The 125,011-nt window shown below is 44.5% G+C and overlaps 2 protein-coding genes and 3 long non-coding RNA genes across 5 annotated transcripts; 3 read left to right on the top strand and 2 right to left on the bottom strand.

The window, feature by feature from the left end:
* Positions 1-39,988: 39,988 nt before the first annotated feature.
* LOC128143582 (ankyrin repeat domain-containing protein 26-like) lies at positions 39,989-44,164 on the top strand. Its single transcript, XM_052790941.1, has 6 exons — positions 39,989-40,017; positions 40,086-40,227; positions 42,078-42,359; positions 43,065-43,300; positions 44,007-44,088; positions 44,135-44,164. Exons 1-6 carry the CDS (start codon positions 39,989-39,991, stop codon positions 44,162-44,164), a joined length of 801 nt encoding a protein of 266 aa, XP_052646901.1.
* Positions 44,165-44,211: 47 nt separating this feature from the next.
* On the top strand, positions 44,212-48,262 carry LOC128142835 (uncharacterized). Its single transcript, XR_008235527.1, has 3 exons — positions 44,212-44,253; positions 46,724-46,769; positions 47,706-48,262. It is a non-coding gene; the product is annotated as an uncharacterized LOC128142835 (long non-coding RNA).
* Positions 48,263-51,325: 3,063 nt separating this feature from the next.
* Positions 51,326-52,012, bottom strand: LOC128142831 (uncharacterized). Its single transcript, XR_008235523.1, has 2 exons — positions 51,833-52,012; positions 51,326-51,559 (listed from the first exon to the last, which is right to left on the bottom strand). It is a non-coding gene; the product is annotated as an uncharacterized LOC128142831 (long non-coding RNA).
* Positions 52,013-52,380: 368 nt separating this feature from the next.
* On the top strand, positions 52,381-113,352 carry LOC128142830 (ankyrin repeat domain-containing protein 26-like). The gene is made up of 39 exons (XM_052789425.1): positions 52,381-52,815; positions 55,602-55,716; positions 55,961-56,134; positions 56,244-56,350; positions 56,874-57,011; positions 57,770-57,918; positions 61,583-61,633; positions 64,444-64,477; positions 64,557-64,629; positions 65,918-65,978; positions 66,339-67,354; positions 68,076-68,223; positions 69,839-69,900; positions 71,507-71,618; positions 73,283-73,311; positions 73,414-73,480; positions 73,572-73,616; positions 77,990-78,075; positions 79,736-80,731; positions 81,596-81,834; positions 82,627-82,776; positions 83,744-83,777; positions 84,008-84,146; positions 85,599-85,812; positions 87,691-87,874; positions 88,379-88,525; positions 89,738-90,691; positions 92,619-92,771; positions 93,764-93,939; positions 94,139-94,232; positions 95,326-95,403; positions 96,564-96,698; positions 97,768-97,880; positions 98,299-98,440; positions 100,297-100,578; positions 101,275-101,510; positions 102,216-102,462; positions 110,219-110,264; positions 111,752-113,352. The coding sequence occupies exons 1-39, from the start codon at positions 52,613-52,615 to the stop codon at positions 111,898-111,900; spliced, it is 7,578 nt and encodes a 2,525-aa protein (XP_052645385.1). The 5' UTR covers positions 52,381-52,612; the 3' UTR covers positions 111,901-113,352.
* Positions 113,353-117,674: 4,322 nt separating this feature from the next.
* On the bottom strand, positions 117,675-123,812 carry LOC128143183 (uncharacterized). The gene is made up of 3 exons (XR_008235665.1): positions 123,135-123,812; positions 120,168-121,745; positions 117,675-118,446 (listed from the first exon to the last, which is right to left on the bottom strand). It is a non-coding gene; the product is annotated as an uncharacterized LOC128143183 (long non-coding RNA).
* Positions 123,813-125,011: the final 1,199 nt, after the last annotated feature.

Genomic DNA, 125,011 nt, shown 5'->3' with positions numbered 1-125,011 from the left:
CCCATCGCTCAACAAGATGGGGGAGCTGGTTACACAGGACATGGAAAAGGCAGAAGTACTGAATGTCTTCTTTGCTTCCGTCTTTACTAGCAAGGCCAGCCTCCAGGACTCCCCGGTTGCAGACACCAGGGGAAAATGTGGAGCAAGGAAGATGTCCTCTTGGTGGAGGAGGCTCAGGTCAGGGAATACTTAGGCAAACTGGGCATAAATAAGGCCATGGGCCCTGACGGGATGCACTCACGAGTGCCAAGGGAGCTGGCTGATGTCATTGTGAAGCCACTCTCGATAATCTTTGATCGATCATGGCGACTGGGAGCAGTGCACAAAGACCGGGGGAAAGAAAAGGACACTCCTACCTTCGAGAAGGGCAAAAAGGAGGACCCAGGGAAGTACAGGCCAATCAGCCTCACCTCCATCCCTGGGAAAGTGATGGAGCAGCTAATCCTGGAAACCATTTCCAGGCACATGGCAGACAACAAAATCATCAGTAGTAGTCAGAATGGCTTCAACAAGGGGAAGTCACGTTTGACCAACTCGATGAACTTCTACAATGAAAAGACTGGCCTGGTAGACAAGGGGAGAGCAGTGGATATTGTCTACCTGGACTTCAGTACGGCCTTTGACACTGTCACCAATAAGATCCTCACAGACAAGGTGTTCATGCATACACGGGCCGGATAAGCAGACAGCAGGCTGGACTGAAAACTGACTGAACAGCCGGGCCCAGAGGGTGGCGGTCAGCAGCGCAACGTCTAGCTGGAGGCCAGTGACTAGCAGTGTACCCCAGCGGTCAATACCGGGCCCAGTCCTGTTCAAAATCTTCATTAATGATCTGGATGCCGGGGCAGAGTGTACTGATCGCACAAAACGGGGAGGAGTGGCTGATACACCAGAGGGTTGTGCTGCCATCCAAAGGGACCTTGAAAGGCTGGAGAAATGGGCTGATGGGAACCTCACGCAGTTCAACAAGGGACAGTGCAGTGTCCTGCACCTGGGAAGGAACAATTCCAGGCACCCGTACCTGCTGGGGATCACCCAGCTGGAAAGCAGCTTTGCAGAAAAGGACCGAGGGGTCCTGGTGGACACGAAGTTGACTGTGAGCCAGCAATGTGTCCTTGCAGCAGAAAAGGAATACGGTATCCTGTGTTGCTGTCGTGGTTTAACCCCAGCCAGCAACTAAGTACCACGCAGCCGCTCACTCACTCCCCCCGCACCCAGTGGGATGGGGGAGAAAATCGGGAAAAGAAGCAAAACTCGTGGGTTGAGATAAGAGGGTTTAATAGAATAGAAAAGAAGAAACTAATAACGATAATGCCAACGCTAATAAAATGACAACAGCAATAATAAAAGGATTGGAATGTACAAATGATGCGCAGTGCAATTGCTCACCACCCGCCGATCGTCACCCAGCCAGTCCCCGAGGGGCGATCCCCCGCCCCCGGTCCCCCCAGTTTATACACTAGATGTGGCGTCCCATGGTATGGAATACCCCGTTGGCCAGTTTGGGCCAGCTGCCCTGGCTGTGTCCTGTGCCAACTTCTTGTGCCCCTCCAGCTTTCTCGCTGGCTGGGCATGAGAAGCTGAAAAATCCTTGACTTTAGACTAAACGCTACTGAGCAACAACTGAAAACACCAGCGTTACCAACATTCTTTGCATACTGAACTCCAAACATAGCACCGTACCAGCTACTCGGAAGACAGTTAACTCTATGCCAGCTAAAACCAGGACAGTTGCCTTAGACACAGTATTGCCAGCAAGTCAAGGGAGGTGACACTTCCACTCTACTCAGCACCGGTGAGGGGAGTATTGTGTCCAGTTCTGGGCGCCTCGGTACGAGGCAGACAGGGACATGCTGCAGAGAGTCCAACAAAGACCCGCCAAGCTGATTAAAGGACCGGAGCATCTCACATGAGGAAAGGCTGAGAGAGCTGGGACTGTTCAGCCTGGAGAAGAGTAAGCTCAGGGGGAATCTCGTCAATGTATACGAACACCCGAAGGGAAGGCCCAAAGCTTTTTTCAGTGCTGCGCAGCGACAGCACGAGAGGCAATGGGTGCAAACTGAAACACGTGAGGTTCCCTCTGAACGTCAAGAAACACATTTTTACTGTTAGGGTGACAGAGCACTGGTACAGGTTGCCTGGGAAGGCTGTGAGTCTCCGTGCTTGGGAGATACGCAAAATCCAGCCGGGCACAGACCGGGACAGCTGGCTCTAGGTGACCCTGCTCGAGCAGAGGACTCGGACCAGAGGACCTCAGCCATTCCACGATTCTCTGCAAGGGGGCGAGCAGCAGCCACCGGCACAGCGAGACGGGGCCCTCGGTTTTCACCACACCGCGGGAAGTTCAGGCCGCCTTTCTGTCTGGAGGAAAGCACGTCGTCCCAGAGCTCTGGCGTGGCGGGCCTGGAGCGGTCAGCGGGCATCCGCAGGGAGCTCCCGCAGCCCCCGACCGCCCAAGCTGGGCTCTGGCCCCACCTCGAGCCTCACTTCAGGCACTGAGTATCTTGTCATGTGGGGGTCACGCAGGAAGCAACAGATAGAGACGTACTGCAGTTTCTCTGTGGAGAATGCCAGATGCACGTAGATATTGTTCCCATGCTGTGTGTGTCATGTATCTTTTCTATTTTGAAAGCGTGACAGTCAAGGACAGCAAGTGAAGAAGCTGGTAGAGGGGATACGCAGAGACGAAGTGTGTCTGTGCAAAGAACTGAGAATAAACTTCAAACTGCAGAAAGACTGTAAGAGGTATGGCTTTTTAGCATGGTGAAGAGGTATGCCTGAGTAGAAGTCAAGCTTTATTGAACTTCAATGTAAAAACAGGTGTATGTAACTGTTTGTGAGAAAATTCAAGCCTCGTGTTAGTTCTTGCAAGGTGCTTCTGTGCATGAGTCCATAGTTTTCAACAGCTGCCAAAAAACTGCAAATGCAGGTTGCTCTGCGGTTCTCCTGGGGGGGAAGGAAGTCTTTTATTCCTCTTTTCAGGTGAAATTTGGACCTTTCAAGGGGTTCGTGGCACAGTAATGCTGTTTTTTCTCAGTAATTGCTGGTGTGTAAAGCATGTTCAAGATGAAGCAAGCCATGTCTGCGCTGTTTACGTAAGAGTGTGTGAAAAAGGCTGGTTGTTCCTTTGCTTCGTTGTTTTCTTGACTCATTTGCTGTGCAGGTTGAAGAGGCTTCTGAGCAGATCTATGAGAAAACTAAGCATATATGAGGAGAGAGGGATGGAGTCCCAGCTTAGTTTACAGAGAGAAATGAAGAACAACTGCTCTGAAATGGTCAATGAAGTTGGTAGATTAAGAACAAAGGTGAGCTCTGGTTTGTTTGGGGGTTCTTGGTGATTTTCTTTTGTTGGGTTTTGGTTTGTTGGGTTTTGGTTTTTTTTTCTTTCGAGACCTGTATTGCCCTTTTCCTATACATTTTTGGTATGGATGATTATCCGTTGTCTTCTTGATGTTCTTTCTGTTGTTGCAGTAGTAGATGATGATAACCACTGCTGTAGTTGCCATCATGCGTACAAGTTGTCATCGTGCGGCTGAGGCGAGAGCTGCCCCGGCGTCTGCCGCGGCCTCCGGCCGGGCGGGAGCAGCCCGGGCCCCCGCCCCCGGGACACCCTGTCGCGGGGGCAGCGCCCGCTCTCCCCGGGGCCCCTGGGAGCCTCCCCAAGCGCCCTGCCGCGCTCCCGCCCTCGCACCCGCCCTCTGCCACGCCCCCGCGTGTGACGCCCCCTTGCCACGCCCCCGAGCGCCGTCGCCGCCGTTGTTGCGCTGGCGCGCCTTCTGCTGGCGGACGGAGCAGCAGCAGGTGCCGGGCAGGGGCCGTCGGTGCGGCGCTGCGCCCGCCTCGGGGGCTCCAGGCCGCGACAGGCGAGCTCGTCTGCCTGGTGCCTCTCCTCGCCCTCGCCGTGGTCCTCGCCCTCCTGTCACCCTCACCCTCGCCCTCCTCCTCACCCTCACCCTCGCCCTCGTCCTCGCCCTCGCCCTCGCCCATGGGCCGGCAGAGTCCGCCGGGTGCCTCCTGCTGCTGGTGGCTCCCAGCGAGGCCACGACCGTGCCGCAGCATGTGCTACAGTATGCGCCACAGCATGCAGAGGGTCATGGCGCTCTTCAGCAAGAAGCGCCAGCAGTCGCCCTCCGGCAGCGCTTCTGGGCAGCCCTGCCCTCCAGCCGCTGCCACCAGTGCCTACGAGCTCGGGCAGAAGGACCCGGGCAGGCTGCACCGCGCGGCTGCCCGCGGCGCCCTGGCCCGGCTGAGGCGGTCGCAGCCGAAGAGAGGTGGCATCGACGGGCAAGACCAGGAGAAGCGGTGAGGGGCTGCGGGCCGCTGACGGACACCTTGGCTGCTTCTGGCAGGCGTTGCTGCGGGAGGTTCTGAGCCAAGTTCCGCCAGGCCTCTCTCAAGCACCCTCTCTCAAGCACCAGCAGCACGTTACAGCGCAGAGCCTGCTGGTCCAGCGGGAGCATCAGTGTGGTGCGATCAACCCCCCTGGCAGCTTGTGGGTGCCCCGCAGAAGTGCCCGCTCTCAAGGTTTTGCGTAGGATCAGATTCAAGCTAATTGCTTGAAAAGTGAGATTTGCCCTGTCAGCTGGGGGAGCGAGCTCCAGAGCTTTTCATTGCTCGTAGCTGCCGGGTTGGCTTGAGTGCTGTTGGAAGTGCCTGCCGCCGACCTGCTGCTTGGCAGTGGTCTCCCCGCGGGGTCGTTCTGCAGCTGCTCAGGCAGCACCAGTTCTCTTCTGCCCTGTGGGTGAGCGGTGCAGGAAAGCAGGAGGAGCAGAGTCTGGGCTGCAGGATCCCCAGGGCTGAGCGGCAACAGAGCTTTGGTTCGTTCGTTGTCTGTCTATGTTAAGCTCTATGTTTAATTTTTAGGACACCTCTGCATGTCACTTGTGCAAACGGGCACGTGGATGCCGTTGGATTTTGGGTACAAGAGAACTGCCAGCTGAACCTTGCTGACAATTTCAAGAGATCGCCACTGATGACGGTATGCGGAATATGTTACGCTCTTGTCAGTGGGACTTGCCGACTGTGCGTTAAATGAGAGGTGCCTGGCAGGATTCTTTACACGGACCTACGTGGTAACGTGCGTGTTGTAATAGGTGTGGAACGGGCATATGCTAGCTAATCTCGGAAGATGCTTTTCTTTCCCAGCATTCAGAAGCTGGCCGAGTTGTGACAGAGTGAAACATAAATGTTGGAAATCTTCCCTTTTTTGTGTGTTGTTCCCGGGCAGTACAGTGCCAGCAAGAAAAACGTGTGGCTATTTTGCTGCAGCATGGTGCCGACCCGAACCTGGCAGATGCTGACGGCAGCACTGCCCTTCACCTTGCTGTCGTATCTCCTAATACAACGGTAGCAGGGCTGTTACTTGAGCATAATGCCAATATTAATGCTCAGAACCGGGTAACCTTGGCACTTGGTAAAGCTGCTCTTTTGAAAAGGTGCAGAACTTGTCTGGGTCTTTCTAACGGGGATTATTTGTCCTTTCAGGAGGGATATACCCCCCTTAATCTTGCTGTCTCCAAACATGATGAGGAGACGGTAGAGTTTCTTCACAAAAAAGGAACTGAAAATCAGCGTGAAAGGTGAGACATTTGTCAAAATGTGTCAAATGGCACATAGGTCTCTTTAGTCGTCTGCAAGTATGATTGATGAGAGGCGTGGGAATGAGCTTTGAAAAAGAAGGAGCCACACGGAAGGAGTTCCCTGTGTGACTGGTAAAAGCAGGTCTGTGTTTGGCTGCTCTCATCCTTTCCACCCCAAAGACTGCAAGAAAGCGGACTGTGGTGCCCCCTCCACACACAGACCCAGACCCAGACTGGGCAGGAAACTTGCCATTAGCTCAGCAGCACCACGGCTCTGCAGGAGAGGGTTTTTTAAGTGGCGGCATAGGTGGTGCTTAAGTGTTGTGAATGGAAGCGTTAGGAGAAAGAGAGGCAATGTTGTCCGAGAGACAAGGGGCATAAAGTGAAACACAAGGTGTTTTAACTGCGCGTAAGGAGAAAACTCGGCCTGAGGATGGTCAAGCAGTCGAACAGCTTGCCCCGGGAGTTTGTGCAGCCTCCATCCGTGGGGGCTTTGAAGAGCAGAGTGGAAGGACCCCTGAACAGCGTGGTCTGACCTCATAGCTCAGTCTGCTTTGGGGAGGCGGTTGGCCTGGACACCTCATGAGGTGCCTTCCAACCTGAATTCTCCAACGCTTCCGTGTATTTGGCTTTGCTTTCGCTGTGCTTGTAGGAAAGGGGAAAGCATTGTTTTGGGAGCAAGCAGGGATTAAAATGATGGCAATGCAGTGCCTGCAGAAGCGGATCTATTTCATGACACGTTTTGGATGCTTTAGGATTGCTCTTACGGTTGCCACAGTTGCCGGGGATATAAATGCAAGCCAGCTTCTTTGGCATGGTGCTGCTACTGTTATAGAGATAACTCTGCCTTCATGGCTGTGGATTATGCTCGCGTGTGTAGACACGTTGGGTAAATGGTTTATGTTGTCGTGAGAGGGGCTGAGTTGTCAGTTAATGTGTCGGTTTGTCCTGGTTTCGGCTGGGATAGGGTTCGTTTTCTTCCTAGTAGCTGGTATAGTGTTACGTTTTGGGTTCAATATGAGAAGAATGTTGGTAACACACTGATGTTTTCAGTTGTTGCTCAGTAGTGTTGAGACTAAGTCAAGGATTTTTCAACTTCTCATGCTCAGCCAGCAAGAAGGCTGGAGGGGCACAAGAAGCTGGGAGGGGACACAGCCAGGGCAGCTGACCCAAACTGGCCAAAGGGGTATTCCATACCATGTGACGTCATGCCCGGTATATAAACTGGGGGGAGTTGGCCTGGGGGGGATCGCTGCTCGGGAACTAACTGGGCATTGGTTGGAGAGCGGTGAGCAATTGCATCGTGCATCGCTTGTTTTGGATAGTCCAATTATTTTATTATTATTGTTGTCATCTTTCTATTGTTATTATTATCATTATTATTATTTTCTTCCTTTCTGTTCTACTAAACTGTTCTTGTCTCAACCCGTGAGTATTACTTTTGTTTTCCCCGATTCTCTCCCCCATCCCACTGAGTAGGGGGGAAGCCAGCGAGCGGCTGCGTGGTGCTTAGTTACTGGCTGGGGTTAAACCACGACACGGTGAAAAAGCAAACCTGAAAGGGGTCTCTCTCAGGAGCCCCAATTTACTCTCTTTCAGGTTTGTTAGAAGAGAGTGCCTATTCAATGTAGTTAACACACGCAGTGCTTAGAATGCAACCGCAGTCTTTTTTGGCCTCTTGATCATACTTAGGAGCTGTCTAAACTCTCAAGTCCTCAGACTAACCATCGACATTTCTGAAGTTCTTCCAAGTCAGGACTGCATTTGAGGAGACTGTAGGCTGGCTTGACATGAATAGTTGCAGCATTAATGTAGCATCCTGTGGACATCGCACCCTTGCAGTTAGATGTGAATCTGCCAGAGGGCTTGTTAATTTTTGTAGTGCTCCCTATGGAGAGGTTGTTTATCAGTTTAGATTGTAGCCAGCAGGGCTGAAGTGCTTCACGGATGCCAATATGCATCTAGAGAATGAACAAGCCTGCAGTGGATATTTTTCATCATGGAACAGTAGTGCAAGAGTAAGGTGGGGGGTGGGGGTGTTACTGTTTCTCAGCTGGCAACAAAAATGGAGAGGCTGGGTGAGGAATGGCCGTTGCTGTCCTAGTCAAGCGTGTATGCAAAGATGTGGTTGTTTCTACCAACTCTATGTCTTCTCTTTCCGTATATATCCTTAGTAAGCTACTGGCAGAAAACACGGGGAGTGAAAACACAGAAGACTCTTCTGCAGGTGGTGTAGCAGACAAGGCACTTCTCAGCAGCTCCTGCCCTGTGAGGACTGCTGCCTTTACAAGGGCTGCACTTGCTCAGGACAGAGAAGGTAGGATCCTTAACTGTGGAAGAGCCGATGAGGAAAATCACTATGGCCTGTAGTAGAACCGTTCCTCATCTTTTGGATGCTGGGCTTGGATGATGGGAAAAAGCAGAGTGAGATGAACACTCACAGCGTGTCGCTTCTTGCCTCCTTTATAGGTGCCCTGCCAGTGGGAGGAGCAGAGCAAGAGGAAGATGCGGAATCTCCTGGGGATTTCGAGGTACTTTCTGTGAGGGACGCAGTGGGGTCCCCTTTGGTTCGCTTGCTTTTGGGCTTATTTACCTCTGGGCTTTTGACGTCTTCTGCTGCTCCCGCCACACATTTGTAACTGGGGGCCCTTGAAATACTTGTGCTCTTGGTCAGCTGTTCATTTAGGACTGGGACGAAGGCAGGTCAAGCTAATGACCTGGGTCTCCTAGCAACTGGCCTTTGAGTTTCATCTCTAGCATAGAAGCACTGAAGTTTCCCCTGCTTCCCCCTGGCACCGTGGAGGCGCTCAGCTGAGAAAGATGGAGAGAGGTCATCAGTTTTGCAGGTGCCTGCTGGGGGCAGGCAACATTTCTTACCTTTAAATTCACTCTGAAGACTGACCTAATTATGTAACCTAAGAAGTAAAAGCACACCTCATCTTCTCATGTTCTTATCGAATTCTTTGTGCTCGTGTAACCACGTTTCTTTAGGACTGGGTCGCACAGCTGCAGCAGAAGCTTGCCAGTCCTCTTAAAAAGCAGTCTATGTCAGAAGCTTCTCTGGAAGTTTATACTATGCGCTTCCACGGTGCCCTGGAGAAAGACAACCTGCGCTTGCAAAAGGAATTGGAAAGGGTCAAAGCTGAGGTATGGAAAGCCTGTCACTACAGGAATAAACCTGTGGGTGGCTGTTTCTTCCTGTTCATTGTGAAAAAGGACAAAACAGTATTCTGGGAGCCAGTAGGAGAGAGATCTAAGGAAGTTAACAGTGATCCCCTGTCATAATTCATGAAGCCAGTAAAACCTTCAGCCAGGTGGCCTCCTCCTCCTCCTCCTCCAGAGTGCAAGATAGCGTTACTTGAATCATCAAAAAGCCAATTCGTTTCTGCTGCAAGTAAGAGAGAATCTTGCTCCTCAATGCCACAGCAGAGGCTCTTGTTCAGGCTCTGGGGTAGTACTGCAGCAGTGGCCTTTCTCTTCCCTTCTTCCTCCCCTCCCCTGGTGATAAACGCAGCTGGCCCTTTGGGGAGCTCCTCGCAAGCTGGAGGGGCAAGGCAGTGCGCTAGGAGCAGCCTTCTGGTGGCTAGGTCCGAACAGAGCGGTTTGCTCTCTCTCAAAATTCACCCCTGCTCTGAGCCACTATTTCCCTGTTCCAGATATTGCACTCTTTCTTTACAGTCTTCTGTTTGTATACAACAGATGTTCCTTATTTGTAGTTTGCTAAATATGCCTGAAAGTCATTGTCTTTGTTTTGGGTGCACAGTGCGTAAAACAATGTGAGCCACCTTCATGGATGAAGGAACTTTGAAACAGATGTTAGGGTTTGGGCTTCTTTTAAGAGTACAGGTATCAGAACCACATGCATTGAACTAAGCAAGAAGAAGAGCTGGTTTGCAGGTGGTGTGTTTGTACTGTATCTGCAAAGCAGCATCTCAGCATCTTTTTTCCCCCCTTCTTTGGCCCTGCTGTAATTTGCCATCCTTAAGCAGCCTTCTTGCAAGTGAATCGTAAGCTACTTTTCTGAGGCGGGGACCACCTTTTGCAGTGTTCTTACGAAAACTGAAGTATAGGGGCCTCTGAGTTCTGAAATAGAAATCATCTTAAATTTCCTTATGAGGGAGTTGTGAAGTCACTTTAGGAGAAGGATGAACTTTTTAATTCGTTTTTTTCAATGGAGGAGCAAACAAGTGGATACAAAGAGTGTCGCAAGTCACTGAAAGGGTAGGAGGGGCAGTGTCAGTGCTTAGAACTGTGCTATAGGAAATCAGTGGAGGGATGGGAGAGGCCAGTATAAAAGATGATGAAGTGACACAGTTTGTGTTCATTTGCTAGTACAAGTGAAGGTTTGAATGTACTTGAAATGATTACAGTTCTTTGACTAGAGGGTATGTGCAGGTATATGCAGTCCTTGAATTCTTCAGCAGCAGTTGACCCCTCTATATAGAAGCTCACCTGACTACTGGGGATTCTTACTGTGATTTTACAGTTGCGGGAGTTGGAAGAACAGCATCTTCAGTCTGAGCGTTGTGTTCGTGAATTGGAGACTGCCTTGGATAATAAGGAAAGGGAAGTAATAGCTTCTACCCAGAAACTGCAGGACCTCCTGTTGGCATCTTCTGGGAGTAATACGACTAGAAAACAACTGGAAGAACGCGTGCAACGGTAAGAGATTAACACAGTGAAGTAAGGTCTGTCGCTTACTGGGATGGTGTGAAAACAACAGGATAGCCTTGTTGCATCACAGCAAGTTAATATATGATTTTGAAGGATGCTTTTGTCTTAGATTTTGTTATTTCACGCTGTTCTTTCAGAACTGGTGCTCTGGTGGATTTCCCTCATAAGACCTGTATTTCTTTTTAAGCCTTGAAATTGGAAATGCCAGACTGGTAGCCACAGTCCAGCACCAAAACAATAGGATTGAAGCCCTTCAGAGAGACCTGCAAGCCTCTGCCTCAGTAAGCTGGTCACAAACTTCCCTTTTTGTGAGCTCCTGAGCCTAGTTACCTATTTCTGGGGGGAAATTTTAGGATGAGGTTTTCCTGGAGAGCCATGGGGAGCTCAGTTCCTGCATTCTACTGAATATAGGCTGCTCAGAAAGCAGCCTGGTGCATTCCCCAGCTTTCTGGTTTTGAGAGTTTTCCCATGCTACTATGGCAAGTCCTACTTAACGCTCTAAAATGTGAGGATTTGACTAGTTCATTTTCTTCACAGGAGCTTGTTCGGTGCTATGTTTTGAATTTGTGATGAAAACAGTGTTAACACCACAGGGGTGATTTAGTTATGGCTGAACAGGGCTTGCACAGTGTCAAGGCCTTTTCTATTTCTCCTACTGCCCTGCCAGCAAGTAGGCTGCGGGGTGCCCAAGGAGCTGGGGCAGGGGGGCACAGCCAGACAGCTGACTCCAAATGACCATCCCGTATGACATCATGCTCAGCAATAAAACCTGCAGGGAAGAAGGAAGAAGGGATGGACATTTGGAGATATGGCATTTGTCTTTCCAAGTAACCATTAGGTATGATGAAGCCCTGCTTTCCTGGAAGTGGCTGAAAAACTGCCTGCCAATGAGAAGTAGTGAATGAATTCTTTGTTTTGCTTTGCTTGCACAGGCAGCTTTAACTTTACCTATGAAACTGTCTTTATCTCAACCCACAAGTTTTCTCACTCTTACCCTGCCGATGCTCTCCTCCATCCCACAGGGGTGGGGAGTGAGTGAGTGGCTGGGTGGTGCTGAGCTGCCTACTAGGGTTAAACCATGACAGATGCTAGATAGGATGGAAGTTGTGGGCAGGGGGGAGATCTGTGGTTGAAAGCTGAGAGAGGAGACTGGACTTGGGAGGTCCGTGTTACCTTTGCAGCTTTGTCACAGCTTGCCCTTGAGACCACGTTAGCTTCCTTTCCCGCCTGCGAACAGGTGCTGGTACTGTCCTGCCATGCAGGGAGCTAAGGTAAAGAATTAGGTGAGGCGATGCTGTACAGTAGCGGGCAGAGCACTTTCTCGCTCTCAGGAGATGTCGAGCTGTTACAGAGGCAGTGAGAGTAGGGTATTTTCTGTGGTGGGCACTAGAGGAATTATTATATTAAAAAGTATGTATTGTTAGGAACTCTGGAGGACCTTTGGAAGAAAGTTGTAGGGTGATCTTGTGCGTGTGTGTGTGTGCACGTGTCATCTTATCCCCCAAAGCTGCAACCCCATCTTGTCACTTCTAGAGTGTTCATTCTTTCCACCAGCTTCAACTGCTGCTCTTGGTTATGTTTCCTGAGGTGTGTTGTACACTCCGTGTTAACCTTAACTGTAGATGTTGGATGGGGAGAGGAGAGCTTAGACCTGTTTCCATTTAAGTTACTGCTTTCTACTGCAGTGCTGTCTTTCCAGTCACCTTAGTTTCTTCTTTTGCCAATGTTGCTTTCACAGATGCAAAAGCAGAATGTGCTGCCTCTGACATCAGAGGACTCCCACAGCATGTGGGAAGAGCACTTGAAGTCAAGATCCCACCTTGAAGAGCGTGTTGCTCAGCTTGACAGAGAAAAGGCTGAACTCCTGGAACAGGTGAGCCCAGTAAATTCTCTGGACGCCTAGCCAATATCCCGGAGAACTGCGTCTACCTTTTTGTCGAGTTCTTACAGCCAGGTTTTTCTGTTATCCCTGCCATTCAGGCACTGAGTATCTTGTCATGTGGGGGTCACGCAGGAAGCAACAGATAGAGACGTACTGCAGCTTCTCTGTGGAGAATGCCAGATGCACGTACTGCACGTAGATATTGTTCCCATGCTGTGTGTGTCATGTATCTTTTCTATTTTGAAAGCGTGACAGTCAAGGACGGCAAGTGAAGCTGGTAGAGGGGATACGCAGAGACGAAGTGTGTCTGTGCAAAGAACTGAGAATAAACTTCAAACTGCAGAAAGACTGTAAGAGGTATGGCTTTTTAGCATGGTGAAGAGGTATGCCTGAGTAGAAGTCAAGCTTTATTGAACTTCAATGTAAAAACAGGTGTATGTAACTGTTTGTGAGAAAATTCAAGCCTCGTGTTAGTTCTTGCAAGGTGCTTCTGCGCAATGAGCCTATAGTTTTCAATAGCTGCCAAAAGAACTGCAAATGCAGGTTGCCCTGCAGTTCTCCTGGGGAGGGGAAGGAAGTCTTTTATTCCTCTTTTCAGGTGAAATTTGGACCTTTCAAGGGGTTCGTGGCACAGTAATGCTGTTTTTTCTCAGTAATTGCTGGTGTGTAAAGCATGTTCAAGATGAAGCAAGCCATGTCTGCGCTGTTTACGTAAGAGTGTGTGAAAAAGGCCGGTTATTCCTTTGCTTCGTTGTTTTCTTGACTCATTTGCTGTGCAGGTTGAAGAGGCCTCTGAGCAGATCTATGAGAAAACTAAGCATATATGAGGAGAGAGGGATGGAGTCCCAGCTTAGTTTACAGAGAGAAATGAAGAACAACTGCTCTGAAATGGTCAATGAAGTTGGTAGATTAAGAACAAAGGTGAGCTCTGGTTTGTTTGGGGGTTCTTGGTGATTTTCTTTTGTTGGGTTTTGGTTTCTTGGATTTTGGTTTTTTTTTCTTCTTTCGAGACCTGTATTGCCCTTTTCCTATACATTTTTGGTATGGATGATTATCCGTTGTCTTCTTGATGTTGTTTCTGTTGTTGCAGTAGTAGATGATGATAACCACTGCTGTAGTTGTCATCATGCGTAAAAATGAATGTGCAGAGCGCTATCTGCAAAGGCACATCAAGGGTGAGCCGAGAGTTGCAGCAAGGCTGGCAGGGTCCATGAGGTCATGGGCAGTCCCACAGGCCCTCACCAAGAAGAGCAGAATAGCTCCGGTGACAGCAAGCAGGGTCAGCCAAGAGTGCAGATCGCCAGGCCAGTCCATAGGGACTGCAGTCCTACCAGGATGTCACGTCCATGGGTGAGGTTCAGGGCTGAGAGCAGTAAGGCTCGGCACAGGCTTGGCTGCAGCTTGAGGCCATGGCAGCGTCTTCTAGGTCTTACAGATGAATTCCTTCTCTGGAAGAGAGGGAATTAACACCACCATTACTGGGAACAACTGTATGAAGTTGGCTTTGCCCGAGGTCACCCCTTGAGCTCTGTCTTAGGCAGGAGTTGAGCAGAAGGCAGTTCAGGTTTTGCTTTTCTAAACGGTGTCGTTGTTTCCCAGGGCGCGATGCAGCTGAGGCGATGCAGAAAAAATTCTGTAACTTATTGCTCGCTAGTAGCTGTCTCGGCCCATCTTTCCCTTGTCATGGGCACCCAGAAGTAGATTTCCCAGAAGTGCTTTTGAGGTTGCTCTGGCTGTTCAGTAGCACGTAACCTTTTATCTACTTCTCCGCTCATTGCTCAGATTTGTTGCTAGAGCAGCCATGTTTCAGAGCTACGTTCGTATTTGGAAGGCATTGTAGAATGAGTCAACTGCCTTTGCAGTGGCTCCTTTTTAGTCCAGAAGTCAGTAGTGGGTTTGTGTTTCTGTTGGAGAGTTGTTTCGAATGACAGGGAAGGCCGTTACATTTAGGCGGTTTTAGATAAGTCTAAAGTTTCTACTTTGCTAGAGACTCTTTCAAGTGTTTAGTATGCTGGTTTCCTCCACTTTTATTAAAAGAAGACAGGGTATTATGTTTTATCTTCAACAGGTACAGAAAATGTATGTTTCTGGAGGGGGGAAGAGGAGGATAGAGCTGTAGTTGACCGTTGGGACTTACTGAAAGTCTGATATTTCCTGCAAATTTTTGAAAACAAACTGCGGCTTCGACCTAAAGAGAATATGTCTTCCTCCACCACCGCTGTAAAAGCTGTGTTCTGAACCACTATTTACAAATCTTTCAGTGTAATGGAAAAAAAAGAGCATCTGTTTCTTGTCTTGTCAGTTCTGTAATGAAGCTTTGATTGTGTTGACAGCATGTAAACTTTCCTCTAAAGCATGACACGTGTTGTTTCTGATGAAACCAGAAGGTGGCTAGGTATGGGTGTGTGTGATTTCCCGTGAGCATATGAGCACCTCATGGAAGAATAGCCTTAGTGCTTTTCCACTTAGCCCTATGCGTGAAATGCTGCTAGTTTGGCACCTCTCGGTCCTCTTGATACCTACTGCAGAAGAACTGAGAAAGGATGGGAGCCTGAGGAATCCTATCAGGAATGTTGTGAAAGCTGTTCTTGTTTTAAAAGAAGAGACTGGTTTCACTTTGGTTTTAATACTGAGTCAGCAGATGGTAAATACAGCCTCGATGGCCAACCCCTTTACTGATTTTCACAGAACTGAGTAATTGTAGATCTGAGTTCCCCGGTTTTGGGGGTTCTTTTTTTTTTTTTGCTGTCTACAGGTTGGTGAACTTTCCCAGCAGCTGGAGATAGAGTCTAAAAAATGCATGCAGCTAGAAGCACAAAATCAGGGTTTGCGAGAAGAGTTGTCCACCATGCGTGGGAACCATGAAAAACTGGAGAAGAGCAAATGCCAGCTGAAAGAAGAGGTGGCTAACCTCAAACATCATTTGGAGACTAACATGGTGGATCGCAGCCAACTAGAACAATATAAAAGAGAGATGGAAGAACGAGCCGGACAAGAGATAAGACAAAAACTACAAGAAGTCAATCTGGTTTTGCAGGTAAGTGAATTTCTCACATGTGTCTGTAGTCTCTATTACATACTTTTGTTGTGGTTGTCATTTTTTTAGTATTTTAATTTTGGTGCCTGATTCTGTCTGTTAGTGCTGTGCTTCTGTCTTTCGTAAAGGGCAGTGGGAGAAGAGAATATGGTTGGGCAAGAGTGCTTTCGTGTGTGTGTAATGAGCCTGCAGGTCCCTGAATCAAAAGCTTGCCCAAGGTAGATTTCCGTTTTGCAGTTCTTGGGGGGGGCGGGGGGGGGGAGGTTATCACTGTCCGCTGGTCCTGTTCATCCTTGAATGGGTGTTGTAACTTCCAGTTGTCATGGCCAGGCATACAGGTCCTCCTTTGCCATTGTATGGGGAAAAGTACTCAGAAAAGAAGTCACCAAAGTTGCGGGGTGGAGATGAGGGATCCTTATAATTTCTTTGAGGAATCTTTTTCTATATGCGCTGTCCTACAGAGATGGTGTTCTCTCATTAGTAGCTTTGATGAACAGTAGTGCTAAGAGGGGGGTGTAAGAGATGGAATTGTTATCTTGAGCCGTTTGTCTGAAAGATTGTTAGGTGTGAGGGACTGGACTGTCATCTCAAGGAACTGTGAACTGTTTACCTTGAGCCCTTTGTCTCTGAGATGGCCTGATAAAGCAGGACACTCTTCTGTCCATAAGGATGATTACCAGGCCATTGAGGCATCCAGGGGAGGAAATGGGGCTGGAGCTGATTAGATACTGGTTTCTAATGTCAATCAGGGGAAGGTCCTGTGATAGACGAAACATGCAGCGCACAACATCATCGAAATATGCCCTATAAAAATCCGCAGAGACAAGCCGGGGGGCTTTCCCCACCACCGAAGAATTGAAGATCGAGGACCAACGGGACGCCACTGGATCCGTGGCGGTGACCATCCTTGCAACTCCCACCACCGACTGCTTGCCTGAGGACCAACGGGACACCGCTGGATCCGTTGGTGGTGACTATCCTAGCAATCCTATCCCGACTGCTTGCTTAATTTCTACCTTTTCTTCCATTCCATCCTATCGCCACTATTTTTCGCTTTTGATACTTTTGATAATAAAAGCTCTTCTGGGTATTCAGCATTTGACCTTGTTTGTGTCTTAATCTCGCTCTTGGGATCTTATCAAAACCTTCCCCGACATTGGATCGGGACAGGGGGGCTCTTTCTGAAGAACTGTTTAATGTGGTAGTTCCAGGGTTCTGCCTTGATTGCTGATGGTAGTGAGGAGGCACAGTTGCCTCAGCGAGTGAAGCTGGGCCCCTTGAAATTGGGTACGTGCAATTGACTGGCAGGGAGAGTTCTCTTCTTCTTTGCAGTGGTTGAAAGTGCGTTATCTGCTTCAGACGCAGGCAGCCTCCCAGGACCGATTAGAACAAATCAGAGCCAGTCATCACGCTTCACTGAGAAACCAGCTAAAAGACAGAATTGGAGATCTTGAACGTGCATTGGACAGAATAAAAAATACACAGCAAGACAGTATTCTTCAAAAAGAATCCACGCAGGCAGAAGTGGAAAGGTACAAAGAGCTGCACCTGGAGGAAGTAAAAATAAGAAGATGCCTAGCAAATAAACTGGAAAGGTAAGCTTATGCTTTTTTGGAGTGGTAATAAGATACTACTTTTTCCCCATGCATTTTCCTCCTAAAATCCCTCTTCTGCATCTGGTAGCATTGTGTATGTAAGCAGAAGAAGGCATATTTCCGAGGAAAGTAGCTTAAGACCCTTTCCCTTCATTACAACTGTCTTCATTTCTCTTTAGTGTTCCAGCAGTAACACCACTGATCATGGCATTAATAGGGTACTCTGTGTGTGGCAGAAAAGATAAATTTCATGTCCTTTATTGCTTGAATAAGGATAGGCACTTCAGAGAACAGAATTTGATTCTGGGAAGCAAAAAAAAAAAAAACAAAATTTTTTTTTGGCTTGCATTTTAGCAGCATGTCTGAGGTTTGAGCTTTCCTTGGGAAGGGAAGGGTAGTCCAGAGTTCTTATGCAGGTGAAGTACCTTTCAGAAGAACCTGTGCAAACACATGGTATTCACAGATTGTTTTGAAGCCCTAATGCTGAGAAGTCATAAGTGTTGGTAACTCTTGCTGCTGCTTGCAGGTAGTGTGACTTCCTAGAAATAGGCTCTCCGCCAAGACTTCCGATCAAATTATATTCTTGTTTTAGAGGCTTTTAATCCCTTCCACTTTCAAAAGTTGAAGAATAGTCAAAGACCTGGGGGGTGACTTTGCAAAAGTGTCATTACCAAAGATAATTCTTTGTATGCTTCTGAATGTTTCAGAGCTGATGAGAGACTAGCAGAAGCCAATGCTAAGCTCCTTCAGGAGCGCCACAGAAGCAGACCTTTAATCGCAAGCAGCATTGTCAGTGGAGGTCTGGCTGCAAGTCCAGTTCTGTATGCAACTGAAGTGGGACATCTTGGCAACCATTTGGCACTGAACGGAAGTCGAAGTCTAGGAGGAAGCTTCCTAAGCCAAACCGGGAACGCATTATCGTCAAGAAAGAGGGTTGAAGCCTATGTGGCTAAGGTAAGAATTTTGAAATAGAGAGACGTCAGTCAGCGGCGAGGCCAGCAGCGCGGGCGTTGCCAGGGGCAACCGCGGGAGATTTGAACGCGGTGTAACGGTCAGCAGCAGTCAGTCAGCGGCGAGGCCAGCAGACCCAACGGTAAGGCGGCGGCTAAGCGCTAGGCTGAGGCTGAGGCTGAGGCGGAGCGGGAGGTTCCCGAGGCCCGGGAGCGCCGGGGAAGAGCGGAGGGACCCGGCCGGAGCCGGCGGCTCTCGCGAGAGAGGCTGACGCGGCGCGGGCGTTGCCGGGGCAACCGCGGGAGATTTGAACGGCCCTGAGGAGCGCCGGCGACCAGGGTGTGGCGCGGCAGTTCGCGCAGGCAGGGCGTGCAGGCAGGGAGCGCAGGCAGTTCGCGCAGCCCCCTCTTCCTCTTCCCAGCTCGAGAAGGCTACTCAAGCGGTGGGCGTCGGCCCGGAGGGAGACCCAGGTATGGTCGCCACTCGGGTGACAGCCATTGTTAGGAAAAATGTGGCAACGCGGACAGAGGTGCCATGCAAACATGCAGCTGTCCGGGTCTCTGGCTGCAGGGAGTGCCTGAGTCTATCACTGATGACGGAGGGCAGCGGGGACACCTCTTGTGTGAGGTGTGATGTTGCAGGGAACCAACTGGAGACGTGAGCCGAGTAACAACCGGACACCGATATGGTTAAAGTTGTTCTCCCTTTATTGCCCAAATAGCGTGCTTATATACCTTGTCAAGCTAAACATCAGCTGTCCACGCGCCATAAGCTAAAATAGAATTGGTTATACTAGCTCTGTACACGCGCATAAACATAGGACACAATTGGTTATACTAACTAAAACATGCGAAACTTGTCTCAGTCTAATTGGTCAAGATAAACTGCCGAACTGAGGTTCTTCATGCCAAGTTCCCTTTATCGTGGAATGCGCACCTGTGTTCTTCTAATTGGCATCTTTCTTTTTTTGTCTTCTTGTTTATTCTGTTCAAGGCCTTCTAAAGGCGTCTGGAACGCTCTTGCGACCGCTAGCTAAATATGTGTCCGCAACAGTGTGACCAGGTGAATGATCTGCTCAGCCTGGTGGTAGAGCTGAAGGAGGAAGTGGAAAGGTTGAGGAGTATCGGGGAGTGTGTGAGAGGGAGATAGATTGGTGCGCCCACATCCTCCCATCCCTGAGGCAGAGGCAGCAGATGGAGGCTCCGCAAGAAGCGGAGGTTCCCCTGCCCTCCTGCCACCAGGCAGGAGGGGACCTAAGAGATGGAGGGCAATGGATACAGGTCCCTGCTCGGGGAGGCAGGCGAATCCCCTCCCGGTCTCCTTCACCTTCCCAGTTGCCCCTACACAACAGCTTTGGGGCTCTGGAACTTGAGGACCAGGCCAGTGAAGATCAGGGTGTAGACGAAGTCCTATCTAGGGAGGTGCCTAGGCCCAGTCGGGCAGCCCCACGCGTTCTCGCATCCTCTGAAAAAAGAAAAAGGAGGGTAATTGTCGTAGGCGACTCCCTTCTGAGGGGGACAGAGGGCCCGATATGGAGACCTGACCCATCCCACAGGGAAGTCTGCTGCCTCCCTGGGGCCCGGGTAAAAGACATTACCAGGAAACTCCCTGGTCTGGTTCGGACCTCCGATTATTACTCATTGCTGGTTGTGCAGGTTGGCAGTGATGAGATTGCGGAGAGAAATCCAAAGGCAATCAAAAGGGACTTCAGGGCACTGGGACGATTAGTGGAAGGATCGGGAGCACAGGTAGTGTTTTCCTCCATCCCTTCAGTGACAGGGAAATACACTGAAAGGAACAGGAAAACACACCTGGTTAATACGTGGCTCAGAGGCTGGTGCCATCGGTGGAATTTGGGGTTTTTTGATCATGGGGAGGTTTACACGGCACCGGGCTTGCTAGCGACAGATGGTGTCCAGCTATCTCAAAGGGGTAAAAGAATCCTCGCTCGTGAGATGGCAGGGCTCAGAGAGAGGGCTTTAAACTAGGTTCGAAGGGGGTAAGGGATAAAGCTAGGTGCACCAGAGATGAGCCTGGGGGCAGCATGCCGATGTTAGGGGTGGATTCGATAGGTCAGCTCAAATGCATCTATGCCAATGCACGCAGCGCGGGCGATAAACAGGAGGAGCTGGAAGCCATTGTGCAGCAGGATAGATATGACTTAGTCGCCATCACGGAAACATGGTGGGACGTCTCCCATGACTGGAGTGCTGCAATGGATGGCTACAAGCTCTTCAGAAGGGATAGGCAAGGTAGAAGAGGTGGTGGGGTGGCTCTCTATGTTAGGGAATGTTTTGACTGTACAGAGCTACACGATTCTGATGACAAGGTGGAGTGCTCATGGGGGAGGATGAGAGGGAAAGCCGATAAGACAGATATTGTGCTGGGAGTCTGTTATAGACCGCCCGACCAGGTTGAAGAGATGGATGAATCGTTCTACAAGCGGCTGGCAGTAGTCTCAGAATCGTGTGCCCTTGTCCTCGTGGGGGACTTTAACTTTCCAGACATCTGCTGGAAATACAACGCAGCAGGGAGTAAACAATCGAGGAGGTTCCTGGAGTGTGTGGAAGATAACTTCCTGACACAGCCGGTGGGTGAGCCAACCAGGGGAGGAGCCTTGCTAGATCTGTTGTTTACGAACAGGGAAGGACTGGTGGGAGGTGTGATGGTCGGAGGCCGTCTTGGGCTTAGCGACCATGAAATGATAGAATTTTCAGTTCTTGGTGAGGCAAGGAAGGTGGTCAGCAAAACCACCACTATGGACTTCCGGAGGGCAAACTTTGGCCTCTTCAAGGCACTGGTTGAGAGAGTCCCTTGGGAGACGGTCCTGAAGGGCAAAGGGGTCCAGGAGGGATGGACATTCTTTAAGAAGGAAATCTTAATGGCTCAGGACCAGGCTATTCCCATGTGCCGCAAGTCGGACCGCCGAGGAAAACGACCGGCCTGGCTGAACGGGGAGCTTTTGCTAGGAGTCAAGAAAAAAAGGAGAGTTTATCATCTCTGGAGGAAAGGGCGGCAACTTGGGAGGAGTACAGGGATCTTGTTAGATCATACAGAGAGAAAATTAGAAAGGCAAAAGCTCAGCTAGAACTAAATCTGGCCACTATTGTAAGGGACAACAGAAAATGTTTTTACAAACATGTTAACAGTAAAAAGAATCCCAAGGAGAATATCTATCCTTTAATGGATACAGAAGGGAACGTAGCCACCAGAGATGAGGAAAAGGCCGAGGTACTTAATGCCTTCTTTGCCTCAGTCTTTAATAGTGAGTCCAGTCATCCTCAGGGTACTCCACCCCCTGAGCTGGAAGGTAAGGATGAAGAGCAGAACATACCTCCCTTAATCCAGGAGGAAACAGTTAGTGACCTACTACGCCATCTGGACACTCACAAACCTATGGGACCTGATGGGATCCATCCAAGAGTACTTAGGGAACTGGCAGAGGTCCTTGCCAAGCCACTCTCTATCATCTATCAGTGATCCTGGTCAACAGGGGAGGTCCCAGAGGACTGGACGCTTGCCAGTGTGACTCCCATTTATAAGAAGGGTCGGAGGGAGGATCCGGGGAACTACAGGCCTGTCAGCCTGACCTCGGTACCGGGGAAGATTATGGAACGGTTTGTCTTGAGAGCACTCACATGGCAAGTCCAGGAGAAGCAGGGGATCAGGCCCAGTCAGCGTGGGTTTACAAAAGGCAGGTCCTGCTTGACCAACCTGATCTCCTTCTATGACCGGGTGACCCGCCTAGTGGATGAGGGAAAGGCTGTGGATGTTATCTTCCTTGACTTCAGCAAGGCCTTTGACACTGTCTCTCATGGCATACTCCTTGAGAAACTGGCGTCTCATGGCTTGGAGAAGCGTACTCTTCGCTCGGTGAAAAACTGGCTGGATGGCCGAGCCCAGAGGATTGTGGTGAATGGGGTGAAATCCAGTTGGCGGCGGGTCACAAGTGGTGTTCCTCGGGGCTCGGTCTTGGGCCCTGTTCTCTTTAATATCTTTATCGATGATTTGGATGAGGGGATTGAGTGCACCCTCAGCAAGTTTGCAGACGACACCAAGTTGGGAGGCAGGGTCGACCTGCTTGAGGGTAGGGAGGCTCTACAGAGAGATCTGGACAGGCTGGATCGATGGGCTGAGGCCAATCGTATGAAGTTCAACAAGGCCAAGTGCCGGGTCCTGCACTTCGGTCACAGCAACCCCATGCAGCGCTACAGGCTTGGGGAAGAGTGGCTGGAAAGCTGCCCGGCAGAGAAAGACCTGGGTGTGCTGGTTGACAGCCGGCTGAATATGAGCCGGCAGTGTGCCCAGGTGGCCAAGAAGGCCAACGGCATCCTAGCCTGTATCAGCAATAGTGTGGCCAGCAGGAGCAGGGAGGCGATTGTTCCCCTGTACGCGGCACTGGTGAGGCCGCACCTCGAGTACTGCGTTCAGTTTTGGGCCCCTCGCTACAAGACAGACATTGAGTTGCTGGAGCGTGTTCAGAGAAGGGCAACCAGGTTGGTGAGGGGCCTGGAGCATAAGTCTTATGAGGAGTAGCTGAGGGAGCTGGGGCTGTTTAGTCTAGAGAAGAGGAGGCTGAGGGGAGACCTTATCGCTCTCTACAACTACCTGAAGGGGGGTTGTAGTGAGGTGGGTGCTGGTCTCCTCTGTCAGGTGGCTGGAGATAGGACAAGAGGAAATGGCCTCAAGTTGAGGCAAGGGAGATTTAGGTTAGATATTAGGAAAAATTTCTTTACTGAGGGGGTTGTCAGACATTGGAATAGGCTGCCCAGGGAAGTGGTTGAGTCACCGTCCCTGGAGGTATTCAAAAAGCGAGTAGATGGGGTACTTCAGGACATGGTTTAGTGGGCATGGATGATGGTTGGACTCGATGATCTTGAAGGTCTTTTCCAACCCAAATGATTCTATGATTCTATGATTCTAGGTTGGAAGGGACCTCTGGAGGTCATCTGGTCCAACCCCCCTGCTCAAGGAGGACCACCTAGAGACGGTTGCCCAGGACCATGTTGTCTTTTGAGTATCTCCAAGGATGGAGACTCCACAGCCTCCGCGGGCAATGCTGGGTCACCCTCACAGTGAAAAAGTGTTTCCTGATGTCCAGACAGAACCTCCTGTGTTTCAGTTTGTGCCCATTGCCTCTCATGGTATTCATGTTGATTGTTGTATTAAAAATCGCTGTAGCTTTAGACATTCGCAGTTCCTACATCAACACCTGTGGTGCACCTGAAACACTTCGTGTGGGGAAAAAAGGAATGCTAATATATCAACTTTGAGCCTCTTTAGTACTTTCCAAAACTTGTGTGATAGGACAGCCCATCTCTTTGTTGCTGGTGGCCGCTGATGATGTGGTGGCTGTTGTGGGGCATTTATGTCAACAAAACAAGCAGTTCTACTTCTTTCAGGGAGTTACCTGTTGTTACTGAAGATCTGCAGTTGTCATTTCCTGTCTGCAAAAGTCACTAGCAATCGGAAGATTATACAACAAAGTCCCAGTGTGGCAGTACATCCCGCCCCCCCCATCCTGCCAGCAGGAAACAAAACTTCTCCAGGAAGGGAGAAGGGGAAGGAAACCCTGGAGGCTGCGGGTTGAAATTTGAACTGGCCAGTCGAGATGCGCCAGGTACACCGAGGTGACCCTCCTAGCCAATAGAATTAAATGACCACAGGTCAGATTCGACAGGGGTATAAACGGGGTCCCGCCGGAGGACACGTTGGCAGTCCTCCTCGGAGCAGCGGGTCTGCAGTCGGGGACTCCCCCTCGGGCTAGGGCACCGCCCGAGGTAACTCCTCGAGGGAGAGAGCCCTCAGCTTTTAGGTGAGTGATACGCGCGTTTTGAGCCATCGCTTTAAATCTTGGGAATTCTTAAGTCAGCCGTGTAGTACTAATTCTCTTTACATCATTGAGCCTGTGGTTTTATTAGATGTTACCGGACTTCTAACTAACTTTTGCTGAAGAATAAATCTGAGTTTTAACACCTGTTGGGTTTGGTTAGTCGTGCATCCGTAACACCCAGTTCTGGAAAAGTAAGAATGGTTGTACTGAGATGAATTACGACTGGAAAAATTTGGGGGGTTTACCCACTAATTCAAGGACTTGAGTTAACAGGCAGTGAGGAAAGCAATGAATGCTGCTGTGACACTCTTCCTTTTTATATGAATAAGTGTTTTTGAAGCTAATACACTGTATTTAATTCCAGATATTCTGTTTCAACTTGATATTTAATAAGCTTTGTAATCTAGTATACGTCTGTCTTTGTTTTATTGTACCCCTTCTTGACTTTGCTTTCCACCCCCTTCCCTGCCCATATAACTCCCCAGATCTCTCTTCTGCTCACTTCAGCTTTGTTCACAGCTGCATCTTCATCCTGTCCTGGAGGCCAGGCAAATGGCCAGCATGCGTCTGTGTCCTTTTCCTCTGGGGAGGCTTGAAGCACAGTTCTGGTAAGATTGCGGACTAGAGTTGAGGTACGCATTGCATAGTACTCTTCAGACATTATAACCTACTGGAGAGTATTTGGCCATTTCAGTGTTATTCTGCAAGATTGCTCCTGAGGGTTACTACCCCGGTAAAGCTGTTTAGATAAAGGACTACTCCAAGTTCACTTTTCGGGACATCGGGACATGCCCGAAACATTCCACAAATAGCTACGCTTTATGTCACGTCTACTCCTGTGTGCAACAGCTCTCCCAAAGCACCTGCGACGTACCCGCTGTGGCCTTTTGGCACGTACCAACCATGCCGAAGCTTGCTAACGGTTGCTTTAGGACTCAGTACCTCAGCAGTAATATGATGGATATTATTCCTATCATACTTGCAAACTTGTGGGATCATAGCATCTTTCAGATGTGGGGTGACCAACAGGCCTCTAAGTTCAGGATGTGAAAAGACACTTTTCATAGTCTCGCCATCAGAAGCTAGAACAAGCCATCGATAAAGACAAACTCCTTTCCAAGTCATAGCCTGCCTGCTTCAAAAGTGGGTGGAAGCTCAGGAAGATGGCCACATGCAATCCCTACAGATCTGCAGGACTATAGCTCAGTGAGGGAAATCCATCTAAAGCAATTTGGCATCGGTGTGCTGAAGGTGGTTTAACTACCTGCATCCCCAACCCAACTGCTGCATTTCGGAGATACAGCATACCTAATCGTGCCGGGGGTTGCTGATGGAACAAACATTCCCATCAAAATACGTCTTTTCATTTTAGAGGCCCCACAATGTTGCCTTTCAGGATACATTCCCAAATCAGCAACAAGGCATCCATATGATCAGATAACGGGTATTTGCTTAAATAACTCGAAACTCCATTAAGCTTCAGAAAAGCAACAATTTTGAGCATTCCTGGGGTTTTACTTGACAGTGGATACTTCCCTCAGTCCGACCATTCCAGGAGAAGCTAGTCTCCTGGCCCTTCGTCACAGCAGTACAGTCAGTAGCGTGGATGGATAGCTGCACCTTGCTGCTTGATAAAGGAGTCCTACAGCACAGACAGTTTTGTACCAAGCCTAGAAAGTCCAATTATCAGAGGCAAACAGCCCGCGAATACGTTGCTGCCACTAGATGGCAAAAAGCACGCATGGAAAACAGCAACTGCTTTCTGAGAGGAGAGCTACTCTTCTCTTCACTCAGGGGAGTTCGTTCCTTCCTCGGGCAGCACAGGCTGGAAGGCAACAAGGCAGCACAAAAGCCCTGTCCAAGCACACACCGTGCCTTTGGAAAAGCGGCATTGGGTCCCGCCGCTGCCTAATTATCCACCTCCGTCTGCATCGAGTTGTGTTGTAAAGCTAGCTATCACAAAAAAAAAAAAAAAAAAAAAAAAAAAAAAAAAAGCTGCAGCTGGAGACCCCACAGGGTCATGGCTGTGTGCTATAGGGCACCTGACCAGGAAGAACAAGCGAATCAGGCCCTCTGCAGCCAGAGAGGAGCAGCCTCTCGTTCGCAGGCCCCGGTCCTCATGGGGGACTTCAGCCACCCTGACACCTGTTGGAGGGACAACCCAGCAAGACATAAGCAATCCAGGAGGTTCCTGGAGTGCATTGAGGATAACTTCCTCCTCCAAGTGACAGAGCAGCCAACAAGGAGAGATGGACCTCATACTCGCTAACAACAAGGGGCTCGTCAAGGATGTGAAAATCAAAGGCAGCCTTGCCTGCAGTGACCATGAGATAGATGGTGGACTTCAGGATCCTGAGGGTACAGAGGAGAGTGGAAAAGCAAGCTCGCAACCCTGGACTTCCAGAGAGCGGACTTTGGCCTCTTCAAAGATCTGCTCGGGACTGTCCCATGGGATAAGGCCCTGGAGGGAAGAGGGGCCCATGAAAGCTGGTTAATATTCAAGGATCACTTCCACCAAGATTAAGAGAATTCCATCCCGACAAGCAGGAAGTCTGGCAAAAATGCCAGGAGGCCTGCGTGGATAGCTTGAACAAGGAGCTCCTTGTTCAAACACAAAAAGGAAGCGTACGGAGGCTGGAAGCAAGGACAGGTAACCTGGGAGGAATATACAGAAACCTTGTCTGAGCATCCAGGGATGAAGTTAGGAAAGCTAAAGCCCAAATGGCCTTGAATCAGGCCAGGGCTGGCAAAGACAAGAAGAAGGACTTCTTTAAGCATGTAGGCGACAAAAGGAAGACCAGGGAAAATGTGGGCCCATCGCTCAACAAGATGGGGGAGCTGGTTACACAGGACATGGAAAAGGCAGAAGTACTGAATGTCTTCTTTGCTTCCGTCTTTACTAGCAAGGCCAGCCTCCAGGACTCCCCGGTTGCAGACACCAGGGGAAAATGTGGAGCAAGGAAGATGTCCTCTTGGTGGAGGAGGCTCAGGTCAGGGAATACTTAGGCAAACTGGGCATAAATAAGGCCATGGGCCCTGACGGGATGCACTCACGAGTGCCAAGGGAGCTGGCTGATGTCATTGTGAAGCCACTCTCGATAATCTTTGATCGATCATGGCGACTGGGAGCAGTGCACAAAGACCGGGGGAAAGAAAAGGACACTCCTACCTTCGAGAAGGGCAAAAAGGAGGACCCAGGGAAGTACAGGCCAATCAGCCTCACCTCCATCCCTGGGAAAGTGATGGAGCAGCTAATCCTGGAAACCATTTCCAGGCACATGGCAGACAACAAAATCATCAGTAGTAGTCAGAATGGCTTCAACAAGGGGAAGTCACGTTTGACCAACTCGATGAACTTCTACAATGAAAAGACTGGCCTGGTAGACAAGGGGAGAGCAGTGGATATTGTCTACCTGGACTTCAGTACGGCCTTTGACACTGTCACCAATAAGATCCTCACAGACAAGGTGTTCATGCATACACGGGCCGGATAAGCAGACAGCAGGCTGGACTGAAAACTGACTGAACAGCCGGGCCCAGAGGGTGGCGGTCAGCAGCGCAACGTCTAGCTGGAGGCCAGTGACTAGCAGTGTACCCCAGCGGTCAATACCGGGCCCAGTCCTGTTCAAAATCTTCATTAATGATCTGGATGCCGGGGCAGAGTGTACTGATCGCACAAAACGGGGAGGAGTGGCTGATACACCAGAGGGTTGTGCTGCCATCCAAAGGGACCTTGAAAGGCTGGAGAAATGGGCTGATGGGAACCTCACGCAGTTCAACAAGGGACAGTGCAGTGTCCTGCACCTGGGAAGGAACAATTCCAGGCACCCGTACCTGCTGGGGATCACCCAGCTGGAAAGCAGCTTTGCAGAAAAGGACCGAGGGGTCCTGGTGGACACGAAGTTGACTGTGAGCCAGCAATGTGTCCTTGCAGCAGAAAAGGAATACGGTATCCTGTGTTGCTGTCGTGGTTTAACCCCAGCCAGCAACTAAGTACCACGCAGCCGCTCACTCACTCCCCCCGCACCCAGTGGGATGGGGGAGAAAATCGGGAAAAGAAGCAAAACTCGTGGGTTGAGATAAGAGGGTTTAATAGAATAGAAAAGAAGAAACTAATAACGATAATGCCAACGCTAATAAAATGACAACAGCAATAATAAAAGGATTGGAATGTACAAATGATGCGCAGTGCAATTGCTCACCACCCGCCGATCGTCACCCAGCCAGTCCCCGAGGGGCGATCCCCCGCCCCCGGTCCCCCCAGTTTATACACTAGATGTGGCGTCCCATGGTATGGAATACCCCGTTGGCCAGTTTGGGCCAGCTGCCCTGGCTGTGTCCTGTGCCAACTTCTTGTGCCCCTCCAGCTTTCTCGCTGGCTGGGCATGAGAAGCTGAAAAATCCTTGACTTTAGACTAAACGCTACTGAGCAACAACTGAAAACACCAGCGTTACCAACATTCTTTGCATACTGAACTCCAAACATAGCACCGTACCAGCTACTCGGAAGACAGTTAACTCTATGCCAGCTAAAACCAGGACAGTTGCCTTAGACACAGTATTGCCAGCAAGTCAAGGGAGGTGACACTTCCACTCTACTCAGCACCGGTGAGGGGAGTATTGTGTCCAGTTCTGGGCGCCTCGGTACGAGGCAGACAGGGACATGCTGCAGAGAGTCCAACAAAGACCCGCCAAGCTGATTAAAGGACCGGAGCATCTCACATGAGGAAAGGCTGAGAGAGCTGGGACTGTTCAGCCTGGAGAAGAGTAAGCTCAGGGGGAATCTCGTCAATGTATACGAACACCCGAAGGGAAGGCCCAAAGCTTTTTTCAGTGCTGCGCAGCGACAGCACGAGAGGCAATGGGTGCAAACTGAAACACGTGAGGTTCCCTCTGAACGTCAAGAAACACATTTTTACTGTTAGGGTGACAGAGCACTGGTACAGGTTGCCTGGGAAGGCTGTGAGTCTCCGTGCTTGGGAGATACGCAAAATCCAGCCGGGCACAGACCGGGACAGCTGGCTCTAGGTGACCCTGCTCGAGCAGAGGACTCGGACCAGAGGACCTCAGCCATTCCACGATTCTCTGCAAGGGGGCGAGCAGCAGCCACCGGCACAGCGAGACGGGGCCCTCGGTTTTCACCACACCGCGGGAAGTTCAGGCCGCCTTTCTGTCTGGAGGAAAGCACGTCGTCCCAGAGCTCTGGCGTGGCGGGCCTGGAGCGGTCAGCGGGCATCCGCAGGGAGCTCCCGCAGCCCCCGACCGCCCAAGCTGGGCTCTGGCCCCACCTCGAGCCTCACTTCAGGCACTGAGTATCTTGTCATGTGGGGGTCACGCAGGAAGCAACAGATAGAGACGTACTGCAGTTTCTCTGTGGAGAATGCCAGATGCACGTAGATATTGTTCCCATGCTGTGTGTGTCATGTATCTTTTCTATTTTGAAAGCGTGACAGTCAAGGACAGCAAGTGAAGAAGCTGGTAGAGGGGATACGCAGAGACGAAGTGTGTCTGTGCAAAGAACTGAGAATAAACTTCAAACTGCAGAAAGACTGTAAGAGGTATGGCTTTTTAGCATGGTGAAGAGGTATGCCTGAGTAGAAGTCAAGCTTTATTGAACTTCAATGTAAAAACAGGTGTATGTAACTGTTTGTGAGAAAATTCAAGCCTCGTGTTAGTTCTTGCAAGGTGCTTCTGTGCATGAGTCCATAGTTTTCAACAGCTGCCAAAAAACTGCAAATGCAGGTTGCTCTGCGGTTCTCCTGGGGGGGAAGGAAGTCTTTTATTCCTCTTTTCAGGTGAAATTTGGACCTTTCAAGGGGTTCGTGGCACAGTAATGCTGTTTTTTCTCAGTAATTGCTGGTGTGTAAAGCATGTTCAAGATGAAGCAAGCCATGTCTGCGCTGTTTACGTAAGAGTGTGTGAAAAAGGCTGGTTGTTCCTTTGCTTCGTTGTTTTCTTGACTCATTTGCTGTGCAGGTTGAAGAGGCTTCTGAGCAGATCTATGAGAAAACTAAGCATATATGAGGAGAGAGGGATGGAGTCCCAGCTTAGTTTACAGAGAGAAATGAAGAACAACTGCTCTGAAATGGTCAATGAAGTTGGTAGATTAAGAACAAAGGTGAGCTCTGGTTTGTTTGGGGGTTCTTGGTGATTTTCTTTTGTTGGGTTTTGGTTTGTTGGGTTTTGGTTTTTTTTTCTTTCGAGACCTGTATTGCCCTTTTCCTATACATTTTTGGTATGGATGATTATCCGTTGTCTTCTTGATGTTCTTTCTGTTGTTGCAGTAGTAGATGATGATAACCACTGCTGTAGTTGCCATCATGCGTACAAGTTGTCATCGTGCGGCTGAGGCGAGAGCTGCCCCGGCGTCTGCCGCGGCCTCCGGCCGGGCGGGAGCAGCCCGGGCCCCCGCCCCCGGGACACCCTGTCGCGGGGGCAGCGCCCGCTCTCCCCGGGGCCCCTGGGAGCCTCCCCAAGCGCCCTGCCGCGCTCCCGCCCTCGCACCCGCCCTCTGCCACGCCCCCGCGTGTGACGCCCCCTTGCCACGCCCCCGAGCGCCGTCGCCGCCGTTGTTGCGCTGGCGCGCCTTCTGCTGGCGGACGGAGCAGCAGCAGGTGCCGGGCAGGGGCCGTCGGTGCGGCGCTGCGCCCGCCTCGGGGGCTCCAGGCCGCGACAGGCGAGCTCGTCTGCCTGGTGCCTCTCCTCGCCCTCGCCGTGGTCCTCGCCCTCCTGTCACCCTCACCCTCGCCCTCCTCCTCACCCTCACCCTCGCCCTCGTCCTCGCCCTCGCCCTCGCCCATGGGCCGGCAGAGTCCGCCGGGTGCCTCCTGCTGCTGGTGGCTCCCAGCGAGGCCACGACCGTGCCGCAGCATGTGCTACAGTATGCGCCACAGCATGCAGAGGGTCATGGCGCTCTTCAGCAAGAAGCGCCAGCAGTCGCCCTCCGGCAGCGCTTCTGGGCAGCCCTGCCCTCCAGCCGCTGCCACCAGTGCCTACGAGCTCGGGCAGAAGGACCCGGGCAGGCTGCACCGCGCGGCTGCCCGCGGCGCCCTGGCCCGGCTGAGGCGGTCGCAGCCGAAGAGAGGTGGCATCGACGGGCAAGACCAGGAGAAGCGGTGAGGGGCTGCGGGCCGCTGACGGACACCTTGGCTGCTTCTGGCAGGCGTTGCTGCGGGAGGTTCTGAGCCAAGTTCCGCCAGGCCTCTCTCAAGCACCCTCTCTCAAGCACCAGCAGCACGTTACAGCGCAGAGCCTGCTGGTCCAGCGGGAGCATCAGTGTGGTGCGATCAACCCCCCTGGCAGCTTGTGGGTGCCCCGCAGAAGTGCCCGCTCTCAAGGTTTTGCGTAGGATCAGATTCAAGCTAATTGCTTGAAAAGTGAGATTTGCCCTGTCAGCTGGGGGAGCGAGCTCCAGAGCTTTTCATTGCTCGTAGCTGCCGGGTTGGCTTGAGTGCTGTTGGAAGTGCCTGCCGCCGACCTGCTGCTTGGCAGTGGTCTCCCCGCGGGGTCGTTCTGCAGCTGCTCAGGCAGCACCAGTTCTCTTCTGCCCTGTGGGTGAGCGGTGCAGGAAAGCAGGAGGAGCAGAGTCTGGGCTGCAGGATCCCCAGGGCTGAGCGGCAACAGAGCTTTGGTTCGTTCGTTGTCTGTCTATGTTAAGCTCTATGTTTAATTTTTAGGACACCTCTGCATGTCACTTGTGCAAACGGGCACGTGGATGCCGTTGGATTTTGGGTACAAGAGAACTGCCAGCTGAACCTTGCTGACAATTTCAAGAGATCGCCACTGATGACGGTATGCGGAATATGTTACGCTCTTGTCAGTGGGACTTGCCGACTGTGCGTTAAATGAGAGGTGCCTGGCAGGATTCTTTACACGGACCTACGTGGTAACGTGCGTGTTGTAATAGGTGTGGAACGGGCATATGCTAGCTAATCTCGGAAGATGCTTTTCTTTCCCAGCATTCAGAAGCTGGCCGAGTTGTGACAGAGTGAAACATAAATGTTGGAAATCTTCCCTTTTTTGTGTGTTGTTCCCGGGCAGTACAGTGCCAGCAAGAAAAACGTGTGGCTATTTTGCTGCAGCATGGTGCCGACCCGAACCTGGCAGATGCTGACGGCAGCACTGCCCTTCACCTTGCTGTCGTATCTCCTAATACAACGGTAGCAGGGCTGTTACTTGAGCATAATGCCAATATTAATGCTCAGAACCGGGTAACCTTGGCACTTGGTAAAGCTGCTCTTTTGAAAAGGTGCAGAACTTGTCTGGGTCTTTCTAACGGGGATTATTTGTCCTTTCAGGAGGGATATACCCCCCTTAATCTTGCTGTCTCCAAACATGATGAGGAGACGGTAGAGTTTCTTCACAAAAAAGGAACTGAAAATCAGCGTGAAAGGTGAGACATTTGTCAAAATGTGTCAAATGGCACATAGGTCTCTTTAGTCGTCTGCAAGTATGATTGATGAGAGGCGTGGGAATGAGCTTTGAAAAAGAAGGAGCCACACGGAAGGAGTTCCCTGTGTGACTGGTAAAAGCAGGTCTGTGTTTGGCTGCTCTCATCCTTTCCACCCCAAAGACTGCAAGAAAGCGGACTGTGGTGCCCCCTCCACACACAGACCCAGACCCAGACTGGGCAGGAAACTTGCCATTAGCTCAGCAGCACCACGGCTCTGCAGGAGAGGGTTTTTTAAGTGGCGGCATAGGTGGTGCTTAAGTGTTGTGAATGGAAGCGTTAGGAGAAAGAGAGGCAATGTTGTCCGAGAGACAAGGGGCATAAAGTGAAACACAAGGTGTTTTAACTGCGCGTAAGGAGAAAACTCGGCCTGAGGATGGTCAAGCAGTCGAACAGCTTGCCCCGGGAGTTTGTGCAGCCTCCATCCGTGGGGGCTTTGAAGAGCAGAGTGGAAGGACCCCTGAACAGCGTGGTCTGACCTCATAGCTCAGTCTGCTTTGGGGAGGCGGTTGGCCTGGACACCTCATGAGGTGCCTTCCAACCTGAATTCTCCAACGCTTCCGTGTATTTGGCTTTGCTTTCGCTGTGCTTGTAGGAAAGGGGAAAGCATTGTTTTGGGAGCAAGCAGGGATTAAAATGATGGCAATGCAGTGCCTGCAGAAGCGGATCTATTTCATGACACGTTTTGGATGCTTTAGGATTGCTCTTACGGTTGCCACAGTTGCCGGGGATATAAATGCAAGCCAGCTTCTTTGGCATGGTGCTGCTACTGTTATAGAGATAACTCTGCCTTCATGGCTGTGGATTATGCTCGCGTGTGTAGACACGTTGGGTAAATGGTTTATGTTGTCGTGAGAGGGGCTGAGTTGTCAGTTAATGTGTCGGTTTGTCCTGGTTTCGGCTGGGATAGGGTTCGTTTTCTTCCTAGTAGCTGGTATAGTGTTACGTTTTGGGTTCAATATGAGAAGAATGTTGGTAACACACTGATGTTTTCAGTTGTTGCTCAGTAGTGTTGAGACTAAGTCAAGGATTTTTCAACTTCTCATGCTCAGCCAGCAAGAAGGCTGGAGGGGCACAAGAAGCTGGGAGGGGACACAGCCAGGGCAGCTGACCCAAACTGGCCAAAGGGGTATTCCATACCATGTGACGTCATGCCCGGTATATAAACTGGGGGGAGTTGGCCTGGGGGGGATCGCTGCTCGGGAACTAACTGGGCATTGGTTGGAGAGCGGTGAGCAATTGCATCGTGCATCGCTTGTTTTGGATAGTCCAATTATTTTATTATTATTGTTGTCATCTTTCTATTGTTATTATTATCATTATTATTATTTTCTTCCTTTCTGTTCTACTAAACTGTTCTTGTCTCAACCCGTGAGTATTACTTTTGTTTTCCCCGATTCTCTCCCCCATCCCACTGAGTAGGGGGGAAGCCAGCGAGCGGCTGCGTGGTGCTTAGTTACTGGCTGGGGTTAAACCACGACACGGTGAAAAAGCAAACCTGAAAGGGGTCTCTCTCAGGAGCCCCAATTTACTCTCTTTCAGGTTTGTTAGAAGAGAGTGCCTATTCAATGTAGTTAACACACGCAGTGCTTAGAATGCAACCGCAGTCTTTTTTGGCCTCTTGATCATACTTAGGAGCTGTCTAAACTCTCAAGTCCTCAGACTAACCATCGACATTTCTGAAGTTCTTCCAAGTCAGGACTGCATTTGAGGAGACTGTAGGCTGGCTTGACATGAATAGTTGCAGCATTAATGTAGCATCCTGTGGACATCGCACCCTTGCAGTTAGATGTGAATCTGCCAGAGGGCTTGTTAATTTTTGTAGTGCTCCCTATGGAGAGGTTGTTTATCAGTTTAGATTGTAGCCAGCAGGGCTGAAGTGCTTCACGGATGCCAATATGCATCTAGAGAATGAACAAGCCTGCAGTGGATATTTTTCATCATGGAACAGTAGTGCAAGAGTAAGGTGGGGGGTGGGGGTGTTACTGTTTCTCAGCTGGCAACAAAAATGGAGAGGCTGGGTGAGGAATGGCCGTTGCTGTCCTAGTCAAGCGTGTATGCAAAGATGTGGTTGTTTCTACCAACTCTTATGTCTTCTCTTTCCGTATATATCCTTAGTAAGCTACTGGCAGAAAACACGGGGAGTGAAAACACAGAAGACTCTTCTGCAGGTGGTGTAGCAGACAAGGCACTTCTCAGCAGCTCCTGCCCTGTGAGGACTGCTGCCTTTACAAGGGCTGCACTTGCTCAGGACAGAGAAGGTAGGATCCTTAACTGTGGAAGAGCCGATGAGGAAAATCACTATGGCCTGTAGTAGAACCGTTCCTCATCTTTTGGATGCTGGGCTTGGATGATGGGAAAAAGCAGAGTGAGATGAACACTCACAGCGTGTCGCTTCTTGCCTCCTTTATAGGTGCCCTGCCAGTGGGAGGAGCAGAGCAAGAGGAAGATGCGGAATCTCCTGGGGATTTCGAGGTACTTTCTGTGAGGGACGCAGTGGGGTCCCCTTTGGTTCGCTTGCTTTTGGGCTTATTTACCTCTGGGCTTTTGACGTCTTCTGCTGCTCCCGCCACACATTTGTAACTGGGGGCCCTTGAAATACTTGTGCTCTTGGTCAGCTGTTCATTTAGGACTGGGACGAAGGCAGGTCAAGCTAATGACCTGGGTCTCCTAGCAACTGGCCTTTGAGTTTCATCTCTAGCATAGAAGCACTGAAGTTTCCCCTGCTTCCCCCTGGCACCGTGGAGGCGCTCAGCTGAGAAAGATGGAGAGAGGTCATCAGTTTTGCAGGTGCCTGCTGGGGGCAGGCAACATTTCTTACCTTTAAATTCACTCTGAAGACTGACCTAATTATGTAACCTAAGAAGTAAAAGCACACCTCATCTTCTCATGTTCTTATCGAATTCTTTGTGCTCGTGTAACCACGTTTCTTTAGGACTGGGTCGCACAGCTGCAGCAGAAGCTTGCCAGTCCTCTTAAAAAGCAGTCTATGTCAGAAGCTTCTCTGGAAGTTTATACTATGCGCTTCCACGGTGCCCTGGAGAAAGACAACCTGCGCTTGCAAAAGGAATTGGAAAGGGTCAAAGCTGAGGTATGGAAAGCCTGTCACTACAGGAATAAACCTGTGGGTGGCTGTTTCTTCCTGTTCATTGTGAAAAAGGACAAAACAGTATTCTGGGAGCCAGTAGGAGAGAGATCTAAGGAAGTTAACAGTGATCCCCTGTCATAATTCATGAAGCCAGTAAAACCTTCAGCCAGGTGGCCTCCTCCTCCTCCTCCTCCAGAGTGCAAGATAGCGTTACTTGAATCATCAAAAAGCCAATTCGTTTCTGCTGCAAGTAAGAGAGAATCTTGCTCCTCAATGCCACAGCAGAGGCTCTTGTTCAGGCTCTGGGGTAGTACTGCAGCAGTGGCCTTTCTCTTCCCTTCTTCCTCCCCTCCCCTGGTGATAAACGCAGCTGGCCCTTTGGGGAGCTCCTCGCAAGCTGGAGGGGCAAGGCAGTGCGCTAGGAGCAGCCTTCTGGTGGCTAGGTCCGAACAGAGCGGTTTGCTCTCTCTCAAAATTCACCCCTGCTCTGAGCCACTATTTCCCTGTTCCAGATATTGCACTCTTTCTTTACAGTCTTCTGTTTGTATACAACAGATGTTCCTTATTTGTAGTTTGCTAAATATGCCTGAAAGTCATTGTCTTTGTTTTGGGTGCACAGTGCGTAAAACAATGTGAGCCACCTTCATGGATGAAGGAACTTTGAAACAGATGTTAGGGTTTGGGCTTCTTTTAAGAGTACAGGTATCAGAACCACATGCATTGAACTAAGCAAGAAGAAGAGCTGGTTTGCAGGTGGTGTGTTTGTACTGTATCTGCAAAGCAGCATCTCAGCATCTTTTTTCCCCCCTTCTTTGGCCCTGCTGTAATTTGCCATCCTTAAGCAGCCTTCTTGCAAGTGAATCGTAAGCTACTTTTCTGAGGCGGGGACCACCTTTTGCAGTGTTCTTACGAAAACTGAAGTATAGGGGCCTCTGAGTTCTGAAATAGAAATCATCTTAAATTTCCTTATGAGGGAGTTGTGAAGTCACTTTAGGAGAAGGATGAACTTTTTAATTCGTTTTTTTCAATGGAGGAGCAAACAAGTGGATACAAAGAGTGTCGCAAGTCACTGAAAGGGTAGGAGGGGCAGTGTCAGTGCTTAGAACTGTGCTATAGGAAATCAGTGGAGGGATGGGAGAGGCCAGTATAAAAGATGATGAAGTGACACAGTTTGTGTTCATTTGCTAGTACAAGTGAAGGTTTGAATGTACTTGAAATGATTACAGTTCTTTGACTAGAGGGTATGTGCAGGTATATGCAGTCCTTGAATTCTTCAGCAGCAGTTGACCCCTCTATATAGAAGCTCACCTGACTACTGGGGATTCTTACTGTGATTTTACAGTTGCGGGAGTTGGAAGAACAGCATCTTCAGTCTGAGCGTTGTGTTCGTGAATTGGAGACTGCCTTGGATAATAAGGAAAGGGAAGTAATAGCTTCTACCCAGAAACTGCAGGACCTCCTGTTGGCATCTTCTGGGAGTAATACGATTAGAAAACAACTGGAAGAACATGTGCAACGGTAAGAGAGTCACACAGTGAAGTAAGGTCTGTCGCTTACTGGGATGGTGTGAAAACAACAGGATAGCCTTGTTGCATCACAGCAAGTTAATATACGATTTTGAAGGATGCTTTTGTCTTAGATTATGTTGTTTCACGCTGTTCTTTCAGAACTGGTGCTCTGGTGGATTTCCCTCATAAGACCTGTATTTCTTTTTAAGCCTTGAAATTGAAAATGCCAGACTGGAAGCCACAGTCCAGCAACAAAACAATAGGATTGAAGCCCTTCAGAGAGACCTGCAAGCCTCTGCCTCAGTAAGCTGGTCACAAACTTCCCTTTTTGTGAGCTCCTGAGCCTAGTTACCTATTTCTGTGGGGGAATTTTAGGATGAGGTTTTCCTGGAGAGCCATGGGGAGCTCAGTTCCTGCACTCTACTGAATATAGGCTGCTCAGAAAGCAGCCTGGTGCATTCCCCAGCTTTCTGGTTTTGAGAGTTTTCCCATGCTACTATGGCAAGTCCTACTTAACGCTCTAAAATGTGAGGATCTGACACTAGTTCATTTTCTTCACAGGAGCTTGTTCGGTGCTATGTTTTGAATTTGTGATGAAAACAGTGTTAACACCACAGGGGTGATTTAGTTATGGCTGAGCAGGGCTTGCACAGTGTCAAGGCCTTTTCTATTTCTCCTACTGCCCTGCCAGCAAGTAGGCTGCGGGGTGCCCAAGGAGCTGGGGCAGGGGGGCACAGCCAGACAGCTGACTCCAAATGACCATCCCATATGGCATCATGCTCAGCAATAAAAGCTGCAGGGAAGAAGGAAGAAGGGATGGACATTTGGAGATACGGCATTTGTCTTTCCAAGTAACCATTAGGTATGATGAAGCCCTGCTTTCCTGGAAGTGGCTGAAAAACTGCCTGCCAATGAGAAGTAGTGAATGAATTCTTTGTTTTGCTTTGCTCGCACAGGCAGCTTTAACTTTACCTATGAAACTGTCTTTATCTCAACCCACAAGTTTTCTCACTCTTACCCTGCCGATGCTCTCCTCCATCCCACAGGGGTGGGGAGTGAGTGAGTGGCTGGGTGGTGCTGAGCTGCCTACTAGGGTTAAACCATGACAGATGCTAGATAGGATGGAAGTTGTGGGCAGGGGGGAGATCCGTGGTTGAAAGCTGAGAGAGGAGACTGGACTTGGGAGGTCCGTGTTACCTTTGCAGCTTTGTCACAGCTTGCCCTTGAGACCACGTTAGCTTCCTTTCCCGCCTGCGAACAGGTGCTGGTACTGTCCTGCCATGCAGGGAGCTAAGGTAAAGAATTAGGTGAGGCGATGCTGTACAGTAGCGGGCAGAGCACTTTCTTGCTCTCAGGAGATGTCGAGCTGTTACAGAAGCCGTGAGGGTAGGGTATTTTCTGTGGTGGGCACTAGAGGAATTATTATATTAAAAAGTATGTATTGTTAGGAACTCTGGAGGACCTTTGGAAGAAAGTGTAGGGTGATCTTGTGTGTGTGTGTGTGCGCGTGTCATCCCCCAAAGTTGCAACCTCATCTTGTCACTTCTAGGGTGTTCATTCTTTCCACCAGCTTCAATTGCTGCTCTTGGTTATGTTTCCTGAGGTGTGTTGTACACTCCGTGTTAACCTTAACTGTAGATGTTGGATGGGGAGAGGAGAGCTTAGACCTGTTTCCATTTAAGTTACTGCTTTCTACTGCAGTGCTGTCTTTCCAGTCACCTTAGTTTCTTCTTTTGCCGCTGTTGCTTTCACAGATGCAAAAGCAGAATGTGCTGCCTCTGACATCAGAGGACTCCCACAGCATGTGGGAAGAGCACTTGAAGTCAAGATCCCACCTTGAAGAGCGTGTTGCTCAGCTTGACAGAGAAAAGGCTGAACTCCTGGAACAGGTGAGCCCAGTAAATTCTCTGGACGCCTAGCCAATACCCCGGAGAACTGTGTCTACCTTTTTGTCGAGTTCTTACAGCCAGGTTTTTCTGTTATCCTTGCCGTTCAGGCACTGAGTATCTTGTGATTTGGGTGTCAGCCAGGAAGCAAATAAAAGCTGGCTGGGTATCTTTGTGTAAATTCTGGCATGGTTCTATTGGGAAGAGTTCCCAATGTGGTTTGCTATCCGTTGAGCACATTGAGCAAGGCTGCAGTTCCCCAGTTATTTCTTGGATTCCTTCTGGTCATCTTCTGACGCCTTGGTTTCTGGGCAGGGTTAAAATGCTTCATGTTTCCAGTGCAATGTATGGAGGAGCTGCTGCATGTTTTCAGGGTAGTGGGAGCTTAAAAGCCTCCCAGAAAAATGTACTGCAGGAATTTTGGGCAAATGAACTAGTACTTGGGAAACAAGAAATGGCTGCCAGTTTCCAAGGGGCAGTCTTTCCCTTTTCTCCTTTTCTGTAGAGGAAAAATGGAAGTACAAAGTCAAAACAGCTGCCAGCTCTCCTCTGGTTTGGCTGAGAAAACACCAAGAGGAAGAACAAGATGTGAATAAGTAAATACCCCCAGAGGAGAGAGGGAGGTAATAGCAGAGGGAAATGAAACATTGAAGAATTGCAAAAGATCAAATTCCTCTGCAAGCCCCTGCCTGCTGGTCATTGAAGATCCCATGAAAGCATTAGATTGATCTGTGTTCTCCCACGATGTACATACCTACGTAATCCCTGGTATGAGTAGAGGAACTGCCGAAAGTGTCCTGCAGCATCTTTTCCACCTTTTTGCCTTGAAGCGTTAGAAGAGCCTTTGCCTCAGTGGGGTCATCTGTTTCTGTTGTTTAGGTGTTGGCCTGTTTGATGTGAAACCCGAAGTGATTAAATGTTCTCAGGAACTTTGTCCCTTGGCATTCTGTGGAACTTGGCTAACAGATGGAGGCATACTGCAGCTTCTCTGTGGAGAATGTTAGATGCATATACTGTGCGTAGATACTGTTCCTACGCTGTGTGTGTCATGTATCTCTTCTATTTTGAAAGTGTGAGACTGAAAGAAAGAAAGTGAAGAAGCTGGTAGAGTTGAAACGCCCAGTCGAACTGCGTCTGGACCAAGAAATGAAAAGAAACATCGAACTGCAGAAAGACTGTAAGAGGTATGGCTTTTTAGTATGGTGAAGAGGTATCCCTGAGTAGGAGTCAAGCTTCATTGAACTTCACTGTAAAAACAGATGTATGTAACAGTTTGTGAGAAAATTCAAGCCCCGTGTTAGTTCTTGCAGGGCGCTTCTGTGCATGAGTCCATCGTTTTCAATAGCTGCCAAAAGAACTGCAAATGCAGGTTGCTCTGCGGTTCTCCTGGGGGGAAGGAAGTCTTTTATTCCTCTTTTCAGGTGAAATTTGGACCTTTCAAGGGGTTTGTGGCACAGTAATGCTGTTTTTTTCTCAGTAATTGCTGGTGTGTAAAGCACGTTAAAGATGAAGCAAGCCATGTCTGCGCTGTTTACGTAAGAGTATGTGAAAAAGGCCGGTTGTTCCTTTGCTTCATTGTTTTCTTGACTCATTTACTGTGCAGGTTGAAGAGGCTTCTGAGCAGATCTATGAGAAAACTAAGCATATATGAGGAGAGAGAGATGAAGTCCCAGCTTAGTTTACAGAGAGAAATGAAGAACAGCTATTCTGAAACGGTCAATGAAGTTGGTAGATTAAGAACAAAGGTGAGCTCTGGTTTGTTTGGGGTTTTTTGGTGGTGCTGTTTTTTCTTTTGAAAAACCTGTGTTATTCTTTCCCTGTACTACTTTTCATGCTGTTGATTTTTTTTTCTTTGCTGTTAGAAGTGACTGCCTTTTCTTGATGCTCCTTCTACTGTTACAGTAGTAGATGTCTATAATACTGATGTAGTTATCATTATAGGTAAAGATGAAAACATAATGTGCAAAGCAGTATCTGCAAGGGCACATCAAGGGCAGGCTGTTCTGTAGAGGAAGGGCGAGCCGAGAGTCGCAGCAAGGCTGGCAGGGTCCATGAGCTCATGGGCAGTCCCACAGGCCCTCACCAAGAAGAGCAGAATAGCTCCGGTGACAGCAAGCAGGGTCAGCCCAGAGTGCTGATTGCCAGGCCAGTCCATAGGGACTGCAGTCCTACCAGGATGTCACGTCCATGGGTGAGGTTCAGGGCTGAGAGCTGTAAGGCTCGGCACAGGCTTGGCTGCAGCTTGAGGCCATGGCAGCGTCTTCTAGGTCTTACAGATGAATTCCTTCTCTGGAAGAGAGGGAATTAACACCACCATTACTGGGAACAACTGTATGAAGTTGGCTTTGCCCGAGGTCACCCCTTGGGCTCTGTCTTAGGCAGGAGTTGAGCAGAAGGCAGTTCAGGTTTTGCTTTTCTAAACGGTGTCGTTGTTTCCCAGGGAACGAAGCAGCTGAGGCGATGCAGAAAAAATTCTGTAACTTATTGCTTGCTAGCAGCTGTCTCGGCCCATCTTTCCCTTGTCATGGGCACCCAGAAGTAGATTTCCCAGAAGTGCTTTTGAGGTTGCTCTGGCTGTTCAGTAGCACGTAACCTTTTATCTACTTCTCCGCTCATTGCTCAGATTTGTTGCTAGAGCAGCCATGTTTCAGAGCTACGTTCGTATTTGGAAGGCATTGTAGAATGAGTCAACTGCCTTTGCAGTGGCTCCTTTTTAGTCCAGAAGTCAGTAGTGGGTTTGTGTTTCTGTTGGAGAGTTGTTTCGAATGACAGGGAAGGCCGTTACATTTAGGCGGTTTTAGATAAGTCTAAAGTTTCTACTTTGCTAGAGACTCTTTCAAGTGTTTAGTATGCTGGTTTCCTCCACTTTTATTAAAAAAAGACAGGGTATTATGTTTTATCTTCAACAGGTACAGAAAATGTATGTTTCTGGAGGGGGAAGAGGAGGATAGAGCTGTAGTTGACCGTTGGGACTTACTGAAAGTCTGATATTTCCTGCAAATTTTTGAAAACAAACTGCGGCTTTGACCTAAAGAGAATATGTCTTCCTCCACCACCGCTGTAAAAGCTGTGTTCTGAACCACTATTTACAAATCTTTCAGTGTAATGGAAAAAAAAGAGCATCTGTTTCTTGTCTTGTCAGTTCTGTAATGAAGCTTTGATTGTGTTGACAGCATGTAAACTTTCCTCTAAAGCATGACACGTGTTGTTTCTGATGAAACCAGAAGGTGGCTAGGTATGGGGGTGTGTGATTTCCCGTGAGCATATGAGCACCTCATGGAAGAATAGCCTTAGTGCTTTTCCACTTAGCCCTATGCGTGAAATGCTGCTAGTTTGGCACCTCTCGGTCCTCTTGATACCTACTGCAGAAGAACTGAGAAAGGATGGGAGCCTGAGGAATCCTATCAGGAATGTTGTGAAAGCTGTTCTTGTTTTAAAAGAAGAGACTGGTTTCACTTTGGTTTTAATACTGAGTCAGCAGATGGTAAATACAGCCTTGATGGCCAACCCCTTTACTGATTTTCACAGAACTGAGTAATTGTAGATCTGAGTTCCCCGGTTTTGGGGGTTCTTTTTTTTTTTTTGCTGTCTACAGGTTGGTGAACTTTCCCAGCAGCTGGAGATAGAGTCTAAAAAATGCATGCAGCTAGAAGCACAAAATCAGGGTTTGCGAGAAGAGTTGTCCACCATGCGTGGGAACCATGAAAAACTGGAGAAGAGCAAATGCCAGCTGAAAGAAGAGGTGGCTAACCTCAAACATCATTTGGAGACTAACATGGTGGATCGCAGCCAACTAGAACAATATAAAAGAGAGATGGAAGAACGAGCCGGACAAGAGATAAGACAAAAGCTACAAGAAGTCAATCTGTTTTTGCAGGTAAGTGAATTTCTCACATGTGTCTGTAGTCTCTATTACATACTTTTGTTGTGGTTGTCATTTTTTTAGTATTTTAGTTTTGGTGCCTGATTCTGTCTGTTAGTGCTGTACTTCTGTCTTTCGTAAAGGGCAGTGGGAGAAGAGAATATGGTTGGGCAAGAGTGCTTTCATGTGTGTGTAATGTGCCTGCAGGTCCCTGAATCAAAAGCTTGCCCAAGGTAGATTTCCGTTTTGCAGTTCTTGGGGGGGGCGGGGGGGGGGAGGTTATCACTGTCCGCTGGTCGTGTTCATCCTTGAATGGGTGTTGTAACTTCCAGTTGTCATGGCCAGGCATACAGGTCCTCCTTTGCCATTGTACGGGGAAAAGTGCTCAGAAAAGAAGTCACCACAGTTGCGGGGTGGGGGGTGGAGATGGGGGATCCTTATAATTTCCTTGAGGAATCCTTTTCTATATGCACTGTCCTACAGAGATGGTGTTCTCTCATTAGTAGCTCTGATGAACAATAGTGCTAAGAGGGGGGCTCTTTCTGAAGAGCTATTTAATGTGGTAGTTCCAGGGTTCTGCCTTGATTGCTGATGGTAGTGAGGAGGCACAGTTGCCTCACTGAGTAAAGCTGGGCCCCTTGAAATTGGGTACGTGCAATTGACTGGCAGGGAGAGTTCTCTTCTTCTTTGCAGTGGTTGAAAGTGCGTTATCTGCTTCAGACGCAGGCAGCCTCCCAGGACAGATTAGAACAAATCAGAGCCAGTCATCACGCTTCACTGAGAAACCAGCTAAAAGACAGAATTGGAGATCTTGAACGTGCATTGGACAGAATAAAAAATACGGAACAAGACAGTATTCTTCAAAAAGAATCCATGCAGGCAGAAGTGGAAAGGTACAAAGAGCTGTACCTGGAGGAAGTAAAAATAAGAAGATGCCTAGCAAATAAACTGGAAAGGTAAGCTTATGCTTTTTTGGAGTGGTAATAAGATACTACTTTTTCCTCATGCATTTTCCTCCTAAAATCCCTCTTCTGCATCTGGTAGCATTGTGTATGTAAGCAGAAGAAGGCATATTTCCGAGGAAAGTAGCTTAAGACCCTTTCCCTTCATTACAACTGTCTTCATTTCTCTTTAGTGTTCCAGCAGTAACACCACTTACCATGGCATCAATAGGGTATTCTGTGTGTGGCAGAAAAGATAAATTTCATGTCCTTTATTGCTTGAATAAGGATAGGCACTTCAGAGAACAGAATTTGATTCTGGGAAGCAAAACAGAAAAAAAAAAAATTTTTTTTGGCTTCCATTTTAGCAGCATGTCTGAGGTTTGAGCTTTCCTTGGGAAAGGAAGGGTAGTCCAGAGTTCTTACGCAGGTGAAGTACCTTTCAGAAGAAGCTGTGCAAACACATGGCATTCACAGATTGTTTTGAAGCCCTAATGCTGAGAAGTCATAAGTGTTGGTTACTCTTGCTGCTCCTTGCAGGTGGTGTGACTTCCTAGAAATCAGCTCTGCGCCAAGACTTCCGATCAAATTATATTCTTGTTTTAGAGGCTTTTAATCCCTTCCACTTTCAGAAGTCGAAGAACAGTCAAAGACCTGGGGGGCGACTTTGCAAAAGTGTCATTACCAAAGATAATTCTTTGTATGCTTCTGAATGTTTCAGAGCTAATGAGAGACTAGCAGAAGCCAATGCTAAGCTCCTTCAGGAGCGCCACAGAAGCAGACCTTTCATCGCAAGCAGCATTGTCAGTGGAGGTCTGGCTGCAAGTCCAGTTCTGTGTGCAACTGAAGTGGGACATCTTGGCAACCATTTGGCACTGAACGGAAGTCTAAGTCTAGGAGGAAGTTTCCTAAGCCAAATCAGGAACGCATTATCGTCAAGAAAGAGGGTTGAAGCCTATGTGGCTAAGGTAAGAATTTTGAAATACTATTCTCAACTACTGCTCAAGAGTATCCGTAAGCAAGGTTATGCTTTTCAGCCTGAAGTTAGAATCCATTTATAGTTCCAAACTCTATGGTCTAATATGGCCAAACAATTGCTCATCATCAAAACAGTACACAAGTATATGTGGTAGGGGTGAAGACTTTTGGTCATCAGGGTTGTACAAATTTTCCAAGAGTGCTCAAAACCCCCAAAATTCTGAAATCTAAATAATGAGCTGTGTAACTACATTCTTTTACAAGAGAAACTGTGATAAAGAATACTGTGGCATAGGAAGTTCCCAGCTAAGCTCTTCATTAAATTTTAATGTATAGTATGTATGACCTGCTCAGGAGGTTTGGGATAGTCAGCTGTGATGCCTTTTCCAGGGGCTTGGGGGGAAGAACAGTGGAGGCAAGTTATAGTCCTCAAAGGTGTATTTTGCCTGGCTCTTCATTCCCTATTCAGAAATCAGTGTGTTGGCTTTATTTCCACCTATTTCTCTTTCCTCGGGCATGGATGAGATTCACAAAGATGGAACTAGAATGAATAAGAGGAAAACAAGATTTTTTCTTCTCTTGATTCATCCACACATGTTGTGGAGGGTCCTGTGGACCTTCTGGTCATGGTGAGGGCTCCAGAAACCAGGGAAAGTGGTTTCTTCTAACGCCTCAACTACTGCTGCTTTGCTTAGGATAGGCCCTGGGTTTGGGTCGTCTTTTGGTCTAGGCATATAGTTTTCCTGCTTTTTTCTGTTACCTCTGTCTCATTTCATGTGTTAGGAGGTCCCTTCTCCCCAGGATTTTGCTGCTGCTTGTACCTGCTTGAAAACAATTAGAGGTTTGGGGATTTGGGGGGGCCTTTTCTGTTGTTCTTCCAGCTCTGTGCTCCCCTCTTCTAGCTGTGAAGGCACAGACTATTCCAAGGAAGTACCACTGAGTGGTGGTTCTCCTGGAGGAGCTGGTGAATTTGGTCGCAGCTATCCCTGTAGGCCTGGAGAGAGGGCCCTTCCTTCCCCTCTGCTGGTTTACGGCCCCACTTCTTTGGCCTTTGGAGTTACTGCCTGTTACTGCTCCTCTTGCGAGGGTATGCAGATTGCTTCCCTTCCTGAGGCTTTTGCCTGTTGAGTACATTGTACAGTGTTTCAGTTCGTGGTGGTGGTGGTGGTGGTATGTTGCTCATTTCATAAAATAAATACTTATCCCCCAGGGATTCAGTACTAAAATCAGAGAATCACAGGACGGGCGAGGGTGGAAGGGGCCTCGGAAGATCATCTAGTCCAGCCCCACCCCTGCTCAAAGCAGGGTCAGCCATAGCAGGTTGTTCAGGGTTATGTCCAGCTAGGTTTTGTACATCTCCACGGATGGACACTCCACAACCTTTTCTGGGCAACTTGTTCCAGGGTGTGACCACGCTTACAGTTTAAAAAGGAAAAAAACCAAACTTTCCTTATGTTAAAATGAAATTTCCTCTATTTTGATTTGTGCCCATTCCTCTTGTTCTTTTACTTGGCACTACTGACAAGAGTCTGGCTCCATCTTCTTTACTCACCCCACCAAGTATTTATATACATAGATAAGGTCTCCCTGAGCTTTCTCTGCTCCAGTAAAGAAACAGTCACAGCTCTCAGCCTCTCCACATAGCTCACGTGGTCCAAGCCCTTCAGCATCTTCGTGGCCCTCGTAGGCCTGGAAGCTGTGTGGTATCTATTTTGAAATTCACTTCTATGTGTCACAGACTTGATGGAAAAAATGTAGGAGCCACAAGCATCATCAAATGTAAACAACAGCATATAGCGCTTGGACTATGACTCTTCAAAAGATCTGACTTCTTCTTATGAAGACTTTGAAGTCAGAATCATAAGTGAGAATAACTTAATTGGTAGCAATAACCACCTTCTAGGGGAGAAAGGAGTAAGTGCTCCTTAAGCTGATTTTGGTTACATAATAAACCCCACAGCTCTCGCTGTGTAGAAGCTGTAGCTGCTGCTGTTGTTTCTTCGTACAAAGTTTGCAAGAAAAAGTCACGTGTGTTTTTATATTCTATGTGTGTCGTGGTATTGGCAATAACAATAAAGAAGAATCCTGGCGTGATCTGCAGGAGCTCTTTCAATTTTCCATCTTAAAGTGGAGAAAAGAAGAATATTGGCACATGCTTTTTTCTATACAATGGTGTATGTCAATCCTGCAGCAGCTGCTCTTGCACTTCCCTTATGAAGCTGCAGAAGCCAGCCTCAACTGAATTTGTCCCTATGGATGGCATTTGTGCGGATCTCAGCATTTAGCTGACATTCTGCTCGTGTATTTGATGATAGACTTTTGCCATACCTTCATTGTAATAACACCACTGTGCTTCTTTCCTGTATATTTTTTAAATGCCCGGTTATAATCCAGCTGGTGAGTTACAGGTTGTTTTGTTACTTTTAAAATACTAACTGTATGTTTTCTATATAATTCTAGGTACAGCAGGAACTGGAGGAAAAAATCACTAAAGAACTTGAAGAGGGTAATGTGTCATTGTGTTAGGAGTGTTTTTAAGGAAACAGATGACTGTTCCTAACTCTTGAAAATAATGGCTTGAAAGCTGTCAAGTTCTTGTGCTAAGTGCAGGGTTTTTTTCTGCTAGCTTTCCAGTTTAGACTTGAATGTGAAAACTTCCTGCTTACCAACATACTGGGTAGAATGTTATGCGGTTGCCTGAAAAAAACCAAGCACAAAGAAAACTAACCCGTTTCCCCCACACAGATACACTTGGCTTAAGCCGAAGTCGCCTTTCGGTAGAGTTAATCCTCAAGCACATATATATGAAATGTAAAAGAAGCCCTAGGAAAAGATTTTTGTAGACTTCAGCTGTTACTTCTCCTTCCACGTACATCAAGTGCATTCAGCACTAAACCATACCATACGCATTCTCTGCTGTTAGTTCTTGATTTTTGCCATGTGTCTTATTCATTGCTTATATTTGTAGCTTATATGTTGCGGTCTTTTTTGGATAAGCAAGAAGAATATAATCAGTGACAAAAGATAGCCTTCCTTTAGGAAAAGATCATTCAGTAGCATTTAGGCAAATGTGAGTGGAATGCTTGTGATAGGTAGCATAAAACATGGGCTGTAATGTAAGGCCAGGTGTCCAAAGAGGAATTCCACCCATTTCACAGTTGTTCCTCCAGAGTCACTGCTTTGCAGTTCCCTGAAGTTGTTCAGCGTGAGGCCTCTGGAATGTCTTTCACTAGCTTTAAAAGTACTGTTGACTAATAAGCACATGTGGAAAAAATGTGTTTCTCCCTTTGTGCCTAGCCCTTTCATTGTTATGTTCCTTCAGAAGTTTTTAAATCTTTCTGGATTGGAGTCTCTCCAGTTACCCATAATGTTTTTACAGTGACTTACTTGGCCCTGTCTACTATAAAAGTAACACCAGGAATCTTGTCTCTGTTCTCCCTAGCCACTGCTGAACTTGAAACTGGATCTGCTGGAGCTTCTCCCATGGTATCTGCTGATGGATCTTCAGGAAATGTCCATGTTGACCAGGATCCCCTTTGAAGGGCAATACAGGAGTACCGTGATGTTTTAGCCAAAAATCATCTGATTTGAACAAAATGCTAGGCAAAGGCTCGGGAAATAATTTTGTTTACATCGCGCATCTGTGGTTTCCCATCCTTCAGATTGTTCAGATGTGAAAACGTGGGGTTTTTTTATTATCTGAATATAAATGCTAAGTCTATTAAATGGATGTCAAGCACGTTGCACTTACCTGATGGTTTATTGATGCACAGTTGTTTTATTTTGCACTCACACTAAGAACCATATCTATTTTTTCTGACTGGCAGATTGACTACTCTTGACTCTTGAGCTTGACAGAACTGTCAAAATGTTTCTTATTAAGGTAGATGCATTATTTTGCTCCACTCATGTTCTGTGTTTTAACAAAAGCATTCCCTTTGTTCTGTTTAATCCTTCACTCTATGTGTTTTTAATGTTTCCAGTGTTATTTTAATGCTTAGGACATTCTGTGATGTGCTTGGAGCCCACTGCTTCAGTCCTGATGCAGTGAATATTTCTGCTGCTAAAGTGAAGTTTTACTAGTGTTCAGGCTGGAGAATAGGGCACTTTACATTGCTGTCACTTTATGCGCCTTAGGTTTAAAACTACTTGTGAGTGTATAGTAGTGCCAAGAAAGTTATGTGGTCTTTTTGGTACATTTGTTTTGTATCGCAGAACCACAGAATGGGTGAGGTTGGAAGGGACCTCTGGAGGTCATCTGGTCCAGCCCCCCTGCTCAAGGAGGACCACCTAGAGATGGTTGCCCAGGACCATGTTGTCTTTTGAGTATCTCCAAGGATGGAGACTCCACAGCCTCCGCGGGCAATGCTGGGTCACCCTCACGGTGAAAAAGTGTTTCCTGATGTTCAGACAGAACCTCCTGTGTTTCAGTTTGTGCCCATTGCCTCTCATGGTATTCATGTTGATTGTTGTATTAAAAATTGCTGCAGCTTTAGACATTTGCAGTTCCTACATCAACACCCGTGGTGCACCTGAAACACTTCGTGTGGGGAAAAAAGGAATGCTAATATATCAACTTTGAGCCTCTTTAGTACTTTCCAAAACTTGTGTGATAGGACAGCCCATCTCTTTGTTGCTGGTGGCCGCTGATGATGTGGTGGCTGTTGTGGGGCATTTATGTCAACAAAACAAGCAGTTCTACTTCTTTCAGGGAGTTACCTGTTGTTACTGAAGATCTGCAGTTGTCATTTCCTGTCTGCAAAAGTCACTAGCAATCGGAAGATTATACAACAAAGTCCCAGTTCTGGAAAAGTAAGAATGGTTGTACTGAGATGAATTACGACTGGAAAAATTTGGGGGGTTTTACCCACTAATTCAAGGACTTGAGTTAACAGGCAGTGAGGAAAGCAATGAATGCTGCTGTGACACTCTTCCTTTTTATATGAATAAGGTTTTTTGAAGCTAATACACTGTATTTAATTCCAGATATTCTGTTTCAACTTGATATTTAATAAGCTTTGTAATCTAGTATACGTCTGTCTTTGTTTTATTGTACCCCTTCTTGACTTTGCTTTCCACCCCCTTCCCTGCCCATATAACTCCCCAGATCTCTCTTCTGCTCACTTCAGCTTTGTTCACAGCTGCATCTTCATCCTGTCCTGGAGGCCAGGCAAATGGCCAGCATGCGTCTGTGTCCTTTTCCTCTGGGGAGGCTTGAAGCACACTTCTGTTAAGATTGCGGACTAGAGTTGAGGTCTTGCTAATAATCAGTTCCCAGACTCTTCCTGTATTTTAGAGCAGTCCTCCTTGTGGTCTGGGCAGAAGGTAGCGGGTGAGCTTCTGGTAGACTCAGAATAACAGATGTGTTAGATCAACTGTGTGGATGAACCAAACCCAACCATACCCAACCATAGCTCTGACCCAACAAAGCACTGTAGCTCAAATAATTTCGGTAACATCACTGCAATCACTGATACACTTTATATTGAACCTGTATGGTAGTCTTCATACTGCCTGCAGGATGTGTGTAACCATCCAGTTCTCTTCAAAGCCTCAGAGCAAGCAATGCAGAGAAATGCAATCTTCCCAGGCTGCTTTTCTGAGTTGTACCACCCCTCCTAGAAAATACAGCAGTTGCAAACCAGATGTACTAAACCGGATGATTAGCAGCACACGGTTATCAGCCCAACAAGTCTTCACTGAAGTTTTTCCTTCTTGGTAAACAAAATACACAGGGTGATGTAATAGGGGGAAAATACAGACTGGAAAAAGGGAATGTGCGAGTGCCATTTTGTACCTCAGCGGTACAAAGATTGTGAGCTAAATTATCCAGCTAGAGTGAATCGTGTCAAAGGAAAGGTGTATCTTCAGCAGACTAACTCAAATATCAAGGCTTATGCAATACTTAAGCCGCACTTAAGCCCTATTTGGCAATCTGCCTGTGGTACACAGGTCTTGTGCAGGGCATCAGAACAGGAATGGAACAGTTCATGCAGACAGGAATAGAAACAACAGTTACTAGATGATACTGAGAAAGCTACAGATAAGCTGCATAGAACACATGGAAAGGACAAAGCAACATAATAGGAAATACCAACATCTTAAAAAAAAACCCAAACAAACAAACAAAAAGGAACTATTAAACAAAAATAAAAATAGGAATGGACTAAAACTGAAACAAAAATTTGGGTCTCTTCAGCATCACCCATGAGCCAAAAAGATTAAAGAAATAGTATGAACAAAGATCAAAAAGCTGGCAAAAATTAATACAAACAGCTGGTAATTGGTTGTTGTGGTTTACCCCCAGCTGGCAACTAAGCACCCTGCAGCCGCTTGCTCACTTACCCCCCACCCAGTGGGATGGGGGAAAGAATCAGGGAAAAAAAAGTAAAACTAGTGGGTTGAGATAAGAACAGTTTAATAGAACAGAAAGGAAGGAAATAGTAACAACAACAATAATAAAATGACAACAATAAAAGGATTGGAATATACAAAGCAAGTGATGCACAATGCAGTTGCTCACCACTCCCCAACCAATGCCCAGTTAGTTCCCAAGCAGCAATCTGCACCCCCTCCAGCCAACTCCCCCCAGTTTATATACTGGGCATGATGTCACATGGTATGCAACACCTCTTCGGCCAGTTTGGGTCAGCTGCCCTGGCTGTGTCCCCTCCCAGCTTCTTGTGCCCCTCCAGCCTTCTTGCTGGCTGGGCATGAGAGGCTGAAAAATCCTTGACTTAGTCTCAACACCACTGAGCAACAACTGAAAACATCAGTGTGTTACCAACATTCTTCTCATACTAAAGCCAAAACATAACACTATACCAGCTACTAGGAAGAGAATTAACTCTATCCCAGCCGAAACCAGGACATTGGTTGAGCGATAGATTCTAGCTATTCATTTTGCATCTTTTTTTGGCTAGTAATGAATGAACGGTTCCTGTTGTACCCACATGACTATATCCACAGGCCCCATCAGCACCCTCTTATCTTCAAAGTGTGAAACTGAATTTCAGCCCAACCAGCCAGCAAAGGCCCTACCAAGTAAAGCTGACTCTCTAATAACAAGGGGTTTTATTGAGACCAGTCTGAAACATTTGACAGGGACCGTAGGGTCTCCCGGTCTTGGCTGGGGAGTGACCTGTAAAAAAGCCAAAAGTTTTTGTGGCTGAGCATGTCTCCACGTGAAAAAGGACTCGAGAAGAAACACCTCCTCCTGGAAAGAGCGTAGAGATGGATTGTGTTTACTCTACGTTGCCATCTTGTAAACAGAATCCTGCCTTTCTTCTGAGGTGTCTGGAAGACAACAAATATACCCGATTAAAAAACGCGCGATGCCCGCAACTCCTTCAGGGGATTTTCTGGTTCTGCACTAAATGCGCTTCCCCAGTTTGCACAATTTGCTTTTAAAGCAAACCAGGCCGAGCCGCCCCCTGCGCTCACAGCGGGGCATTGCTGCCGCCACGGACAGCGACACCCCCACGGCTCCACGGCGGCGATCCCCCAGGGCTCTGTGGGGTGCACGGCCCGGCCCCCCCCCGGCCCCCCGCCACCCGCCGGGCCTCTCACTCGGCCGCGCCGCATCCAGGCGCCTCCTTCCCCGCGCCCGTCGTCGCAGCCCGGCGCCTGAGGGGGAGAAAGCGACGTCGCTCACCGTTCGGCGCCCCTGATAAGCACTCGCACGGGCAGACCGGGAACTGACCTTCGAGACACACATGCCGGCAACTGACTTTAAAGACACATAAGCCGGCACCCGACCCTCGAGACACACGTGCCGGCAACTGACTTTAAAGACACATAAGCCGGCACCCGATCCTCGAGACACACACGCCGGCAACTGACTTTAAAGACACATAAGCCGGCACCCGACCCTCGAGACACACATGCCGGCAACTAACCTTAAAGACTCATATGCCGGCACCCCCCTGGGCACTGACGCGCCTCGCCAGCACTCCCCGCCCTCCCGAGGCCGCGCATGCGCGGACACGCCCGTCCTTTCCGCGCGGCGGGCGGAGCGGGCCGTTGCCCGCCCGTCGCCGGCCGGCCGCGCGTGCGCGGGGCTCGCCGCCCTGAGGGAGCCGCTGGCCTCGGCGGTTGCCGCCGCTACTACTGCTGCTGCTGCTGCTGCTGCTGCTGCCGCCGCCGCCGCCGGCGGCGGGGGAGCGAGCCCCTGCCCTCCGGCTCCCGGCCCGCCCGCGGTTCGCTCCGCAGCAGCCGGCCCGGCCCGAGGCCGCTGCCGGGGGCTCCGATCCCCCGTCCCTGCCCGGGGCCCGACGCAGCCCGCCGGGCGCCTCCCGCCGTCGCTCCCCTGAGGCGGGACCGTGCCCGCGGCCGCGTCCCTGCCGCGGGATGAAGAGGATCTTCGGGTTCGCGAGGAAGAAGAAAGGGCAGCCGCCGTCCGGCAGCGCCTCCCTGCCCTGCCCCGCCGGTGCCTACGAGCTCCGGCAGAAGGACCTGGGCAAGCTGCACCGTGCGGCTGCCAGCGGCGACCTGGCCCAGGTGCGGCAGGGGCTGAAGAAATACGGCGTCGACGGGCGGGACAAGGCGGAGCGGTAAGGGCGGGAGCAGCGCCGGGCGGGCGCTGAGGCGGGGTGGGGGGTCCCCTCCCCGGCGGTGCCGCTGCGGCCCCCGGCAGCCCAGCGGCGCTGGGGGCGAACGGCCGCGTCGCTGCGAGGAGCGGGAGGGCTGGCTCCGCAGCCGAGCCCAGCCCTCGGCCGGGTGTGGGAATCGGGCTTGTGCTGCCAGAACCCCTTGAATTCGGCCTGGCATCCGAGTGCCGCCTTACCCTCTTTGCCCCGGCCTCCTCGGTGCCCTCGTCGCCGGAGTCCTGTTTCCTTGCCGGGGGGGCGCAGGCAGGAGTGGAAGGGAGCTGGCAGCAGCCCGGCAAAGGTGGGTTGCAGAAGGAGCCTCGCAGCTCCCTTCTCCAGCCGCGCGTTGAAGTCGAAGCTTCGTTGTGTCCTCCAAGGAGTGGAAGAGTTGACGTCATTGGAAATAGAAGCGAAGAATAGGCGATGTGGGAAGTAACGGCTAAAATGCCATTGTTCGCGTGAATATCTCAGTTCTGCTCCTCAGCATCTCCAAAAGCAAAATCCTGCGCCAAGGGCGTGGCAAGTAGCACCCCTACAGGCTCCTTCCAAAAAGCGGGTCCTGTAGCCCATAGGACTTCCTTGGAACCGCATCATTTAGGAGCAGGCAGCTTTTCGGAGGTGGTCTAGCAAAGCCTTCAGCCTTGCTGAAAGAGATGGGCAAAGCTCAGCACAGGGTTGGGAGCACTGTAGGTACGATGCCAGCTAATCATGAATCCTGGGTCAAAGCTAATCGCTACGAGAGATTTACCATGTCAGCTGCCTGTCAGAGTGAACTCTAGAGCTTTTCATTGCTTGGCTTGTAGCTGCTGGGTTGTCGGCTCCAGCGCCATTGGAAGCGAGTGCTGCCAACCTGCTGTTTCCCTGTGGTCTCGCAGTGGGGTGGTTTTGCCGCTGCTCAGGCATCAGCAGTTCTCTTCTGCCCCATGGGTGATCAGCATAGGATTGCAGCAGCAGCGGGAGGAACAGAGTCTGGGCAGGATCCCGAAGGCTGGGTGGCAGAACAGCTTTGGTGTTACTAGAGGCCTCTTGCAGGGACAGGCAGCTGTGAACACTCCGATGTTCTCTGCCAGCCTGTTCCCTGAAGTGGGTCTTCTGTGGAGCTTGGCAGGCCTTGCTCTAAGCAGAGCCATCTCCTTTCCTGTTGGCAGACTGAGAGGCTTGGCTGAGGAGGGCAGCAACGAGTCCACAGGTTTTCTGAAGGCTTTTCTTCTTTGCAAAGCTGATAGTGACTTCTTCAGGTTTGTCGTGTTTCCTAGTGCTTGGTAGTAGCATAGCAGCTATTAGATGATCGTGGACTCCTTCATAACCAGTCCTGCTTAGCTTTCAGGTAATCTCAGTCGGTCATTTCTTCAGAGATGAAGGGTCCCGCATGCTTATAAGGGAATTTCTCAAAAAGTGGTGGTAGCTGCTCTTGAGGGACCTTCTGTTGATGCTTCAGTCAGTTCCCTGTCTGTAGCAAGACATTACAAGTTCTTTGAAGTTTTGTGTGTTTTTCTTGTCCTCATCCTTGTTGCCGTGGAGGAGGCTCATCAGCTGCCGGGTAACAAGCAGTATGTGCATTACAAATTGCTGTGTTTCTGTATCACGTGCCACTGCATTTCTGTACCTCTCCCTTTCTGTTCCCACCTAGCCAGGGAGCTGTTGTGCTCCTGTCTCTCAGCAAGGTACCAAAACAATTGCAAGGTTAGTTGAGCTTTCCCAAATACAGAGGAGGACCTACCCACAGTGATGTGGTTCAAAACTAGTGCTGGCGTTCCCCTCGGTTCTTGAGGAACCGCAGGATTTTTGTTGCATCACCTTCAAGGGAGGAGGGTCCTGGCTGTTTTCTAGCTTGTCTCCTGCTCTGTTGGGACAGGTGTCCTGCAGAGCAGCAGGCGTTTTGCCTTCTGCACAGAGTGAAGCTTGTGCTGCTTTGTGCCTGTGCTTTAGGGGGAAACACGTGCAAGGACTTTCTGAGTGATTGTGTCTTTGGGGACAAGTAGGCTGGTTAATTGACATCAGACCTAAGATGTTGTGTGGTTTGAAGGATCTGTTTTCTTTCTGGGAAGGCTTTAACTTGAAGAAAAAAGTTTCATTTTCTTATGCTGGTCATGTATTGTGGAAACACAGTATTCCCTCCTTGGAGAGGACTTACTCTGTGGTAAGCTTTTTATGGCTGTGATAGTTACATGCGTCAGGAAGGTCAAATGTTACTTTCCTGTAGTCAGGATTGCAGTGTTCTGCTGCCTAGTTTGCTGTGTGTTACCAGAGGCATGTTGGTGCGTGTTCTTGTTTTTGCTGCAGTAGTAAGCAAGCTAGAGAAAAAGCAGAAATTCTCAAAGTGCAGGGAAACGCTAATATTCTTGCTATAAAACCCACCTCCTACATCTCTGATATACTTCTGGCACATGAATGATCATCGAAGAACTAGAGGTTTACTTGCCATAGTCCTCAGATTCCCAAGCTTCGGTCTCTGTTGCTGTGCCACGTGTGTAGTCCTGTTGGAGGCAGTGACCAATGCCTGGGCATAGGCATCTCTTTGTGCAGATTCAGTTCTACAGTGAAGGAAATGTCACCTTACTAAGCAGACGCTGTGGAGGGTTTTTGCTAGCCAGCCTCAGGCATTTGATGTGCAACTGCTGTTACTAGTAATGGAATGAGAAATCTTTTCTGAAGCTTGCTTTTTGGAAAGTGAAACTTGTGGTCATATCCATTTATCACAGCCTGAAATGATTTATTTGGTTGTCTGTCTGTGCTGATTTAATTTTTAGGACACCTCTGCATCTTGCTTCTGCAAACGGCCACGTGGATGTCGTTACATATCTAGTAGAAAACAAGTGTAAGCTAAATCTTTTTGACAATGATAACAGATCGCCACTGATGAAGGTATGTGGAATATGTTATGTTCTTGTAAGTGGGGCTTATTGATTAGGCACTAAATGATGTATCTTGCAGGATTCTTTACGTAGACCTGTGTAGAAACATGCATATCGTGATAGGCGTGGAAGAGGCATATGTTAGCTAATCTTCAAAGGTGCTCTTATTTTCCAGCATTGGGAAGCTTGGGGAATTGTAACGCAGTGAAATGTAAATGCTGGAAGTTTTTCCTTTTTTTGTGTGTTGTTCCCAGGCAGTACAGTGCCAGCAAGAAAAATGTGTGGCTGTTCTGCTACAGCATGGTGCTGACCCAAATCTGGCAGATGCTGACGGCAACACTGCTCTTCACCTTGCTGTCATATCTCCTAATATATCTGTAGCAGGGCTGTTACTTGAGCATAATGCCAATATTGATGCCCAGAATAAGGTAAATTTTTATATTTGTTAAGCAAGTTCTTCCAAAAAGTTGCATTACTATTTCTCTTGAAGGGTTTTGTGACTTTGATTTTTTTAACTTCATTTATCTGTCCTTTCAGGAGGGATGTACCCCGCTTATTCTTGCTGTCTCTGAACATCGTGAAGAGATAGTAGAGTTTCTCCTCAAAAAAGGAGCTGACGTGCATGCTCGAGATCAATGTGAAAGGTGAGGGGTTTGTCAAAACTCCACATGGATCTCTAGTATTCCTTAGGGTGGATTGATGAGAGGCATGGGAATGAGGGCTGAAAAAAAGCAGGGAGCCACACAGAAGGAGCTATTTCAGTGTGACTTGTGAAAGCAAGTCTGCATTGGCTGCTGTCATACCTCAGCTGATGCTTTCTCCATTGAGGATTGCAAGAAGGCATTGTCTGGGATGGCCCTTCTGGCAGGAGACGTGCCATTAGGTCAGCAGCATTGCCTCAATTTGAAAAACCATCTCCTGCGTAGCAACGTAGTTTGCATGTTAAGTGTTGTCAATGTGGAAGCTTAGCTTGAAGATTGAACGCTTAATTGTTTTGAATCCCTCTCCCGTTTTACTGTTGCTCTTAATACTTAATGAAAATTGCTTTTTTGGTTGTTCATTTTAAAGTAATGGGGAAAACACCGTTTTTGAGAGCAAATAGGAATAAAAATAATTACAGTGTCTGTGTAAAATGATCTGTTTTGTATCGTGTTTTGGATGTTTCAGAACCCCACTTATGACTGCTGCTTCTGGTGGGGAGCTTAATTTGATAAAAGTTCTTCTTCAGTATGGTGCTGATGTTTCCCATAAGGACACTAACGGATGGACAGCTGAGGATTATGCTGTTATTCATGGATATTCTAGGTAAATTTTTAACTTTATCGTTAGAATAGGTTGTCAGTTATCAGTGCGGCTTTTGAACATTTTTGGTAACAGCACCAAGGTTTAATGGTGTGTTGAGACCTGTCTTGAAGCTGTGCTCAGTGACATCTCCTGATATGTATCATTGCTGCGTCTAGTGTTAATTTGGAAGTTGAGGAAAATTTCTACCCAGAATTCTCTGTTAGATTTCAAGTTTTGTAAACTCTTTAAAGTGCCTGTACCCTGCAGTTATCCAGAGGTGGAACTTGGCAAACTGAAATGCATGTAACCCCTCTCCCCAGACCAGCACCATTGTCCTTACTGACTTCCACTACAGTGACCAGGAACTACCAGCCTTTTGTTTCGGAGGAGGTCTAACTGATACCCCTTTTCTTAAAATCTTAAGCGGTTTTACTCCTCTTATGCATCGCTTTGTACCTGTGGGTGTTCCTTCTCTAACATGGTTCTGTGTGCTTAAAAGCTAGGCTGAAAAAAATGTGCCAAGCAGGAGTTGTTAACTTTGTAGGTATGAATATGCATCTCTAGAGTGAACACGACTGTAGTGAATATTGAGGTATGTGATAGTCATGGAATAAGTTCTGTGTGTACTACCCTTAGCAAATGCATATGAGTATACGAATTCATATGGCTATGAGTATGTGTAGGATGGGTAATAAGTGGCTGTTAACTGTTCTCTGAAATGGTATGTGCAAGTATGTGGTTATTTTTACCAAATATATTTCCTCTCTTTCTCTATATAGTCTCAGTAAACAACTGGCAGAATATGCAGACTGGGAAAACACAGGAGAAGCTTCTGCAGGTGGTGCACAAGGCATCATGGTACCTAGCACTCCTCACCGGGTAGGAGCTGCTGGCTTTGCGTTGGGTGCACCTGCTGTGGACAGAGGAGGTAGGATCCTTAACCATGGAGGAGCTCATAAGGAAAATCATTATGGCCTTTTTTTTTAGGTGGCTTGTATTGTTAGCACTTACTGTGTTCACCATTGACTTTAGTGGAGGCATCAGATGGAGTAGCACAAGAAGTTTGTGAATGCGCTTATTTGTTGCTAGCTGGAGGTGCTTCTTGTCAGGCTGTGAAGGCAGTCGTTATTTGTGTAACGCTACATGTCCCCTTATAGGGTTGTTGCCTTCTGCCTGTCCGATTGCCCATCTATATAGGTTTTCCTAGAGAGAGAGAGAGAGAGAAGGGGGATAGGGGAGGAGCTAGGTGAGAGTGTTTTTGTTTTTCAGGTGTGTACTTTTTAGCTATAGATGGCCATTCAGATTGTGAAAATCCAATTGCAAAAGCAGTAGGTTCATTCTGAGTAGTTGTTCATATTTCTGTAGTTGGGTAGCAACAGATGAGTTAGCAGGAAGATACGTCTTGTTGATTTCCACTGATTTTGTGCGTCTTTGTTTTAATATTAATAGTTTCACCTGCACTAAGCTCCTTTTAGTGAGTAATCTTATTTCTCAGCATCAGTTACCATTGTTTCCGTGTAGGTGCTGTAGAGACATATTGAGGAAAAATTGTCTTGGAAAAGTAACTTTGTTAGCAGCAACAATGCAGTGTCTGTGTATACTGTGTCGTCTTGGACATAGTTTGATTTACAATAAAAATAATGCTTTTCTTCCACTTTCAGTACTTTTATGAAATAAGCTTTAAAAAAAATCCGTATTACCTTGTGATCCAGAAAAACAATTGCCTTGTGATCAAAAAACTAACTCCTTCAGTGATTTTTTTCTTTTTTTTTTTTAAATCCAGTCTATGCTTCTGCGCTCACAGAGCCCTAGAGGAATCTTGGAAAATTAATATTTTAATCTAAATGAAATTGTTTGTCTTGTACTTTACATCTCAGGCCCTACGGTGGGGAGTTTTATTCTTTCTGGTTTTTTGAGGGTGTTTTATCAGAACTATGTGGCAAATGGGCAGTAGACAGTGTTCAAACACAGTTCATTACTCCTTTTTTAAATATGTCAAGAAATAGGAGCAAAACATGGGATATTTTTCCTCATTGACTTTTCCCAGACATAGGAATTTAATTTAGAGCCAATCTTTGTTCCTTTGACGTGGGAACAGTTGCTTTGGTCTAGTCGGAGATTTGTAAAGTTCTTGATAGATTGAAGGAAGATTTTTTTTTTTTTCTTTTTTTGTTTGTTTGGAGAGGGCTTGGTACAGGTAGTTTAATCAGCATAATGTTGCTTTCACCCAAACAGCGCTCTCCGTTACGGCCTCCTGTGCGTGTAGATAATTGCTGTGGTACCACATTGTAATGGCTGACAGGCCTTGGTTATTTTAAAATATGCGGCTTGCAAAATAATACTGTTGTGTGATTCCAAAACTGACATACTCTCAGTGAAGTATGGGTTCTTGAACCAAATAATTTGCCCCATCCCTTGAAAATTATAGTACTACTAATATAAGTCCCCAATATAATGGGAAATCTTTATTTCTTCTCTACATTTGCAGAGGCATAGTAAGTGTGAAGAGAATATTACGTGGGTTAAGGACTTTGGAGGAGAAAGAGTATGCTCTGTTCTCAGTCTATTTCTAGTAGGGCTTGTGTTTCTTCTGAGTAGTATGAGCCTTTTTCTCCTTGTGCTCAGTCTCTTAAAAGATGACCCCAGTGTGTTAAGCGAGAGAGATTAGTAGCAGATAGGGAGCATTTACTGGCATTAACTCTGCAGTCTCTGGCTTGCACCCACAAAGCACAGGTCCTGCATCACGAGAGTCGCTTTGATATGCTGCAGTAACAGGCTTTGAAGCCTCTGTTAGAGGAGAAGCTGGGATGATCTTGAGCAACCAGAGAAACACCCACTTCAGAATTCTTTTCTTTTGCTGTTCTGTACTATTTTTCTGGGGTCTTCAATGTTGTCCTTATTCCTTTTGCTGCTTTTGCACTTGTTGAACATTCTTCAAAGTATTCTCCTCTAACGAGCAAGTCAGCATATTTAAGGAGTTGGCTCATGCTTATTTGAATGTTTACTTTTTGTCAGAACCTGAATCTCTTCATTAATCATGGGCAGGTTTGCAAAAACCTCCAAATGAATGGCTTCCAGCCCTAGCATACTGAATGACAGACTTTTTAGATTTGAAGTTGGAATTTCTTTGGCAAAAAATAATAATAATTATGCAATTGTTCTAAAGGCAAGGATTCAGATTTCTAGTATGTCTGCAGTGGCAGCTTTTTTTAACTGCTGCACTGCATATTAGTGTATTGTTCCTTCAGTGTTTCCCTGAGTCCCTACCGAAGCTGTTGGTTTTTTTTATCGTAGAGCTCTTGAAAAGAATTGAGTGCTTTGGTGTGCTTTATATCTCCTGAGGTCAGGAGAAGTTGTCCTGTATCACCTTTTAAGAAAACTGAGAAACGGACAAGGGATGAGAAACCATCTTGAGGTCCTTTCTTAACCCTTTAGGTGTATGTTTTTGATAGGAGTCCTTTTGCCACATCCATTCCACGAATTTGCAGTAAAATCAGTATAAGCAGGACTCCCTTCCTTCCACTCCGAGACAAATGTTATGGCCTTGTCACGAAGAAATTTGGTGTCGGGTAGCTGCAATAACAGAACCACACCATTCGTTGACTTAAAATATAAAACTTTATTAAGTAGGATGGGTAGAGCAGGTGGATAGTGATTTATATTCTAAAACTTCTCTTCCATAGCACACAGATGTGCATACACACACAAACACACATGCACGACGCTCATACCAGTCAACGTGCCCGTTTTGGTCCAGTTGTGGCCTGCCTTATAGCCCTGGGGGAACAGGGTATTCATTCTGAGTGCTTGTCGTGTCTGCATTCTGGCTGGTGGCATAACTTCTGTATCCGAACAGTTCAGCATGGTCAAATCAGTGTAAGCAGAATTCTCCTATCTTCAAACTGAGGTAGGAGGGGCCTCCGTTTGCATTAGGCACCAACTGACACAACTATTAAGGTGAGCTGCTTTAAGGCAACAGGTTTCTGGGTTGCTTTTTTAGTGAGGGATAACAAACATGCTAAAACTGTAACTTGAGATGAGTGAGTGTAAATAACGTAATGGCTCAAAGTTGCATGGTGGTGTGAGTACTGAGAACCAAGATTTCCTTCAAAATTTCTGGATAGTGTATCTCCAAAGTTTAGTTGTTGGCACCTAAGGATTTTGGGGATGCTTAGAGGGAGGGATTTTAAGTGTGCTGTATGTATGAAGTGCTCTACAAATATGAAGGAATTGCATTTGCAGTCTGTTAGACAAGGACCAGTCAAGTTGAGGGAAATCTAAAGTTGGCAGTAGAGTAAATTTCTGATAATCTGTTTCAGTCTTGCAAAATATTGGAATATGGGTATTTTACGTGGAGCAAGTAAATTAAGTTACACTGACACTGTCCCTTGACAGGAGAGTTCTGTAGATCGTGATTGGTTTTGTTTCTAGCACTTATAACCATAGAGTAGGCTGATAGTCACAGTACATTTTCCCGTTGCTATAGCTTTGTTGATGTACTGCTTATGTTTTGCAAATTTCTGGGGATTCAGATTTATTCTGATGTCATTGTTTCATCTGTCCTTTCCATGCCTTTTCGTAAATGGATATAGGAATGCAACAATCTCCTAACCAGACATCAAGAACAGGAAAATCAAGGAAAGGTATTCTATACAGTAGCATTTCAAATATGAAACATGTTGTACAATATACAAATATTAATACTTCTATGATGTTTATTATCCTGGAGGTCCCTATTTTGATGGATTTGGTTTTATAAATTAGATTTGAGAGCAGGCTTTAGGTGCTTTTTATTTGTTTGCATGTTTTGCATGGGTCCTTTATTATTGAATTGAGTGTTTGCTTTGTGTCATTAGTGATAGTAAATAATTTTTTTTTTTTTAAATATGCTCTTCTGTTACTCCAAAATGGAAATGGACTTCAACTGAAGTGGAAGCAAGCAATCCTCAGAGACTGCTTTTCTAGATCTCATTTCTATGGTAGGGCATCAAGGTCCATCTGAAAGCCAGCTCATGAACTTTCTCTCTTGCCTTCTAAAGGACAATGTGATCTGGTTTTGATCATTGCTTAAAGTTACTATGCATTGAAAGCAAAAGTTCAGATAACTTACTCAGCTGGTTTGACTAATTATAACTATACTAATTGAAAATATAACTGAAGTCACCTGTCAAGAGTTTATAATGGATTGCTCCACCCTGTCCACTCAATTCTGAGAGACAGATTTTTATTCCATTTGGGAGGTTAGTAGGTAGCTTAGACTGCTGGTACTAAGTGAGTTAACAGAAAACTGTGGTATGTGGAACTAATTATTATTTTTAAATATTATGTGTTTGTAAGAGGAAACATTAAAAATCAGAGACTGTGTTGGTATTTTGACTGTTTTAGCTTGTCCTCCCACTGGAAGTTTCAGCCTCTAGGTTTTGTCTACATGACATGTCTACACTGAACACGTACGCTGTATTTCATTGTCTGAAAGCCCTGTTCAGGTCAGGAGATGTCCTCATCAAAGTTCCCACATAAACCCTGTCTTTAGGACAAAATTTCCACGCTCATTTGTGGTTGACTGGTAGTAGAGGAGATGTCTTCAGGCATGGTATGCCTTTGTTTTCTTTTCCTTTTAAGACCTTGGTTTGGTTGTGATCATGTGAGTTTGTGGAAGGTTACCAGCCTCCCGTTCATAAGCAACTTCATTTTGTTATGATAGTTAACAAGAATTAGTTATCAAGAACTTGAGGAACACTGAAATAGCTACTGTGTGGAGATTATATTGTTTGTTTTTTCCCTCCTGTACTGGGAATTGAAGACCCCTTTTATTTCATCGTGGTTGTTGATAGTTGAGAGGTTTTAGCACTCTTCAGGCTGGATTCCTAGAGTTCAGATTTCTTTAGTACATCGGTGATGTGCTAGAGTGCGCTCTCATCGAGTTTGCAAGTGGCCCCAAATTGGGGGAATCAGTAGATATGCTTCAGGGCAATGCTGCCATTCAGAGGGGCCTTGAAAAGCTGGGTAAGTGGACTGTCAGGCCTGTCTTAGGAAATTCAGCAAGGGCAAATGCCAAGTCCTGCACATGGAGAGGAGCAGCCACTTGCTACAAAACATGCTGGGACTGCCTGGCTGGAGAGCTGCTTTGCTGAGAAGGCCCAGAGGGTCTTGGCAGAGAATGAGCTGAGCAGGAGCCAGCAGGGTGCCCTGGCAACTGAGAAGGTCAACGGTGTCCTTGGCTGTATTAAAAGCAGCATAGCCAAAAGATTGAGGAAAGTGATTGTCCGCTCCTACTTGGCACTCACTGGATTGTGTCCAGCTCCCTGGCTATAATTTTGAGCCCTCAGTGCAAGAGAGATTGGTGTTTCAACAGTGAGCAAGTTCAGTGGAGGGCCATCAGACTCGTCAGAGGCAGGAGTAGTTGCCCTTTGAGGAGAGGCTGAGGAAACAGGGCTTGTTCTGCCTAGAGAAGAGGCGACTTGGAAGAGGACCTAGCAGCAGCTTCCAGTACATCTGAGAAGACAAAGCCGGGTGCTTCCCAGGGCTGCCTGACAGGAGGCGGAGGTACAAGAGGCATAAATGGAAACAAGAGAGTTTCTAATTGGGTGTGAGGAGCTTTACCATGATAAGGACAGTAGAACAAAGAGGTTGTATAGTCTCCCTCCTTGGAGGTGTTCAAGACCGAACTGGATAAAGCCCTAAGCAACCTTATCTGACCTCATAGCTGAGCCTGCTTTGAGGAGGCAGTTGGCTAAGAGACTTCCCGATGTCCCTTCTGACCTGATTTATCCTATGATCCTGTGTGCAAGTTGCCTTCATAACACTGATGAATACTTGGAGTGTAGTATAGAATGCCCTGATTATGCCCCTTTTGTCTGTTGAATACCCTTTTTGGTGCAGTATAGAGAACTGCTGGTGATTATTCTACCTGGGGAAAAGCTTTAGATCTTGATTATGCTTTTTGATTTTCTTTACCTTTTCAGAATAATCTGTAATTAGGTAGAGCAGCAGATAGTGTAGTATACAGCATAATGTTATATGCATAATGTTACAGAAAACAGTAAAATCTCTGCATGTGATGTGTACTCGTGTGTAATATGAGTACTTAGGAGGTTCATTTACTTACTGTCTTGCTAAGCCACCACCAGTTTAACTGTTTGCGAACATAGCTTATTCATGCTATGCTATTGGTTTTTTTAGTTCAGAGATGTTTGTTAATCTTCTGGGTGTAAGAGTCCGAAGGAGATCCAAGTCTGGTCTTTTTTGTTTTCTTTTTTTTTTTAATTCAGTATGGCTCAAAAAAGCAGTTGTTTTGGAAATGCATTCATTCATGCTGTCTTGTGTTGAACTGACTACCCAAAGTTTCATTCTGTTATGACCTGTAGAGTTGTCCATGTTAAGTGTTTATATGTACTGGTTAATTTTTAGCATGCCAAATCTAATTTCAACATGTCAATTAATGTTTGAACAGCAATAGATGACTTTTCCCAAGGAGACTCAATAAGGTGAGACTTTAAAAATACCTAACACTTACCTGAGGAATGATTTGAGAGACGCAGTACTCATTTTGCTTTGCTTTTTAAGAAGCTCTGAGAAAGAGGGGAGTGGTGACAGTTGGCATACTTCCGAGGAAGAAGAACTTGATTTCACCCCCAAGGTATGCTGCTTTTGCAGGAAGAATGTCCTGTAAAAATTAGTGATTTGAAGGCAAGTTTTCTCTGGGATTGAAAGAAACTGCAGTTCCAGCCAATATTGTTTTCTCCTTAGAAGCAGTCTCTGGCCTGCCGGCCTGCCTTCTGCTGTGAGTTTTTCCTAAAAGACCTGTAGCTGTGGCGGAGCATGCAGTAGATTTGTGGTTTGGGGCAAAAGAGCAATAGATGACGAGATAAACAGCTGCATTCTTTTATTTGTTCTTGTTCATTTGAGTCAGGCTTGCAGGCCCTAAAAGTTTATAAGTTACTATTATAACCTGTTCTGTTCTTCTCCAAACTTTGTTATTGTTTCCTGTAAATTTGGTGATAGAATCCTAACTGATAAAGAAAAAGGGCGTTTATTTATCAAGATCTACTGAAATCCTTCATCACCTAGTTCTCCTTTCCTCCTCGTCAGGTTCCTCAAGAGCGCTCAATGGATGAGTTACTCAAATGGGTCGTCTTTTTCTTCTATGAGATGGCATTCTGTGCTTGCATGTGATCTCACGCTGCATGTTTTCCCTTTTTTTTTTGTTGTTTTTTTTTTTTGAATGCTTGAGTAGTATTCTCTTTGACAGCTACAAGCTCTTGTGCCTACTGTTTTTACTAATGTTCTGAAGAATTATCAGCTTCTGCAGTGATGGCTGGAGCATCTATTCTGTTGCACTGGGATTCTGCAGTGACGAGGAACCTGAGTGTGATAGTTGAACCCGCTCTGTAATGCTGGAGATGCAAGCATGTTTAGTTTTAACATGATTTCATTTTCTTGCACTGATTTAAATAGAAATGATGCGGTTTTTTCTGGCATGATTTTGAAATTTAGGGATATTTTGGTAAGTGTACTTGCAGGGACTAATTTATGCATTAAGTCTAGGGATCTTAACAGTTACTCGTGTTGTGCACATTTGCAAGTAAGCATCCTGAAACTGCAATCTTAAAATATAGCTGAATTTTACTTAAGTATGACAGATATTAAAAACAGGTTTTTAGAACTGTTATGCATGTGAACATAGTTTTAGAAACAATTTGCAGAAGGGTGCCTGCACAGTGTTTTGGGGTAAAGTACTCACTGAATTGCATAGATGGGGAGTGTTTGTGTAGTTAGAAGTATAGGATGGAGCCAGCACCTGAGCACTACCAAAAGGACAGCCTGATTATATTTACTGTTCAAGATTTGATGTGAACAAAGGATTTGTTGTTGTTGCTGTTCAAAAAAAAAAAAATTTTTTTGCTAAAATAATTCTTTATTTACAGAAGCTGCAGAAGCCAAACTTGACACTGTTAATGAACGTTTCCCAGCAGTTCAAGAAAAACAGTAAGCTATTTGGAAAAGATTGTATGATATACTGATACATAACAGTAGACTTGCTCAGTAGTATTTTTATAATTTTTTTTTTTTTTTGCTATAGCAAGTGAGAAAAGTAGCATTTTGAAAACACAGCACTTAGTCATTTCAGAAAAGAATAAGTTGTATCATTAAAATGAAGATATTAATCCCCTCCTAAGCCTTTGTCCCTGGTCAAGTCCTTCGTCCATCCTGCCCATCCCTTACCTGGCTCCTTTTCCAGACATTCCCGGATGACTCCTCTCCTGTGCGTTAATCTGGTAACATGCCTATTGCTATTTACATAACCCCTTTTGTTCACATGCATTTTTCTTTTTCTTGTGCTTTAAGATGATGGCGATGGTTCTAGAATTGAAAGTCCTAAGTCACCAAAGAAAAGCCTCAAACAAAGAACCCCGTCAGATGCAAACCTGAACAAAGGAGAATGTGGAGAATTGTTGAGTCAAGATGTCTCAGATGCAAGCAACCTGGAGGAAGAAGAATTGGAGGAGGAGGAGGAGGAAGATGATGAAAATGAAGGAGATGATGATGAAGATTATGAGGAGGCAGAGGAAGAAGAGGAGGAGGACGAGGATCTTACACAAGATGAAAAGGAGGAGGAGGATCTGGAAGATGAAGAAACTCAGTCTAACGACATATTGGAGGAGGAGCAGGGGGCGAAAACAGAACCTAAAGGGGAAATCAGTCAGAAATTGGAGTATTTTAGTAACACCAAGTATGAAGGAGAAGCTTGGCGTGGAACTGGAGATGTCTGTGATGATGATGATAAAATAAGTAAAGAACTTGATGAAAAGGTGGAGGAATCTGTTGATACTCCTGTGTCTTTTATAGCTGGGTGTCATGAAGGGTCGCAAGAAGATGCAATTGCCATGTCTCCAAAGATAATGAATAATGAAGTATCTTGCAAGTCAGTACCAAAACAAGCTGTCTTTCAAAATCTAAATAATTTGCAAGATACACAAGAAAGCTGGAACAGGAAAAGCATGATACAGGAGAAGTTTCACAGAAATGCTGACTCCTGTCTTGCAGACTCTGAAACGACAGACTGGAAAAAAGAGATACCTCAGCCTCTCTCAGATAGTTGTGGTCTTAAGGAGAAAAAGTCAAGCTTCAGTGATGGCTTTGAAAGTGGTAATAATTCTTGGTCAGCAGCAAAAAACCCAAGGCTTGAAAGTCAAAGACCGAACCCTGTCATTCTTGAACGTGTGGGGGATGAAGATGCTGAAGAAGAGCAATCTGAAGAGGTAGATGATAAAGTCTGTGAAGCACTGAAACAAGGAAGTGAAAACTTGCACTTAAATAGGCGTGAAGAAAATTTAAGAGCAGCATTTCACTTAAGCACCAAAGTAAGTATATAGGGATGATTTAATCACAAGGATATTTTCTAAGGGTATTATAGGTAAGAAACAAATGGTAAACTGAATTTCTGTTAATACTTATTCTTCACATATATCTGTCTTTTGATCATCCTTTTTTTGAAATTAGAAAATGTCTTACTCCTAGCCAAAGCAGTTTCTTAGGTATAAGAATAATATCAGGCAGTATTTTCAATACTTTCTTCTGTTGGTTACAGTAGTTTTGCAGGAAAAAGAACAGGCAGTAGACTTTTTCTGGAATCAATTACATTTTTCTCAGTTGTCTGTACAGATTTTATCTGTGAAGAGTGACTGCCATTTAGTAAAATTGATGGTGTGGTGGCTGAAAGTGAGGAAACAAAAAGAAGTTTGCATAAGATTGAGAGCAGGAAGCTAGTGATTTCCCTTGGAGCAAAGGAGGGGAAAAGAAGGAATGTGTTCCAGAATGATGTAACTTAAATGAAGCTAGTTAGACTGACATTAGGAAGTGCTTCTCAGGGGCTTTGCAGAGCCAGGGGTGAGACTTAATGACATTAGGCATTGCTCTCTACTCATATAGATTGTCATGGAAAAACTGAAGGCCTTGTAAAGCAAAGCTCAACACAGTTTCCCTTTTGCCTTACACAAGAAAAGTATTTTTCAAGTTGTTGATGGATGGTGAAGAAGATGCTTGTTTCTGCTCTTTCCAGCTGTCTCGGTCAATTTCTTTTAGGCAGAATCACCTGAATGGGAAGAAGAGGAGGAGGAGCAGGAGAAGGAAGATACTGGTGAAGAGCTCCAAACTGCAGTTGTTGAGGGTGTGAAAAATTCTATTGGTAATGATGGCCATCAAGTCCACAGTGCTTCAAAAGACAACACTGGTGAGAGAAATTAGTTAGTAAATACCGATCCAGTTCTTCCTCTATGAATATTAATGCACAGTAAATGAACTAAAATGGCGATTGACTTCTGAGATAGCAAATTTTTCCCTGGCCTGTGAATCCTAGTGGGCATTGGCAGAGAAGGAAAGAGCTTTTGTTCCTTTTCATTCGTTCTTGAAGAACTGAAGTTGTGGTGGTGGATTCCAAATGATGCTATATGAAGCAAGTGCCATTCTTGCTTTTGTTGCTGTGTTCTCCCTGAAGTGACCTGAACAAAATGCACTGATAAAAAAGAGGAGGACGACTACAGTGTCTTGCGTGTGACAGTGGTATTCCCCTTTCTGGCCCATACTGTTGGATTGAAAAGCTGTATTCTGTGTAGGAAAAGCTGTGATTGTTCTTGGCTGAAGCCTGGGAAAGATTTGAGTCAAGCTGAGAAAGCTGTTCTGTTCCAGTGCCTCACCTTGTCCAGTTTTAAAATGTAGAAGGTCTCTCCAGTGCCACACTTGTGTGTGCTTTAAAGCGCTACCAGGTTGGTCAGAGTTGAGCACTGTGGTACTCACCTTGAGTCTCAGAGCAGGAGGAGAAGGTACTGTTTCCATTGTCTGTCTCCAGAGATTAGCTTGGTGTGGTAGATGTTACCAGAGCATGTGTAGCTGCTGATCAAATGCTACACAGGGAGCCTGGCAGAACCTGCTGTATTCAAGTGTTGTGCCTATACATGCTCTTCTGTCTCTGCAGTTTACCATAAGCGTGCATTTGGCATGGTGTAAGTAGTCAGAGCCCAGGTTGGAACCAGCAGTTGCCCTTTTCTGGGGTGGGTGCCCTCACTGGTCTCCAGCTCCTTCCCCCTTCTTTGTGTGCGTGTCTCCACACAAGTGAATCCTGAATCAGTTTTACCTAATGGAGTAGCTTAAAACAGAGAAATTAATCTGGCCAGGAACCCGCTGAGACCAAGCCTTACGTTCATCTGGTAGAGGAGAGATTTGAATGTTAACCCCCTGAGACAGAAACTGCTTTTGTGTGTTTGGGGTGAGTGTTTGAGCTGTGAGCCTCTACCCTGTTTTTAAATGGCAATGCTTAGGTGTCTAGCTTCTGGGAAGGTGCAGGGTATAACAAGTCTCTGTCAGTGAAGATCTTTCCTGGTAGCACTACAAAAGGAGCATTGTGTCTTGGTGATTTTGGTGATGTTAGCATGAGGATGTTTTGGGTAGTGTTTCTACAGTACCTCCTGTACAGTGGAAAGCGGTAGTAAATGCCAAATTCTGGAGCTGTAGGCTGGAGAGCAGGTGACGTAAACTCTGTATACCACAGGACTGCAGCGTGCTGGAGTCCCTTCCTGAATGCTACCCAAACATGTGTTGGGTGTTGCTTGTAGCTGTGTCAGCTGTTGTGCATAGCTGTCTTCTGCTGGAAAAGAGGCAAGAGGAGGTGGCAGTGTAAAGGAAATACCACTATGTGGCTGGGTGTGGAGAAGCCCTTGAATAACACTTGCTTCTTAGTTTGTCCTCAGCAATAGAACCACTGCACGTCTTCTGGATGCAGGGCTTGACGGATGGGGAAGGGTAGAGTGAAATATAAGCACTCAGTGTCTCACTTCTTACCTTGTTTGTAGGTGCCCTGCCAGCAGTGGGAGCAGAGGAAGAGGAAGATGCTGAATCTCCCTGGGACTCTGAGGTACTTTCTGTGAAGGATATGGGGGCTCCTGCCAGGGAGAGGAGGGTAGGAGTAAGATCCAGAAGCGCTTGAGAGCTTGCTTTTGGCTTGGGCCCTACCGTTGATGAGGCTTATTTCCTCTTTTCCTGCTTCTGCCATATGTTTGTAACTGGGGACCCTTGAAATACTTCTGCTCTGGGCCATGTGTTCAGTTGGGATTGGGATGAAGTTAGGTTAAGCTAACGACTTGGGTCTCATAACAACTGGCCTTTGAGTTTGGTTTCTAGTATAGTCTTGAAGCAGTGAAGTTTCTTGCTGTTGAAAATACTCTGAGCTTTTCACAGGGGCTGGCAGGACTGTTGCTTTTTCACCAGACAGCTCTATTCTACTGACCTGGTCAGTGGTTGCCCTTAGGGTCTCCAGCCTAGATGGTTAGCTGCTTCTGAATAGATCCTCTCTACCTTTTGTAGGTGTACTTCAGCCCTTTTTGAAGGTCGTGTCCAACAGAGATACCACACATGCTGGCTGTGTTTGCCCTTTCCGTTCTTTCTGTCTGTGGTACTGGGCTGGAAGAAAATGAGCAGGGTCTGTAGCTAACCCGGTCTGGCTTTCTTGTGAGGCAAAACGAACTCTTCCCCACCCCTTCTTCAAAATACAAGACTAAAATATTATTAGTTTTTTTAGGTAGCCTTAGCTTCTGTAAGCTTTGCCTTGCTAGTCTTTGTTCAACCCAAATCACCCTTGCGATTGGCAGTAGCGATGTGTTCACTCGCCACTGCAGGATACATGCCCAGGGAACGTAAGCATAAACTTGAATGTCAGGTGCAAGTTCAGTACAAAAGTTGGATCACCACAGAGCTGCAGTTATTGGTTCACAGCCCACACCTTGAGTTACCATGTTAATTCTCTTTTGTGGCTGTCTGGTTTGTCAAGGTTTATCAATGTGACAGAATAGTTTAGATGAGCTGTGAGGTTTCTGCCCGAGATCTGAAAACATGCACAACTGCTGTGCTTTCCAATAGACTATGTCTTGATGTGTCCTTTCCAAGGGTCTTATCAAAGGTTTTTGTATCTCTAATATACTTGATACCATGTGTTGTGGTTTCAGCCCAGCCGGTAACAAAGGACCATGCAGCCACTCGCTCACTCCTCCTGCCCCCCTCCGGTGGGATAGGGAGGAGACGGAGGAGAGAAAAGAAAAAAAACTGGAACCTCGAGGTTTGAGATAAGGGCAGTTTACTGGGACAACACAAAAAAAAAAAAAAAACGGTTACAACAACAACAACGGTACTAATGAAAGAATATACAAAAAAAAAAAGTGATGCACAGTGCAACTGCTCACCACCCGGAACCCGACGCTCCACCACCAAAAATCGAGAGACCTCCCCCCGGCCCGCTCCCCATTTATATACTGGGCATGATGTCACATGGTATGGAATAGCTCCTTGGCTAGTTCAGGTCGGCTGCCTCGGCTATGCCCCCCCCCAACCTCCCAGGTTCCTGTAAAAATTAACTCTATCCCAGCTGAACCCAGGACACCATGCTGTGCAAATTGACTTAGCAGGAGCTTTTTGCATAGAAATGAGTTGAAAATGCGTTTATACCAATTCTTATGCATGTGTTTTAGATTATACAGACGGATTCTGGAAGTCCGAGAAAAGTATCGTCTGGTGTGTTGCTCCCAGCTGCAGACAGACACGGAGCATGCTTACAGATTGTTTCAGGGGAACGTGACAATGGTAATTTCCTCGTGGACTAAATGTTTGTCTGTAAGCCTTTATAGGCTAAAGTAAACTTTTAGCAGTGTCTGTCTTAGGAATGCTGCTATGATGTGGGTGTGTGCTATAGCAATGAAGTGATGAAGTGCTTAGTATTTGTTAGTTAACACCAGTTATCACAGCACTTGCTGGCCAGTTTGTAAAGGAAGTTGTCTTGTTTGCATTAGATGTGTTCTTTGGACATGTTTGTATTTTTTTGGATTCAGGTTTTTGTTGCATAGTGATGACAGTGTATGTGGTTTAGGACTGACCTGTCTGAACACTTAAACATTCTTGGATGATAATGCAGCAGAAGAAAGCTATGATCTAGCTAATCTTTTTTTTTTTTTTTTTTTTTTTCCCTTAGCTTAATTTTTGATAGCTTTCTGTTGTGCTTTGCCTAGTAGCTAAAATGTGACTAAAAGTTTAGGTTTTGTTGCTGAGGGTTTCTGCCTGTAGTTTGTGACACTGTCTCTTGAGCATCTTGAGTGTAGGATGGCAGGGAAGTAGAACTCTTTTCTGAAGGATTTCTCCTTTAGCAAATGGTTTGTCAGTCCTGCTTGTAGTATAGGTACAACAGAATAGCTGAAGAAGCTAATGCAGTTTTAGTTTAGTAAGCTGGAAGCAAAACTTTACAGGCTCCTGGGAGCTTGTAAATCTACTTGTTGAGTAGTTGTCATGGAAGTCTGCTTCATATGATGCTATTAAGATAAGTTTAAAATCAGTGTGAAAAGGGGGTAAAAGGTGATTATGGTAATCTTTCTAAGGTATTTCCATACTGCTAGACCACCAAGTTTCCTGAAATCAAATATTGTTTGCTTTTTAATAGTTTTTTTTTTTTTTAAATATAAAAATTTTGCTGTGGAGCCATTCTTAGTAACATTTCATATACTTCTCTCATGAGAGGACTCAAACTGTAAGATGACTAAAGCAGAGGATTTGAAAAATATAGGTGGGCCGGTGGACGGTGTGGGTTTGGAAATGATTTAATGTTAGACAAAAATTAAAAAAAAAAAAAAAAGTACTTGGAACGATGCTATAAATACAGATTACAACCAAGCAACATTTGTTTCTTCTGTTTCCTTGCAAGCTAAACCAGAACAATCTGATGAGAACTAGCTTGATTTTTACCTCATTGAAGGACACATGTATGAGGTTTCTGTAGATGCGCCCATGCTTTCTCTGTCCCATCAATGGAAGGGAAAATACTCCTCAACATTAAAGACTTACAGGATAATCACAGTCATAGTGCTGTTGGACTGTTTTATGATTGTTCATTACAGCAGACCCCCTTTGGCTTTTGAAATAATCTTTTTAGAAAGCAGGATTCAGCTCCTCAAAAGGACTAAATATTTTTGATCTTGTTCTGTTAACAAGCATGACCTTATTGCTTCACATGAATTGTCCTAGTTCTGTGATGATTATTTTTTAAATCCAGGGTGCACAATGGGAACTATGCATTCTCCATTTCGTGTATACTAATACAAATGCTCTAGGATGAGGTGAACTGAATGTTGGGTATCGTGCTCTCAATGAAATAATGCTTGCAACTATTACTTAGTTGTAGAAACTACTGATATTGAATGGAGTAGAAGATACCTTCAATTAAATAAAATAACACTTCCCAAAACATTTTTCACCTCCAGGCTTTTCGGAGAAACCCAACAATTCCCCGGTAAGTATTTGTTCATGTCAGACTGACTACTTGTTCTGCTTATTAAGTAGTATGCAGTTACTTTGAATTTGGTTTTTTCTCATTGGATTGTGTCTTTCATAGCTGAAGACTTCTGAATCTGTTTTGGAAATGAAGGAAACCTCTGCTAAAAAAAGGCAGCAGAAATCAGGTAATGTTCACTTCATGTGGTTCTGGGTTGAGCTTTGTAATCTTTCTGGATAGGAGTATTAAATAAAGCATCTGATTTATTTGTTTTGCAGATCTATTGGAGGAATTTGGTTTAGGAGGTGCAGAGGATATTGAAGGTATTTGTAACAGTCTCTTTGTAGTGTTTTTATGGACAGGCACATTGTACTTGCAAATTTTTCCCTAATATTAAATGAATGGTTCTAGCAAGGTGTTCTGGGAGCAGAAGGTCTACTGAAATATGCCTCTATGCATGTGTGTGCTCCCTCGAGTCTGCCATTCAACACTGTAAATACCCTTCCGTGATGTAGGCTTCCTCCACCATACCTGCTCCCTAAGTGAAGCAGCTAGCTGGTCCACTATATATTGGAGAGAGGATATATGACCTTAATGGTTTGGTTTTTTTTTTTCTAGTTTCTTTGTTCTACTGTTTATTGATTTGTGTATTTTTTAATGAGATGAGAAACAATTCCCCATTCAGGTTTTAGAGTTTCTACAATCAGCTGTTGAAAATACAAAGCAGAGAGAGGTGAACAGATATGTAGGCAAGTGAACTTGTAACTTCTAAGTATAGAATACAAATAGTTCCAAGTTCTTTGGCATACTTGTTTTGGGGGGGGGGGGGGGGGAAGTACTGTTGTTCTTTTGACAATATTAGAGATTAAACTTCTCTCTAGGAAAAATATCTCACTCCTCCTTTTGTTCTTCTCTCTCTCATGTATTTGCAATGGGTAAGCAACAACAGGTCCTCTTTTGCCCTTTATTTTGCAGTGATAGTGTTTTTGTAAGATGCATAGAGGTTTGTTAAAAGTTGTTCAGTTAAAACATGAGGTTTGGTTTTGTCTGTATTATACAGTAATGTGAAAGGTAGCCCCGTAGTGGACCAGTATGTTATAATATTAAAAATCACAGAAAGGAAAGACTGCCTTTTCATAGGTCATTTCATGTCAGCTATTTTTCCTGTGTGTCTTTATTCATTTCTGTCATGTTGTTTTTTACCCATGTGTTATCTTGAAGATCAGGTGTTAAGAAGTACATGTGAAAATTTCTTTCAAACTTTTATGTTTGGATTTGGGTTCAAGCAATTTAGATTGCTTCAGCAAAGAATCATGATTCCTGCAGCACAAATACTTCTAACTGTGAGAGGGTTGAATGCCATCCTCCACAAGTTTATTTCATAAATCTGGAAAACAGGTGCAGTATCTTGCACAATTAAATGTTGAATGAGAGCTGAAATTTGTCATTCTATTTACTTTGTTACTGAGTCATAGTAATAACTTCTTAAAATCTATTTTGGGGTCAAAATTAAGTAGTGGTCTTCTCATGTTTTCTGTATAGAAGAGTAGCTGCTTTGCACTGTAATCTGCAAAAAGTCATTATGTAAGACAATTTATGAGGAGGGAAATCTCGGGAGAGAGTGGAGAGGTAAAGGTTAATTGGAAAGACAACTAAAAGTCATCTTTTGATACCAGCTAGGGAGCAGGCAGAGTAAAAAGGTGTGGGATTTGCATCTTTTGTATGCACAGGGATTTCTGTGTATTTATATGTTCATGTTTTTGAATTATTTTTCCAGTGGCTGGAAAAATAATTACTGACTAGAGTTACTGACACCACGAGAACTGGAATTTTGCAGATGGAAGAACATCGTTGCCTTTCATCTTTCCTGCCTTTTTCCTTGTTCTGTGGCTGTTGAACAGAAATTTCAAGATTGATAAAAACCCTATGGAAAAAAATCTTATGGGCTCCAAAGATCCTAAAATCTTATCTAAAGATTGAGACTTCAGACTTAAACAGCTGCTACTGAAAACTTTGCTATTGACCATGGTGGGCAAGACTGAATAGGAGTTTGGGTTGCTTTTGATTAAAGTGACTCTGAAACAGAATCCAAAACATTAAGATACCTACATACTCTGAACAGAGAATGTGAATTGCATGTTTAGAAAGTCAGTACAAAACTGGGTGCTGGCAAGTCTGCTTTTATCCAGCGTTCAGGCAGATACAGTTGACCAGAAGAGCTTATTCAGTCAGTGTTGTGCAGTATGTTTCAGGAAAGGTGTCACAGCTCTCCTGCATCCACAAAATACTTAGTCTATCTTTTAAGCAAAATTGTAGTGTCCGTGTTACATGGTGGGAGTAATCACACATACCAAGTTGTATGGTAGGAGGCTGCATGCATGTTGCAGTTTGTGACCTGAATGAACACTGATGAAGTGACAGAAGAAGTCTGGCAAGTGTACCTTTTATGAAAATGGTATAGGAGCAGCCCCATATATCTGAGAGATTGACCACCCCCTGCTGTGCTTGGGGTGGAGAGGCTTCTAGGAGCAGTAGAAGCTCTGAGCACACTGGTGTGTCTAGACTCTTCTCATTCTAGGAGGTATTGTTACCACCCAAGAGGCTTATGTGTAAATTACCAGCATACTGGGTGCCTGTCTGCCTAGTTCTACTCTCTTGAGTTCTTCTCCTTTTGTTTTCTGAAAGAGTGTTACAAATCAGTGTGACGTTTGTACAGATACTTCTCTTGGATTTCGTCAGGCTCCAATGCTTCTGGCCACCCCGTCCAGTTGGCACTCCCAGAACTGTGTGCTTAGTGAGGGAGGGACTTGCTGGTTCAAATTCTCCAGCCACATTACAATTCTAGTAAGAGGGACAAGGACCCATCTACAAAAACTGTGCATAGCTATTGGAGGAAAGGACAATGTTGATCTCCAGATTACGGATGTTACTTGCATAGGAGCTAAGTGTTCACTTACTCCAAGCATCTTGGTATTGATAAGTTATGACACTCTCTATGGTGCTATCTACAAATGTGCTTTGACCACCAGCACATCTGTCCTCTATTTCTAATGCTGGTTGGAGCCTTCGTCTGCACCAGCAAAGAGCTTGGGCTATCTACAAGTATCAGTAAAAGGCTAAATCTACTCTGTGATCTTGAAAAACAAGAAAAAGGGGAAAATGCCTGTTTTCCTCATAGAACATTATCCTTAGATATAAGGGTATGTTATTATCTATGATGCATTTCAGACAGTCTGACGAGTATCATAGTCATCAATAGATCATCATAACAACCCTGTGAAATAAGGGCTGTCAAGCCGCTAATGACTAACATGTGTTGGGAAATGCCTTGTTCTAAAAAAACCCCAAAAACAAATTCAGAGAAAGTCTAGGAAATTGCACCCACCCGTGATTGAGGTGGGAGGAGAAGATTGTTATTTCACACTGTATAACTTGAGGTTAGAATCAACCTCTGGAGACCTGTATGACTGACTGACGAGGTTAGGTTCCCAATTCAGACATAATGATTTGTAATTCTAAGCTTGTATCTTAATGTAATCCCCTTCAAGAAATGAAAGCTTGCAAAAGGAGTTGCCTAAAGCAGAAAATGCCAGAAGTGAGGTTGGCCCTGTGACTCATTAATACTGGACCCTTTTGTATTTTTATGAGGATACCTATTTTCTCCCTGTCTTGCTCGCTTTTCTTGTAGAAAGAGTATTGTGTCCCTCTTTAGCAGTGAAGCTTTGCCTACAGAAAGGTGATTGCGCAGAAACCATGGAATTATGGAGCGGGAAAGGAGGTGTAGAGTGATTAAGGTGAAAACCTCCATCTCTGTTTTTAGATGCCACGCTTGAGCTGCTGGGACTTGTTTCTTTCTGAATCCTTGATACTTAAAATTGTGTTCAGTGTGCCTTCCATGCAAACAATGACAATGAGTTGCTGCTTCTAAATTGTATCTGGGACTATCTGGAATCCAATTCTCGGATATAAGTGAGATTCAAGGTAGGCACCCCATAATGGGGAGCCCAGGCTCAGTGACTGCTTCTGAGGAGTTTGTGACCTGTCAAATATTACTTAGAAATTCTGAGAGAGGAAAGGGTGGAATGCAGTTTTCAACAGTACAAGTGAAATGTCCAGATCATGGGTTGTTCCTCAACATTTCACAAGCCTGTCTCTCATTCAGTGTCCCATCTGTGTCTTCTGCAACAGACGATGCAGCAGTTTGACTAAAATACTCAGTCCAGATCCATGTCTAGAGACAGACCATTGTTTCATGCATGGATTAAAACTGGGGCCTTAAAGATTTCAAGCCTGTGATTTTGTCGTTCCTGATTTTCTGTGCACAATACGTAGGGAAATTAAAATTGCTGGAGGAATGTAGCTAGTTACTGCATGGCACGCACAGTGTCAGAGAGAGAGAGATCACACACCTTTAAGAAACAAGAGTGGTTTATTTGTGACCATTATAGTGATTTTCAGCAAATTCCCTTTATACATTAAAAAGTAAAATGCCCTGGAAGAAAGGAATTCACACAGATGCATCTTAAAAATCCGTATTATGATAATTTTCTCTCTAGGACCTCACAAATTTGAGGGAATGTTTTATTCTGTGTTACGATTTTTCTCCCAAATATGGTGATTCAAGGTGCGCTCGAGGTGTAAATAAGTAGTATTAAGTCACACTGGTTATAAAAAAAATATGTGGTTTTCACCGTAGATGAGTACTCGGGATCTACCTTTCATACGTCATCATCAGCTGAAAAAGAAGACACCAAGGATGCCATTGAAAATTGTGGGGCGCGGGTATGTAAAACCAAGTATTCTGAATTAGAGCCTGAACTGGTAAATTGTAGTATACACTAAGGTAAAGAAAACTTACCAGTCAGTGAATAGAGCTGAAGGGAGAGTCCTGTAGATTATGGTTGTATTATAGTCGGAAGTAAAGTTGGAAAAAGTCATCTTATGGTGGGGTAAAATCCTTGTCATTGTGTTGGATACTTGCTGTTATACTGATTGTTTCCAGCTGCTTTGCTTAAATTTTGATCAATGTTTTTCCTTTTGTGTGGTGCTGAGAAACAGTGCAAACGCATTTTTTCCCCTATGCAAAATGCACATTCAAGTGAAGAAGATTTGTCTATAATATGCTGATCTGTTGGATTAAACATGTCTGATCTTCCTCTTTGTAAGAGAAAGATCAAACAAAAAAACTTGACATTTGGTGAGCTTTCTGATGCTTTCACTGCCTCTGCAAAATATGCACTTGTTTGACCATGTTAATAAGTGTTTGAAAAGCGTGCGTTTGTTTGTTTGTTTGTTTTTTTCAGAGGGCATTCTAGAGGGGAATAAGGCAGGCAGTCTGTGTTGGGCATACAGGACAGGGCTGGATGGAGGGGTCTGGAGTCTTCTGTAACATGTCAAGGGACAGTGGAGCAAATTATTTCCACCCCACACCCAGTCACCATGAAAGAAGGTCTTGCTTAATTTCAGTAGGCAGAGCACAGAACTTAAGCCTATTGAAAGGTGGTAGTAGTTGGGCAATGAACTTGGGAACGGAGAGGCCGAGACAGATGGTGGCTGGCTGAGGTGCTCCTTCCCTGTTCTGAAAGGAGGAATTTTTGCAGAGGGAGAAAAGAGAGCGAGGAGTTGGGCGGTCGTAGCCCATTGGGACACCAAGGCTGCAGGCCCTATGTAGAAGGGACCGTGAGCTAAGGAGGCACATGGAGAGGGAGCATGTTGGGAGGAGCGTGACACATGACAGGAGCAGTCAGGACTGTTGAGGAACAGAGCATGGGGTCAGGGATGTCAGGAGACTGGGTGGGGTTGAGGCATGGAACGGTTTTCATACAAGCTTGGCTTCCTGGGTTTGGGGATAAGGGAAGGAATGGACAGGTTTTCCTAGTAAATCCTTTTCTTTGGAGCTTGGAATGGAATTTAATATTTCTGAGTCTTAGGTGAAGAAATAGTGCTAACTTAGCCAGTTTTCCGTGTGGTGGACAGTAAAAGCTTGTCATGTTCATTCGCGTTGTATTAGCTCAGCTGGCAGGGGACTGTAAAATGCCAGGCAGCAGAGAATGATGGAGGAAGGAGAGTGGGGAAAATGTAGGCAGTTGTAATGAAAAATGGTATTAAAGCAGTAAAAAGTGAAAAAATAAATTGCTTTGTGACAAATGTCAGCAGTTTCAGAAAGCAGGTAGGCTAAAAGGTAAAAGCAACCCTAATGTCCAGACAAATCTCATCCAAGAAAACCTGTTGTCACTCAAGTAAGTCCTATCTTTAAGAAAATTATGATTCAGTGAACCTTTAATTTAGTACCCTTTGATTTTTATTATAAACAATTGCTTTCAAAATGTCTGATTTGTATTATTTCTGTTATATGATAGGGTGAGTTTGCAACAGAAATTACCTAGATTAACTGTAACTTCCTTTTTCTTGGTAATCTTTCTGTCTGTACCTGTTTATTAAGGATAAATATATTTTAGAAACTACCAACTTGATAGAAAAAACAGCACATGAAAATCAGACTGACAAAGCAGAAATTTCACATCAGGAAGCCCTAGCAGAAAATGAGGAATTGCACAGTGCTGACAAGCAGTTAAGTCCAAAACCTTGGGAAGAAAGATATGAAAGGATGTGGGTTGAAAATGAGAAAAGAGAATTGAAAACAAATTTTAAAAACATTACAGCAGAGCTGAAGCAGCTGTTTGGTGAAATTAATGAAACTGGGAAAACTACTTCCCATGTGGAAGAAATGTCAGAAGATGGCTTCAGTGAAGAGTTGAAGAGTTCTCGTGTTGTTTCATCTCGTGTGATGGAATCAAGTAATAAGTTAGAAACTAAAGGTGAATTTGGAGATATTAAACTTATGCTAGGTGGAAAAGAACCCAAAATGGAAATTGAAATTCCGAGTCTTGGTGTCCTTCCTGATCCAAATAACTTAAATGCAAATGTGGAAGATACCTGGAGTACAGATGAAGAAGATAGCACAAACGATACAGGTAATACAAAGGTGCCTCTAGCAAAAGGAGAGGAAAAGAAAATGCCCACTATGGAAATGGAAGAGAATGAAAATGGAAGTAGTAGAAATGTAGAGGGAAGTCCTGAATACTCCCTGAGACATAGCTTAAAAACAAGTATTTTGGATGACGCTTCTAGTATTCTTCCTAAAATAAGACCTGTTTCTACAAGCGATGCAAACACACTTTTTGTAACGGAAAGGAAACTTGGAAAAGACTCTGGATTTAATTACGAAGTTCCCGGGGACTGCCTTATTGACAATTATAAAATAGGAGAAACAGAAATTGACAGTCTTTTTGCAAATGCTCGGCAATCCTGTGGCATGCGGAAAAGGAATCTTGACGAAGAACTAAAACAAGATATGGAAAGATTTAAGAGTAAGGTAGGAGTGCTGCAAATAGTATTCCTGGCTTTGGAGAAAGAGAAGGTACAGCTGCAAAAAGAGGTAGAAGTTCACCTGCTAATGGTTATTCTTTAGCCTTTCTCCATACCAATGGTCCTGTTCACTTTAGCTATTTGTTATTAAGGGAAGATGCTTTCTGCAAATTGGGTTTTGTTTTGATGGAAATATGCTACTTATGAATAAAGAGAGCAGTAGAGCCTTGTCCTTTTCCCCATTACGTAATTAATTGGAAGGTTTTTGGAAAACACAGAATGCATTATTGTTCCAGTTTAACAATAGGCAGCACTCAGTTCCAGCGTAAGTAGTTATCACTTCATTGCCATAAAAAGAAATGCACACAATTACATCAGTTCTGATTCTGAATCAAAGAATGAAAATAGCTTCTGAACAGGGTCTTGACTAATCTGTTCATTTGCTGTGATTTCTGCATGGTGTGTATTCATTGCTCTTCACTAAAATTCCTGTTTGCTGTGAAACCGTTTCTGCTTGTGGGTTTGAGATCTCTCCCTGCCCCACCCCGCCCTTTAAGCAAGCGGTAGCCCAGCACACTTCCACTTGATTTTTTTCTGGGTTTACAACTAACATTGTGCAGTCCTTCTAACTCTTTGTCCATCAGTAATGCTTTCACTTTTTTGTTGTTCACGTTTTAAGATACACTATTGTTTTCTTTCTAAGGGCTATGTTTTTGTTATATCTTTAATCATGAGTGAATTCGAAGTACTTTCAGTGACTTGATACACTTTGTAGTGTAATTTAGTGAAAAAGCTTCTCTATATGAATTAATTTTTTTTTTTTTTCATTTTACGTGATTGCGGAGCTAAATCCTGAATTATTCAATCTTGGATATGCTGTTTTTCCTTGCTAGAAATACTGAGAAATATATGAAGTTTAACTTTCTTTTTGTAGGTTGAGAAGGAAAAAAGCAAAGAAAGATGTTTCAAAACGCAGGCCGTGGCAAAACAGGAAGATCTTGATAAATTAAATACACCGACGGGTATTGTTACTGATCAGCACATGAAACAAAAGCTTGCTCTAAGGAAGAATGACTGTTTGAAACTGCAGAATGAGAACACTGTAGAAGAAAAAGACAAAAAGAATTTTTCATCTGAGGAGAGTTCAAAATTGATTAAACTGCCGATGAAAGGGTAAACTAAGGAAATAATTCTTTTTTGTAGTACTACTTCAGTATCTTTTAGGTTTTCTAATATTGTAGTAGTTGAAGTAGTTTCCTCAATGCTGAAAGCCATACTGAGTTGTCCAGTGCTTCGAAAACATTTAAGAAAAAAAAAATGTTTTTTAGAAAAACCTAAGCTGACAACAGAGGTGCAAATTTATTGCCTGCTTTTAAAAAAAAAAAAAAAAAAAAAGGAAAAAAAAAAAAGACTTTTCAAAACCAAATTCGAAGACTGGAAAAAACAGTTATTTTTGTAGGAAATGGCCATCCAGAAAAGAAAAGTAGGAACTTACAGTTTACTTTGCTTTCTCCCTTTTCTAGGTGATTTTAGGGATCTCCATGTGGTTGGTGTTTTCCTTTTCATTAAGTTCAGGTGCTCTTTGTCAGGAAAAGGGAAAAGATGATATTACCAAACCAATCTCAAAAGTTTGAACCCAAAGTGTAACCCTAAGCAGGAGTGTTTTCCTGTCTGTCCCTCAAAGGAATCTCTGCTCTAGATACTTCCTCTAATGGGGATATTGGATGTGTTCCATCTTACCTGAATCTAGCTCAGATTCCACATTTCCCCCTTATTCCTAGGGGAAGGTTTTTTTTAAATACTTGGGTATCTTCCATGATCTTTGGGGTCAAGTCTGTGTTTTATCATAGATATTTTTCATCTCAGTTGTTTCTGGACATCATCTTAAGTATGTCTGTTTCAGAGAAATATTTTCTGTAAAGCTACTCAATTGGTGCTTATTTCTTTTCTTTCTGTTTAATGTAGTAAATTTGCCCTGAATGCCAAAGTTGCAAAGAAAAATAAAAGACAGACTTCAAAGCAGAAGGCTAATCAGCAGATGAGCACTTCCAGTGGGAATAATTTTCAAGTACTAGATGATAGCACTTTCAGTGAAACATCTCAAGATGAAGGAAGGTACTGAATATAAGGAATGTTATAAATAAAACTAACTTAATGATAAAAATTGACCTGAAAGCTAAAGGTAAGTTTTGTAAACCCGATGTGTACAATGATTCCTGTTCTTTCATGTGACAATACTACCTGATGCCCTTTGTGCTCAAAAACACTTCTTTTTTGCTTGGAGTGCTTTAAACATACTAGCCAAGTTATTGATAAGGTCAGATGTGCACAAATTCTGAGTTTGTGCATGTGTATAAATATATATATTTTAGATTTTTAAAAAGGGAGAGGAGAGACTTATAAAAGAGCGAAATTACTCTTTCCTGAAGGCATCCCAAGTTTTTCTACTTTCCCCGCCCCTCTCCCCCCAAGCTGTGTCCCCTCCCAGCTTCTTGCCCACCCCAAACTTACTTGTGTGGGAGGCGAAGTGAGAACAGAAGGTGTTGACACTGTACAAGCACTGTTCAGCAATAGCTAAAACATTGGTGTGTTATCAACACTGTTTTGGTCAGAAATCTAACAGACAGCACTGTGTGGGCTGCTCTGAAGAAAATTAACTCCATCCCAGACAGACCCAGTACACTAGAGAATCCAGAATTATCGTTCTTTGACCTGTAAGAGAAGGATTCTCAGTACTGAAGAGAGCTCAACCTCTAGTATTAAACGGGAATGCACATATACGCTGTACATGTACATTGTATGTTTGTGTATCTACACATTTGTAGCTGTAAGATTCCTGTGACTTTGAGTGAAGTGCAGAGAACAGTTATTTCAACTATTTGCTTAATATCTTGTGGAAAAGTAGCCTTCCAATAGACATAACAGTACACAAATTTTTTTTCAGTCTTCAACTACATCTAACAAAATTCTTATATTCAAATTTAGTTAATTCACTTCTGCAATTAAGTTTTCAGAGCCACTGTAGATATTGTTCATAATGCAATATCAGCATTCCAGTACTGAATATATTTCTGTTTTCCAGACCTGCAGCAAAAACAGGAAGTGAAAAGAACAAGGTACTGTAAAATCGGTTTCTTGATAAATAGTTTGTATCAGCTTTTAATCACTCAGATGGGAACAGCATTTATGTAGTGGTCAACCAGATGCAGAAATTGCTGCTAGTATGCAGCTTCATCATATTTGAGCCAAATCTATGGGCTGTGAATAAAAGAATGAATCATTCATGCATTTGTAATGATCTGTAATACTACATAGTTGTATACAGAAAATACTGTATTGTTTGTAGGTCAGCATACAAATGGATGTAACTGATGACCTTGACTTAACTCACTCATCTGACACAAGTTCAGAGGATGTTGAATTACCAACTTCAACCTACAAAGAGGCTATGTTCCTGTTAGAACAGCTTAGTGTGGATCATACGGGTATGTTTTCAAGTAATTTTGTCTTCAGCTGTTACAAGTTCCTCTTTTAAAACATGACTACTTTGTATGCACTCCTAGGTATTTTAGGTTTATATTTTGATCTAGTATTTCTTTATGATTAGAGATCCCCCTCAAAAGATGTGAAATTATCTCACCTAACCATAGACGTCTGTATTGTCAGCAAACATGCCTTACTTTATCATTGGTTCTCTGTCTAGTTAGAGCTGTAGAAGTGGGTTCTTGCCAAGTGCAGTTCAGCTCCTTCTAATGCAGTCATCAAAAGTTAGCAAGATCTTTTTCCTCTTTATATCCCCTTAATAGCCAATGACAAATGGTGCAGCAAAATAATGGCTTTGCTTAAACGTATATGTAAAAAATCAACTGTCATAAGATACTTGCATATGTACACATAGCATTATATAAACATAAGTATCACTTACTATGTCTATTAAACTATGATAAAATTTTGTTAGGCAAGGGTTAACCTTGACTAAAGGCCAAACTCCCACCCAGCTGTTCTCTCACTGCCCCTCCTCAACAGGACAAAACAGGATGAAAAAGCTTGAGGATCAATACAAAGGCAGGGCTATCACTTACCAGTTACTGTCACAGGCAAAACAGACTACACTTGGGGAATCTTAACTTAATTTGTTACCAATTAAAATAAACTTGGATAGTGAGAAACAAAGACAAAAAAATTAAAAGAAGACCTCCCCGCCGCCCCTTTCTCGAGTTCAGCTTCACTCCTTCACTCCCGACTGCGCTACCCCTCCCCAAGCAGTGCAGGGAGGCTGGGGTCTGCAGTCAGGACACAGCAGTTTCCCTGTGCCACTCCTTCTTTCTCACGCTTTTCCCCGGCTCCAGTGTGATTCCTTCCATGGGCTGCAGTCCTTCAGGGAAAATCTGCTCCAGCCTGGGCTCTCCATGGGCTACAGGTCCTTCAGGAAATAATCACCTGCTCTGGCATGGGGTCCTCCACAGTACTGCATTGGGGATATCTGCTCCAGCGTGGCCCTCTCCAGGGGCTGCAGGGAAATACCTGTTCCACCATGGTGTCTCCGTGGGCTGCAGGGGAATCTCTGCTCTGACACCCGGAGCACCTCCTCCCCCTCCTTCTTCACTGACCTGGGTGTTCACAAAGCTGTTTTTCACATTCTTTTTCCCTTCTCCTCTGCCTGTGTGGTGTTCTTGCCCTTTCCTAAATACGTTCTCCCTAAGGTGCCACCAGCGTGGCTGAGAGGCTCAGCTGTACCCTGTGGTGGGTCTATTGGAACTGGCTGTGTTCAGCACAGGGCAACGCCTGGCCTCTTCTCACAGAGACCTCCCCACTACCTGTAGTCTTCCCACTACCAGAACCTTGCCACCTACGCCCAAAAGCAAAGAATTAAATAATTTATACCTTGGAAAGTATTTGCGCGGATGTGCAGCTTTGTGTCTTTTCTCTCAAAATAGGTTCTGCTATTTTGTTGAAAATTCAGAACATACTTCTTGAATACGAACAGATAATAGAACGTGAAAAAAATCGGTATACAGCTGTCTGGAGAGAAGTAAGGAAATTGGAAAGTGAAAAGGAGGAGTCACAATTAATAGTGGAAGAAACTCAAGATTTGAAATCCATATTGGCTCACCAAGAATTGGAATGGAAAAGTGATATCCAAAGCCTTAAGTATGTAACCTCGTGTTCTGATAGTGTGTTATCGTGTCAGTGTTCATGTTCCAGAAGATGCTGATGGTACAGGTGATAGGGTGAGAAGTTTCTAGTCTTTTGGGTTTGGGTTTTTTGAATCCCATGGGCGAGTTATGCTACTTAATGTTGGGGGAAAAAATGCCTGGGTATTAGTTCCACGTAGAATCTTCTGGATGTTGTTTTAACTTTTTTTTTAATAGCAAGAGAAGAGAACAAGAGAGTATGTATGGGAAAATGAGATCTATAAGAGAGAGATTTATATAAGATATATTTTTATTTTGTCTCTGCAGCTTCTGTTAGTGTATAATATTAAGAATTCTGGTAATTCCACAGAATGCAACTCAGAACAGAGCTGACAGTGTTTGTTTATTTGAAAGGTCAAATTCAGGCTTGTCCCTTTCCCCATACTGCTGAACTAGACCTGGGTGGTGTGAGATTTCTAATCACTGTTCACATCAGTTCAGACAAGAGCGGCCAGCAGGCACCATATGAAATTCAACAAGAACAACTGCAAAGCCCTGCACTGGGGAAGGAAGATCCCCTTGTGATTATGTACCGTGGGGTGGCCTGGCTGGGGAGCTTGCTGAGAAAGCCCTGGTGGTCTTGGCAGAGAGCAAGCTCAACATGAGCTCGTATGAGCTGGCGGCTGAGAAGGCCAATGGCCTTCTGATTTGACTCCAACCATTTTTCAAAATTCTGAAGTATCTATCGATTACAAAGAGTTAATATTTTCGTTCTAAAAAAATTCGCAAAGCAATGTTAACTTTACACTTATAAAAGCTATACTTTTGGTGACGTTACACTAAAAATTATACGTAAAGCTTTTTCCTTGCAAGATAAACCATTCAAATACAAATGTTATTGTCAATCTTTGGAATAATTTATTAGTGGTTGCTGATACTTGTTTTGCAGAATTTCCAAAGCAGATCTTCAATTGGCAGCTCTTTCCTTATGTTAATACTTGATTTTTTGTTGACTGTTGCAAGGATATCAGAAAAAATATTCAAAATAATTATCAAACATAGAACTGCTTTCTTGTTTGGCTACTGTGGACATGCCATGGACCTTTTTTTTTATTTTTTATTTTTTTTTTACCATGTTGGTGCTTATTGCTGATTGTTTCAGTTAGTAAAGAAGCTGACATTCCCTAAGGCTTTCATTATAAATTATCTTCAGAATTAAATTGCTATTGTTTCTCCCAGATGTAGATCCATTGAGGTTTAAAACTATTTTTAATCGTATTAAGCTTAAACCTTATGCATTTCTAAATGTATTTTTGAACACTGTCCTCATTCTTGAGTACATAAAAGCTGCTTGCTCTTCCTATGGTCAGCAGTTGGTTTAGACTTACAGAAGGCTTGCTAAAAAATTGTTGGGTCTGTCTTGTCTAAGTGGCGTGCTGCTTCATTGGTATTACTTGCGATCACTGAATCTGTAATATGTAGGCAGTGCTTAGCATATTAAGAAAACTTATATTAATCATAGTAAAAGTTTCTGATGCTTTGATCTGGTAAGACAACAAACTCCTTTTGAATGAAGTGGTTGGAAAATGAAGTTTTGTTTTTTGTTTTTTTTTTCAAATTGTAGAAATGTGCATACTGCTGTATATTTACCTATGTAAACTTAAAAATAAATGATAAATCACTTAACGGTTTATTTTCATATCTTGTACAACTGATACCACGGATACTGGAATGAAGTCAAAATTCTTTAAAAAGTTAAAAATTACAGTAAAAATGTTTTAAACTTTTCAGATTTCATATTTTTATGGTTTGAGTTGTCTCGGCAAGTTCATAATGTAGAATATTTACTTTTATATCAGTGCTTTAGTTTCTCAAATGTTCTGTTAAATCCCAGATTTACTTTGAAACAAGAAGAGGAAAAGAGGCTCAGAGTAGAAACTCTGTATGAGAAAACAAGAGAAAAACTCAGAAGGAAAGAAGATCAATATTGTAAAGAAATGGAGGAGAAGCAGCAACTTGAGTTACACTCAAGGAATTTAGAAACAGAGTTACTAACACTGCAGAAGCTCTTGAAACAGGTGTGTTAAATGATGAGTTAGACACTTGTTGTCTTATTTTCTGTTTCTTTTTAATTGGCATTGTATTCCAGTATGCCTAAAGAAGGAGGTGCTTTGTTGATGGAAGAGGCGTTGGATAGCTGTTGCCAAACTTTGAGGACAGTTGAGAACAGTTGGTTCACAAGTCGCCTGTCCCCCCTGTCCCCCCTGTCCCCCCTGTCCCCCCTGTCCCCCCTGTCCCCCCTCTCCTCCTTTGCAAGTTCATGATTCCTTTTCTCCTTTTTCGACATTTAGGTTTCACTTCTATTTCAGGCAAAGCCTGACTTTGAGTTATTTTTCTAAATTACTACAAAACATTCTGTATTTCTTTAATTTTTCAGAAGAAAATTAAAATTTGTTATTTATAGATGGATTATCATAATTGCGGGGAAGCAAAACTATTGGTAAGAATACAAAAGAGAATGGGAGGATATTGCTAGCTCTGATTTTTCTCAAGATGCAAGTGGTTTAATTGTATTACTGTAGGTTGAAGAAGAGCGTGATGAAATACAGAGACAGCTCTCTCAGGAAAAGAGTGCCAGAGCCCTGCAAGAAGAAATTTTGAACAACCACCTTTGGAGACAAAAGGAATTGGAAGAAGAGACAAGAAGAACTATAGGAAAAAATTCAGAGGTAAGCAGACTTTCTTCTAATTAATTAGATTTCACCATGTTCATTCTGAAGTCATAATAAATCTTTTTATAACTTTTTCTGCTTCTTGATGGATTATTTACAGTTTACCAGTGTAACTTCACTGTGTAAATACCATTTCTGTTTTCCCTTATGTCTCTAAAAGTTCTGGAAAGCAGCATCAGTCCTGCGTGTACCTGAATTGCATGTGCAAGTAGGAAACTAATAGAAGACACTATTTATGCCATTTCTTAAGCTATCTGTTATTTTTCATTTCATAGACATTTCATCTGTACTTTTTAAGGTTTCTAGCAGTGAAACACCTACATCAAGGTTGACCAGGAATAAAGTTGTTTGACACTCACTTTTTGTGTTCCCATTACTTGGTTTTTTTTTTTCATTACTTATTCCCTTATCAAACTTACTTACTTCAGTGTGCCTTTCTTTTCCACCTCCACATACTGAATTTTTATGAAGGAGTATCAGCAATGAATTAAAGTCTCTGTAGGAGTTAGAATAATTGGAGGTGAACAAGCAATCATAAACACTGTATAAAAAAAAAAAAAATCCTGAAAAGAGTTTACTGAATTTATTAAGAATGCGCAGTGCTTGGAAGAATAATTTGTTCTTGGCTGTGCTGCCCAGTAAATGTAAGGTGAATATGTTTGTGGAAATAAGTTGTGTATTTCCTGTTTATTATACATACAGCAAGACTATTGCGTTCCAGGGATGCTTGAGTTGTACAGCTAACTTTCAGTAATACAAAAGGATAAGTGTTAAGAAGACATTTGAGACGGAAAATTACCCTTTTTAGCCTTGTTTTTACCAGATGTGTAATATGGCTAAGTTAACCTTAAAGGGAATATTTTAAAGGCATGCACATACAAGAAAGCGCTGTCATTTTAAAAGCTTTATACTTGAGATATTTTAAATAATTTCATTATTTGGTTGCTGGTTTAAGAAAAAGAAAAGGCATTGTATATTTGGGATGTTCATTTGTTCATTTAGGTTTTAAGCTTATGTTACACTTCCATTGTGTGCATGTGTTGTACACGTGCACGGGTTCATAGAGTAGCTTATGTATTACCTGGAATTTCACTCTCATCTTTGAAGTTATGCTTCAGTATTAGAAATGTTAAAATGCAGTTTAATGCTGAAGTGTTTTTGTAGATTAATTTCCCAACTGGCTATTTATTCATGTTCCCTGTCATTCAGGAATCCGACACTGAAAGAGAAGAAGATCTGTTGTACAAAAATCAGTTACTACAAGATGAGATTGCTATGCTAAGACTAGAACTTGATCAAATAAGACTTAGGCACCAGGAGGAAGAAAGAAAATATTTAGAGGAAAATGAGACCTTGAAAGAAAAAAATGAAGATCTCAAAAAGGAACTTAAACTGAACGAGGAAGCCTTAACACAAACAGTTTTTCAGTACAATGGACAGCTGAACTTATTAAAGACAGAATCTGCAGTGCTAACTTCCAAACTTGAGCAGACGAAAGAAAGCAAAGACAGACTAGAGACAGAAATTGAATCATTTCGTTCCCGCCTGAACACTACTGTTCAAGAACTTGAACGTCATCAGTCATCAAAAAGTGATGTCGAACGAACATTTCAGAGAGAACGCGATGAATGGCTTCGCTTGCAAGACAAGCTTCATCATGACCTCTCTGATGTGCGAGAAACCAACAAGAGCTTGTCTCAGCAGCTGAGTAAAGCTGAAGGCAAAGCTAATAGTCTAGAAAATGAGCTTCACCAGTTGAAACAAACACTCCGAGAAAAAACATTGCTTTTAGAAATGACACAAAAAGAATTAAGTCAAGCCCAGTGTCAGGCAAAGGAATGTGATCATGCTCGACAACTTGAGAAAGATCAAGTAAGCAAACTTGTAATAAAGCAGGAATCCATGCAGGAGCGATTGGCCCAGCTCCAGAGTGAAAACCTTTTACTCCGTCAGCAATTGGAAGATATGCAGAACAAGGGGATCATCAAAGAAAAAGTAGTGAATGATGTGCAGGACCGGTTTAATGATATTTTCAACAAACTCAGAGCTGATACTGAAAAGCAAGTTTACCTAGTGGAAGAGAGAAACAAGGAATTAAATGCTAAGTGTACTGATTTAAGAGAACAAGTCTTTAAATACGAGACTGACAAAGTAGAAAGAGAGGTAAAGTATGCACTTAGAAAGAACAATTTAAAGTTTGTGAGTTCTTGAAATTATTTTATGTTTCTAAAATGTACCAGGCCTAAGTTACATGCGTGGGACCAAATAATGCTGATTTGTTCTGGTTTGTCACGTGTCTCTTGGAACTGTGGAAGGTTTTGGCAAACAGGATGTTGCTGTTGAGATCTGAGCAGAGAACAGAAGAAAGGTATCCAAGTCTAAGCTTCGATCAAGAGAAGTGATTCTTCTCTAGAACTTTTTTCACCTATTTTCCTTAGTCCATTTTATGCCTTGTAGAATGGTTTTATGTATTTGTTGTTTTTTATATATGTATTGCACTGATGACACAAATGAGAGTGGTAGAAAAGGAAGAACCATCCAATATGTGAGGGTTGAGAAATGAAGATGCAGACAAGTGAAGTGGTGGGGGATGGATTTTTATTAAGCTCTGAAAGAAAAAAAAAAAATCGCTTTTCCATAAGTTGCTATCAAAATGTATTAGTAGTGTCCAGGTGTTAATTTATGTATGTGTTTTGGGGGTTCTGAGGGGCCTGCCTGTTCCTTGAGATCATTTCAGACACTGACCTAGGTTTCCTCTTCTCTGTTTTATGATGCGTAGTCATATTTAAATGTGTTCTTTCTTTGTGGCTCTGTGAAAGACTAATTAACTCGACAGAAGACTCATTAGGACATCAGTTAAACTGTCTTTCTGCAAATGCACACAGTACATGAGTATGAAACATGCTCCTATGCAGAGCACGAGCATAATTTTATGTCAGTCAAACATGCATGAACTAAGGGCTGCTCCCATTTCTGCATATAGGTGGTTTTGTCAAGAGAAAGGGTGGAAGAGAATAAAGGCAGGGGCAGGAGTAAGGAATAGGTGTGACAGTTGAAAAAGCTATAGGTAATGGGAGAATGCATTATTATATATGTTCCTAGGAGTAGGTAGGATCTTCTCTAGTGATAGAGTATTCTACCAATGCCAGGTAGAGCAATGATTTGAAAGTTGCCTTACCCATTTTGCTTAATCTTCCTTTACTTTCTGGAAAACAGTAACTAATCGCATTCAGTATTTAGACACTCTGGTGTAAGGTCTCCCTTAGTGATTTGAATAGTGATTTAAAATTCCATTTCCTTCTTCCTAACAAATCCAGAATCTTTGAGTGAGGTAAATATCTGCATGTGTCAGATAAACACCTTATCCTTCATTTGTCAGTTACTTTAAGGGCTAGGGGGGAGAACTCCAGCAGTGCTGTCAATCATTTTAACCTGTGAATTGCTTTGTATTCTCACTACCAAAATAACAGGTTCCTTGTGAAGATACTAGATAGATAGATATGAACTATCCAGATTTCCAGATTTTTGTAAACCTAATCTGTCAGTTTAAAGGCAGTTGTTATTCTAAAATGAACTCGGAAAGAAGACTGCAAGAGGATGTGATTCAACACATGCTTAAAGTGTATCTCAAAAGAGCTTTCAGATATATGTATTCCTTTAATTATATTTGTATAATGGAGGAATAGAACAAAGAACGATCTAATACGAAGTCCTGCCTTTAGTCATCAGAGTAGTGTCTGCAGTCAAACTGTGGCTCTTCCATTGCAACAGATTGCTTTGGATTTTGTCAGAAAAAAATATATGATTGGAGCATGTGCTTGTGTATTGTTCCAAGAAGAATAATACTTGAGCCTTTTTGCTGTATTAGGAAACAGAAATCCTCATGAACAGCTGCCGATAGTTTGGAGGTGCTCAGCTGAGAAAGATAAAGAGAGGCCATTATCTGTGCAGATGCCTGCTGGTGGCAGGCAGAATCTCATGTCTTTGAGTTCAGTCAATCAAGGTCTAATTGTATAATCAAATAAGTTGAAGTAAAGGGATATTTCACATTCTTACAACTTTGTTCATGCTCATTTAACTGCTTCTTTAGGGCATGGTCAGACAGCTGCAGCAGGAGCTTGCCGATGCTCTTAAAAAGCAATCTATGTCAGAAGCTTCACTTGAAGTTACCACGCGCTACCGCAGTGACCTGGAGGAAGACAAGCTGCGCTTGCAAAAGGAACTGGAAAAGGTTAAAACTAAGGTACATAATGTCTGTAACTATATGAATAAATCTAAAGGTGGCTGATGAAAGTAGGAGCGAATGTTGTCCTAAAACCCTAGAAAAAACTTCAACAGGATAGATATAATGATGTGTGAATGCATTGCGCTGTTTTCTAAACTTGGTGTCCATGTCTTTGATATGAGGACACTATGTCCTTACCTGGACAAAGGTTTGTATTTGCTAAGGTGCTTTGCAAAATACACTGATGTGTCTGTAGCTGATTGCATCTGGTTTGGCCAAGCAGGTTGACTGATTTCAGAAGAACAGTAGAAATACTGGACTGCTGCATTTGGGCTTTTTTATGTTGTCTAAGCTTCCTCACCCCGCCACCCCCCCCCCCCCCCCCCCCCGCCACTAGGTAATATGTTTTCAATGCTGAATGCTGTTCTAACTTATTCTGCGTATATATTTTTTTGCTTGGTTCAGTTTTTTCCCCCTTCTTTGTCCCTGCTGTAATTTGCCATCCTTAAGCAGCCTTCTTGCAAGTGAATTGTAAGCTACTTTTCTGAGGCGGGGACCACCTTTTGCAGTGTTCTTACGAAAACTGAAGTATAGAGGCCTCGGAGTTCTGAAATAGAAATCATCTTAAATTTCCTTATGAGGGAGTTGTGAAGTCACTTTAGGAGAAGGATGAACTTTTTAATTCGTTTTTTTCAATGGAGGAGCAAACAAGTGGATACAAAGAGTGTCACAAGTCACTGAAAGGGTAGGAGGGGCAGTGTCAGTGCTTAGAACTGTGCTATAGGAAATCAGTGGAGGGATGGGAGAGGCCAGTATAAAAGATGATGAAGTGACACAGTTTGTGTTCATTTGCTAGTACAAGTGAAGGTTTGAATGTACTTGAAATGATTACAGTTCTTTGACTAGAGGGTATGTGCAGGTATATGCAGTCCTTGAATTCTTCAGCAGCAGTTGACCCCTCTATATAGAAGCTCACCTGACTACTGGGGATTCTTACTGTGATTTTACAGTTGCGGGAGTTGGAAGAACAGCATCTTCAGTCTGAGCGTTGTGTTCGTGAATTGGAGACTGCCTTGGATAATAAGGAAAGGGAAGTAATAGCTTCTACCCAGAAACTGCAGGACCTCCTGTTGGCATCTTCTGGGACTAATGCAACTAGAAAACAACTGGAAGAACATGTGCAACGGTAAGAGAGTCACACAGTGAAGCAAGGTCTGTCGCTTACTGGGATGGTGTGAAAACAACAGGATAGCCTTGTTGCATCACAGCAAGTTAATATACGATTTTGAAGGATGCTTTTGTCTTAGATTATGTTGTTTCACGCTGTTCTTTCAGAACTGGTGCTCTGGTGGATTTCCCTCATAAGACCTGTATTTCTTTTTAAGCCTTGAAATTGGAAATGCCAGACTGGAAGCCACAGTCCAGCAACAAAACAATAGGATTGAAGCCCTTCAGAGAGACCTGCAAGCCTCTGCCTCAGTAAGCTGGTCACAAACTTCCCTTTTTGTGAGCTCCTGAGCCTAGTTACCTATTTCTGTGGGGAAATTTTAGGATGAGGTTTTCCTGGAGAGCCACGGGGAGCTCAGTTCCTGCATTCTACTGAATATAGGCTGCTCAGAAAGCAGCCTGGTGCATTCCCCAGCTTTCTGGTTTTGAGAGTTTTCCCATGCTACTATGGCAAGTCCTACTTAACGTTCTAAAATGTGAGGATTTGACAGTAATACGCTGGTCTAAGTATTGTCTGCTTTAGACCTGTCATGACGTCAGATGCGGCTTCAAACGCTTGTTGCAATGTGTATCATTAAAGGTATTCCTTAAGTTAACTCATGGAAATTCTACAGAGAATATTGATACCAAGCACTTTGTGCCAGAGGCCTGACTGGCATCATCAGACTGGAACAAAAACTATACTCTCCAGAGCTTTGGCTGTGCAGAATTGCTTTTCATTTGGCCACTTGGTGTGTGTTTGTCTTCATGAAACAGTGAAGAGGAATGCCTGTGGTATCATTCGCAGAGCTCAGTGCAGGCCTTGGAATTTCCCACTGCCTCTGCACAGTGGTTGATTTTAGCTCAGATAAGGTGCTTTCGTCTGTGGCCTGTATGAAGGAAATTTGTATTGTAACGAGTGAACTAGGGTTCTTGTTAAAACTGTAGTTGTTAGTTAATGCTGAAAAGAGTTCAGAAATAACTACATGTGAAAGTTGAACTTTTGTGATGTACTGATACTGACAAGAGAAAAGGGAAGGCAGTCATGATGCTGGTCCTTCCTCTTTGGTTAGTAGGGCATGGTTTTCAAATCTACTGTGGATGGGAAAAGCTACTCGTGCCTGTTTTCATGGAAGATTCTTTGCATGGTGTTCTCTCTCCCTGAAGTAAACGGCAGACGTGATGATTGCTACCAATTTTACAGTGGCATCAAACTAAGGCCGTTGTGATTATTGGTGCTAGGTGTAAATACTATAGGAATAAAGAGGTGAAGAGGCGTATGTAATATTTGTTTTTGGTAATGAGGTGTAAACTTCGGTCTGGAACATCGTAGTATGTCTTCTTGCTTCTTTTAATGCTTCTGTAGGTTCATAACCGCCTGGAAGACTTGATAACTAGCTTACAGACAACACAGGCAGCTGCAGAGGACCACCTCCACCAGCAGGTACATGAATAACTGGTTTAGTCTTTGACTTTTTGGTGTGCAGGTAATCGAAAAGATCAGGTGGGTTGTGTAGGCACAGTTCAGCTGACAAATACCCTTCTGGTTTTAGGGCAAGGCACCCTCAAGGGAAAAGGCTGTAAATGTCCCTATTCCCCTGCTGCTGTATTTTGTACCTGTGGTGTGGTGTGCAAGATACTTGTGTTCATCAGCATGATTTGTCTGAATTCTCTCCCCCATCCTACCAGGGTGGAGTGAGCAAGTGGCTGTGGGGTGCTTAGCTGCCTACTGGAGTTAAAGCATGGCAGATGACAGATAGGATGGATGTTGCGGGCAGGGGGGAGATCGGTGGTTGAAAGCTGAGAGAGGAGACTGGACTTGGGAGATCCGTGTTACTTTGCAGCTTTGTCACAGCTTGCCCTTGAGACCATGTTAGCTTCTGTTGTAAGACATAGCATTTCGCCTACTCTGTAAGGGCACTTGAGAAATTTCTACACCCTAAGGATTTTTTATCTAAGCCTTTGTGCTGAGGTTTTCATGACTTTCTGTAGATCAGTAGACATCTTTTTTTTTTTCCCCCGCTCCCACCCCCCCTTCTTACAGAATGCCGCTAAAAGCAGCTAGTCAGCTTGCATTCTTTATACTTGAACTGAATCTGTAAGTTCCGCTCCACTCAAATGCATTTGTTAAGCAAATGCATTTGTCCCCTTGGGTAGAAGCATAAATAGCATTGCTGATTTGAAAACATATTCTTGCTCTCAGGAGATGTAGAGCTGTTACAGAGGCAGTGAGAGTAGGGTATTTTCTGTGGTGGGCACTAGAGGAATTATTATATTAAAAAGTATGTATTGTTAGGAACTCTGGAGGACCTTTGGAAGAAAGTTTAGGGTGATCTTGTGTGCGTGTGTGCATGTCATCTTATTCCCCCAAAGTTGCAACCTCATCTTGTCACTTCTAGGGTGTTCATTCTTTCCACCAGCTTCAATTGCTGCTCTTGGTTATGTTTCCTGAGGTGTGTTGTACACTCCGTGTTAACCTTAACTGTAGATGTTGGATGGGGAGAGGAGAGCTTAGACCTGTTTCAATTTAAGTTACTGCTTTCTACTGCAGTGCTGTCTTTCCAGTCACCTTAGTTTCTTCTTTTGCCGCTGTTGCTTTCACAGATGCAAAAGCAGAATGTGCTGCCTCTGACATCAAAGGACTCCCACAGCATGTGGGAAGAGCACTTGAAGTCAAGATCCCACCTTGAAGAGCGTGTTGCTCAGCTTGACAGAGAAAAGGCTGAACTCCTGGAACAGGTGAGCCCAGTAAATTTTCCAGACGCCAAGCCAATACCCTGGAGAACTGTGTCTACCTTTTTGTCGAGTTCTGACAGTGTCAGCTTTTTCTGTTATCTTTGCCGTTCAGGCTGTGAGTATCTTGTGATTTGGGTATCAGCCAGGAAGCAAATAAAAGCTGGCTGGGTATCTTTGTGTAAATTCTGGCATGGTTCTATTGGGAAGAGTTCCCAATGTGGTTTGCTATCCGTTGAGCACATTGAGCAAGGCTGCAGTTCCCCAGTTATTTCTTGGATTCCTTCTGGTCATCTTCTGACGCCTTGGTTTCTGGGCAGGGTTAAAATGCTTCATGTTTCCAGTGCAATGTATGGAGGAGCTGCTGCATGTTTTCAGGGTAGTGGGAGCTTAAAAGCCTTCCAGAAAAATGTACTGCAGGAATTTTGGGCAAATGAACTAGTACTTGGGAAACAAGAAATGGCTGCCAGTTTCCAAGGGGCAGTCTTTCCCTTTTCTCCTTTTCTGTAGAGGAAAAATGGAAGTACAAAGTCAAAACAGCTGCCAGCTCTCCTCTGGTTTGGCTGAGAAAACACCAAGAGGAAGAACAAGATGTGAATAAGTAAATACCCCCAGAGGAGAGAGGGAGGTAATAGCAGAGGGAAATGAAACATTGAAGAATTGCAAAAGATCAAATTCCTCTGCAAGCCCCTGCCTGCTGGTCATTGAAGATCCCATGAAAGCATTAGATTGATCTGTGTTCTCCCACGATGTACATACCTACGTAATCCCTGTTATGAGTAGAGGAGCTGCCGAAAGTGTCCTGCAGCATCTTTTCCACCTTTTTGCCTTGAAGCGTTAGAAGAGCCTTTGCCTCAGTGGGGTCGTTTCTTTCTGTTGTTAGGTGTTGGCCTGTTTGATGTGAAACCCGAAGTGATTAAATGTTCTCAGGAACTTTGTCCCTTGGCATTCTGTGGAACTTGGCTAACAGATAGAGGCATACTGCAGCTTCTCTGTGGAGAATGTTAGATGCATATACTGTGCGTAGATACTGTTCCTACGCTGTGTGTGTCATGTATCTCTTCTATTTTGAAAGTGTGAGACTGAAAGAAAGAAAGTGAAGAAGCTGGTAGAGTTGAAACGCCCAGTCGAACTGCGTCTGGACCAAGAAATGAAAAGAAACATCGAACTGCAGAAAGACTGTAAGAGGTATGGCTTTTTAGTATGGTGAAGAGGTATCCCTGAGTAGGAGTCAAGCTTCATTGAACTTCACTGTAAAAACAGATGTATGTAACAGTTTGTGAGAAAATTCAAGCCCCGTGTTAGTTCTTGCAGGGCGCTTCTGTGCATGAGTCCATAGTTTTCAATAGCTGCCAAAAGAACTGCAAATGCAGGTTGCCCTGTGGTTCTCCTGGGGGGAAGGAAGTCTTTTATTCCTCTTTTCAGGTGAAATTTGGACCTTTCAAGGGGTTTGTGGCACAGTAATGCTGTTTTTTCTCAGTAATTGCTGGTGTGTAAAGCACGTTAAAGATGAAGCAAGCCATGTCTGCGCTGTTTACGTAAGAGTATGTGAAAAAGGCCGGTTGTTCCTTTGCTTCATTGTTTTCTTGACTCATTTGCTGTGCAGGTTGAAGAGGCTTCTGAGCAGAGCTACGAAGAACCTAAGGGTGTATGAGGAGAGAGAGATTGAGTCCCAGCTTAATTTGCAGGGAGAGATGAAGAACAGGTATTCTGAAATGGTCAATGAAGTTGGTAGATTAAGAACAAAGGTGAGCTCTGGTTTGTTTGGGGTTTTTTGGTGGTGGTGTTTTTTCTTTTGAAAAAACTGTGTTATTCTTTCCCTGTACTACTTTTCATGCTGTTGATTTTTTTTTTTCTTTGCTGTATGTTAGAAGCAACTGCCTTTTCTTGATGCTCCTTCTACTGTTACAGTAGTAGATGTCTATAACTAATACTGATGTAGTTATCATGGGTAAAGATGAAAACATAATGTGCAAAGCAGTATCTGCAAGGGCACATCAAGGGCAGGCTGTTCTGTAGAGGAAGGGCGAGCCGAGAGTCGCAGCAAGGCTGGCAGGGTCCATGAGCTCATGGGCAGTCCCACAGGCCCTCACCAAGAAGAGCAGAATAGGTCCGGTGACAGCAAGCAGGGTCAGCCAAGAGTGCAGATCGCCAGGCCAGTCCATAGGGACTGCAGTCCTACCAGGATGTCACGTCCATGGGTGAGGTTCAGGGCTGAGAGCAGTAAGGCTCGGCACAGGCCTGGCTGCAGCTTGAGGCCATGGCAGCGTCTTCTAGGTCTTACAGATGAATTCCTTCTCTGGAAGAGAGGGAATTAACACCACCGTTACTGGGAACAACTGTATGAAGTTGGCTTTGCCCGAGGTCACCCCTTGAGCTCTGTCTTAGGCAGGAGTTGAGCAGAAGGCAGTTCAGGTTTTGCTTTTCTAAACGGTGTCGTTGTTTCCCAGGGCGCGAAGCAGCTGAGGCGATGCAGAAAAAATTCTGTAACTTATTGCTCGCTAGTAGCTGTCTCGGCCCATCTTTCCCTTGTCATGGGCACCCAGAAGTAGATTTCCCAGAAGTGCTTTTGAGGTTGCTCTGGCTGTTCAGTAGCACGTAACCTTTTATCTACTTCTCCGCTCATTGCTCAGATTTGTTGCTAGAGCAGCCATGTTTCAGAGCTACGTTCGTATTTGGAAGGCATTGTAGAATGAGTCAACTGCCTTTGCAGTGGCTCCTTTTTAGTCCAGAAGTCAGTAGTGGGTTTGTGTTTCTGTTGGAGAGTTGTTTCGAATGACAGGGAAGGCCGTTACATTTAGGCGGTTTTAGATAAGTCTAAAGTTTCTACTTTGCTAGAGACTCTTTCAAGTGTTTAGTATGCTGGTTTCCTCCACTTTTATTAAAAGAAGACAGGGTATTATGTTTTATCTTCAACAGGTACAGAAAATGTATGTTTCTGGAGGGGGGAAGAGGAGGATAGAGCTGTAGTTGACCGTTGGGACTTACTGAAAGTCTGATATTTCCTGCAAATTTTTGAAAACAAACTGCGGCTTCGACCTAAAGAGAATATGTCTTCCTCCACCACCGCTGTAAAAGCTGTGTTCTGAGCCACTATTTACAAATCTTTCAGTGTAATGGAAAAAAAAGAGCATCTGTTTCTTGTCTTGTCAGTTCTGTAATGAAGCTTTGATTGTGTTGACAGCATGTAAACTTTCCTCTAAAGCATGACACGTGTTGTTTCTGATGAAACCAGAAGGTGGCTAGGTATGGGGGTGTGTGATTTCCCGTGAGCGTATGAGCACCTCATGGAAGAATAGCCTTAGTGCTTTTCCACTTAGCCCTATGCGTGAAATGCTGCTAGTTTGGCACCTCTCGGTCCTCTTGATACCTACTGCAGAAGAACTGAGAAAGGATGGGAGCCTGAGGAATCCTATCAGGAATGTTGTGAAAGCTGTTCTTGTTTTAAAAGAAGAGACTGGTTTCACTTTGGTTTTAATACTGAGTCAGCAGATGGTAAATACAGCCTCGATGGCCAACCCCTTTACTGATTTTCACAGAACTGAGTAATTGTAGATCTGAGTTCCCCAGTTTTGGGGGTTCTTTTTTTTTTTGCTGTCTACAGGTTGGTGAACTTTCCCAGCAGCTGGAGATAGAGTCTAAAAAATGCATGCAGCTAGAAGCACAAAATCAGGGTTTGCGAGAAGAGTTGTCCACCATGCGTGGGAACCATGAAAAACTGGAGAAGAGCAAATGCCAGCTGAAAGAAGAGGTGGCTAACCTCAAACATCGTTTGGAGACCAACATGGTGGATCGCAGCCAACTAGAACAATACAAAAGAGAGATGGAAGAACGAGCCGGACAAGAGATAAGACAAAAACTGCAAGAAGTCAATCTGTTTTTGCAGGTAAGTGAATTTCTCACATGTGTCTGTAGTCTCTATTACATAGTTTTGTTGTGGTTGTCATTTTTTTAGTATTTTAGTTTTGTTGCCTGATTCTGTCTGTTAGTGCTGTGCTTCTGTCTTTCGTAAAGGGCAGTGGGAGAAGAGAATATGGTTGGGCAAGAGTGCTTTCATGTGTGTGTAATGTGCCTGCAGGTCCCTGAATCAAAAGCTTGCCCAAGGTAGATTTCCGTTTTGCAGTTCTTGGGTGTGGGGGGGAGGTTGTCACTGTCCGCTGGTCGTGTTCATCCTTGAATGGGTATTGTAACTTCCAGTTGTCATGGCCAGGCATACAGGTCCTCCTTTGCCATTGTATGGGGAAAAGTGCTCAGAAAAGAAGTCACCACAGTTGCGGGGTGGGGGGTGGAGATGAGGGATCCTCATAATTTCTTTGAGGAATCCTTTTCTATATGCACTGTCCTACAGAGATGGTGTTCTGTCATTAGTAGCTTTGATGAACAATAGTGCTAAGAGGGGGGCTCTTTCTGAAGAGCTATTTAATGTGGTAGTTCCAGGGTTCTGCCTTGATTGCTGATGGTAGTGAGGAGGCACAGTTGCCTCACCGAGTGAAGCTGGGCCCCTTGAAATTGGGTACGTGCAGTTGACTGGCAGGGAGAGTTTTCTTCTTTGCAGTGGTTGAAAGTGCGTTATCTGCTTCAGACGCAGGCAGCCTCCCAGGACAGATTAGAACAAATCAGAGCCAATCATCATGCTTCACTGAGAAACCAGCTAAAACACAGAATTAGAGATCTTGAATGTGAATTGGACAGGATAAAAAATACGGAACAAGACAGTATTTTTCAAAAAGAATCCACGCAGGCAGAAGTGGAAAGGTACAAAGAACTGTACCTGGAGGAAGTAAAAATAAGAAGATGCCTAGCAAATAAACTGGAAAGGTAAGCTTATGCTTTTTTGGAGTGGTAATAAGATACTACTTTTTCCCCATGCATTTTCCTCCTAAAACCCCTCTTCTGCATCTGGTAGCATTGTGTATGTAAGCATAAGAAGGCATATTTCCAAGGAAAGTAGCTTAAGACCCTTTCCCTTCATTACAACTGTCGTCATTTCTCTTTAGTGTTCCAGCAGTAACACCACTGATCATGGCATTAATAGGGTACTCTGTGTGTGGCAGAAAAGATAAATTTCATGTCCTTTATTGCTTGAATAAGAATAGGCACTTCAGAGAACAGAATTTGATTCTGGGAAGCAAAACAAAAAAAAAAAATTTTTTTTTGGCTTCCATTTTAGCAGCATGTCTGAGGTTTGAGCTTTCCTTGGGAAAGGAAGGGTAGTCCAGAGTTCTTATGCAGGTGAAGTACCTTTCAGAAGAAGCTGTGTAAACACATGGCATTCACAGATTGTTTTGAAGCCCTAATGCTGAGAAGTCATAAGTGTTGGTAACTCTTGCTGCTGCTTGCAGGTAGTGTGACTTCCTAGAAATAGGCTCTGCGCCAAGACTTCAGATCAAATTATATTCTTGTTTTAGAGGCTTGTAATCCCTTCCATTTTCAGAAGTCGAAGAATAGTCAAAGACCTGGGGGGTGACTTTGCAAAAGTGTCATTACCAAAGATAATTCTTTGTATGCTTCTGAATGTTTCAGAGCTAATGAGAGACTAGCAGAAGCCAATGCTAAGCTCCTTCAAGAGCGCCATAGAAGCAAATCTTTAATCGCAAGCAGCATTGTCAGTGGAGGTCTGGCTGCAAGTCCAGTTCTGTATTCAACTGAAGTGGGACATCTTGGCAACCATTTGGCGCTGAACAGAAGTCTAAGTCTAGGAGGAAGCTTCCTAAGCCAAACCGGGAACGCATTATCATCAAGAAACAGGGTTGAAGCCTATGTGGCTAAGGTAAGAATTTTGAAATACTGTTCTCAACTACTGCTAAAACTGTAAGCAAGTTTTTGCTTTTCAGCCTGAAGTTAGAATCCATTTATAGTTCCAAACTCTATGGTCTAATATGCCCAAACAATTGCTCATCATCAAAACAGTACACAAGTATATGTGGTAGGGGTGAAGACTTTTGGTCATCAGGGTTGTACAAATTTTCCAAGAGTGCTCAAAACCCCCAAAATTCTGAAATCTAAATAATGAGCTGTGTAACTACATTCTTTTACAAGAGAAACTGTGATAAAGAATACTGTGGCATAGGAAGTTCCCAGCTAAGCTCTTCATTAAATTTTAATGTATAGTATGTATGACCTGTTTAAAATGGCTAACTTGGAATGCAAAATCCCATCAGACATCTTTGAAACGCCTTTTCCTTCCTGACTGATCTTCATTCTCGCGGTTTCTTCACTGCAACTTGTTTTAGTACATGAATAGCAATAAAGGGATGCTTCAAAAATAGGATGATATGAACGGGATCGCCTGATTTCTCACTTTATACTTCAGTGCGGGGTGTATACTATGTGTAGGAGGCATTTGTTTTTGTAGCTCCTGCTATGTGTTATTACACGAACAGGTAAAATTAGTTACTCTTCAGGAAGTCTTCACAGCTTTCTAATTTTGCAGCAATGCTGCAACCTCTGCAATACTTCTGGTCAAAGTATGCCCTGTAATTAGCAGTCAGTGTGATAGCACATCCCTCACAGAATGGTGAACATTATATTGTGAGACTTGGAAACCAGATGTCAATAGTTGTAATCAGTTTCTCACCTAGCATAGGATTGAGGCATGGACAAGCTTCTGTGTTCAGTCGGTGTTCTGTCCCTCATGCATTCTGGTGCTGAATGAATGTGAGAAGTATTCATTCACTTTTTTTAAGTCCATCTCAGTTCAGTGGTCCCACCCACCTTGGAAAGAATCCCTGTAAACAATGTGACTACATACTGCACCTGGTTTAAGGGGGAAAAAAAAAAAAAAAGCCCAAACCCAACAAAACAAAAACGGACAAAGCAGTGTAGGTAATGCGTAGCAGTGGCAGTTAAGATGAACGACTCTGTATCACTGTGAATGTGTTTTTCAGGTCAGAGGGTGGCCATACATTAGGGAAAGAACTCGGGAGGCAATTGGTACTGTACCATCTGCAGGGGCTATTCAGCAGGCAAGCAGTAGAAAGGAGGCAAAATTCAGGGACCCACTGCAAAAGTGAAATAAGGAGAAGGCCAGGATGAGGGAACAAGAGGGGAAGGGAGCAGGGAACAAGTGAGGAAAAGAACGGACAGAGAGGTGGGAGCAAGATGTTAAAAGAAGAAAAAGGCAAAGGAGGAAACCATCAGACTTCTAGGAGAAACACTGCCCTAGTTTAAAAGAAAAGGGTTAACAGTTGTGCCTTTGTTGAAGAAGAAGAAACAGGAAGAAAAGACAGTCAAGGGGGAGAAAGTGGGAGTACTCAGTGCTTCTTAACTGAATTACAGCAACATTCTTCAAGTAGTCCTTTCCATCTTAATTTTCCAGAAGAAATTGGAAGTCTCTGGGCATCTCAAAGTTTTTGTCACTGTCAGGATAGATACCTTTACTGGTTTACTAGCTTCCCTTAAGTATATTCCAGAGATTAAATATTTTAAAAGGCTACTTCACAGCTCATGGGTTTTTATACCGTTGCTAATATATGCAGATATATATTTCAAATCATTATATAGGCTGCTTCAACGTCTTGTGAAAAATGGTTTCCAAATATACTTGTGACAAACATTTGAGCTAATTCCAAGAAAAGTGTGCATTAGATCTGAGGATGGCGATACTGTTCTCACTCAGTGTCCTGACTTCAACAGCACCTATAAAGTTTCTTTTCAGAGCATACGTCTCTCATTTTGTGATGGATTGCTGTGCTGGGGAATACTTTTAAGTTTTGGTACTGTTTTCTGAGGCTTTGCTTTAAAGGTTTAAAAAAACCCACAAAAATACCTGTCAGCCTTGAGCAGACTCTCAAGGAAGTTGAAGAACGATTACGTATGACATTTCCCCAGTCTCCAGTTACTGATGTGAGGTGAGGTTTGGTTTTGTTAGTTTGGGGGCTTTCTTATATACCTAAATGTCTCCATCCTAGTGCAGTTTTGTTAGTAGGACTTAATCCCCTGAAGTCCCCTCTGATCTTGTTTACAACCTACAGAGACTTTTAGTTCATGTCAAGAGAGGAGCTGAGGATAATTTGCTCTTGCTAGACACAGTTTGTCTTCTCGTGATTAGCTTCTAATTCTAATATAGTATTAAATTCTAAAGTTTTCTTCCTTGAATGAAGGGGAGTAAAACTATGGCTAAATCCTCAGAGAACTTTCCCATTTCTTACCATTTCTACCAGGCTGTCTTAAGAAAAAGCTGGAATTCCCAGCATGCCTGTTTTCCCTCAATCAAAGCAGAAGGCTGGTCTCTGGGACTCGGAATTATCAGTGTGAATTTATCCTCTCTGTTACTAAATGCAGCTGCATGTCCTTTCATGATATTTCTTCCTGTAATCACCAGTTAGGGAACAACTGGGAGTAATTGTAATGGCACTGTCTGTAGCCCCAGGTCACTCAATGTTCAATGTATTCAGCAAAGTCTGAAAACGTGATCTTCTCTTTCAGAGTGCTTCAGAAAAAAGAAACAGGGCTCTCAGAGGTGCAGTAGTTGCTAGAGGACATGCATCTAAGTGGGTATTTCACTTAGCACTGCTGGTTTCAGTTTCCTCAGCTGGGTGCAGTATGTCATTAACAGTGTTTGAAGCCATACTGTATCTCTGAGGAGCTGAAAGGACAGAATTCCTGACTCGTGCGTCTACAAGAAGAGGATTGAACTGGAAAACAGGGCTTTAAGTCAGGAAGTAACAAAAGGGGAAAACCGCATGTATCCCTCTGCATAAAATAATGGGTGATGAATCTCCATCAGTTTCCAAATGCAAAAATACCAGATGCACAGTCTGTGCTGTCATTTCTGCAGGAGTCCTGTGCCATTCAGGAGACAAGATGGAACATGAGGAAAGAATGCAGAGATGACAGTTTTAGTCTATTTTGAAGTGCTTTGCAGGTTGTGCTGCTTAGTACTCTGCCTGTTCACCAGATTATTTAAAGACAGAAGAGTTTCTCTGACTCTAAGCCTTTTCTTCACTTCACTGTTTGCTTCAGTTATGCCTCAAATTTTTTCCAGTAACCTGGTTCCCTCCTACAGAATTGTCTTGCCTTTAAATTCAAGCTGAGCAGTGCTTTTTTGGCTGGAGATTACGAAGGCTCCTGCCACTAAAGCTCGTAATGACAGGGAGTTAAGGAGCTTAAATTGCAGTATGCCTCAGGTGGTCATCTTGCACTTCTTTTTTTCAGTCAAAGCTCACTGTGCAGATTTAGTGTTTCTCGCAGTAGCTTCCTCAAGGTGAGAAAGGCTATTTGAAGTACAGGACATCTCGTTCTTAAGAGGAGGATGTTTATGTAAATTTGGTTTGTGCAAAAGCTTTGAAATAGCTTCAGGGGCAAGGAGGTGAAAATACTTTGCACTGCTGTTAATCAAAATGCTGCTATTAATTCTTTGTCCATGCAACTGTTGGAAAAAAAACATTGGTAAATGATGCTGATTGCGAACAAGAGGAAGAAGTGCTACTCTGGCAAGTGGACACAGTTGCTTCTTTTAGACATAACTAAGGAATTTGGAGTTTAAAGGCTTGGATGATTTCACAGTTTTTCTAAACCACTACTTAACATGAGGCGAATGTCAGTGATTATGCATATAGCCTTACACTTTGAAGATGGCCATGTTGCAAGCTCAGCAAAAAACGAGAATTTTATTCTTAAAAAGAACATGAAGAAGAAAAGTGTTCCATTACAGCATAGCCCCTTCCCCCTTATCAAATATATATGCTACAGAAATTAATAACCTTGAAATGGAAGTGCAGAAGTATCTTGAAAAATACAAAGTTGATATTGACACGAGCTCATTAACCAGTAAAATCCCAATCACATGCAAATGTCTTTGGGGGTTTTTTGGTTGGTTTTATTTTTATTAGAGCTCCAGTAATGAAGAATAAATTACAAGTACTTGAAAAATTCTGTGCATGTAATTACAAACAGTAACTGTAGCAACTAGCAGTCCCTTATGTTCTGCAAGGAGGTTGGCTGAATTTATTTCATGAATTGTGAATTTATTTCATAGTAGGACTTGTGTCATAAGAAGGATGTACGTGTGTATTGCCTGTTCTTTACAGGAGTAGAGAGATCTTTGACAGGGTCTTTTTTTCTTTTATGATCTGGTCTACTGACTCCCAAACTGCTCATGAATTGGCATGTCACCATCCAGAACTAAATTGAATCAAGCAGGTGAAACACAAATATGTTGTTAGTGGTCTGTGTGCCTTAATTTGGGAACTGCTGCGAGGAATGTCTGCTGCAAGTGCTGCATGGAGATTTTGGGACTGGAGTCTTGTTGTTAGGTTTAAAAAATGTGAAGCTTAAATCCTAACAGCTGTGCCAAAGGCTGGTGAAAATGAATGTGGGTGTCTTGACATAGAAAATCATAGTGAACTCTGCTAGCTGCAACCAGTGTGAATTAATGGATTTATGAAACCGGTTTTCCTACATCACGTGAGAAAGGGAATGTCTGCTTCCTACTCTATTTCTCAGTTTCTGTTCCTTTTCTGATTTCATTTTCCATCTGCACTCTTGTATTGTAGCAGTCTTTGCATTGTTAGCTTTTTTACTTGCTTTGTTTACGTGTAGGCCGTGTTCTTATTTCTCACTGAAGACCTTTGAACTTAAGGCCGTTTTTCTTTCTTCTTCAGCTCCTTAATCAAAACTCTGTTGTTCTCTCTCTTCTCTGCAGCGAGATACATGACAAGGTTTGTAGCCAGCGTTGTTTAATGTTGGGTGGTATTTTGTACTGGAAACGTTTAGTCTATTTATGCTGTTAGGTTTTGATTGAAACTTACTGATGCGTTCACATTTTCCTAATACTGCAAATATTTTGAACTTGCTAGTTTGTCCAAGTGAAAGAATGACTGCCGCAGAGTACTTTCATGCTTTCTGTATTTGTAATGTTATGGCTTCGGATGTTTAACTACCACAGTAAGATGACAGTGCGTGGATTTCATCTGTTACAATGGAACTTCTTTAAACTACAGGAGCAGGCTGGTTTAGCCTCCTTGCCAGTTCTGATATTCAAAAAGTTCTTGGTAGTAACAGCGGTTGTGTCTGGAGTACCAGTACTGTTCTGAAGTTGAGTTGCTAGAGTCCGAGTATCATGTCATGGAGTCTTACAGGATCCAACTTACTCTGTGCTCAAACAATCCATGTGGGTAAGTAGAAGTCAACACTGCTTTCTCAAAAAGAATTCTTGAGCAGGTGACTGCTGCAAGGGAACCCAGTATGTTACTGCCTGGAGAGAGGTGCAGTGAGAAGAGAATGACCTGCTCAGGAGGTTTGGGATAGTCAGCTGTGATGCCTTTTCCAGGGGCTTGGGGGGAAGAACAGTGGAGGCAAGTTATAGTCCTCAAAGGTGTATTTTGCCTGGCTCTTCATTCCCTATTCAGAAATGAGTGTGTTGGCTTTATTTCCACCTATTTCTCTTTCCTCGGGCATGGATGAGATTCACAAAGATGGAACTGGAATGAATAAGAGGAAAACAAGGTTTTTTCTTCTCTTGATTCATCCACACGTGTTGTGGAGGGTCCTGTGGACCTTCTGGTCATGGTGAGGGCTCCAGAAACCAGGGAAAGTGGTTTCTTCTAACGCCTCAACTACTGCTGCTTTGCTTAGGATAGGCCCTGGGTTTGGGTCGTCTTTTGGTCTAGGCATTAGTTTTCCTGCTTTTTTCTGTTACCTCTGTCTCATTTCATGTGTTAGGAGGTCCCTTCTCCCCAGGATTTTGCTGCTGCTTGTACCTGCTTGAAAACAATTAGAGGTTTGGGGATTTGGGGGGGCCTTTTCTGTTGTTCTTCCAGCTCTGTGCTCCCCTCTTCTAGCTGTGAAGGCACAGACTATTCCAAGGAAGTACCACTGAGTGGTGGTTCTCCTGGAGGAGCTGGTGAATTTGGTCGCAGCTATCCCTGTAGGCCTGGAGAGAGGGCCCTTCCCTCCCCTCTGCTGGTTTACGGCCCCACTTCTTTGGCCTTTGGAGTTACTGCCTGTTACTGCTCCTCTTGCGAGGGTATGCAGATTGCTTCCCTTCCTGAGGCTTTTGCCTGTTGAGTACATTGTACAGTGTTTCAGTTCGTGGTGGTGGTGGTGGTGGTATGTATGTTGCTCATTTCATAAAATAAAGACTTATTCCCCCAGGGATTCAGTACTAAAATCAGAGAATCACAGGATGGGCGAGGGTGGAAGGGGCCTCGGAAGATCATCTAGTCCAGCCCCACCCCTGCTCAAAGCAGGGTCAGCCATAGCAGGTTGTTCAGGGTTATGTCCAGCTAGGTTTTGTACATCTCCACGGATGGACACTCCACAACCTTTTCTGGGCAACTTGTTCCAGGGTGTGACCATGCTTACAGTTTAAAAAGGAAAAAAACCAAACTTTCCTTATGTTAAAATGAAATTTCCTCTATTTTGATTTGTGCCCATTCCTCTTGTTCTTTTACTTGGCACTACTGACAAGAGTCTGGCTCCATCTTCTTTACTCACTCCACCAAGTATTTATATACATAGATAAGGTCTCCCTGAGCTTTCTCTGCTCCAGTAAAGAAACAGTCACAGCTCTCAGCCTCTCCACATAGCTCACGTGGTCCAAGCCCTTCAGCATCTTCGTGGCCCTCGTAGGCCTGGAAGCTGTGTGGTATCTATTTTGAAATTCACTTCTATGTGTCACAGACTTGATGGAAAAAATGTAGGAGCCACAAGTATCATCAAACGTAAACAACAGCATATAGCGCTTGGACTATGACTCTTCAAAAGATCTGACTTCTTCTTATGAAGACTTTGAAGTCAGAATCATAAGTGAGAATAACTTAATTGGTAGCAATAACCACCTTCTAGGGGAGAAAGGAGTAAGTGCTCCTTAAGCTAATTTTGGTTACATAATAAACCCCACAGCTCTCGCTGTGTAGAAGCTGTAGCTGCTGCTGTTGTTTCTTCGTACAAAGTTTGCAAGAAAAAGTCACGTGTGTTTTTATATTCTATGTGTGTCGTGGTATTGGCAATAACAATAAAGAAGAATCCTGGCGTGATCTGCAGGAGCTCTTTCAATTTTCCATCTTAAAGTGGAGAAAAGAAGAATATTGGCACATGCTTTTTTCTATACAATGGTGTATGTCAATCCTGCAGCAGCTGCTCTTGCACTTCCCTTATGAAGCTGCAGAAGCCAGCCTCAACTGAATTTGTCCCTATGGATGGCATTTGTGCGGATCTCAGCATTTAGCTGACATTCTGCTCGTGTATTTGATGATAGACTTTTGCCATACCTTCATTGTAATAACACCACTGTGCTTCTTTCCTGTATATTTTTTAAATGCCCGGTTATAATCCAGCTGGTGAGTTACAGGTTGTTTTGTGCTACAGTTAATGTTGCTCAGCAATGAGACTGCTACAGCCTGGCTGACCAAGAGTTTCTCTTCATTAAAAATCAAACCCCAAACCAAGATGTCTGTATTTGGGATGGTATTTGTAGTTTTTATCACATGTTATGTGTGGGTTTTAAGATTTTTTTTAGAAGTTTAAAGTTACAAAAAGGTAACTTATAAAATACTAACTGTACATTTTCTATATAATTCTAGGTACGGCGGGAACTGGATGAAAAAATCACTAAAGAACTTGAAGAGGGTAATGTGTCATTGTGTTAGGAGTGTTTTTAAGGAAACAGATGACTGTTCCTAACTCTTGAAAATAATGGCTTGAAAGCTGTCAAGTTCTTGTGCTAAGCGCAGGGTTTTTTCCTGCTAGCTTTCCAGTTTAGACTTGAATGTGAAAACTTCCTGCTTACCAACATACTGGGTAGAATGTTATGCGGTTGCCTGAAAAAAACCAAGCACAAAGAAAACTAACCCATTTCCCCTGCACAGATACACTTGGCTTAAGCTGAAGTCACCTTTCACTAGAGTTAATCCTCAAGCACATATATCAAATGTAAAAAGCCCTAGGAAAAGATTTTTGTAGACTTCAGCTGTTACTTCTCCTTCCACGTACATCAAGTGCATTCAGCACTAAACCATACCATACACATTCTCTGCTGTTAGTTCTTGATTTTTGCCATGTGTCTTATTCATTGCTTATATTTGTAGCTTATATGTTGCGGTCTTTTTTGAATAAGCAAGAGGAATGTAATCAGTGACAAAAGATAGCCTTCCTTTAGGAAAAGATCATTCAGTAGTGTTTAGGCAAATGTGAGTTGAATGCTTGTAATAGGTAGCATAAAACATGGGCTGTAATGTAAGGCCAGGTGTCCAAAGAGGAATTCCACCCATTTCACAGTTGTTCCTCCAGAGTCACTGCTTTGCAGTGACTGGTGCTGTTTCAAAGCAAGTAGCCCCGAGAGCATCTCCTTCTGTTCCTGTATGCTTTTAATCATAGAGAGAGCATTCAACTGTAGCTTTGTAGCTTTTTCCATGTGTCTGAATGGGCACAAAGCCATTGCATTGCATCCGTGTGCATTTTGAACATAATTACACATATGCTAGGAGTCAGAGTATGTTTGGTTTGGGGACCTTGTCTGAAAAAGGTGGCTGGAGAAAGATGGTGAAGGTGGGTTTACTTCCACCGAGTATGTGTTTTCATGGAGGAAAGAGGGTTTTGCCAGGGCGAGTTACAAAGACGCCCCTCAGAGAAGGTGCCAGGCTGGGAGACTTGTCCTGGCCTGACTGCAGTGCAAAGATGTTTGCGTTTTCACATGCAGCTTCTTTTAAAGTTTGTCACAGCGAATGCAGAAGCTGATTTTTAGGAGTAGTGTTCCAATAAATCACTTGTTTGAACACTTAAGGAAACAGACACTTGAGGTTGAAGATGTTTCTGCAGGGGGCTGAATTTAGCACTGGTGTAACTAAGAGTCATTTGTGGGTTCCCTGAAGATGTTCAGCGTGAGGCCTCTGGAATGTCTTTCACTAGCTTTAAAAGTACTGTTGACTAATAAGCACATGTGGAAAAAATGTGTTTCTCCCTTTGTGCCTAGCCCTTTCATTGTTATGTTCCTTTGGAAGTTTTTAAATCTGTCTGGATTGTAGTCTCTCCAGTTACCCATAATGTTTTTACAGTGACTTACTTGGCCCTGTCTACTATAAAAGTAACACCAGGAATCTTGTCTCTGTTCTCCCTAGCCACTGCTGAACTTGAAACTGGATCTGCTGGAGCTTCTCCCATGGTATCTACTGATGGATCTTCAAGAAATGTCCATGTTGACCAGGATCCCCTTTGCAGGGCAATACAGGAGTACCGTGATGTTCTAACCAAAAATTATCTGATTTGAACAAAATGCTAGGCAAAGGCTCGGGAAATAATTTTGTTTACATAGCACATCTGTGGTTTCCCATCCTTCAGATTGTTCAGATGTGAAAACGTGGGGTTTTTTTATTATCTGAATATAAATGCTAAGTCTATTAAATGGATGTCAAGCACGTTGCACTTACCTGATGGTTTATTGATGCACAGTTGTTTTATTTTGCACTCACACTAAGAACCATATCTATTTTTTCTGACTGGCAGATTGACTACTCTTGACTCTTGAGCTTGACAGAACTGTCAAAATGTTTCTTATTAAGGTAGATGCATTATTTTGCTCCACTCATGTTCTGTGTTTTAACAAAAGCATTCCCTTTGTTCTGTTTAATCCCTTCACTCTATGTGGTTTTTTATGTTTCCAGTGTTATTTTAATGCTTAGGACATTATTTGATGTGCTTGGAGCCCGCTGCTTCAGTCCTGATGCAGTGAATATTTCTGCTGCTAAAGTGAAGTTTTACCAGTGTTCAGGCTGGAGAATAGGGCACTTTACATTGCTGTCACTTTATGCGCCTTAGGTTTAAAACTACTTGTGAATGTATAGTAGTGCCAAGAAAGTTATGTGGTCTTTTTGGTACGTTTGTTTTGTATCGCAGAACCACAGAATGGGTGAGGTTGGAAGGGACCTCTGGAGGTCATCTGGTCCAGCCCCCCTGCTCAAGGAGGACCACCTAGAGACGGTTGCCCAAGACCATGTTGTCTTTTGAGTATCTCCAAGGATGGAGACTCCACAGCCTCCGTGGGCAATGCTGGGCCACCCTCACGGTGAAAAAGTGTTTCCTGATGTCCAGACAGAACCTCCTGTGTTTCAGTTTGTGCCCATTGCCTCTCATGGTATTCATGTTGATTGTTGTATTAAAAATTGCTGCAGCTTTAGACATTTGCAGTTCCTACATCAATACCTGTGGTGCACCTGAAACGCTTTGTATGGGGAAAAAAGGAATGCTAATATATCAACTTTGAGCCTCTTTAGTACTTTCCAAAACTTGTGTGATAGGACAGCCCATCTCTTTGTTGCTGGTGGCCGCTGATGATGTGGTGGCTGTTGTGGGGCATTTATGTCAACAAAACAAGCAGTTCTACTTCTTTCAGGGAGTTACCTGTTGTTACTGAAGATCTGCAGTTGTCATTTCCTGTCTGCAAAAGTCACTAGCAATCGGAAGATTATACAACAAAGTCCCAGTTCTGGAAAAGTAAGAATGGTTGACTGAGATGAATTAAGACTGGAAAAAATTGGGGGGTTTTACCCACTAATTCAAGGACTTGAGTTAACAGGCAGTGAGGAAAGCAATGAATGCTGCTGTGACACTCTTCCTTTTTATATGAATAAGTGTTTTTGAAGCTAATACACTGTATTTAATTCCAGATATTCTGTTTCAACTTGATATTTAATAAACTTTGTAATCTAGTATGTGTCTTTTTTTTTTTTTACTATACCCCTTCTTGACTTTGCTTTCCACCCCCTTCCCTGCCCATATAACTCCCCAGATCTCTCTTCTGCTCACTTCAGCTTTGTTCACAGCTGCATCTTCATCCTGTCCTGGAGGCCAGGCAAATGGCCAGCATGCGTCTGTGTCCTTTTCCTCTGGGGAGGCTTGAAGCACACTTCTGTTAAGATTGCGGACTAGAGTTGAGGTCTTGCGAATAATCAGTTCCCAGACTCTTCCTGTATTTTAGAGCAGTCCTTCTTGTGGTCTGGGCAGAAGGTAGCGGGTGAGTTTCTGGTTGCCATGAAATTCCAGCAAATTCCACAGGTTTTGGTCCCATGGGAAGCTGACCAATTCATAGCCCGCAAAGGGAAGAAGTGTTAAGAAATTTCTCCAGCCTGCACCAGAGTGGTCAAAGAGAAGTTCAGCCTTTGGTACTTTCTAGTGTCTCTCCACAGAGAAAGCAGGTACCCAAAGTCTTGGCCTTTGCTTTGTGTTGTCATTGTGATAAACTGGGATGTGACTGGTGTTTAAAGTTTGTTCCTAACCTGCTCTGTGCTGCTGATTGTCAGAAAGAGGGGAAAGTTCTTGACTGGTGGAACAGCAGAATGGAGATTCAGTGTTGGCATCTGGCATAACAGGAGTTGATAGCAGCTACCATGGGGGGGGGGGTGGGGGGGAGTGACGGGGTAAAGAGAATTCCAGTTAATTGCTTCACTTGGAAGTCCCTCTCCAGTGTTGCTGTGGGGACAGTTTTAATGATCTCGGAGAGGCTGTGGCAGTCAGGGGAGGCTCCTGAGGCCTGGAAGACAGGAAATGTCCATCCTGTCTTCAAGAAGGACAAGACAGCATCTGGGGAACTACAGGCCAGTCAGCTTCATCTCGCTGCCTGGGAAGGTGATGGAGCATGTCCTCCTGGAAGCCATTTCCAAAGATTTTAGGGATGAGGTGGCAGGGAGGAGTCAGCATGGGTTTGCAAAGGGAGAAATTGTGCCAGGCCAATCTGATGGCCTTCTAACATGATGTGAGTAATTCAGTGGACAGAGGGAGAGCAGTGCATGTTGCTTACGTTGACTTCAGCAAGGCTTGCTCAGGCTTGCACTGTAACATGCAAGTTCAGTTTTTGGAATTTCCTGATCTGTTTCCAAAGAGAAAGCAAGTGTGTTTCTTAATTCCTTTGCTAAGGTCTACTAGAAACCCTTTCAGGTCAGTAGCTGCAAGAGGATTGCTACATTTTAAAAATCAGTTGTACCTAGTATACAATTCTGTTTCAGAAAATCTTGTTATACCAGTTGATTTTTCCTCAAGAGCCAGCGGTATAAGAACTTGTCCAGGTTTTGCTCTCTTCAAAATATGGCACTGAATTATGGCCACAAAGCATGATTAGTTTTCATTGTTATTCTTTGGCAGGGTAGTGGCTTGAGAGATCAATTAAAGGCTGAGTAGTGCTACTGTAACACTAATATGTCTACCCAGTGAGTCTTGACTTCTGAAATATCCAGGCATCTGCTTATAATTCATTGCTGACCTCTGCTGCTCTAACTGCTTCACTGATGCTTTGCAGAGGGAATATAAATCTGGTGACCCATAAGCATACTGACCAACTTGTGTCCTGTTTTCATCTTTCTCTCACTACCCTTATCTGGATATTGAGATCAACCACCTGTTACTAAAAATACAACTTGTAGCTTTATTTGCTAGAAAAGCCAATGGTAAATGCTTCTTTACTGCTGGCTCTCAGTGAGAAGTGAAGGTTATTGACTGCTGGACAAAACAAACTGAAAGCCAGTGTTAACATCTACCATAACAATTGTTAATAACTGTTACCTTAAGGGTAGCAGGTGAAGGAAAGTCTAGTCAATTCATTAACTTCAATGTTGACGTATTTGTTCTCTTGTTCACTAGTGAAAAACATATTCTCAAAAGTGTGTGGCTGGTTCTTGCTGCTTGTTGGAAACAGCACCAGCTACCCTGAAGGAGGTGCTGCTATCACGTTGCATGACAATATGTGAGGTTGCTATTTATCCTGAAACAGAGCTGTATCCTATTCTATAAAACAGGGAATTGATCTTCTGTGTAGGTGTCTATCTTGCATAATTTCTGTCTGAGCAGCTGGACCAGTTACCTAATGTCTTAGTGTTTGATCATGTGCTACTGTCACATAGCTGATGCATGTTGAGGGTTTTTTTCCATTTTGTTTGTACAATGCAAGCAATACAAGCAAATTGCATGTGAACATAGGCATTTCAGCTTGTTCCTGCACCCCACTGCCATTGTTCTTTGCACTCCAGAACAAAGGGGGGGGGGGGGGGTTGGCTCTGCATCAGACAAAGAATGCCTTTCTTAAGCAAGGCTGAAATGTATGAGACTTTGAACAAGCAAATGCAGGTTGTGAAGAGATGTTATCCACTACCAGACAACATCTCTTCAACTATGCCTATTTAGGGAGCTGTTTCTCTAACATAAGGTTTGGTTTCTACCATATCCCTCACACCTCCAGCTCCAGAGCAGTGTCCAGATGAGGTGCAGCTTCATTTTCCAGGCTTTGGGAAGTAACATCCAACTGCTTGTTTATGGTATGCCAGTCTACCTGTGCATTGGCAGTGTCTTTTCCTTTCAGCATTCTCCTTTGTAATGTAACATGCAGCCACAGTCGCTTCTCTCCAACCCTTTTGGGTCCAGCCATTATCTGCTTTTCAGCATATTTATATAATTTTATTCATATTATAGTTTCTGTGTTCCCATCTTTCCAAATTAAGCAATTTCTTTCACGTGCCTGATGTCTTACATGGTATTAGTAAGAAGAAACAGATTCATGGTCTTGATTCAGTCCTGAAAGGTCAAATCAGGTGGTTGGAGAAATTGGAGCCTGACACCACTCCTGGTACACAGGGCAAAAACCTTTCCTGAGTCTGCCACCACCAGAGAAAGCCTCTAAGCTGGACAGTTACAGCTTATATACCAGAATTGCAGCATGAGGTTTCATAGCAGGAGTGAATCCTAGTTCTGTAGTTTATACTGCTCCAGCTGCTCTGAAGCATCACAGCTACAAAAAAGGGAAAGACCATGTGAGAACTGTGTTCTGTAGAGCCCTGAATGTACCAATATGTGTCTGTGTGTAGCCTTCTGTGTTCTCCAATGATATTAAAATAAGGGGTCTTGTTTCAGTAACAGATAATATGCTTTAATTTTTTATAGCAAGCTATTTTTCATGCTATGTTCTTCAGTTTATACAGGGGCAGAATGATATTTGTGTGTCTTGCAGCCAGCCAGCCACTGGTACGGTCTCAACAGCTTTGTGTCTCCAGGTTTGTCATGGCAGAAATCAACTAAAAGTGGATGCTCAAAAACAGAGTGGAGAGGTGTCATTTTAATGGGCATGCTGAACTGCTGGCCAGTTTTCAGTGGTGATACACTATCAATAGGAAGCCAAGAGTAAGATGTCCATTGAAAAACTAGCCACAGATGGGGGCACTTCCTTGCCGAAGGCTGCCTGTCCCTCCATGAGGCAACCTCTGTCTGCTGAAAGAGTCTGTGCAGACATAATTTGTTTTGCAGGTCTGCATATCTGTCTCCTTGGCATAGACACCAATGCCTTTTGAACACGTGGATGTGCGCCTAGAGTCTTGTGAAGCAAAAGAAACCCTGCTGAGGCCACACTTTTAGCTCCTGAGACCTGGAAGATGTACTTGACAGCAGCTGCTGGGACTGGGACCACCCAGGTCTGGCCTGGAGGTACCTCCCAAGCACAGAGGTGCAGCTGCAGCCACAAGCAGTGATGGAGCTGTGGGAGCAGGGGTGGTGCCAGCTGGAGCCCAGTCCCACTGCTCTGGAGCAAGGCAAGCAGGGTGGACCCGAAGATTGTGGACAAGGTCCAGCCAGGAGTGCAGATTACCAGGCAAGTTCCTAATAATGAGTCAATTGGGAAGTCTGTCCCCAGATTAGGGTCAGCATCATGATGAGGCCTTGTGAGGGTGACCAGGGTGGGACACAGCCCCAGGATGGCTGGGCAGGGCCATGGGGATGGGCCAGGCTGGGACATCAGCCCATGGGTCCTCAGTGCTCCTGAGGCGCAGGCTTGATACAATGCCAAACCAACAGTGAGTCAATCAGCTTTTCTCCTCAGCTGCACCAACTCATCCAGCCACCCAGGATTTCTGTCACAAACCTCATTGCTTATTGCCTTGAACTCTTGATTTAGGTATGCTATCCTATCCTACAAGAGGATCAAGCACATCTGCAGCCCTGTTAGGTGCTCCTGTTCTTTAACCTGGAAGATCATTTACTTGCCCTGTTAGGATGAACTGTAAACAATTCAGCTACTCAGTACTTACTGGCAGCAAGTTGCCAAATCCAGTAGCCTGATGGGGATGGGATGGTACAAAGATATGTATAGCTACAGATACAAAGATACATACATGCATATAGGTATGCCTGTAGACATAGATACCCTGATATAGGTATGTACAGTGTGGATCCCTCCAGCAGCTGAGCACACTCAGCCTGCCCTGTAGCTGAGCTCATCTTGACTCATCTTGATGGTTTCATACCTTGACTGTGGGGCTGAGGCTCTCCTGGGACAGCCTGGGGAGGGGCCTGGACAGCAAGTCCCTTCCTCTGAGTCCCTAATTTGGGTTCCTACCCACCCTTGGGCCTCTCTGCTCCCCTAGGCTGGTGCAGATGGGCCTTTGATGGGCTGATGGCTCCTGTGATGGGCTGGGGTGCAGCTGGAGCAGGGTATTATTCCAATGTCCATCACCACTACCATGGTCTCTCTACCTCCTTTGTGGGGGGCAAGCAGAAGAGCTTTTGTCACATAACCCAACCCTTAACTCCTCAGTGCCTCGACACCTTCCAATGCGCACATGGGTCAGGTTTCTCACCACTGTGTCACTCATACCTGTTACTTACCCATAAAACCTGAAGTAATTGGCAAGAACTTTTTGCTGGTGTCAGTTTACACTCTGTGGCTGTCCCAATCTTTCCTTGTATCAGTGTCTGTTATCATTGCTGTTTGCTCACTGCTTTCTTTTAAATTCTAGAACAGATTGTGCTGGTTTTGGCTGGGGTAGAGTTAATTTTCTTCTTGCTGGCTGGAGTTAAATCATGACACAGATTAACAATGCAGAATGCTTAAAGAAACAGCAGTGTGAAAGATGACTTCTTAATGTGCTTATAATTACAATGTCTTTGCATGCCTTTTCCTAGTACAGCTAGCTTGAGAAGACTATGGAAATTATCATTACAATAGATGTCTTCTAAATGACAGCCAGAAGCACACCAGCACCATGTGCAGGTGCTGGGAGGTATCAGGATACCTAGAAAAGGCCCCTAGGACAAGGGGTTGACAACCAGTTACTCAGCTTTTACTGTTCTACCAGTTTGACTTACACCTCCTCTCACCCTTTGGTTACATACTGCCAGTAGCAGATGGTGTTCACTGTTTGCACCTGCAAATCAAGTTGACAACTATATTTCTTGACACTGTCAACTCTGAAGATGCAAATTGCTTTTCATTGATAGCACCATCTTTCCTTAACCCTAAGCATTACTTTAGCTGAGGTTACTGTAATAGCTGACCATTCTACTATCTATTAACTATGATGAATTATTAATCAGTAATTATTACTATTAATTTAATCACTGCTATAAGCACAACAAGGACTGTGACTGTTACATAGGCAAGCAGCACAGTCCATGTTTTATTCAGGATAATTGGGACCACATACTATTTAGGCCTTATGAGCACAGCTGTGTATCATGAATGACAAGAACAATTTTCCCTTTTTATCTTCTCTTGCCATTTCTAACTGTAGAAATGGAGTACAAATTCCAATCCCACCTCATAGGCCCATCCCCAGACATCTACAGCAGTGCCTCTATGTAGAATGGAGCTCTACACATCTTTGTAAATGAAACAAAATGCCTCCTTTGCATTTATAAACATTCATGGCCTCTACACAAATGCTACTGCCAGTCACCTTCTTGCTGATGAACTGCCAATTGCCATAGCCTTAGAGAAACATCACTTTTTATCTCCAGTTGTATTATCAAAATCCTGTGCATACAACTACATTCCCTGTTGCTATAGACAGTTATTATCCAACTCAAATGCTCCTCTTTACTGGCTTTTCTTGAAACAGGATTATGCTTAGGTATTTCCAGAGCATCAAGGCAAAAATAACCCAGTACAAAGCTAACAGTCCTTTCACAGCAGCTAGGTAGCCACAGCAGATATATTTACCAAGGAATCCTGAATCACACAGGCCCATTCCAGCTCCCTTTTCCACACAATTCTTCAGACCAACCTAATCAACAACATGTCTTTGTATTTACTGTTAATAAACTCAGATTGGTTTATGCTGCTCTTTAATTTCAAGAGTTGCAGCTGTATCCTGGAATTACACCAATATTTTGGAGAAGCTGGGTTTTAAAACCTGGTTTGTTTGTTTCTTGGCACCCACAATGGAGCTGAGCCTTCTTCCATCAAGAAAAGGATATATTTGGGGGTTTTTTTAACCCATCTATTTTGGGGCAAGGAAGAAGTTACTCTGAACATGGGTTGAATTTAATCTCCTCTCTATAAGTGACTGGTTGTATTACTTTCCAACTTTATTCCTGAAACAAAATCCTGCACCTGCATTTTGCCCTCTGTCATATGAGAGACCCAAGTCCCTGTGAGAAAAATCTTCCATTCTTGGACATGGAAGACAAGACATGTAGATGTTCTGGGCATGCAGACAGGAGCAAACAGAGAAAAATATGTACCAGAAGTGCAGGGAAAAATGACAGATCACTGGCTTTTGCAACTTATCTGTATTTCCTTATGTCTAGATTATCTTCACTGATTAAGCCTTTCTTGGTGCTCCAGTAGAACCTTTGTCACCTTAGAAGTTCCTCAATTAAGTTACTAAGGCTCAGGTGGTCCATGGCAGGCTGCATGGAAACTTCAGTGCTTTCATGAATAATGTTCAGCTGCTTAAAGGCCCAAGATGATGAAGGGCATTGCTCTGGGTACATCTGTGTGTTGGAAGTGTGGCATTAGCAGTAGGGTAGCCTGGCACCTCCATTTCAGCTAAAGGCAATTCTGCCCACATCTGCGCTTTGCTGTTGAAACTCAGAAAAAGCATAATTAGAACCAAACCCAAAACTACTAACACACACAATGCAGTTGCAGAGCATCATACATGTCTTATCCAGAGATAAAATGGTATGACTCTGATTTAAGTTTGTCTTTCTTACTGCTTTCTGCACTGGCTGGACTTCTGAAAAATGGTGGAATCAAAACTTGGAGCATAAAACTCAGAATTACTTGATGGATGTTATAAACTATGCAAGATGTTTGTTAAACTAGTCTCTAGATAAAACAGGGAGCTGTCCCCTTCACCCACATAACAATCACCCCTTAAATTATAACAAGAGCTAACTCTACCAAATATTTGAATTCTGTTCCATTTCTCAGAGACTGTTTCCACTCAGATCCCAACAATTTTAATTGAATGTGAGCTGATGACTTTTCAGGGAAGCAGTCTTGAAAGCCAGAAGTGCAATTCCAGAGAGCAATCCTACCCCATTATAGTTACACAAAAGAATCTTAATCCTGCCTTTTCAAAGACCTTGAACATTTACACTTCCTAGATTTAAGCTGCACTTACGCCTGACTCTTGTACCCAGGATGAGTCAGGACAAGCAGTAGAAAAAACACAGCAAAAAGCAAGAAGGCTGTTTCCGTTCGGCATTGATGAGCATGCACTTTCACACATTTTGTGCCTGCAGTTTAATCATGGAAATCATTCTGCACACTCCTACTGCTAATGATCTGATTGTTAGAAGAAAGTTGGGCCCCAGTCCTATTGACTGTTTACATCTTAATGTGCCCTGTTTTTGAAATCTATTTCCAAACTAACTGAGGTTCTATTGTGTGATACTTCCTCTGCAGCATCACACGTTTTCAATCAGCATCAGCTCCTTAGCCATAATCACTTCCTGCCTTGGCTTCTGTTCAGCACTGCAACTCACTGCAAAAAAGAACTCCCGTAAATCCAGTCTGCATACATGAAATGGTATAGATGAAGAGGTATTTAGGTGGCAGTTGGCAAGAGCTGTTTTTATTCATTGGAAATGCTATAAACTGAGTTTGAAATGGTTGTAAATCGCTAGGGTTTTTATTGCTGCATGTTTTCCTGGTCTTTTGCATGCATGTTGCTTTGAATACAATTTTGACAATCTGTCCCCTGTATCTGAGGGCACTACATCACCTGCACGTTCCATCAGTGCAAATACTGCAGATCCTTGCCGTACACCACCAGCAACTCTGGCCAGTTTGCAGAAACATCCCAGCGTTCATCTGCACACAGGTTTCATCTGCATTATAAGCAGAGTTAAAGTCTGAAATTATACAAGTGAGAATTCCCACAGATTTAAGCACAAAAACCCAAAGAACCATAATTAAAGAATAACATTTTAGGAGATGAAGCTTCCATATGAAATTCTAGTGCCTTAAAATATTTCTGAGAATGTTGTCTCACAATTTCTCAGTATTTCTCATAATATGAATGACGTGCACAATAACTGTACCTGTGTTAAAGAGAACTTTGCTACAATGAGCACTGCTGTAAAACCTAACTTTGTCCATGTTCAACTGTTTTCTATCCTGCTTACTTCTATTTTTTACGGATTTCACTCCTTCACATCCAGCTTCTTTGATTTTTCCACCTGTGCAATTTCCACTCCAGTTTCTATGCAGAGCATTGTAATCATCACTGCTGGAAAAACTGACACTAAATTAAAGGTAAGATAAATCCAGCCTATAAAACAAAAAGATGGCAGGACAACCATTAAAGATGTTTTAGTGGCCAAACCAGTACATGCACATGCCTTTGTGCTCCCTCAAGCAACAAGCCCCTTTTATCTAAAAGCGCAAGTGGCAGGCAAGAAGTTCAGCACTGAGTGAAATTTCTTGGCATTCAGTGGCACCGTTACTGATGTAAGGCTGAATGGCAGCAGCATCTTGTTCAACGCAAGTTCCAGTTCCTGGAACATGCTGCAAGTCTCCAGGAAGGAAGATATTACCGCCTAGATAAGGTCAGGCTTTTAGTGCTAGGAAGTAGTTCTTGGCAAAAGTCTGAATGCTATTGTGTTTGCAGCTTTGATTTCCACCTTTGCCAGTGGAGCTTTTATTTTCTTCAGGGAAAATGATGCTACTGGAAGAAATGTCAGCATTTCTGCCATTACTGTAAAAATTACTGTAAAAAACTAAAAAACAAAAGGCCCCTGAAAAGGACCCCAAAGACAGAATATAGCACACTGGAAGAGGCAATAGGGAACAGGATTTCCAGGACAAATGCCTGTCTCTACTATCTTCTGTCATGTTTTTAACCTAAGCCTGGTACAAACCTTCCCTCCCTCACCTCAAGGCTTGGTCTGTACAGATATCACCTTCTGGCACATCTGGGTTTTGTGGTTTTTTTGTCTATGAATACCTGATACTTGAATTATGCCTTATTGTTTAAGCAACAGGGAAGCTAAGACTAACTGATATGACATAGCTTTTCTGGATCTTTACTGTGACCGAAGAACTCTCTTCCACTTAAAAAAAATCTAGACTTATTTTCATGATTCTAATAAATAAGCTGCAGTTTCCCCAACTAGAAAGCAGAAATAAGAACACAATTAGTAAAACTCAGTAGAGTTGCATACACAGGTGCCAAAATGTACCATAGACCAAATATAACTAGCAAGCACAAACCATATTGATGTTTCACTGGCATGACTCACATTTGTAGCTTTGAACTCTCTTCAACTGAGGCTTCCACCTTCTTGAGAAGTGCCTTCATGGTCGTTGTCATTTAATTCCTAAAGGAACAACAGCTCATGGCTTGGTATTTGTCATGTTAACTGTGGAACAAATTAAATCCCTTCTTACCAATGCATGGAGAACACAACTGGCATTTAGGATCATTTCTGTATGAATTTGCAGAATAGAATTCTTACCGAGTGCAGCTTCGTGCAGCAGAAGCTAAGAGGTAGAATTATGTTACCATGGGTACAAAGCACCTACTCAAGCATACAGATCTGGTACATTTGCTATGAAAGTAGTATGGCAATGGCCATGAGGTAGATCTATCATACAAACCATCCGTACTTTATCTTCAGCTCTAGCACAGTGTGTTTGGTATGTCTCTCAGCTGCTTTCCTTCTAAAATGGATTGAAGAATAAACACTAACTCCAGGGACTACGGATAACAGGCTATAGTTGATAGCAAAAGTTGTCTCGTACAGCAATTCTCCACTGTCGGAGTAAGTCCTCAAAACAGAATCCATGTTCTTTCAATCCAGTAACCTGCCTGTAGGCCATGTAATATTTGAAGAACATTGATTGCAAGTATGTGAAGTGGACATGGAGGCACTTCATGTAGATTACAGTTAGGCAAGTTGCCCTTGGACCACAGAAGATGGCTTCATGCACACCAAATGAATATTTAATTAATCTCTCTATAAGCCAGCTCAGTCATTTCACTGGAGGCATCCTTTTCCAGTAGTAGTCAAGACTTGTCCTTTCATTCCAAGATCTCTATTAAACAAACAAAAGGAGGAAGTGACCTACCTAGGGCAATGCAGGAAACTTAATGGAATATGATGATTACCTCCAATTCAGTGTTACTTCCTTTTGTCCTTAACATCACCTTTCTCTGCCCTGCTCATTTTTGTAACATTGGTTTATTACTCTGCAAGGACTCATTGGATTTTACTGAACATCACCTGTTATTTATTGGATCTTTAAACTAGGCTCTTTGCAGGAAAAGACAGTTTCCAAGAACACTGGACTACAGTAGACCCCTTTTTCCTGTCTCAGCACAGCTCTTCACATACCCCAAGGAACACACTGACAGTCATATGGCCACAGTGGTCAGAACTCACTGGGGGTGCCTTCAAATCCGAGAAGGGAGTTACTCTTTTTTTGTTGAGAGTACTTTTCCCTCCAGCAAAAATAAAGCAAAGGCTTTTTGCAGACAATACTACTCATCATCTCCTAGGAGACATTTGCTTTGCTACCTCTCTACAATCTGTGGGAAACAGCAAGGAGAACCTTCACCCCAGCCAGCTGGCACACACCAACTGGCATACCCCTGCTCAACACACAATAACGATCTGTGGTGCTCTTTTTCCATTCCAGTCCTCTTTCATACCTCCTCAGCATCTGAGGAGGTAACTTTTCCTCTCAAAAATTCAACTCCACTTAATTTCCTTTATGTTTTACCTCTTTACTACTTTCAACACTTTTGTTACACTAGCTGCAGTGTGGGTTCACCTGGAGTCAAGATACATACACAACCTTCACACTTGCTGAGCTTCCACCCTAGACTCTTCCTCCTCTAGGGACTAACATTCTCTAGCTTTCTTTTTTAGAACCACTAATACAAGGCCATCACTCCATGTCCACTTTCTGGTTTCAATCCCATTTATTTTTGCTGCTTTTCTTCATTTTATGAAATTAATTGATATAAAAAAATTATTAGCTTTCATTGGTGATCTGTTTTTCAGCTGGACTGCGCTACAGGTTTGATTCAATAAAAAAAAACTGTTTCAGACTGGTTATAATTCAACTTCCTGCATGAAATACTGTTTTCCTGAGTGCTTTCTCTCCACCATAT

The sequence above is a fragment of the Harpia harpyja genome, chromosome 6, assembly GCF_026419915.1.
Source record: "Harpia harpyja isolate bHarHar1 chromosome 6, bHarHar1 primary haplotype, whole genome shotgun sequence".
Lineage (NCBI taxonomy): Eukaryota > Metazoa > Chordata > Aves > Accipitriformes > Accipitridae > Harpia > Harpia harpyja.
The sequence above is the reverse complement of the archived record's forward strand: the minus strand, read 5'-3'. Positions and strand labels throughout refer to the sequence as shown.

What these genes read in the sequence shown, in the direction of transcription:
- LOC128142830 (XM_052789425.1), top strand. Translation starts at nt 52,613, where the DNA reads ATGAAGAGGATCTTCGGGTTCGCGAGGAAGAAGAAAGGGCAGCCGCCG. An exon ending in GCTTAGTGTGGATCATACGG is followed by an intron (nt 84,147 to 85,598) that starts GTATGTTTTCAA and finishes CTCTCAAAATAG; the next exon opens with GTTCTGCTATTTTGTTGAAA. An exon ending in TGCAGAAGCTCTTGAAACAG is followed by an intron (nt 87,875 to 88,378) that starts GTGTGTTAAATG and finishes GTATTACTGTAG; the next exon opens with GTTGAAGAAGAGCGTGATGA.
- LOC128143582 (XM_052790941.1), top strand. Translation starts at nt 39,989, where the DNA reads ATGAAGCAAGCCATGTCTGCGCTGTTTAC. An exon ending in GCCATGTCTGCGCTGTTTAC is followed by an intron (nt 40,018 to 40,085) that starts GTAAGAGTATGT and finishes TTTACTGTGCAG; the next exon opens with GTTGAAGAGGCTTCTGAGCA. An exon ending in CTAGCAAATAAACTGGAAAG is followed by an intron (nt 43,301 to 44,006) that starts GTAAGCTTATGC and finishes TGAATGTTTCAG; the next exon opens with AGCTAATGAGAGACTAGCAG.